The 144,179-nt window shown below is 35.1% G+C and overlaps 1 protein-coding gene across 1 annotated transcript; it reads left to right on the forward strand.

Annotated features, from left to right (window-relative positions):
• Positions 1-13,641: 13,641 nt before the first annotated feature.
• Hira (histone cell cycle regulator-like protein) lies at positions 13,642-90,070 on the forward strand. Its single transcript, XM_081768682.1, has 18 exons — positions 13,642-14,016; positions 24,808-24,870; positions 27,904-28,014; positions 31,335-31,436; positions 35,315-35,491; positions 41,575-41,735; positions 44,028-44,195; positions 50,022-50,180; positions 50,571-50,693; positions 52,903-53,168; positions 56,343-56,618; positions 57,928-58,177; positions 66,597-66,975; positions 71,674-71,779; positions 75,740-75,862; positions 76,698-76,858; positions 78,936-79,030; positions 88,971-90,070. Exons 1-18 carry the CDS (start codon positions 13,980-13,982, stop codon positions 89,433-89,435), a joined length of 3,222 nt encoding a protein of 1,073 aa, XP_081624808.1. The 5' UTR covers positions 13,642-13,979; the 3' UTR covers positions 89,436-90,070.
• Positions 90,071-144,179: the final 54,109 nt, after the last annotated feature.

Here is a 144,179-nt window from a genome sequence, read left to right on the forward strand (position 1 = left end):
GAAGTCGAATATGGAGGCGTGGAAAAATACAAGGAAAGTTACTCTCTTTTGAGGGCGACGGTCACGATGTAAACGCCTCACTTCTGGGCTATTGCCCTTTGCTACTCCATAAATGAGTTGCATATCTGCCAGCTCGTGGACAGGGTAATCTTCCATCGCGCAGGCGTGTACAGGTTAACACAATCAATTTTACTTAAACACCAACGTCTACACTTTTACACGACCTTAAATACCTGGACACAACCCTCTACCGTTGAACACAACATTTCCCATCCTGTTATACAGCAATTACACGTGTAACAGTAGAGCATCTGACTATGTATATCACTCACAAGTTGCGTAGATGCTTATTACAACTCAGCCATGCTAACTGAAGCCATTCCACAATAAAACTTCAAGACAGCCTTCTGTAAGCCACTCGCAATTGGCACACAAGGGACGATAGTTCCGTAGGTATTCCTCCGTGTAGGTATTCCATACAGCTCTAAGGTATGTACATTAGAATGTCGAAAAAAGACTATCCTTTTTTTAAAATGTACTTTCAACGAGCTTCCTTTGAGAAAATTTCTCCGGCAATGATAAAATCAAAATGTAAGTGGTCTACACTAGGATAGTATTTTGGTATATTCACAATAGCAATGAAGTTTTTCATAGCTCAGGGAAAAGTTGAGGTTTGCCAACTCGAAGGAAGGGGAAAACGCCATCAAAAGTATTCCTGGGAGAAGATTCATCTAACGGATAAATCAAGTATACTATTCCAGCGCACTTCTTGGTATCGTTATGCAACGTGTACAACATCCCTTGTTTCCCCACTTTTGTTGCTTCTGTGCACAGAAGTACCATATTCCACGGAATTACATATTACGAGGAAGAAACCGTTTAATGCAGCTTACTTTTGCCCCATATCTATTCACACAATATTTTGAATCCCTGGGTCATGTGGAGAATTCCTTGTACACTCGTTCATCACATATGATCTTTGCATTTTTCGATGTTATATTTATTTACATGCCGCCTGACTGTCCTATGCACAGTCGTTTTAAACCTAATCTGGATCAAAGTTATTTTTCCTTTTTCACACATTCTTGGACAGGAAACCGTTCATTTATCATCCGTTACCATTAGCCTAGAAGATATAAGTGTGATACGTTAAAGACTTTGTTCCATTTAAAATCTTCTTCCGAGACGTCATTATGTACTGAGACAAAATAGATGAATCACACATGTGTATCTCTCTTTCTTTCGAATTCTGAGTGTTCTTCTAACTTGAACGATGCACTATTATTTTTTAATGTTAAATCTTGTACTTGATTGATAATTTCTTCATTCAACGTTTGATAAAATACTCAAAGGAATACTCCAGTTTCTTTGGAAGTCATCCTTGCATCGTCACTGTACACTAATCGAATCTACGACTAAAAACAATGGACATTCTTTTGCCCGACTTCAATCCGACGTTTTGTTCATGAGTTATGGCGGTTTATACATTTTTCCGACAAATTTTCGGGTGTTACACCCAGGTTGTTGTATAATTTTTGTTTTATTTCGGTGTCAGGAATCACCTAACGACGTTTGTTATATTAATTAAGTTACACCCTATATATATACGGGCGCCATTTTATGTATTAAAAAAACCAAATTTGTTTAGTAACGTAAATAGCTAAACTATGAAAACGTATTTACTAGAGAAACACTTTTTAGTTCTTGTAATAATTTTCTCTCAAACAAACTGAAGGTAAATATATACCAATAAATCAATACAGCTATATTTTAGAAAATGAAATGAAATCTTTGAGTTTTACGTCCCACGGTTATGCCGGTTAGGCTGAAGGAGACGGTGATTATGAGAAATGAATGAAATGGTGGAATGAAGAAAGTGGGAGGAAACGGGAGAACCACGAGAATATCCACGCACACGGCGTTTATCGACCACAAAGTTCACTTGGCGGGAGCAGGGTTTGAACCCGAGACCCCATGCACCAGGGGTGAACGCTCTACCACTGACCCACCGCGGCTCCAGCTATATTTTAGAAATACAATAGGCACTGATTTTTCGAAGACTGCTCTAATACATAGGAACAATCAAATTTGTAAATAGAGAGTTTTCTTTTTAAATAAAACAAACTGAATTGCTTAAACTGCGCTATATCGATTGGTTTCAGCATCTGATTTTTTAAAAATAAATAATTAGCAGCACGAAAAATTCCTATATTATCTTCGAAAATAGACCTACATGTTAATTGCTTTACTGGCTTTATACATTTTTTTTTTTGAAAAACTGATTGTAGGGGAAGATGGGGCTAGTTGCAACAATTTTCAGGTCTGTTTTTTTACTCGAAAATTATTATAGATATAAAAACTATATTGAGTGTACTAAAAGGTACATGCCTTAACTACATACCAAAAAAAGAGAAGTGCAAAACATCGAACGGCAGTTTTGATAGCATCCACTTTTTGAACTAAGTCCGACTGTTGACACTTGCCCCACCCATGGGGTAAATTGCAACATCATCTGGGGTAAGTTGCAACAATCGGACTTGATTCAGAAATTTAATGCTATCAAATCTACAGCTTGAACATCGCTTCACTCATTTTCACTGTGGCAGTCAATGTCTATAATCTATACAGATGTATAATAGATGTATATAGATAGATATATATAGATGTATATATATAGATGTATAATAGTATTTCTCTCGGAACACGACCAATGAGACCACTTCTCACAACATAAACACTGTACCCAGTCTTCTTCTGTATCCTGTTCTTCGTACGGTTCTTCAGAAACCAAACAGACGACTTGAGAATAAATTCTTCTCAGCTGATGATTTTACGTTTTCGATTGCTTTTAGATGCTTCTTTTTCATTTCGAAAGTACTTTTTTCTAGAGTGTCTGTAAGAATAGCACATCTCTTCCTTTTCCGAGCTGTCAGTTTTCTAGTTCCAGATTTTGGATAGAACCATACATGTTCAGGAGATCATCTGAAGGATTCTACACTATCTTCTTAGATGCATTTGCAGGTGATCCATGAAGCTCACTTTGACCTGCAGTCTGAAGTTCTAACTGAGAAGATGAAAGGAAACAACTACTACTAGGCACTGCAAGCAATAAGCCATCACTGTTGTCCTATAATAATAATAATAATAATAATAATAATAATAATAATAATAATAATAATAATAATGGAATAATAATAATACTCTTAGTTTTATTACCAACAACAATTGTTCATATAACAATGCTTAACCGCAAAAATTTCTATTTCAATTGCATGCGGCATGTTGCAACAAATGTTGCAAGTTACCCCATCGAAATATTTATATATAAAAGCTTTCCTCCCCACTAAATAGCAGGTAACATGGGAACAGAAATATAATGTCATTGTACTTCAACTGTTATACTATTTGGGTACTACATCTTACTTATTATTACATATATGTAAGGAGTAGTTAGTGCTCTCAAATGGGTCAGGTCGGGTCGGGTCAACTCGCGTCGGGTTGTCGTGTCGGGTCAGTCGGGTCAGCTCAAGTCGGGTTGTCGTGTCGGGTCAGCTCGGGTCGGGTTGTCGGATCGGGGTCAATCGGGTCAGCTCGGGTCGGTTTGTCGGGTCGGGTCAATCGTGTCAGCTCGGGTCGGGTTGTCGGGTCAGGCCAATCGGGTCGGGTTATCGGGTCTGGTCAATAGGGTCAGCTCGGGTCGGGTTGTCGGGTCGGGTTAGTCGGGTCGAGTTGTAGAGTCGGGTCAGCTCGGGTCGGGTTGTCGGGTCAGGTCAATCGGATCGGATCACTGGTCGGGTCACTCGGGTCGGGTCGGGTCAGTCAATTCTAGTCACGGGTCGGGTCGGGTCGGTCTTGAACCCGACCCGACCCGTTGAGAGCACTAGGTATAGTAAAGAAAGAAATGGTACCAGGTTATGCGTACGCTGATGATGTAAATTTAATAGGGGATGATGGGAGAACAATAGAAAGAAATGCAAAGGTCTTATTAAACGCTTGCAGGACAAGGGTTTAGAAGTAAATGCAGAGAAAACTAAATACATGGAAGTGGGTTGGGAACGTAATACGGCCAATTATGAATGCGTTAAAATATTAAATAATACTTCTGATAAAGTGGATACTTTCAAATATCTAGGATAACGAAAATCATTTTCACGAAGAAATTAAATGTCAACTAAAACAGGGAATTAGTGTTATTATTCAGTTCAAAATCTCTTGTCGTCGCGAATTCAGTCGAGGAGTTTGAGGCTTAAAATATATAAAACAGTAATCATACCTATTGTTCTGTATGGTTTCGAAACATGGTCGCTTACTCTGAGGGAAGAACATAGACTGAAAGTATTTGAGAACAAGATGCTCAGACGAATATTCGGACCCAAGAGGAATGGCGGAAACTTCATAACGAGGAACTACATAAATTATACGGCTTACCAAACATTGTTAGGATCATTAACTCTAGGAGGCTTAGGTGGGCAGGACATATAGCCAGGCAGGGGTGAATTCAGGGGGTGGCCCGGGGGAATCTCCCCCCGAAGAAAATTCATCCCCCCCGGAGAAATTCAAAAAAAATTCAGTCACAAAATGTAGAAATTTGCTTTTCTTTTCGTGCACGTGCAGACAAAATCCGATCTCTCAATATACATATAAATGACGCAGACCCATTCTATATAAGTATTAAGCATATAACATGTAAGATAGAATACCAAATAGCAGCGGCGGCTGGTACTAATGTTGCATGGTTGTGCAACCGGACAATTTTTTAATACTTAAAATATTTTTAAGTATTAAAGTAGTGTATCAGTGAAAAATAAACCTTTGATCTTGAGCGCAAAACAGTATTGATGCATTTCTGAAAAAAGTCAATTAAAAAACGGAAAGAAAGAGATGATTTACATTTCCAGTGGCAGCCAACGGTGTCACTGGAAGCAGTAACATTGAGCATATGGCAGCGAGCTCCTATTTCTTAACATGGAGAAGTGGATTTATTCTTGCATCGCTCCTATCTTCCCGTATTGCTCTCTTGCGATTGCATTTTCTCCCGCAACTGGTCAGCTTCTGTAATAGTTACGGATTCCTCCGCTTAGCAGCGCTTGACTCAATTGATAGGGTGAGAGAGATACAGAGAATCTTTATTAAGCCTATTACTAATATTACATATTAATATTAGCAATAATAATAATGATAACTAAATTCATGGCGCAACAGCCTTTAGAAGGCATGGACTTATGGCACTCATTTCTGTGGGGTAATGTGTTTATAGGTCTGCACGGGCTCGGGCTACTATGATAACCGTAATGGGGCTAGCCATACTGAGAGCTTTATACAGTTCTACCTGAGTTAGAGCGGCAACGCCGGAATCTGGTTACAATGAAGGATTTATGGTAGGGACAAGTAAACCCTTAGATCTTTACTTACGATATATATATATATATATATATATATATATATATATATATATATATATATATATATATATATATAGATAGATAGATAGATAGATAGATAGATAGATAGATAGATATCGAGTGTTGCAAAATAAGTGTTACAACTCTTGAGAGGTGACTCCTGCCACTGAGACAAGAAAAAAAGTTCTCTTGAACTTTCGGCTATCGGACATAGTTTCGGATCTACAAAGCGTGGAAAAATGAGTTTCGGACGCCAATAGTTCGGAAACTAACCAACATAAAGAGGGCGGGTAAAAAATTCACTGAAGAAGTCATACCTGCTCCATTGAATTTTGCATGTTTCACAATCCTACCATGCACGCGCAAGGGTTCCCCAAAGGAACGTAGGGAGTCCCGGATAATCTTCCAAGTGAAACTTGGTCTAAATGGATATGAATTGATAAGCTTGTACCAGGTAACAATAATTCGTTTGTATTAAGTCGATATCTGGAACAAATATAAAATGGCGGACACCATGCCCGTTGTGTGTGGTTGCATAATCGCCAGGTATGGATGCCGGACAACAGTGATGTTCTGAGTATTAAGTATAGCGAATTTGTACTCAAATGCTCTAGAAAGACATCTGCAATGTCGGTAGAGCATAACAGTGAAGCAGGGTGATTCAAATGTGTGGAAACACTTTACGAAAAATCCCCAGAATGCACTCATACTCAGTAAACGTGAGTTCAAATCGTCGGAAATGTAAGGATTAGCGTCAAGAACATGAAAGCCATTGCCAATTCATCAATAATATTCCCTCAAACTGATGCCATGTGATGTGCACGGTTGCATACCAATAAGGATGCGATAACTGAAGCCAAGTTACTTTACATATATATGATTGTTATTAGTAAGAAGATAAATAAGAAAATAATCAGGCAGTATATTATAAGGAAAGAACATTAATGATCATAACGAAGGATTAGGTATAGAATGCACGATACGTATGATATAGTAATGGGCGTGAATGATGTGGCGAGATGCATACACAGGACAACACGTGGGTGATATTAGTTTGACAAATAAGCTTATCTTTAGCCTAGAGGCTGCTCTATTCAATGATGAAAATGAATGAGTCCCATGTTAGTAAATAATGGTAATCACTGTGCTGGAAATGATGGGTGAATGAGAGGAAGATGTTCATGAATGACGTAATCGGCGATGATAAGTAAAGAGGGATCTAACGGTGGTAGATTATAGGAGCGAAAGTGGAGAATGATAGTAACGGTGAGGTGTTGGGTGAAATGCTAAATAAAGCATTGTATCCTGAAGTAAAGGATGTCGGTTTTCCAAACGTCTGGTGATATATGTTAGCCGAAGTTTTCCAAGAAAGTATTGTAAGGTCGGAAAGGTAATTTGGCGGAGTGTGCAATTAAAACAGTTATCGTGGAATATGAAAAGAACACGAGAAGCTGACTTCCAATACGAGGCCGAAACGTGTAAGTAGCCAGTAATGAAATTTAATGCATAAATGATATATTTACTCTTAAAGCAATTCTAAGCGATATAGCCCAAGGCTTATCCTATGTCTGGCGTGTTATTTCAAATCATTTTGCTAATATGATAATCTTTGTAAGTCAAACAAAATATCTATTATTATTTTAAACTCTGTTAAACTAACCTTTGTGACACACAGAGTTTGACCCTGGTTTAGCAGATACACAGTAGTGACCAACAGATTCCCTTTTGTTGTATGTATACCTTATGTAAATAAACTATCATCATCATTATATATTTTCTCTCTTATTCCATTTTGCAATTGTTAAATAAGATTAACAAAAGGTTGTAAGAACTAATAGCGTTATATTAACAAAGGTTCACCAAGTAGTTTATAAAATAATATCGTCCTTATTTGTAATGGAATTGCAGGGGCTTATCGCCCAGCCTTGTTAGGAAGAAGAAGCATATACAGTTTATTGCATTGCAGATAGCATACCCTAAAGGGAAATAAAATCATAGGTCACACTCTATCACTGTACTACCAAACCAAACTAGTAATATTCCAAGACAAGAACCATTGTCTTGTTCTAAAAATAACACTAGACTAGTAAGTGATAACACAGTACAGAAACCAATACATAGTCATTCAGGGTATAGCCAGCAAGTTTTTCTAGAGGGCCTTCATTTTTACAAACTAAAAACAAATCAAAAGTTTCTTTCAAGATTATGAAAGAATTAATAACACATAGATACATATGTATTTCAGAAGTACATATTATTATTATTATTATTATTATTATTATTATTATTATTATTATTATTATTATTATTATTATTATTATTATTATTATTATTATATTGTTATTATTATTATTATTGTTATTAATATTTAGTAGTAGTAGTATAGTAGTAGTAGTAGTAGAAGTAGTATATTTCATATATGCTACATTTCTGAGACTTGAGTCTTGATAGTACGTGAAGTTTAAATCAAAGGTTATGTTACGGACGGCAAATGATGGCTTAACACCAAAAACATATTCTGGCCGGGACCGGAGGTTAGTCTGTTTTATGTTTATTAAACGTGTTTAATAATTACAGCAAATAAAATATGTTTATAATAGAATGTGAAAGAATAGAGTTTTAAAAGAATTAAACTACGTCAACATGTTAAAATAATTAAAAGAACCTAATTAATCAGCCACTTTGTACTCTCGTTTGCTTAACTGGATGAACCGAGGCCTAAAGGAAAAAGAGTTTTCTGCCCAAATCTCATAAGCAGTGGGATATTTTAATATTATAGAAACTGACCCTCCTTTCGCTTAGAAGTGTAATTTTCAAGACGCTGAAACATATAGTATTTTATTACTTTTAGTTAAAAGTTCAAATGCCGAGTTTCACGCATCTAGCTTAAACAAATCCTTCCTTAATTTATTTACATATTTTCTGAGTAAGTAATGGGGAAATCGAACATAAAAAAATGTGCTCCCTTTGCTCTTTCCCTTTTATGTGTTCAATTTTCAATTTTCAATTTTCAGTTTTTTTTTTCTTTTAATAGGAAAGCTTATATGCCAAGTTTTATTTTACTAGCTTTAGAAACTTGCGAGATACACTACCCTTTAAAAAAATCTTACCCCACCCTTTTTACGATACTTATTTCCAAAAATTCTTTCTTATGTACTGCTTTCATAAGAAAATTATATTTTATAACTAAAATTTATCGACTCTACTTGTAGTAGTATGCCCAAAAATCACTCATCTTTACTCTTTTATATAAGAGTACAGAAGATAAATACAGTCAAACAAATGGACTTCCATGAACAGTTTCCGATTTCTTATAACTAACTTATTCGTACATTTCCCACAAGCTGTGGTTTTAAATTTACGCTCTGTCAAGGTCCAGGTTTCAAAAAGGAAGTAACTGCAAATACAATAATATTATGTATTTATGTACATGTGTAATATGTATAAATTTATTGTCTTATTGAAGCTTTTGTAATCTGAAAATAAACTTTTGATTTGCTTTTAATATATAAAAATCAAGCTCCCCTAGAAAAAATTGCAGGCTACACCCCTAAATGACTATGTAGTAATTTCTGCAAAAATGGCACAGGACCTAAAATTTAGGTCTAGTGTCTATATTTTTAGGACTTGTGCCGTTTAGAACTTATGAATGTCACCCAATGTATTGCATAGTAAATGTTCTTTGTTCAATTTTAAATCTACTGCGTTCTTTATGTATACCGTTGGTATTTAATGTTCACTCGTGAAATGTCTAGTGAGCTTTTGTCTTAATTAAGTAAACTTTGGTGGATTTTTGTCTTACTCTTAATAAAATTCGCTCCACACAGTATATATTGAAATTCTGAATGTTTTCTTGCTTTCAGAAGTCTGGTAAAATATGCTTTTTAAACATTTTTTCAATTTTTTATTTATTTATTTTTGTTTTAGGAATTTGTCTTGGGATTCTCGTATCTCCATTCGAAAGAAACGAATTTCTTAACTAATTATGTAATTAATTCTTAGAATGAAATAAGTGGTATTATGTAATTCACGTATAAGTGCAGAACAGATAGTGATAATAATAATCTTAGTAGTACAAATATAGTTGTTATTGTTGGAATTAGCTACGTTCGTGACATTATTGCCAACTAGTTGCTGCATCGTCGCAATTTCGTGGGGTGGTGGCGAATTTCAGAACTAAAGCAAGTGAATGAAAAAGGCACAAGACCTAAACGGCACAAGTCCTAAAAGGCAGAAGTCCTAAACGCCAGAAGTCCTAAAAATCATATCGCGGCACAAGTCCTAAACGGCAGAAATCCTAAAAATCATACCGTGCCACAAGTCCTAAACTGCAGAAGTACTAAAATTCAGGTCTAGTGCCTATATTTTTAGGAGTTCTGCCGGGACTTCTGGATGACACCCAACACATCATGCTGCCTCAGTGATGGTTTGGTGGGGAGTGAGCTACTCAAGCACAACCCAGCTGTATTTTTGCGAACAAGGTGTTAAAACATCTGCCAAGGTATACCAGAACACAGTGCTAACACCTATAGTGTAACCACTATCTGCTACCATGTTCCCTGGAGAAAGGTGGACCTTCCAACAGGATTCCGCTCCAGGCCACACAGCGAAACCAACTTAGGACTGGCTGGCGCGGAACGTCCCTCACTTCATTTCTACCATTGATTGGCCTTCTAGCAGCCCGGATCTTAACCTGTTGGACTACAAACTTTGGGCAGTACTTCAGGCAAAGGTCTGCCATAAACGGCATCCATCTGTCGACAGTCAGAAACAATCTTGGCCCGAGCAGTGAACAATTTTCCCATGGACAGTTTTGGGTAAGTTACATGTAAAAATGTAACGCGTTACAAGTTACTTTACTTTTTCCTAAAATGTAACGCGTTACTTGCCCCCAAAAAGTAACTGTTACTTTACTTCGAAAGTAACGCGTTACTTTTAGGTCTGAAACTTAGAATATGTGAACAAATGTTATCACTTCAATTTTCCGTACTACTATTACTATCGCTTTTATTATTATTATTATTATTATTATTATTATTATTATTATTATTATTATTATTATTATTATTATTATTATTATTATTATTATTATTATTATTGCCCTTTCTGAATTGCTTTATGTAAATGCAAGGACACATTTTTACTTGACAGCTATAAGTTATGAATATTTTCATATAAGGTAACATTGGCTAAAATGCCATACTGCGTTACTCGTACGGATGGGCTAGGGTAACCAGACGTACTGATTTTCGCAGTACAGTACTGTTTTTCAAAGAGCTGTCCTGCGTGTTGCGAAGATGTCTAGGAAATCGAGAAATATCCTTCTTCTTTAAAATGTCCTGCGAAATGTCCAGAGTTAATTTATTTGCAATATCTTAATGTTTCATTCTTTATTCACAATATTTTGAATCAAACACACTCTTTTCCTGAATGATGAACCGCTGTGTTTTTTAACACTCCTCAGAAGACTAGGGATGGAGAACAATCAACAAACCATTTTTTACAATACATCGCTTTTACTGAGAAGGCCTTGTTGAGATATCGGTAAAGTAGGAAAGGTTTCTTATTGAACTTATGACAGTGATGCTAACCAAGTTAAATAGAAGTTCCTTTGTGCCGGTCTAAATTTTCTTTCATTTCTTAAAATAATACCACGCTTCGAAATTTATTATTATTATTAAGCCCAACACGAACTTTGACTGTACGTTCATAAAATAAACCAATTTGTTATTCATCAAAGCATTTGGAGTTGTGTTTAATTCCTTTAATAATTTTGTTCAGTGCTTCTTCTTAACAAAAATGTTCATTAACTTAAGGTTAACATTAATTGAAATAATGATATGCGTATTGCCGACGCAGTAAGATATCATATACAGTACTATTATACTTGTGTCCTACTTTTCGATTGTTAGAATGTGGTCATCCTACGATGGGCACGAGTGAGTACGAGCGAGTATTCTTTGAAACTCGATTCGACTAAAAACAGACATCTTTGAACGCAATTCGAAAAATTTCCTCCAACTCGACTCGAATTCGGGTCGAGTCGAACCAAATCTGGTTTGTAGTTTCGAGTATTCTCTTCAAGTATCTTGCATAGACAATATAGGTTATCAATGATACTAGTACTACTACTAGTACAACTTTTATTATTATTATTAATAATAATAAATAATAATTATAATTATAACAACACTGTGTTTAAACATGAAAGAAACGCGGTCTGTGTTTGAATACTAAAAAACTAGTTGATTGCTAACCTCGGTAGTCGTGAATTCTAGGAGTCAAGTTCACGAGCTTGTGAATTTGGGTTGAGGGTTTAGGTTGAGTATTCGGGCTCGAGCCAAACATTGTTAAAAGTTATAGGGCACTGGCCAAATATCTTCAAAACTGTTCGGCCCGGGTTTACAATTGTAAACAACTTGAGCAGCTGGGCTCACAGCTCACTCACTATGGACCCGAACCGAGAAGTGAGCCGAGCCAACAGCTCACCGAACCGTGTCAGCAAGAGCCTTCGGCCCAGATGAGCCGAACCGAGCAGATGGTTCATCCAACCAAGCCAGCTCGAGCCGATGGTTCACCCCAAGCGAACCGGCTCGAGCCATCGGCTCAGTTATTACTTCCCAACTGAGCTTCTTATTAAAAAAGTCTCTTGTGGTCTCGATATCGAGACGAGAAGACATGCGAGCATGTTTCCTCTAGTGAGCAACATTAAAAGTATTCCATATTACTACTTAGCTTACATTTCTCATGGCTTTCGCTTTCTAGTGGAATCAGGCCATGATTTCAAAACGAGTTAAAACGTAATAATAATAATAATAATAATAATAATAATAATAATAATAATAATAATAATAATAATAATAATAATAATAATAATAATAATAATAAATATAAGTATTCCATACATATAGAAATGCTTTTGACCAAGCACACAAGAAATTATATTTTGTCCATTTAGCACTATCATTCTTTTGTCACTCACAATTATTAATATTCATATAGTAAATATCTTATAATTCTTATATTTTAAAATCAATTGACAGGTCTCTGATTGCTTTTATGAGAAATAAATATTTGGTTTTATAGATACTACGCAGTGGGGATGATCGTGCGTCGTTTCGGTCCTATGCCGTTTCGGTCCTGCGCCGTGTCGATCCTGTGCCGTGTCGATCCTGTGCCGTGTCGATCCTGTGCCGTTTCGTTCCTATGCCGTGTCGATCCTGTGCCGTGTCGATCCTGTGCCGTGTCGGCTCTATGCCGTTTCGATCGTACGTATTCTATGCATATAACTTGCACAGGCATAGAATCGACAGGAGTTTATAATTTGTAAGAGCAAAGATTAAACAGATAATAAAAATATTATTTTTTTAGGCACATGATTAAAAGTTAAATTATTTCAGAGCAGCGGCGTGAGAGCAAAACGGCACAGGATCGACACGGCATAGGATCGACACGGCATAGGACCGAAACGGCACAGGATCGACACGGCACAGGACCGAAACAGGTTTCTGAGCTGAATTGTCGGTCGTATGCCGTGTCGATCCTGTGCCGCATCCCCATGTTACTTTCTATATCATTTGTAATTGTTTCACACTAATAGCACTAGGGGATATGCTTATAAACACAAAATACAACCTTTCTACACTATGTGGAAATAATCTACCGGCGGAAAATAATATATAATACAGTCGTCTTTCATACACACACAATCACTTTAATCGCGCTATAGCATTTATCATAATTTGAAACTAGTAACCCCCCTTACACTTGTAAACACGAAATAAATCTTTACTATCCAGTGCAGAAATACTCGGCGGAAATTAATGCCTAACATGGTTCTCTTTCATACCCAACACTCATTTTAGTCGTAAAATTACCATTTTTATGACTACCCATTCTCAGTCTGCACCAATAATTAATTAATCTTTAGAAAATTACGCAGAGATATGCTTTGATTCCCGTATTCTTTGAATAATAATAGGAGGAACAAAACTTAACTTCACCTTATGCAGAGTCGTTTTGACATATAATTAGCATCATAATTAGCATTAAAGAACTGACTACTGTAGGAAATGTTAATCAAAGTCTTTAGTAAGACACTAATTATGCGTAATTACGATTCTGCATAAGGCCGAACTTATTTTACCTCGTTGCACCGAAGTTTCCTTGTTTCGAAGAATAAAGAAAAAGTACAAAATACAAACGCAGAGCAAATACAATGGAAGAGAAGATAGAGATCAGAAGTCGATGAACTGTGAGCACGCGGTGTTGCCGTGCTGTTGCTCTGCGGGGGAGATAAGATTCAATAGAAATAATTTATGTGTATATTTTATCTAGTCAAATTTATAAACAGCAATAACGTTAATAGCTTTTAAAACGTGGTGCTTGCATCTTATCATTCAAAAAAATATACGAACGCATTTATTCTAAATGTTATGTGGCTCCTCTGTTGGTAGTTCGTAAAACGTGACGCAAACCCGCCATATTTCAAGTTTTGTGTGTATTTACTGATGAAGTGTTGACAACGGAATTCTGGAAACTAAAATAAATATACCATAGACTGATATTTATACTTACATGAAGTTGTTAAAGCCAACGTGGGTGAGCCATGATGGTGAGAATGCATGTTTTTACCCTTTTAGTAACTAATGGTTTGTTTTCTGCTATGTAATTTTATCATTCCGTAGAATTGGTAGGACTCCTTGTACTTAATTATTCAAGAAGTACAGTACATGCGTTTCTTCTATTGTTTTTTTGTACAAGGGGTGTAATAAAGTGTCTCTATGCAAATATATAGTAGTATGCAGACATTGCAATGGATGTATACATACGGTTATCGGTAGGATGGCTAACAACAATTAAATTTACACGTGTCTATTTGCCATATTGTAAACAGTTTTCTATCATATATGTATAAATCTTTCTCCATGTGCAGTTTTTAGTTTGTGAGAATTAAGTAAAATGTTAACACGTTTTCGATGTGGAATGCTTCTGCAGTTCCAATGATGATCCTTCCTGTAATCTGTCACTTGGAGTATAGTTCTCAGGAGCTTTTTGGAAACCGGTAAAAAAACATTGAATTCTACGTCTGTTAGCGGGATCTAGTATATAAAACAACTCACAGATTGTAAGCATATTACAAAAGTAGAGGTAATTTTGTAGGAGATGATTGATTCTTGTGCAGTTACACTAGGAGACAATACCGCGTATTGCTGTCTCTTGTGTTGTGACCATCAAGAAAACATATGCGTTATTGTTCCTTTACTTAGGGTCCTATTCTCAGTCTGCACGTAAATTAATTATCTAACAGTATTTTGTAAAATAATGTATATAAAAGATAGTATCCGTTCTTTCATCTAAGCATATGACAAAACGACATCATAATTGATTTAAAGACATACTTTGTCAGTGGAAGTATATTTCGACAACACATACTATATATCACTAATCCCTACATGCATTTTCCAAGTGTTAAAAGTTACGTAGATGTTTTATTTTAAAAGTATTACGCTTTGCTTTCCGTTACTCTTCGAAAAAAAATGGAGGTGACTACAACCATCAAAGTTGTAGCGACTGTATTTTATAATACTAATTGAACACTGCGACTAGTGGATTCAGACGGGGCTATGTGAAGATATGGTAGCAAGAAAAAGGGGATGTAAGAGGCTACAGTTGGAAAATCCTACAAGACGAAAAGATTAGTTGAAAACCTTAGTGTATACCGGCTTCTCAGTTGCGGTAAGTGATCTGATAATAATACTAATTCCTATGTTCATCATCCTCATAATAGGTATTCTGTCATCATTGGCAGGTCACGTGCCTCAACTGAGAAGCTTCCACAGACTGCCGCTAACCTCTTTGTCTTCAAGTACGATTTTTCTGTTTTGATACTGTTTATCAATTGTAATCTCCTTCGCCCTCTCCCTCTCTTTCCTGTCACCATACTCTCTAGCACATCCCTCATGATACAGTTCCTTCTTAGTTAACGTCCCAACAAGTTCTCTTCTTCTTCTTAATAATATATAAAATTGTTCTTTTCTCTCCCACCACATCTAAGAACTAATTCGTTTCCCGCTCGACTCAGCTAATTCTCTCCATTCTTCTGCAAAGCCACATTTCAAAATCTTCAAGTCGTTTTACATCATTTTGTCTATTCGTAATGTCCATATTTCTGCCCCATAGAGGACAAAATTAGTATGAAATATGGCTAGGTCTTCCAATCCACGCAAATGTTATTGAAGATGAAAATAATTACAAAACATTGAAAAACTAAAACGTGAAAGATATTTTCTGATTTAGTTCGAAATGATTTTCTGGTCTACAGTCACTAAATTCAATGTTGCACAATGTGAAAGGATCACCACTCCGTCGAATCTCACTTCCTGATAATAAATAACTTTCCACTGTAACTAAGTTCAGTATTGAACGGTGTGAGAGAATCAGCACTCCGTATCTCCCTTACTTCCTGACTTTAAAAATCTATATACCTTAACCAATTTCACAGTTTTTCCCAACTCAAGCCTATTTCTAATCTTATTCCATATCAATGCGAAAGTGCTCGGGAAATTCCTGTAATTGAATGCACAAAGTATCGGAAGTGAACTTCAACAATAGAACCATTTGTTTTACGCTGGAAGATATTTATTTTGAAACATTTATTTTATAAAGCATGAATTATATATATTTTTTAAAATTAATATATTTGGTATTCACATTTGGCGAACGTTACTGAGATGAGGCTCCCGGGATGACTCGAAATACATTTATTCCTTTGTTTCACACACCACATTTATTCCTGTACCACACACACGACAGGGTGCAATTTTCGGTCTTTTAAGTTGAAGTTTTCAAGGTTCAAGCACGGGACACACTAAATTTCCTGTAGGGGGGGGGGGGGAGGGCGGTGGCTCAGTGGTAGAGCGTTCACCTCCGTAGCCTGGGGCCCCTGATTCGATCCCAGCTCGCGCCGTGTGGACTTCGCGGTGGACAAACATCGTACTTGTGGGTTTTCTCCGGGTTCTTCCGTTTCGTCCCACTTTCTTCATTCCACTATTTCATTCATTTCTCATAATCACCGTCTCCTTTAGCCTAATGTGCATAACCGTAAGACGTAAAACTTACGATTTAATTTCTGTTTTTTCTAAATTTCCTGTATAGATTTTGGCGGCGGTTCAACGTAAAATTTTAAAATGACCATCCACGCTACAAAGTATCCGCTAATAAATATCCACGCTACAAAGCGACATTTTCGATCATTTAAGTTGAAATTCTCAGAGTAGAAGCACAAGACACTCTAAATCTGCTATATATATATTGGCGGCGATCCAAATCAAAATTTCAAAATGGCGGCCATCTTTTTCAAATTAGCGGGTATCCACGCTATAAAGTGCAATTTTCAGACTTTTAAGTTGAAATTTTGATGGTAGAAGCACGAGACATTCTAAATTTGCTGTATAGATTTTCTTGGTGATCCAACATAAAATTTCAAAACAGCAGTGAATAGAAATTGCTACAAATTGCGACAATGATAATCTTGAAATATAAACCACATTTTAACACTTTTACCCCAAAGACATTAGAATATTTCGAAGAAATCCAATTAAACTTGAAAAACCCATTATTATTTGTTTGTACTAATACGCGAATAAACACTACAAAAACAAAGGAAATGTAGTCGTGTTGCTTTTTGTTCTAGATTACAGTTGGATACTATTACAGAAAATGTGATCGAACGTGAAGAATATTTGTTATGCATGATATATATTCCAAACATATATATTTTTCAATGATATTCTGTTCTGGAGATTCCTTATTAGTAAATACATATTTTAAGCCAATCTTGAACTTGGCATGTATTGAGAAACACGATTGAGGGAAATATAATTATACTCTGATTATCATTTCATTTTTTTTTTTTTTTCTCTCACGTGGATTTTGCCTCAAGAAGCCCACTGGCTATTTTTGGTCTGGTGAAAACTACAATAACCCTGTAAAGAAGCATAAGGATTTTATCTTGCCTTACAAAAGGTTTATACTTTGCATTTTTCTCATCAACTATAAATTCCATCTTCGGTTTCTACTAAGTGGTTTCAGAATTCGTGGTTTTATGCTTCCTATCTCATGGACAAGAAAATAGGGGTATTTTTCGTACCCTTCTTGAAAGTCCATCAAAAAACGCATTTTGAAGTGACCAATTACATCTCATTGGTTCTTGACAGACCTAGTTTATAACCTGCAGAAGATGTTACACACTAGAACAGTCTTCGTTAAGATGAAGCAAATGAGCGGTTGAAATTGAGGAATACTTGTTCCCATTATAAGGGAGAACAGCTTTGGGACTTGGAGAAACTGTCAATGAAAAGTCGCCAGTCTTTTAAATCATAGCAATACACTATTTCTTTGAATAGCCACTTTCTCCCCTGCTATGACAGCGCAGTTCTTTGGTGACAACGAAGTATTACAAGAACGTTTCCGGATACTTCCTGCTGGATATCTTGTGGCTCTTGTCCAGCAAGTTTCACTCCTTTAGTCGCGATGTTAAGATCTCAGCATTAAATTTTGTTAATCATGGATCCCTAATTAGATCATTTTACTCATTTTTATGTTGGAAATTGAGGTATATCCTCTCTACACCTTTTGAGCAGTCGTTTCTCTGACATGTTTCACCCGGTAGAAGCGTAAAATTACTTGAACATTTTTTTTTTTTTTTTGTTATACTATGTTACGAAAGAATTGATAGAATAAGAATGCAGGAAGAAGTAAGAAAACTGTCAAACCGATAGACATTGTGCATTCCACTACAGACTCACGTCGTGGTTTGGGATCAAACAAGGGATTCCTTGTTTCAGAGGTGAGCGCACTCTCCCACTGAGCGACCGTGTCCTATAGAAGTTTTGTATATAAATGATATACTACCTCCATTATTGCTTCATATCAATTCACACAGTAAATTCTATACATGGGCGTTGGTGGGTCAGTGGTAGATTGCTCACCTCTAGTGTGTAGTGTCCCTGATTTGATTTCAGCTCCCTCCAAGTGGGGTTTGTTGCAGACAGCGTGTGCGTAGGTTTTCTCTGAGTTCATGTTTGCTCCCATTGTCTTCATTCAGCCACAATCATTCATCTCATCATTACCGTACCGTCTCACTTAACTTCGGTGCATAATCGTGGGACGTTAAAAGAAATAAAAACTTAGACGTGTCGTCTTGCTTTTGAGAAGACTCGCTTTTCAAATTTTGTGCTACCTATGATCCCAACATATGGAACAAGCTATTATATTTTTGAAATGCGGGATTGCATTGAAGGATTGGATTTTTTTTTTCCTTCAGAATTATGGGCTCTACTAGTTCTAAATAAATCACTGGTTTTCTCAACTATATACTGTAAGTCACTCACATTGATTGTTAATCTTTAATCATTAAATTAAAAACAAATCTTCACACTCAAGCACTTTTGTATCAAGAGAATAATCCACATGATATGTGGACATCAGCGACTCAGAAAAACGAATGGGGGTCTATAGCATTCAGAACAGGAAATAAAATTGAATTGAAATAAAATGAAATTTGTAATTTTACGTCACATGGTTATATCTTGTAGGCTAAAGGAGAAGGAAGATTAATGAAAATGAATGGTTTTGAAATAATTGGTGGAATGAGAGAGTGGGAGGAAACGGGAGAACTAAAAAAAAAAGATGTTTTCCACCACCAGAGTTCAGTGTCTGAATAAAGTTGCTGACAAGGAAAAATAAAGGGAAAGAGTGAAACAGACATGAACTAGAAAGATAAGATAGCAGTATTGTGGTCAAAAGAATTTGTTTTACTTTAGCTTCTGTGTGGTCAACCATGATCTCGCTTTCTGTCCGTCAGTAATTCTACTTTGATTTACGTTGTAATTTCTTTCGCTCTATACGTTGTAATTACGTGAGACATGCTCCATACTGCTTGCACAAATTCAATATATTTTCTTTATTTGAAGATGAAACATTAAAATATTACTGTCAGCCGATCTAATGGAGAATGTTTAATTTATATTTAATTCTAACTGTGTGTTATGCGAGTATTAGAAGTTTCAATACCCCAAAACGAATTACGTATAGATATCAATATCTGATCTGTGCAGTGACCGCATAATTATATAGACCTCCAGAATTCAGGAAATACTACGAAATGGTAAGATGTTATAACTGAGAACTATCTGGTGATCATCGTATGAAGTTGTAACCTGATCATGACTTTATTTAGCTGTAAATTGTCTGACCGAAACTCTTCCATGTTGTTTTGTAGACTGTTTTCTTAACTTGTAAGACGGTGAATTTTCCAAATTTTAATTTAATCTTTTAATTTTGCAACTATTTTATAAAAAATTAGAAATGGAGCAAAATTTACTTGGAATGACTCAGAAAGAAGGGACAGCTAGGTGTATTTCTTATTAAGAGGCCGGTAAATTGAAAATTGTTTTCTTTGTAGAAGCGCATGAGTTATATTTTCTAGAGTTCCAAGCAGGGTTGGCTGGTTTAAACTAAGGTGGTTTAAACCAGCTGGATTTTTCAAAAAACCAACTGATTTAAACCAAAACACGAAAAATGTTAAAAAAGGTGTAAGTGTTCGTAAAATCTTGATGAACACACATTTGTGGGCTATCACGTTTGACTCCCGTATTATTCGTATTATATTCAGACCTAAATTTCCCATTCGTTACTCAAAGAGATTATTCTACAAAAGCAACTTTTTTTTTTTTTTTTAAATAAGTTTATGAATGTTTATTTTATGATTTTTTAATAGTTTGTTGTGCAGTTGCAATGAAAGGAAAATTATAAATATTGTTTCGTTTTAATGATGTTTACTATTGATAAATACATCGAAATGCCGTAATTTTTTTTAGGAGGGGGTCATACGAGCCCCACCAGAGACATTTATTGAAATTAGAAGTATCTTTGGTATCTATTTATGTATAAATAGGTCAGAGCCAACGTGGACTCAAATAATTCGTATCTTTATTCACTTTTCTTAATGATATGCAAATTAAGTCGTCGTATTTCTTTAACTTCTAATGAAAGTCGTAGTGAACTATCTTGGACTATATTAGTTCTTCAGTACTCTGCAGTAGAGATGCAAAAAAGCCGGCTTTTTTGAATCGATGGTTTTTTGCACATAAAAAACCGGCTTTTTTGGGAAAAAAACGAGAATTTTGGAAATTTTGGCTTTTTTCATTTTCATGATTTTTCTGTTTAAATAGCTTTCTTATAGTATACTCTAAAGTTAAATAAGATTTCATGACCTGAATGCCATATTTCGCTCTGGAATTCACCATAATGATGGATGGAGCACATGGTTTATGAATTAAAGTAAACATAAAGTACGTAGTATTTGAGGGCAATTTTAGAAGCTATTTAACCTTATTTTAACTTCTGAATTATCGACATTTTTTCTTCTCTAGATCATTTCTTTTTAGTCATCCGCGTTTCACTTCTTAGAGCTTAGTACTCTAGCTTCTAGTACATAATTAAACTTATATTTTTCAATATATCCATCAGAGCGTACGTTTTTCTATATGTCTGTCAGAGCGTACTTCCACATTTCCGTTATACTGTAGCTGTGCAATGATTTAACAATAATCTTCCTGACACAAGCTTGAATACCATTTGATAGAAATATTCAGTATCGGATTTAGAAAAATATTTGGGAGGGGTTTTTCTGAATAATGTTTGTTTTTTTCTAAAAATTCCTAACTTTTATTTAAGAGGAGCTTAAGTTTATGAGTACAGGCATAACAAATATTTCGTTTCGTTTGTATATTGAGCTATAATCCACCAGATACAACCTTGAAGACCATTTTATACTGATAATCAGTGGCGGATTTAGAAAAGCATTTTGGGAGGGGCTTTTCTTATTAATGCTTAGTTTTTCTAAAAATTCCTTTTCTTTTTTTATTTGAAGACAGATTGAAGTTTATGAGTAAAGGCAAAACTAATATTTAGTTTGTTTTAGAAATTCCCTAATTTTGGGGTAGAGTCTTTAATCCGAAAGACATCCCCACCCTAACCCTCTTCGCAAACCCATCACTGCTGGTAATTAATAATAACAAAGATTTAAAAACGATTAGAAAGTAAGTGGGCCAGACACACAGTACACGCACTATCTCTACATTCACAGATAGAATTAAGAAAAACTTTTGTCAAAAAGGTCGAATGCGGGGTTGAATCCCGGACTTCACGATAGAAGTGCGAATGCTAACCACTCACTCATGTTTGTTGTGTAGTTGTGCTTAACTTAAATGTATTCTCTTTCTCTCTCTTTCTCTGTGGACACAAAAGCTCTCCATTGGTTCTGTCCTTATCCAATTCAATCCAGTTTCTACTCTGTATTCCTATTTCTGCTTATCCATCCTTCTGCTTTATTATTGTCCTCCCATCTGGTCCTAGGTTTTCCTAATGGACGTTTCCCGATTGGATTTCCAGTTAAAAATTTGAAAGCGTTCCTACTTTCTTCCATTCTGTCTACATGACCTGCTCACCTGAGCCTCCTAGACTTGATGACTCTAACGACGTTTGGTAAACCGTATAAATTATGTAGTTCCTCCTTATGAAGTTTCCGCCATCCCCGGTCCTCTTGGGTCCAAATATTCGTCTCAGAATTTTATTCTCAAATAATTTCAGTCTGCGTTCTTCCCTCAGCGTAAGCGACCATGTTTCACAACCATAAAGCATAACAGGCATTATTATCATTTTATATATTTTAAGGTTTAAATTCCTTGACAGAATTCGCGACGACAACATATTTTGAACTGAATAATAACAAGAATTTCCTGATTTTAGTCGAGATTTAATTTCTTTGTGGGTATGATTTTGGTCTCGTAATACTGATCCAAGATATTTGAAAGTATCCACTGTGTCGAAAGTATTAATTGATATTTTAACGCATTCATTATTTGCCGTAACTTCCTTGTGAACTTTCTTGTATTTAGATTTCTCTGCATTTACTCATGTCCCTGCAAGCGTTTACTAAGGCCTCTGCATTTCTTTCGATCGTTCTATCAGATTTACATAATCAGCATACACCATAACCTGGTGAATACCATTCAACTCTAGGCCCTGGTTCCTATCTTTGTTTTTTCTTATAGCGTACTCCGCAACAAAGCTGAATAATAACGGCGATAACGCATATCCTTGTTTCAGGCCAATCTCGACATGGAAGCTCGCATTTTTCTACTCGGACTTTACTCTGGAATTCATTTAAACACTTAATAAATCTAGCTTTTTCGGTATTCCAAATTCTGCAAGAATGTTATACAATGTTTCCCTCCTTGCCGAGTTGTAAGCCTTTCTAAAATCAATAAACAGTTGATGTACTGAGTAATATATGCCCATTTCTTTTCGAGTATTTGTCGAATGGTAAATATCTGGTCGATTTCGACTAAATTCACACTGATAATCTCCAATAATTTCATCTGCGTATGGGGTCAATCTTATTAATAGAATGTTAAGAGAAATACCTCGATAATTATTACAATCAAATTTGTCGTCTTTCTTGTGAATTGGAAGAGTGATTGATTCTTCCACTCTTTTTAAATGTATTCCATAGTTTTTATTTTATATAAAAAAAAGTTTCGTAACTATATGTTGAATTTTCTTGTTAAAAATTCAGAAACCTTCAGCATTGGGTAAACCGTGATGGTGGTTATATATTCTACAGCCTAGGAAACCATACGCTCAGATGAACCATCTATTACGTATATGATCCATGAACAGAAAATTCGATGCTTTCCCGATTCTGAACAAGCTTAAGGAACAGTCAGTGCATTACAGAATTTGGAGCATTACCAATTTTGCACATCCGAAGCACCTGATAGGTGGTAACATTATTACGTATGTGATCAATGAGTGAAAAAATTGTTCGAAATATTCATACAATGTATATAAAAGTTAAAATTTACCTAAAAAATTTCAAGAATGTACAGAACCACCCGAAACGAAGCTCTAGATGTGCAGATTTCTCTCATGTTTTTCTTTATTTTGCTTCAAAAAGAGCGTATGTGATATTTTGAAGTAAAAATACTACATACAATTTTGCTAGTTATTTGTGAAATGAAATGAAATTTTTGAGTTTTACGTCCCACGGTTATGCCGGTTAGGCTAAAGGAGACGGTGATGATGAGAGATGAATGAAATGGTGGAATGAAGAAAGTGGGAGGAAACGGGAGAACCCCGAGAAAACCCACGCACACGGTGTTTGTCCACCACAAAGTTCACTTGGCGGGAGCAGGGTTTGAACCCGAGACCCCAAGCACCAGAGGTGAACGCTCTGCCACTGAGCCACCGCGGCCCCCTGCTAGTTATTTGTGTATCATTTTTAAAGTACTTATTGTATATGAGGTTAAAATATTATTACATATATGGGTTAATCCTTTGGAATTCATAATGTAAATGTTAAGAATTTTAAAAAAAATCTTTTTGAAATTCATGGTTTATTTTCGAGGTTTCATATTATTATCTGCATCAACCACTATTTAAATGGCTTTTTTTTTTGTTGTAGAGAAGCGAAACAAAGTCTGCTTTATCAGTTTAAAGCAAAATTTTCAAAAAAGCCCAAAATTTCCCAAGCAAAAAATGCAAAGCAGAAAAAACCGAGTTTTTTTCCAAAAAAGCCGGTTTTTTCCGAGCCCTTGCATCTCTACTCTGCAGTACTTTGAAATTGTCCATATGTAATTCTGTATAATTTCACTTGTGTAGTTGTTTATCTTTTTGTACTTCTGAAATGACTCTTGACAATTATAATAACAAGTATGCAAAAATCAATACAATGTACTATTATCAGGAGTCCTTCGTGAGTGAGTCGGCAGACGTATTGCATTTGTAGCCAATTAGTCCCGATTTCGAGTTCAAGTGAAGGACAATTTCTCTCGGATGTAAGCCGAGAAGCGGTTTGGATTCCGCTTTAAGCTTATGTGACCCCTTCCAGCATAACCTGGTTGTTGCATAATAAGACCAAGGCGAAACAAACTTATTTCTGTCCATATGTGATATAAATACATAGAGCAAATTATTTAAACCAAAAATCCTTTTTTTTTTTTTCTTCAATAAAAACCATGGTTTTTGCCAACCCTGATTCCAAGTGGAAAGAAATAGCTGCATCTTAGTAAGCAAACTGAATTGTACACTCTCTTGGAAATGTGATTGGGACTTTTGTTTAGGGTTCCTTGGCTTATGTTATACTTAACCAGATTTTAAAGTTTGGTAGTAGTCTTCTGACACCTGATACATATATTTTACCAATGGAATAGATGGATTAGCTGTTCTAATAAGAAATGACTCCTGAATTTCTAAATAGAAAATGCACATTTTTAAGTAGTATTTCATTTTTTTTTTTCAGTGCATATTAAGCTAATTACTCTTTTTCTATTTCTAGCGCTACCGATCTTTTCTATTGATATTCATCCAGATGGGTCTCGATTTGCAACCGGTGGACAGGGTAAGTTTTATTCATACTTGCTCAATTGATCGAATTAATCAATTGTCTTTGTAACTTGAATCTCTTGAAAGGAAAACGTCATTTTTGTTTGAAATTTTATTGAACAGAATTGATAAAGAGAAAGCAAAATAAATGACTGAATAGAACAGAAACAACTACGTACATTAAGCTCCTATAAGTTTAATACAGATATTTATAAATTTAGGAACTAATCCTTTATATTTTTAATTAAAATTATCCAAAAGAACATGAGTACAGTGGACCTTCTGGTACCTCTGTAGCACTGTGTTATCTTCTTTTCAATGAATAATTTCGATCAATGCTGTGACCTTTCTCGGTAATATCCCGTGTGACTGTTCACTGGGCCCAGATTACTTCCACATCATTTTATGTATTTTATAGGACATCACATTAAATACATAAAGTAATGTGGAGGTAAACAGGCTCTAGTGAAATCAGACATGATGTTTATAAAGGTCACATCGTTGATCGAAATTATTCATTGAAAAGAAGGTAACTTCGTGCCACTAAGGTACTAGTGACCCACTGTACTTTATGTGCTATGAACCGTATAGCTTCAATCAGTAAACTAGCAAAATAACCTTCCTCACGTCAAGCTAGATAGCTTGGAAGGAGATGTAGGTAGCCTCTACTTCGAAAATTAAGCAATAGTAGCAAACAATAACCTGAACTAGGACACTTGAAAGAAAGTAATTTATAAACCAACCGAAGTATTATTTTATTATGAGCCGTATTTTTTAAAATTTATTTATTAGGTATAAACATTTAGTACTATACTACTTACCTGTCGACAAAGGAACAAACCTTGCCAATAAGAAATTATAAACTTGTCATCTCTTTATTCATAGTTGTTAGTACACTAGAATAGCTCAACATTATCCTTTTAAATTTTCTCCCCTACTATAGGTATATCTATCTTGATGCCACAACGTTGTAATCTTCTTTTACAAATTTACTGGACCTTTGTTCAAACATCAACCATTATATAATTAAAAAAACAATAAAATGAAATATCTTCACACTAACTAATTCACATCACCATCCAGTTAACAAATACTTTCCGTCCATCATCAGCGTTGTTTCAAAATCTTGATTCAAAACAATATTTATATTTATTTTAGCATATTATGCCTGACATTTTTACACTGTGTTGTAGAGTCCGCAGCAAAAAGCCTGCAACATAAACGTGTGAAACGACGAAGCCTTTTGCTCCAAAATAAATTTGCAGGGGAGGACGCCTAGGTTTCTCCTGGCGTGGTTCGTGCCACTTAGACGTTCTGTTGATTCCCTGCGCTGTTACGCATAGTTTCACAATAAACTTGCATGCTCATGTTCAGGTTTTTTGCTGCGGACTGTACAAATGTTTTAATAAGTTTCGTAATTTTAATTTTGCGGAAAAATAGGTTAAGGACTTTAACAGTGTTTATTTCAGTGACTGCATACTTGTTTCTTTTTCTGTATAATTATGTGTAATGCATTGTCTGTACTACTGATAGAAATAAGTAAAAAATTCATGTAGTTTGCAAGCTGTGTATTGGTGCGATGTTCACTTATATAGTGCATTATCCTTATGATAATGCAAAAACATATCAGTCTGACTAAACCTAATATGCAATGTTGAAAACATTTAATGAGTTCTGGATTGTATAAATATGTAGAGGAAAATATTTAGGCAATCCTTATTATAAACACAGGACTCTTCAGTCTCTCAGGCACGTTATTTTCTAGTAGTTCACAGTCAGACTAACAGTTGTCACTAGCTGCGCTGTCTCGTACCTGACGCCAACAGATGTCGCTTGCGTGGAGGCAGTTACAGATGAACCGAAGGATTGGAAGGAACAGATAGTAGTAATAACAATAATAATAAAATATGCATTTTGGTGTATAGAAGGAGGATAAGATTAGAGGGTTATTTGACTCCCTGTCATAATACAAGGTGTCTATCGGTCACGAAATCAGAAAACAGTCATGAAAGTCAAGAAATTTAGCTTTTGGGTCACGATTTTATTTATCTGTACAAATATGAGTACAGACTGGGAAATTTTGTTCTATAAAACGTTAAAAATTTACCACCGAAAATTCCTATGGTTGGCTTTAGACGCTACCAGATCCCAATCAAAGCACGTATGCTTCTATCGCATGCATGAAAATTCGGCCTAATTCACACTGAAATTCGCTTTTGAGAATGTTCGAAATTTTATGGTTTGGTAAAGAAAAGGTCACGAAATTTCATTTTGGAATTTTTGTAGACATCTTGTATACGATAAAGTTTCAATATACTTTACATTGTTAGTATGCATCATTTAGCAAGAAGTCAAATGCTAATGATATTTTAAAATAAGATTATTTCTTAGACTAACCTTTGTATATGTCTGTCATTTAGTAATTACCGAAGTTTTTAATTGGAACTTCCATTTTCCTCACAGACATTTTATTGAAACATCGACTGCAATTCAGAATTATATCGTATAGCATCAATTGTAATTAAATGTTACCAAAGAAAAACCTTTCCTCAAGAAATATATATATCGATATAGCAACAAAGTTAGGTAAACTTTTACAGAACCACTTAGAAACTTCGTGATATTACTCCAAACTTTCCGAATTGGTGCAGATGATTACAATTTGAGACTTCTTAACAGTACTAATTTTCCTTGTGAATAACGTAATGCATTTATTAGATTACCTACTGCTTTTCTTTTCGAATACGTATTCACAAACTAATACTCCTTTATCTCATTTTTCACACTATACAATTGCTTGACATACTTCCACTAAATATTTAGACAGTGCCTTACTTGAAATTCCAATAAAATTTCTCCGTACTTTGTCTGTGATTTTGGAAAACAATGAGTATCTAAAAATATGTCGTTTGCTCTTAAATAAATGATAGAAGTATGGCAAGGTTGTTAGTCCAAATTAATATTTGTAATCATGTGTCAATTTAGTTTTTCTGTTTCTAATGTTATTAGGAATGCTTATGTATTTCGCTTTGTTTTCTTCTTTCAACAGGGGAAGATTCAGGGAGAGTTGTCATTTGGAATATGGCCCCCGTAGTTAGTGAAGAAGATGAAAACAATGAAAATGTACCAAAAATGTTGTGTCAAATGGACAATCATCTTGGTAAGTAAAAGAAAATAATAACCTAATGTTTGTCAAATGGTATGAGTGCGATTTGCTCTGTGCGATATATTATTAAGCTTTTCAGTTGTCATAGGTCGTCCGAAACCTACACAGGAGATGAAAAGTAGGATTTATTTTAATAATGAAAGGAACTATACATTTTCATTGTTTAACGTATAAGGAAGAAGTAGTTACAAGATTAACTCGGAAAGAGATTGATTCAAAAAGAGTGTCTAGTGATACTTGAAATTATTGTAGTACTGGAGGAATGTTAAAAATTCCCCTTGAGACTCTTCAAAATGGCAGTCCCCATCATCTGGACGTAGATGGTGCTAGGACTAAGTGGCCGGCCAATAAAAATTAGCTAGTTCAAGAATAAAAATGGATAGTATTTATAACACCTGTTCATGATATAACAATGTCTGATTAAAAACTTATACACAGAGTTTGGTTTCACAGCGGATTGTGTATGATGCTGTTTCTGGCCATGGTGAACCAGGTGAAAGCATTGTGAGAGTGAATGGAGGCTAACTCACACACACGTACATACACAAAATGAGTGTAGATTACGAAAGGCATTGTGGAAGAGCGAACCGAGAAAACACTTTTTTTTTTTTATTTTAACCCATTAGTTTTTGTGCATTCTTATTAGAATATTGAAGAATACTTTGTTTATTCAACATATTTTACAGGCTTTTAAATATCACAGCGTATAGTTAGTTGTATATGGAACTCACCTTTTCTTCAGTTCACTGTAGTATAGTGGAATTTTTGGGATACGGACAAAATCTCGCGGCCGAAACATCGCCGCCCAAAATCTCGCCGGCCAAAACCTCGCGGGCCAAAATCTCGCCGAGCCAAAACCTCGCGGGACAAAATCTCGACGAGCCAAAACCTCGCCGGGCCAAAACTTCGCGTGGCCAAAACCTCGCCGCCCAAAATCTCGCCGGGCCAGAACCTTGCCGCCCAAAATCTCGCCGCCAAAACCTCGTGGGTCCTGAGATCAAGCCAACGCTCAAGAATTATCCAAACTTCAACACTCCCTTACGAGGAGCATTTTGCAACATACCTTCTTATGGTACAAGGAGAAGATTTGTACCAAAACGTAAAGGTTCTATGCTTAGTAGTTTTTTAGATCTGGAGAACGGCAAAATTCATTCAAGGCCTTCCATTCCATTCCTCCTTAGGGCATGCATTTCACAAAATATTGTCTTATCTGGAGCTTGTGCCCTTGTGGAGCAAGAAGATTTATACAAAATGTCAAGTTTCAAAACCTAATAAGTTTTGTAAATCTGGCGATAGAACATTCTACATTGAAGAAATCGTCGTGAAGAAGTTTTATCCTGACAACATTTCTTCCCAGGCGACACTACGTCTCGCTTAATTTAGACCAGGCGAGATTCTGTGTCGCGAGATCATTACAACGAGGCGAGGTTTTGGCCCCGCGACGTTTTGGGCGGCGAGGTTTTGGCCAGGCGAGATTTTGGGCCGCGAGGTTTTGTACCCAAACCGAATTTTTTCTAGCAGAGCATTGGCAATACTGGAAATATCCAAATCAACAGAAGTAGATATCCGGTTAGAGTTTAGCATTCCTTTTCAGTGCCGTGGCTATATGGGACATTGTTCTACAATTTAAGTTGGAATCCGAACCACTGTAATGCGTTCAAATTTTAAAGCTTTCTAATTGGAAATTAAACCCAGAACCTAGTACACTAGACATGAGCACGCTAGCTACTAGAAGGCGGCAGGTTCTCAGCAAATAGTGTTTTAAGGTTTAGTGACGAGTGAAAAGCTGTAGTCAGTTCAGGCCGACTGAAGGAAGATGGTACAAATTTAAGCAATGAAGATGTAAATTAGTGAGACTTAGTACGCATTTGAATCGTAATATAACGATAAAACATAGGTCAACCCAAGTGCTAACTAGTGCCCTCCATGCTGGTCCTTAGTGCGCTAGGTTCTGGGTTCGTTTTTCGATCGAAGTGCCTTGAAATTTAAGCGGATTACGGTGACTCGGATTCCACGTTAAATAGTAGGTATATGTGTCATATAAAGCCTCTATGCTGGAAAAGGAAATTAAACTTAACCAAACAACCAAGTGTTAATTAATTTTAAACGGTTCAACCGTTTCGTCACTTTCACCATTTTATGAATACAAAGTGGGAAACTAAAATATAGAAATTTCCATCCATATGAGCGGAATTTTCCAGAACGATTGGACACTTGTCTGCTTATTTTTAATGACGAGTTTATATACTGAATTTCATCCTCCTAATTTGAGAATCTCATATATACTCTATTTATTGCATAAAGTTTGAACAATGTCTCTTCCTTCCCTTAGGATACACATTTAATTGTAAGTGATGTGATAAAAAATTTGACTGTTCAGTCCTGTTGTAATAATGCCATCACAAACAAGATCACTTTTATGTTTATTTATAGAAATTGGAGAGAGCTGCATTTATACAATAGTAACTAAGGAAGATCTTTGAGAACTCCCTTCTATATTACACTAAACTTTTTAATGTTACAGCCCACAAAGTACTGACTAGTCAAATGGCCCTCGTTCAGCTGAGTGATACGTGGTCAGTGCATCAGCTTCCAATACCACCATTTTAGGCTCTCTAATTTGCTAGCTCGTGGTTCAGGTAGCTCTTGACGATTCAAGATCAACATCAAAAATTTATCTTCCACATCAGGAATCGAATCCGGGACCATTGGGTTGTTCATGAGTGCGAATGCCTGGTCAAAACTGTCATTTTCATTAGTTTGAGTTCATTTTGGCCGGTTTTCAAAGTGAGGAAACAATTCAGTGTACAATGTCAGTTTCTGTATACTGAGATTTGGAATAGACGAAATTAAAATCACAGTGAATATAGGTCATATATATAGTCCAAAATAACTTTGCTTTGCCGGTTTTGACTAGTCGAATGTTGGGTTTTATTTTTTCTTATGCTTAGAAGTATAGAGGTGAGCACAAGTAGAGAGTGATGAAGCATATCAGTTTTATAAAAAAATGCCTTATTAGTTTATCAGAACATACACTATTAGCAAATGTAGCAGATTGGAGTTTACAGTCCCTTTTCAGCACCAAAGCTATTTGTGAAGTGGGCTTAGTTTAAGCTGGAATCCGAACCACCGTAATAATTCAAATTTCAACTCTCCCATTGGGAATCGTACCCGAAATCCCATGCACCAACGGCACACGCGGTAGCGACTAGACCAGCAGGGAAGGCTAAAAAATTTACTATTTGCTGTCTTGTAGAAATAAAAATTTGTAGTATACAATTGCAGATTTTTAAAGGTGCATTTTTTATGTGCAGCGTGTGTGAACAGCGTAAGATGGAGCATGTCCGGAAAGTTCCTTGCTTCAGGAGGTGATGACAAGTTAATAATGGTTTGGAAGACAAGCAAATATCCAACAGGTACATTTTGATTTTTTTAAATTTCATTTTATCTGTTTAATTTTTTAAAAAAATATGTTATTAATTGCAATTGGTTATCAATCATGAAATGTAATCTTTCTTCTTTATTCACTTTTGATGATGATTCTTTTGAAATCTGAAGATATTCTGTTTCGTCGATAGGTAGTTATTTTATATTTTAGTTTGCATGTGTAATCTAGTTAGCTTTGCTCTTTTGTTTATAACAATAAGTTAGTTTACTATGTGCATGCAATGAAGTGGAAATCCAGTTATATCCGTTATGGAAGGTTAGTGTATGTTCAGGTAAATAATGTGTGTCTTTTGTCTTTATTTACTTTCATAAAAATGAAAACTATATTTGAATAATTTTCATCCGGTCACACGTTAGAGTTAGAAAATATTTAACATTGTTTCGTGCGTCATGCCGCTGTTTAAAAAGTGTTGTGTTACTTTTATAGCTCAGCTTGTAGAACAGGTTTGGCTTTCAGCAAGTCGGAGAGAAGCGGTTCGAGCCCCTTATGAAATTTTAAATTATTGTATACGCAACACGTCACATTTTCTTCAACTGAAATAATCACTGTCCTGGAATTACTTCTACAAGTTTTCAGTAAATGTCTCTCAGTAAGGATTTAAAGAATAAGGTGCCAAAAGAGAATTCTGAAGTGTCGCTGGTAGAGCAACCGGCCACCAAGTGAGAGGTCCCACAAGCCAACTAAGTTTCTATGTACTGGTGTATGCGAAATAATTTAAAACAAACAGTTGATTAAGAGTAAGATACAAAGGTTAAAACCATACATTGTTATCAGTATGCATAAAATCCTACAATATTGAATATCAGCGTTAAAAGAGTTATGTACAGGGTGTTTTAAAACAACACCGACCACGTTTGAGAGGTGATTCCTGACACCAAGACAAGACAAAAAGTATATAGACCAACCTGGGTGCACAAATGCTTCCTTTTGAAGTTATAGGCTGCCGAAAATATGAAAAAATGAACTTTTAAGACCCATAGCTCCAAAACTATGGGACCTACCATAGTCGGATCAAGAGTTCACTTAGGACCTAATATGTGCGCTATCCAAAAATACATGATTCAGAATCCTAAGGTAATCACGAAGCAATTTTTATAGAGGGAGTTTGGCTACGGACATTTAATTTGAAGAAATCACCAACTACCTCTATAAAAATTGTTGCGGAAGTACCGGGGGATTCTGAAACTTGGATATTTGAATAGTGCATATACTAATTCCTAAGTAAAATCTTGATCCGACTGCGGTAAGTCGCATAGTTTTAGAGCTATGGACCTTTAAATTTAATTTTTCATGTTTCTGACAGCCTATAACTCCGAAAGGAAGCGTTTGTGCACCCAGGTTGGTTTATACTTTTTTGTCTTATCTTGGTGTAAGGAATCACCTCCCAAACGTTGTCTGTGTTGTTTTGAAACATCCTGTATATACCAATCGATATATTTCATCGAACTGAACATGGTCTCACGTAGCGTAGTCGCGAACCCTCTTGCCTTTTGTGCGAGCGGTTCCTTGTTCGATTCCTGGTGAGTGGAGACACTTGGTTGGAAAACTGTAAAAGCATTTTCGGGCCAGTCATTCTTTACTGAGTTTTCCTCTTTCACAGCAGGTAAATGTTGGATGGTTGTCCCCATAAAAGGTTCCTTTCTTCCTTTTCTCACTTTCCCGGATAGTGTGATCGCCGAGGACATCATCCTTCATACGCGACGGACTAAAATGACCATACATGCCGGAAGCCTAGAAATGTAATTCCTAATTCATCGAGCTGAACAAAGTGATAAGACTGAGTATAAATTCTCATGCGTAGTTTTCGAGAAATTCGAGAAAAATTGTTTTGTAAACAAAAAAAAAAATATGCTGTATTGTAACCACACCACCTATTGAGATGAAACTGATACTGAAGTTCATTAAGCTTTTCATTGTGACACTAGTAAGATGACAGTTCACAGTATGTTTATGAGATATAGCTCAACATTATGATCCTTAATTTTTTGTTTACAATATCCAATGATAAGACAGACATGCATGCGAATCGATAGACCACATCGAGCTAAATAAAATGAGATGGTTGAGGACAAATTCTCTTGCACAGGTATCAAAAAAATCGAGAGAAACTAATTTTTGTGGCGCTGAAAAGCAGATCGTTTGTTGCTAGTATTGGCTGATCATTTTACACTGTTAAGTAGCATGTTGTATGTATTATTATTGTTATTTGTATTCTAATTGTGACACATATATTGGAAACAGTTCACGCAGATACTTTTAATATTGAAACACACTGCTTGTAACTTTTCCTGTATAAATGGACATGGTTGAAAATTCATGGTACTTACAACTCCATATTTAACATTATTCAGCAAACATCACATTTATATTTCAAGCCTTTACCAGCTCATTCTCGGAGGGAACAAAGTGAAATGTAAAAAAAATGGTTACAAATCTGCGGTAAACAAATCATCAGAAGTTAGAGGAAGCTTGTGTATATGCATTTTTAATTAGTTGAACACGTTCAAACGAAGTGATTGTGTTGCACCGTCATAAAGATATCAGCTTTTAGTATTGCTGTTAATAGTCGACTTCTTTCACAAATATTCGCTACATTATTCCATCTTCTACTTTTGCTTGACATCATAATTAACAATCTTGAACTACAGTTTCTGTGAATGCTCTTTTTCTTATTAATTTGTCGATCGAGGTTACTTCCTCTTCTCTTTTTTAAATATATATATATATATATATATATATATATATATATATATATATATATATATAATATGGTGATATTTTTAGTGTATGGATAACCCTGATAAGATAGCTTTCATTTTCTCTCCTCTTATATATATTCCTTTAATCTCTCATTTTTATTTCTTGTGTTTCCGGCGGTTTTTTACTGGGCATGTACTAGATCAAGACGTGTAAGGTAAAAGCGGCGCATGGCACACATTATGTATTAGCGTATATTGTAATTTATATATATTTTCTTTTGTATTATTGTTTTCTGGCCCTCATATATTTTTGAGTAAATAGGTAATGGTGTGAGTTTTGTGTGTTTACTTTGTGTTGTGTACATTTGCACAATATAGTTGAGTGCTCACCGTATTCTTAATTGTACCTTCATTTTGTCTGTATTTTTCATACAACTTTAAAAACTAGGTGATGGACTGCCCTTTTTTGTTGTTTAATATTCCACAATTATGCTTCGAGACTAAAGAAGACGTGATGATTATGTACAAAGTGGTGGGATGATGAAAGTGGAAGTGAGAAAACGGGAAAAACACCTTGTGAAAACGCGCTCAGGGTGTTTGCCAGAGTACCCATTTTACTGTCGTTTTAAATGTGCTTTTGTACTTATATAGAAATGAAATAACAGTCAGTGTATATCAGAGATTTCCAAACTCGCTACTCGGATGTCGGACTCGGTGTGAAGATGAATAATTAAGCGTGAGCGTTATACATGGATAATTAACTAGAGGCTGTGTTCGAACGAGCACGATTCTCAGTGAGGTGAGTGAGCGCTAGTGTGAGATGGAGTTATTGCAAGCCTCGTTGAGGATAGTGAGCCCGAGCTCAATTGAGTGCGAGTCTGAGCTCGAGCCTTATTGTGATTAGTGAGCGAGAGTCTCTTTGATTAGAATGAACCTGAGCCTGAATGAGCCACCACTGCAAAATAGCCATCTGGTGTGTATATAAAGATTGCACACAATGTTAAAATATAATTAAACTGCACAATAAATTCATGTGACATGTTCGTGCAAGATACTGTTTCAAATATAATTATATACCATTATTTTTTGTATATGCATGAGAGTTAAAGAGTAATGTCTAATTTCATAAGTCTTCCTATACTTTCAGGCGGAGCTGTATTTGGTGGTGGAGGAAAAGTAAATGTGGAAACGTGGAGGTGTGTGTGTACGTTACGTGGTCATGCGGGAGACGTTCTCGATATGGCTTGGTCACCTCACGATGCGTGGCTAGCATCATGCTCAGTGGATAACACTGTGATAATTTGGAATGCACTAAAGATGCCAGGTAAGAATTCTATAATTTAGAACTAAAGATAAAAATACTTTACCTAAGAATTGCTACAAGGATTCTGTCTTCATCAGGAATCTATCAAGTTACTTGCTCTTGCCTTCAATCTTATATTGGCATGGCGAAGAGGAACATCTTAACTAGAATAAAGGAATATATTTAATGGGAAAAGATCTCTTTACTACCTGTGTATCTAAATCTGTAGAAATCCAAGCATCAAATTGGATAAGCCATGTTTTAAAACCGTGTTTCTCCATAACTAATAGGAGCATATTTTAATTGTTCTTCCTTAAAAGTGGAGACTTGCTTGAAATCTAGATAAAGGAAATTGGGATCGTAGGTGGGATAACATAATTTTCAACTGAAGATGACACTAATTTAAAGAACATTTCTGTATATATAAACATTTCTGTATATATAAAACTTACAAAATTGAAGTTTCTGCATATCACCAGCTTCCACTCTTATATAGAATTACACGTTTCAACATATAAAAATCTCATATTCTACTACGTAAACGTTGCTGCATAAAAACTACCTCTCGCACACAGCACAGAATGCCTTTCGTTTGTTTGTTGTTGTTAGGTGGGACCAACACAGTCAAATTAATGTCTTTCCCAAGGGTTTTTAAATAATTACAACACACAACGTTAATCTCTAATTCTTCTACAGAAAACAAGTGCAATTTATATATAGTACGAGGGGGTATCAAAAAGTTCGTGCAGTCATCCAGGAGACGAACTATGAACGACGTTGGACTTGTGTATTATACATTGTTTTTTCTAAGTTAAACATACGTAATATTGAATCATAGTTTTTTTTTTTTTTAAATCACTCAAGGCACGGCACATTATCAATTTTTTTTTTTTTATTTCCAGGGGAAATCAGCGAAATATTCACGAGGAAATGAAAGCAGTTAATGGGAATGAAAGCCCATCCTATAAAATGGTATCCAAGTGTAAATGGCAATTTCAAACTGGACATATTACCAATTTAGATACCTCTAGATCTAGGAGACTTTCCACGTATGATGCTGTCTTGATGAAGAAAGTGGAGATGACTATGCTGCAAGACGTGAGGTACCACTCAAAGTGTAGCTGAAATAGTTGTTGTTATGGATCTTCTGGAATATAATCCAGAAACATCACATCCAGGTACATCTTCAGAAACTGGCAGCATGATGGATGCTACGTCTCCTTACCACTCAGAACGAAATTCGAAAAGGAGCGTCAAGGGAAATGTTAGATCACTGTGTGCGTATTGAAGAGGACTTTTTCAGCCAACTAGTCAAGGAATGAAACTGGCCAAAATAAAGGAAATGAGCAAGCAATGGAATCCCTCCCCCACTCCTAAAAAGGAAAAGGTGCAGGAGTCTGCCACTAAAGTGGTGATTTTCGTGTTCTAGGTCTGTGAGGGGATCACTATGAGAAGATACCTGCTAGATGGTCAGACTATCATTTGTCAGTATTATTCCCATGTCCTGGATGAGTTACGAGAGGGAGTGAAAACCAAATATCGAGGAATCCTCAGCAGAGGGGTGGTGCTGTTAGCAAACAGTGCACTAGCTCATTCAAGCAATGCATTCATAGAGAAAATAGTGCAGTTAATATATGAAATCATGTTCCCACGCACCGTACTCGCCAGACTTAACATCAAGTGATTCCTTTATTTCTCCAGAAATGAAGCGTCCATTCAAAGGACGTGATTTTGACATCGGGATTGTGACTGCTAGCAAAAATGTGTGTCGAAGCATGACAACTACATAAAGAAGGACTAAATGCCATCATAATCTCAAAAGTATTCAAGTTGTTTTCTGCAGCTGGTTGCACGAACGTCTTGATACGCCCTCGTGAATACGTGTAAATACACCCAACCTTCAAGAAGATGAAACACATGTATCACTTACATTTTTTCTTTCTTCGAACGTTAAAAAAAAAAAAAAAAAAGACCCCCCCACCGTACGAGCGAAATTGCCAGAGGGTAATGAAACTTAGGATGAGTGTTTTCTTTTCAGATAAAGGTGAAGTATTTTTATGTCTAGTGGCTTGGTCAGTTAGAAACGTTTGAGTCGGTGCTGTTCGTTTCAGATGCTATTTGTGGCGTTCTAGACTGGAGTTTGCTACTTATTTTAAAAAGCTTTCTAATTTATTTATGACCGGGGTCAAAATTCTGTGCCTCATTGGTAATCGAATCTTGAACCATGCACATGCACACCGAAAGTACATACGGCTAATGTATATTTATATGTATAGAATTAGCGGGAAGGATATAAAACTCAAATATTTTGTGACTAACCATTGGTAGTATTGCTTTTCCTTTGTTATTAACTTGAGTTTACGATGCAATGTAACGGAAGTAACTACCGTATGTATTATTAATTCTCGTGTTTATCCCAGTATCTGTCAATTTCGCAGGGCTCCCAGCTGTCCTATTTTTCTATTTTTTCCTATATTTTGGAAATTTGTGTATATTTGTCCTATATTTTAATGTTGTCCTTTATTTCCTATATTTTTCATTGTTTGAATTATTAAAAATACAAGCTAAGCGCAGTTCCATTGATGATTTAACTTGCTTTTTTTTTCTGAGAGACTAGTCACTAATCCTCAGTATTATTTTTTAAACATCGCTTTTTTCCTATCCTCTCATGTCCATTTTTTTCTTTCTTCATTGTTTCCTATGTGCGTATTCTTCCCCAATGAAGCTTAACTGAGGAACCTTGCTATGCTCCAGTTTCTCATAACGCAAGCTGTGTTAGCATTTTCTTTCAGCAGTGTATTGGCTAGACATTGAGGTGTGCTGGTATTCACCAACATATCCCAACGCCTTCCAATATTGCTGTACATAATATGCAAGTTTCCCATGTGTCCTGGAAAAGCTGGAAATAAAAGTGTGTTGTAGAAACGTCCTGGAAAAGTCATGAAAACAGAGAAATTGTGAAAATCATGGAAATGGCCTGAAAATTATGTTTGAACTGGAAATGTCTTGAAATCTATCTTGTGTAACAGTTGTTAGAAGTGTATATATAATTTGCAGAGCTATGATGAATGAAATTCTCTTACATTATTTATTTCAGAGGGAAATACGTTGATCAAATAATTCAGTGATTAATTAGATTCAAATATTACACTACAGAGAAACTAGTTATCAATCTTCTGTTTTCATTAGGAAGAAATGAAGTAATGAAAAATAATATCAAAGTTCATCTGTAAATAAAAGAACTATAAAGATAGTAGGAAGGTAGAGAAATAGTTAATATTTTTGCTTGCATTAATTGAATTTACGTATTCAAAATTATATACGAATAACGACATGTAAAAAGTGTTAAATGTCATGGTAATCCTATAAATAAGAGCAGGGTTGGCTGGTTTAAACCAGCTGGTTTTTCCAAAAAAAACCAACTGGTTTAAACCAAAAAACGAAAAATGTCCGTAAAAGTGTAACTATTCATAAAATCTTGATGAACACACATTTCTGGGTTATCACGTTTCACTCCCATATATTGTTCGTACTACATTCAGACCTAAATTCCCCATTCTTTACTCAAAGAGATTATATTACTAAAGCATCTTGTTTTATGTGACTTTATAGATGTTTCTTTTGTAATTTTTTATAGTTTGTTATTATTGTTATGCAACCAAAGGAAAATTTTAAACATTGTTTCCTTTTAATAATGTTTACTATTGATAAAATACATCGAAATGCCGTACTTTTTTGGGGAGAGGGTCATACAAACCCTACGAGAGGCAATTATTGAAATAACAAGAATCTTTGGTAACTATTTATGTATAAATGGGTCAGAGCTAAAGTGGACTCAAATAATTCGTATCTTTATTCACTTTTCTTACTGATATGCAAAGTAAGTCGTTATATTTCTTTAACTTGGACTAATAAAAGTCGTAGTGAACTGACTTGGACTAAATTAGTTCTTCTGTACTCTGTAGTACTTTGAAATTGTCCATATGTAATTCTGTATAATGGATCCACTTGTGCAATTGTTTGTTTTTGTCCTTCTGTACTAATGACTCTTGACGATTATATTAACAAATATGTAAAGATCAGTCAACGTATTTTTACCAGGAGTCCTTCGTGAGTGAATCGGCAGACATATCGCATTTGTGGCCAATTAGTCCCGGTTTCGAGTTCAAATGGAGGACAATTTCTCTTGGATGTAAGCCGAGAAGCGGTTTGGATTCCGCTTTAAGCTTATGTGACCCCTTCCAACATAACCCGGTTGTTGCATACTAACACTAAAGCGAAACAAGCTTACTTCTGTCCATATGTGATATAAATACATAGAGCAAATTAGTTAAAAAAAAAAAGGTTTAAACCAAAAAAAAAACCCTGGTTTTTTGGTTTTTTTGAATAAAAACCATGGTTTTTGCCAACCCTGAATAAGAGTTAACTATTTCTTTTTCTTCTGAGGTAGTGCGAATATGTTCTGAATTCTAACAATACTGGAGCTACATTTTTTAGTGTTTTTACTATTTTCAATAACAAAATAGTTGCCCATTGGGATGAAGGGTGGCCTTTTCTTACAACACATTTATATTTTTTTCGTGCTTCAGAGCATAATATTCTATTGTATAAACCAAACTGTCCTATTTTATAAACCAAATTGTCCTATTTTTTCTGTGTCCTGCTGGGAGGCCTAATTTCGTAACGAATCGTCCACTTTGAATAAAGATCTTTGGCTACTTCTTATAACTATTTTCTTTCTCCTCGGATAAAGCTGTTTTGTGTAAAATAAATACCTCGAAGTTACTCAACACAGAAGTATTTTATGGAGGGTGATTTGGATAATACATGAATAAGGTTATTAAATAAGTAGATAAGTAATAAACGTGTAGTGAGAAAGCTGTTGTTTGTTAAATACGTCATTGTCACTAATATTAGGGATGTGTACATTTTTTGAGAAGTTAATGTATGATAATCTGCGTGGAATGTCTCATTAGAACCAGGTGGAACCTTTAGCTAATAAAACATGAGGTAATGTGTTTTAGCTCGAATGCAGACAATCCTAGGTTTGGTTTTCAGTACTGTTTTTCTCCAACATTTATTGTTTTATCTGTTAATAACAGATTTACCTTAATCAATATCCAGAGCTGGAATATAACAGTTTTATCTGAGTTAGAGGTAGTTAGTGTTTGAAAGCTCCTTCATATTCTAATACGAGGATACTTGTATTGTATGTACTTTGTCTCAGACTGAAATCTAGTTACGAGCAAACACTCGTTCTAACTTCATTTTTATTGCAAAATTGCTATTAAATCAGTTGTTCAGAAATGTTCATAGTTCCTTTGTTAAAAGACAATTCATTATAATCGGTTTGGAAATTTTCTTATATATTTGGATTCACATTGTTTTAAAAGCCAGATAAAAACCTTTAAAAGAAGGGCTTAGGTGTTGGAGGATTTTTTTTTTTTTTTTTTTTTTTTGGATAAATTCTCGTGTTAAAACTATAGCCTTACTTTACAAGAACTGATATCTAACATGTGCCTAGATTACGCAACGAGAAAAGTGACAAACGAAGATATTACATATTAAGAAAACAGCATTACACTTTTTTATAGTTGTATTCGTTTGGTCAGAAAGCCAAGATAAATCTTAACTCATATTGAAAACAGAATACACACTACTTTGCTAGGCTTGTTTTAAGAACACAGTAGTTCTTTCCTTTTTTTCTTTCTTCTCTCGCTCTCGGATTGTGTTCTTCAAAAAGGACAATTTCCCTGTGATTCATGTGACAGAATCAGAGTTGATAACAGTTGAATGTAAAATTAAAAATCGCGTAGACGTAACAGCTTAAAAAAAAGATTTAGAAATGTTGATTGATATCTGTATTACCATGAGGGAACGAAAAAATATATTTAAAGGATATTACGTTTCTAATAGAATGATATAATAAGAGTCATTGTTAGCCTCATTTGTATCATGCCAGATGATTCATCACGTATTTCATTTATATACGCTAGATACACTATGTTACAAACTTTAATTGTTGTTTTGTGATATACCGATTTGGTTTCACTCCTATGAGTGTATTGTTTTCTGTATTTGTAATTTTAAGTATTTGTTTTCAGAAATCGTTGCAGTACTAAAAGGCCACTCAGGTTTGGTGAAAGGCGTTACTTGGGATCCTGTAGGCAAATATGTGGCATCGCAGTCAGACGACAAATCTCTACGTGTTTGGCGAACAGTAGATTGGCAGCAAGAAGTCGTCATTACTGAGCCCTTCGAAGAGGTAATCCACACATTTTCAGCAGTTGCATGGAGTTCTTCACTCTATAGGAAAGAAGACTGGTAGAGTGAATAGTTTATTTATGTAGAGATAAGGTTTCTACAGTGGTATTTAGAAAAGGTACTTCCCATTTTGCATCTTAAAACTATTTTAAAAAGTTAAAACAAAAACATCAGATTCTGGGCTAACTGCGAAGTCATGTCGTCTGATCTAAATCAATAGATGAAGAAAATAGTTTATCTGGAGTGTCACTAGCAATCAAACACAATAGTTAAACGTAATTATTTTTGGGTTCATAAAATTTTTTTGGGTGGCAACGCTGCAATGACTCTCACTTTTCTAGCGAATATCAGGCTATAATGAGGAGCTCAATGAATAAGGCCTGTCGAACAGCTGCTGGAATGCTCTTATCATATATCAGCGTTATCGAGAATAACATTTAGATGTACTGATTTTTCATTTTCGTACATTAGTATAAGCTACAGACTGCAGAATGCGTATCATTCATATGCGACGTAGTATCAAAAAGTTTCGAGACTAGTTCTGTTTACAAGAAAATACTTTATTTTTCTCGTTTACACACTATCACCTTCAAAATAGTCATCTTGTACAGCGGTCCCAAGTGTTCCTTCCAGTGCTGGAATGTGTTCTGAAAGTCTTCTTTTCGAAGCGTGTCAAGCACTTTCTGCAATTCGCAAGTGTCCAAATGGCGACCTTTGAGTTGGATCTTTAGCTTCGGGAAGATGGCGAAGTCCGAAGGAGCCAAATCTGGCGAGTAGGGTGGGTACGAAAGTGCGATCATCTTGTTTTGGCGAGAAACTCACGTGAGGAGAGCACGACGGCAGGCTGCATTGTCGCCATGGAGCAGCCAGTTTCTCACGTGCCGTAGATCCGGTCGCTTTCGCCGAATGTCCTCCCTCACACGCCTTAAAACCTGGCAATAGGACTCGCTATTGACGGTCTGGTCCCTGGAAACAAATTCGTGATGCACAATGCTGCGAATGTCGAAAAATACTATGAGCATGCACTTGGTCGAGCTGCCTCGCCGTTTTTGTTCGTGAAGATGTTGGGATCTTTCTTTGTCTCTCGGTCGTACAAGTATACCCAAGTTTCGTCACCAGTAATGATCCTCGACATGAAGGGCGGTTCATCCACGGCACGCTGACAGACTTTGACGCCACGCCGAGTTCTTGACAGACTTTGACATGATGTTCCTGGGTCAGCAGCATAAAACGAATTTAGCAGCAACACGGCGCATGTTCAAATCACACGTGAGGATTGCCTGTACTGTTCCGTATGACACACTGACAATAGCAGGAATGTTGTGGATTGTTCTTCAAACCACCCTGTAGCACAAGTTGAGGAATAGTTTCAATATTTTCAGATAATGTTCTCGTTGAAGATCGTCCTGATCTTTCGTCGTCTTCCAGTGATATTTTTCCGGTTTTGAAGCGCGCGAGCCCCACAAAACAGTTCAAACAACTCATTGTAGTATCGCCGTACACTTGCTGAATCATGTTAAGCGTCTCTGTGGCGGATTTTCCCAGTTTCACACATTTTCACGTTCGATTGTTGTTCTAACTTGCTGTCCATGATGAAATCCGAAGGTGTGCAACGCACGTGGTTAGAATAGCACCAGCTGCTCGTTTCCGATGTACGAAGGACGATGCCTCTTGGCATACTGACTTACGAAGATCGTTGCTCCTTGTGCTTGTGTGTGCAACTTGTGATACCATCTGTTGGCATGTTACAAAACTAGTCGAAACTTATTGATACCGTCTTGTATATTTATTTTAAAAATTAACAATTGATCCATAGGTTAAAATAAAGAGCTGGTAGCTAAAAAGGAGAAAGCACTTTGAGCTGCTACTATCTTAAAACTTTGTTTTCCTTTCCTTCTTAACGGATAATTTGAAGTGGTACCGCTACAATGAGTCAAGGATAATGGAAAGGATGATGGATTTTAAACTAGCTGAAGCGTGGTCAGCGCTCCTACTCCTGTTGCCATTGTTTGGTCGAACTGTCGTTGATAAATAAATTAGTTAGGGACACATGAAATTATAAATGTTGATAGAGGAGGTTTTTCAGATGTATATTTCTTTTGGGAGGGAGAGCTAACTAAAAACCTATTAACAGAATACGTCAGTTTTTAAGAATAAATCATCACGAGTGTTACATTAATCTATGAATACTATGTACAATACATTCCATTCTTTACTTAAAAAAATCAAGACTATACTTACAAATGAAAACGAAAAAAAAAGCACATATCAGTCACCTTGACGTTTTTTACAGTGTGGAGGAACAACTCATGTCCTGAGACCCAGTTGGTCTCCCGATGGTCAGTATTTAGTGTCTGCTCATGCAATGAACGGTGGTGGACCTACAGCACAAATCATTGAAAGGGAAGGTTGGAGGCAAGATAAGGATTTTGTGGGGCATCGAAAAGCTGTAACTTGTGTGGTAAGTTACTTTCCGTAAGATTATAGCGTGGTATAAAACTAAAAAGTATGTTGTAAGATGTAGAACAAAAATGTTTTTTTATAATTTCCAGCCTTGCCATTCATAAATTCCTAGTGTACATTGTCAAATCATTAGAAGTGTGTTTTATAATGCATATTAGGGAGAGGTGATTCAGAAATCTAAAGTTGAATAGCAATACATGTGAAATTAAAGTATAACTAATGTATAGGAACAGAGCAGTTAATATATATGCAACAGTTAGTGTTAAAGAGAATAAAATCAACATACTTTTTGTATTTTTGAGGTATATAAAGATTATTATGTATAAGGCGTATTATACAAAAATGATAACTCCAATTTTTTATATTTAGTATCAAGTTATTTTTCCCCTACATTCTTAGAAAATATAGTGAGGCTGTGATAAAATATACTACATTGTATACAGGAAACGTTGTTGATGATCGCAGTGTACCCATTCTGGCGTTATTTTCACTAAACTGCCTGTATCCGAAACTAGTGCAGCAAAGTGCAAAATAATTTTATCGGTGCCTTCCATTTCAACTCAGGCAAAAAAATATAAAATTGTACCATCACCATCTCAGATATTGTTGAAACTTTTTTTTATAGCAACTAGACATGTTTTTAAGAGACCCATATTTTTTTGTTTTGTCGAAAAAAATTTTCCCGCCAAGTAATGGGCCATCAAAGACGGGGAGTACAATTTATGAATTGTAGAAGACATGGAAAATGGTCAACTTCGGAGCCTCACCATTCGGCTATGGAGACAGGTAGAGTTATAATTCTTGCTGTGGTATGTACATAGAGATATAAATAAAGTATATTTTATTATAGTTTGGTTTGCGCATGCGTATCTTTTTGTACATAAATTAACAAATGAACATCAATTTATCTGAAAAGTCGAAGTTTGCGAATTTTTTTCGAGCACTTTCGGTTCGAATTTTAAAATTCTGTTTTCACGGTTGGTAAGACCTAGTTACCCGCTTTCCGAAAAAAATTTTGTATCGCTTCTGTGGTCAACCGTTTTGTCGCAAAAAATTCGAGAAATTGTAAAATTTTCAAAAATCGCCATTTTTGGGCGCCACTTTCTCGAAAACACCATTTTTTAAAATTCTGAAATTTTGTCAGATGGTTCAACTTTACCTGAATAATAAACACACCAAATATCATTCTCGACCAATGCTTCGTGGATTAACTGCAGCCTTTTAAAGTTAGCGAAGTTTCGCTAATTTTGATGTCACAGTTAGCAACACTGGGAACAATGAAAGTGCAATCATTTGATGATGTTTGTGGTTCATATTCATTAAATGAAGAATAAATGGTTTTCTTGGCTGTTTTTTTTTATTATTTTGATTAAAAAGGCTCTCTGACATAGTAAAATGAGCCTCCTTCTACTCCTCCGTTTTCTTGAACTGAAGTAATCTGAGGTGGAAATTACGATTACGAAACACAAATTTCAAGTTCACTTACTTAAAATGGTCTTTGGAAACAAAATTTCACTGATTTTTTTTGTTGTTTTTTTTGTTTTTGTTTTTTACATGGACCAATCATTTGCTTGGTTGTTGTCTTCTTTGCTAATAACATGTAACCGTGCAGATGCTCCAATAGATGTTGGTTCACTCATAATTCATCCAGGAGTGGATCTAGGGGGACGATTGCCGCCCCCCCAGAAGAAGAAACTTTCTTATTTATATATAAATAAAACCTATCCCAGAGTTTGGAGCTCTTAAAAGTAGCTCTAAGTAGCAGTATTACAATCTCCCCCCCCCCCCCAGAAGTCCGTCCTGGATCCGCCCCTGCGTAGCACATTGTCGATAGTCACAAAACACTTATTTTCACTTCTCTTATGCTCTTCTGGAAACATGTACCCTGCTGAAGGTTCATGTGGAAGCATAAACAGCACTTAAACTTCATGTAATTCATGATTTATTCATAATATTTCTACTACGCACCACTGGTTATCATACGTATATGTATATAACAAAAGTTCCTTTTTGCAGATTTCTTAAATCTACACTTTGAATTGCAAAAATTCGATTTTGGGGGAAGTATGAAGTTAGTTCATGGTGACCCGTTACTACCATAAAAACTTCGCAATTTTCCGAAAGCCAAAAAATAACTTCGTTGAATACCAGTTACCGGTCGCATACTTTCCCCTTTTTCTTCCGGAAGTCGTCGAATTCAGTTTCAGGTAACAAAACGAGAGTAATACCCGGAGTTTGTACTTGCACTATACTCACGAATTCTCCTGCGGTTTTAGTGGGGACGCGGTGGCTCAGTGGTAGAGCGTTCACTTCCGGTGCTTGGGGTCCCTGGTTCAATCCCAGCTCGTGCCGTTCTGCATTCCACCATTTCATTCATTTCTCATAATCACCGTCTCCTTTAGGATAACCGTGGAACGTAAAACTTAAAGATTTCATTTCATTTTTTTCTTCTGCGGTTTTAATACTGTGTATCTGTTTCAGCCTAAGACTAAGGCGCGTTCCCACATTCTTTGCCCCCCCTCCTTCCCCACTACCGTCGCGAGACCCTTGCATGGCCGGTTTCACTGCAAAAACACTGCTTTATCGGACCTGTCTGCATCTCGAACATCTGAAAGCGATTTTTAAAGTGGGATGCAGCACCATCAGAAATCACTGACACGGTTTGGGAAATTGTAGACACATATTTTCACGTATTCAAACCTTTTTCTATAAAATATATTTTCGCTTTTCTTCGAGTATGTTTAGAATCTTGTCTATGACTATGAGTACATGAGCCGAATCGTGTGTTTTACCGTCGTTTATTACAACAAAACTGTCAATTGTTTCAATATTTCGGTGATAACTCTGAATTTCACTTTGCAGAATAACAGTCCAGTTTTCAACGAAGTCCACATGAAGTAAAATAGAATTTGTATCTTAAAATTTTATACGGTGATTTTCGGTAGCAATTGATTCTTTTTGGATTTTCTTGATGTAGTCATTAATTAGAATTCTTACAGTTAAACCGGCAATGTACGATACGAAAACAGAAAGTGGCAGAGTTTATATATATATATATATATATATATATATATATATATATATATATATATATAACGAGATCATTATTCTCCCATATGGCATACGTAACCACTTTCATTTTCATCAGGATCAATAATTAAAGACACCACACTTATTTCTTCCACTCCAGGACATTCACCACATTCTTGAAGAAGACAGCTGTCATTTTCTACGGATCATCCTATTAAAGGAAATAGGTCACTCATGACAGCTTCAATACAGGTTGCACCTTTGATTTGTAGCAACGCAGTAGCAGCTAACTTAAAATTTGCACAATACACACACACACACACACACACACACACACACACACACACACACACACATCCCTCTCAGGTTGCGGACTGACACACTTTAGTCGAATACTATAAAATTCCGAGTGACCCATTTCTATGCTGGGATTGTTCTGTTTAAAAATTCAGTAAATTTCTTTGGAACGCGTAAGAAAACGTTTCGATTTTTTTTTTAACTTTTTGTCATTTTTCGATCACTGTAATGACATCGCACTTAATTGAGACTTTGTCTGGAGCATTCCAAATCATACTGAGGTAATAGTTTAGGCCTTTTATAGATCATCAGAATTTATTGGATGGCCATTTGAAATAAACTTAAAATTTGTGTGTTTCGTAATCGTAATTTCCACCTCAGATTACTTAAGTTTAAGAAGCCGGAGGAATAGGGGGGCCCATTTATTATTTCAGAGAGCCTCTTTGTTCAAAATAATAAAAAACCAGCCAAGAAAACCTTTTATTCTTCATTTAATGAATATGAACCACAAACATCATCAAATGATTGCACTTTTATTGTTCCCAGTGTTGCTAACTGTGACATCAAAATTAGCGAAACTTCGCTAACTTTAAAAGGCTGCAGTTAATCCATGAAGCATTGGTCGAGAATGATATTTGGTGTGTTTATTATTCAGGTAAAGTTGAACCATCTGACAAAATTTCAGAATTTTAAAAAATGGTGTTTTCGAGAAAGTGGCGCCCAAAAATGGCGATTTTTGAAAATTTTACAATTTCTCGAATTTTTTGCGACAAAACGGTTGACCACAGAAGCGATACAAAATTTTTTTCGGAAAGCGGGTAACTAGGTCTTACCAACCGTGAAAACAGAATTTTAAAATTCGAACCGAAAGTGCTCGAAAAAAATTCGCAAACTTCGACTTTTCAGATAAATTGATGTTCATTTGTTAATTTATGTACAAAAAGATACGCATGCGCAAACCAAACTATAATAAAATATACTTTATTTATATCGCTATGTACATACCACAGCAAGAATTATAACTCTACCTGTCTCCATAGCCGAATGGTGAGGCTCCGAAGTTGACCATTTTCCATGTCTTCTACAATTCATAAATTGTACTCCCCGTCTTTGATGGCCCATTACTTGGCGGGAAAATTTTTTTCGACAAAACAAAAAAATATGGGTCTCTTAAAAACATGTCTAGTTGCTATAAAAAAAGTTTCAACAATATCTGAGATGGTGATGGTACATGCTCTGCCTGAATTGAAATGGAAGGCACCTATCTTGTTTTGATGTGAAGAAGATATGTACGAAGTTGGTTGCTTTCCTCCCGGAACACTATATATATAGTACAACAATAATGTGTATATTTTATTTATTTATTTATTCAGAGAAGAATTATTTTTAAGTTAATTGATTATACCTACAAAATCGAAGAAGAAAATGATATAATGTTACGAATAATTTTTGTTTATAAACTTTTTATATTTACAATAGATAGATGTTAATGTTTGTTGATTTTGTTGTTACGGACAATAGTCGGGTATCTAAGATTACATTTTTGTGACCATTCTTGTATATTTATGCTGTCAAAGATGTAATAAGCCAGGAAACCGTCTTCGAAGGATATGTATATAAAATTACAGCGAAGAAATTAGAAGTACTAAGTAAATACTGTGTATTAACGCCCTGCGGGTGCTCATGTAGTTCGGATTCCACGTTAATCAGTAGGTCCACGTCTCATATAGCCTCGCTGCTGAAAGGGACGCTAAACTTACAAAAATAGTTTAATTTCTTGAAATAATTATTTTAGTAAGTTTCGGTGGTTACTACAGTAAGCTTAATCGAACTGTGGCAGCAATATTTAATTTTGTGTTACAATAGGGAACATTAATGTTTCATCTATTTCTCAGTCAACTTTAGGGATTTTTTCTGGAGGATATGTGTGAGGGTTAGTGCTGCGATTTTCATATCAGTATATTAACATGTTGACTGCTACGAAGCCCCCTGTCTCACTTCATCACGTAGATATCCTCTAAGTATTTTTTCCAATAGTCAACTTAGTTTTTACTAAGCGTATCACTGGAGAGTCCGGTGGTAGCCAACGTGTCAAAATAATCAACATATTTCACATTTTCTGCTTTTGTTTGAGACAAATCTTCCTTCTATTAAGACATTTTCATTGCATCAAAGATTTGTGACACGCTTTTATACCTTATAACGGTTTTTCGAGAGCAACATCTTATCAATTTTTTCTACCATAACATGCAACTGTGGAGTAAACTTGCACATGTTTCATTTTGATACGGGACTTTCCAGAATGGAAAATCCCATCAGCTCTAGCAACAAAACCGAAAATTTAGCCTGAAGAAGAGATAGTAAGAAAAAGCTTGTAACAATGTGTATTGTAATTCATTACAAAGATGTTGTTTGTATTTTTAAATAATACTTATGTTAGCAAAATTTTGTATCTTACAAAACTATATGTTGAGAACTAAATTTTCATTATTTTCAGAGATTCAACTCCAATATTCTTCAGAAATTTAGCAAACAAGTAAATAAACCTCAGCAATATTGTTGTTGTGCTATCGGATCTCGTGATCGATCCTTGTCAGTGTGGCTGACAGCTTTAAAAAGACCTTTAGTCGTTATTCACGATCTGTTCACTAGTTCGGTACGTATAAGAATAAACATTTTGAAGGTAAATATTTTTAGTGTTTTCTGTTATAATTATTAAATAAATAGATAAATAAATATCTGTCTATAAGCCATTATTACTAATAACGCATGAGAGTTGATAAGTATTAGTTTTTTGCTGATTTTTGTTTAGCAATTATAATGTTCTGTTTCTATTCAGAAGGTATTTTTGTAATGAAACTTGTGCATTTTTCTATTCCAATTCTGTACTGATGCAAGTGACCAAGTCATAGTGTAACAATGTTATTTGCTCATATATCTCAAGTCCAGTGATTTGAAGTAAATTAAGTTTAAGAATACTCAACGGAATATCTTTTTCCGTAATTGACCGTGTGATAATTTTCCTAAGGTTAGTACTGTTTTTTAGGTATTGGATTTAACCTGGAGTATTACTGGATTGCAGTTAATGGCGTGTTCTTGGGATGGATCCATTGTGTATGTTGAATTTACAGAAAGTGAGCTCGGAAAACCACTAGCAATAAATGAGAAGGTATGGATTATTTAGATATTCTGTTTTTGTTTGTTTGTTTAATCTTAGCATAATGTGTAAATTAAAGTTGTTGATGGTATGATTAATATTGTGACATGATTTGTCATGAGCATATTACAAAAGAAAGAATAAAATACGTGGTTATTGTTCTTCATATAATTATTTATACTTAATTATTCCCTTTGTTAAATGCCAAAAATAAATTCCTTAATGTTACATATTGTGGCAATTTAAAATTGGGTCTGATCTTTTTCTTCGAAAGGTGGCATCACTGTATGAGTGTTCCGTAATGCGAACAAGTATGTGGTATTTCACGAACAATAGCTATCAGGCTGATGACCTCCAGCTTCAGTGTCACATTTTACACTGTTGAGTATGGAAAGGTATCGTGAAAGTGATTTTGTGATTTGAACATGGAACAAAGAACCAACATCAAGTTTTTTGCGCTTTTGACAAACTTGCTACGGAAACATTTTACACGTTGCAGCAAATGTATGACGACAATTGTTTATCCCACACGCTTGTATTTGAATGACATATGTTTCCCATATGATCTACCCACAGAACATAAAAGTGCTGAGTGGGAATGACCTAACTGCAAGTTAAAAAGAAAGAAAAAAAATTTTTTTTTTTTTGCTTTCTTTGTTAGGAAGGGCATTGTACAAAAGAAATTTTTGCGTACAGGACAGACGTTTAGTGCTTCATTTAATCTTGATGTACTGATACAAAGAATAACACAGATGACGCCCAAATATTAAGGTTAAACAGTTAGTGTGTGGTGTGTGCTTTATGACGGTGCCCCAGGGTAAAGGCTTTGATTATCAAGAACGTTTTGACCTGAAAGGTAATATGTGTTCTCCCAACCTCACCTTTTCACCGTATCTTCGTGTGATTGTTTAATTTCCTAAAACTGCTCGGAAAGGTGTCTGATTTGGTTGTATAACAACAATTAAAAAAGCTATGACAAGGATTTTAAACAGCATTACTCAAAAATTAATTTCAGAAATCCTTCTATGCAGTGGTAGGTAGGGCGCAACCATGCAGGATAATGCTAATTTGAATGATCCGAGGTGAGTAACTTCCTATGTGGAGTACTGTTTTATTTATTTATTTATTTATCATCATTATTATTATTATTATTATTATTATTATTATTATTTTTTTTTTTACAAGTCCCGATTTCAAATCGCCGAACTGTGTATATGCTAATGCGAATTTTACAGTTAGGTAAACGAATTCAAACAACTATGGCAGTGTATTCCAAAATTTCCATAAATTGCTGGTGAACAAAATTACACAGTGGTGACGGCAACAATTTGTATAATTTTGTGTGAAAGCTTACTCGTAAGATTCAAAAACAGTAATGGGGCATTTCATGTGAAAATAAGCAATGAAATGGCAAAATCTGACCTGACCATCTTAGATTTTTGTAAAAATTGGTGCACAGCTTTATTACAGTGGGAGATTAAAAAATACCAAATATTACCCTTCTCCTCCTGAAAGTGTCACCATACAGGGTGTTCAAAAATTTCAATAAAGAACATTTTTACCGTGATTATCAAAAATTATCGATCGAAAATGGTTATCGATCTGAACCCAGATATTCACTTGGTCAATATCTTGCAATGTTTGGTTTATGTTGAATTTTGAATCGGATCCCATTGAGTGCCCAAAATACCACTTTGTGGTGTTTTAATACACATATGAGACTACAATCTGGCAATTTTGAAAAAATTCACAGGGAAATTTCTGTGCAAAATTCAAAATTCAAATTTTGTTTTGAATTTTTGAAGTACTATTTTTTATTGTACAGGTTTTTCCAATATGATAAAACTTGTAGAGCAATCTTTAAGCTTTTCAATGGTGTTTGTTCCATGTCTCTAGTGCACATATTAACCATTTTATGACAATTTTTGATAATCACTGTAACGGAAAAAATGTCCTTTTTTTGAAATTTTTGAACATTCTGTGTGGGAACACTTTCAGAAGGAGAGAGGTATTTTTTTTTTTTTTTTTTCATCTCCCACTGTAATAAAGTTATGCACTAATTTTTACAAAACTCTGAGATGGTCAATTCTGACGACTTGTTAATTTGATTTGGAATGTCCCTAATGCTTAATATTGGTATTTTGTATTCAGTAATAGCAGTCGTGAATTGCTAAAAGTAATACTCCTAATATTAAATTATTTATTTATATATTTTTAATAGGCAAGTTTGCTTGAGAGAATATATGGAAAGTCATTGTTTTCGGGAGATGCTCAAAACATGGCATCAGCTACCATTATTGAGAATCCTGAATTACTGAAACTAAAAGAGGAATCGGAGAAAATGGTTTGTCAGGCTGAAACAACAACAGAGAAACCCATAACGTCAGTGCCAATGAAAGGCCCTCTCAATAAACAAATTGAAACGAGAACTTCAGATGGGAAACGTAGGATTACGCCAATGTACATTCCACCAGCGCCTGATGTGGGGTAAGTCATTAAAACTTTCTTTTATCAAATAAGAGCTATAAGCAAGCATATGTAGATGCTACTAACGTTTCATAGTAGTTAAATATATGAAATGTTTTTAACGTAAAGATTGGAAAACCACTTGTTTTCATTTCTTCATTGCTTATGTTTGTCGTTGTCATCATACACTTTATGAATATAAATATGTAAAATTATTTCCCCCATTATTGAAGAAAGAAAAAAAAACGCTGGTTTGGTATCGAGAAATGTTTGTATGATGAGAGAATAATTACATGGCATAGGAAATAAATAATTACATAGCATAGGAAATAAATAATTACATAGCATAGGAAATAAATAATTACATGGCAAATCTTGAAAATTCAGAAAGGTTGCTTATCCCAACACTATTCATGAACTGACAAATCGCAACTCTTAAAAAAAATGTAATAAATTTAGAAAATATGAGTCATGGCAACAATTGGAATCTTAAAACATGCGGTGAAAATTAGGAGTGCTGCCAATTTGAAAGATCGAATAATAAACGTTTGGTGCACATTAAAAGCAGTCCTAGATTCATACTGGTTAACTATAGAACAAAAATAAGCATACTATTGGCTTTTTGGGAAAATTTACTATTAAAATGAGGTGTCACATGCTATGGATTTTATTTTTCAAAACTTCACTTTAATTCAAAATGGCGGATTTCAAGATGACTGCCGTCAAGGATACCCTTACCGTATCACGTCCTTCTAGGCATAATATGTATTACCGAAGCTTTTATTCGCTTATTATCATTAATACGCGTGTTAGAAGCGGAGGTAAGGGACTTACGCACATATTAAGTATAAACAATTAATATGCCTGGCTTTTCCTCAAATGGGCGTATCTTAAAACTAACTTCACCATTGTCTTCCTGATTAAATTCTAGCCTGAAATTATGTATCGCATTACCCTATTCCCATTTCAAAAACTTGACCTTAATTCAAAATGGCGGATTTCAAGATGGCTGCCGTCAAGGTCATACCTACCATACGACTTCCCCCTAGGCCTTATATGTATCTACATGGTTGTTTTTTCATTAACACTCCGTTTACAAAGGGTAGTAAGGGACTTCTGCAGTAATCTCTAATAACCACATCATAACTCTTAAAAATTATAGAAAACATGCACCATGGCAAAAATTTCTGTCATAACAAATAATACATACATGTCCTATATCAGAAAAAAAAATTGAAATCGAAGCCGGACAATTGTGTGATGTCTCTTGTAAGCTCACGATTTTATATCAAAGTATTAACCAGAAGTTATGCCATCAATCTATTTCACCGAGACGTTAACTACTGCCTAATAAGCTCTAGTAAGACGTGAGAGAGAAATTACCGTTTCTCAGCAACTCCTTTATTTTTGTAATTCAGTCAAAATAATTTTTTTTTTTTTTTTAAAAGAACTTTCATGAACAGTAATTCTCGTAAGAACACAGAAAAAATAGAAGTTGTGGCGATGGTACCGCAATTACTGGATATGCCACTGAATTTTTGGACGGACGGTGTATGTTTAGAAATAATGTGGCTGACTAAAGACTCGTTTTGGTGAAGGAAATAAATATGAATAGGACATTGAAATTAAAAAAGGAAAAAGAACATAATATAAAAAGCATTGTATGTTATGTGACAATTCCTGGAATGTAATTTTTTTTTTCTTTCAACTAGCTTCTGTAAAGAACGAAAGTGTTGTAAAATTCAAGGTCTTCCTGCTTCAATAACACGGAAGCGTGACGTAACCAATAGCAACAAGTAGGCTTCATGTCGATTGATGAGTTGAGTTGAATTCTAGGATTAGTTCCAATACAGTCGTATTGGAGTGGAAATGAAGGGGCAACTGGAGATACTGTTGAAATCGAAAGCGAGTTAAATCGGGAGTAATACTCTTAGTTAATTTCATCGTTCTTCATTTTTCGTCGCTAAGTATTGAAATATTAGCAATTTCTATGAAGAATTGATACGTTTGTTTTTTGCTATTCATCATACCTTTTAGAAGGAAAATTACTTTCTTGTACTTAGCTATGAACTGCCTACTTTTCCGTTTTGGCCTGCTTGGTATGGTTCGAACTGAACAGCTTTATACATTAAGAAATTTTAAAATATACAAGGTAGCTCCTGCTAGAAGTAATCAAATCCAGAAATATAACGAAACTGTCCAAAACGCTCCATTTCACTCATTCCCATTCTGACCGCGCTCGTCGAAATAAAGACCGTTACATGACGCGTGAAGACTATTTTATCTTCCTTGACTCGAGCTGTTCCTCGTCCTATACAAAATCTTGCACCCAACTGGGACAGGGACAAGACCGCTAGGTGAAAAAAAAAAAAAAAAAAAAACATTGTTGCCAGTCAATTGTTTTGACCGAGAAGAAATTACCAGATTTTTAAACAAAATTGAATACGTGTTAATGAATACACTCTAATATCAATAACTTTTTAACAATCTTATTTCTTTTCGACATTATAGAATACCTTATTATTTTATTTTTAATTTATTTAATACATACTTATCTTTCATTCAAACCATTTTTCTTGTTTCCGAATTTTCCTCTTCTGTTTGTGGAAGGTTGGCCGGAAGGCTCTACAAGTGGAAAGTGGAAGCGGTCATATACATTTTTAATGTTGTGATTAAAGTTTTTTTTTTTTTAATTTATTTATTTATTTCTTGTTTTGTTGATGCTTAATGATAACAGTGGGCAAAATGTTTTAGGTTACTTAAACTTTTAAGAATTAATTGAAGAATGAAAAGAGAAAACATGATAAGTGACGTTTCTGTCTTAATAATTCTTCATATATCTCTACAGAAAATGACACCCACCTCTCCAGACATAGTATTTTGGGTGAACACTTAAAAGCATGTATATCAGATTTGCTGTCAGTGTAATGTTATTGTAAGTATTTTGTCAATTCTTGTCTGAAATTACTATATAAAAACTCCATTTTGTCACTTATCATATTTTCTTCCACAACTTCATTCTAAACAAATATGTGTAAACACTATGTTGCTATGAAGAAGTTGAAATTAACGCCAAAAGATTTAACAGTACTGAATGATTGGTTGATCGGTGTCGGTCTCTATATATCTCTTAAAGTGATCGAATTTGAACGTATTAGTGTTTCGCATCTTTAACTTTGGATATTACTATTTTAGCGATACTCCACAACCTTTTAGTACAACAACATCGCAGCCTACGTTTAGTAGTTCATCAGAAGCAAAAAGTAAAATAGTAATAGAGAAAAGGGATGATATAGTACATCCAAATGTTAGCACTCCTACACAGAATAAGAAGCCATGCTTTGATGCTAGTACTACCATGAACGCTAGCGTAAGCTCTTTTAATAATGATGATCTTACAACATCAGTAACCAAACAGCGGCATTCTATAATGCCTTCAACACCTACAGAAACGGTTCCTCCAGGAGAAGGGTGAGTAAGCAATGCTGTACAGCTTGCATGCTAAATACTTCACTGAATGCCCTGTGTTATTGTGTGGGATGTTCTTATTGCTTTTATGGAAGATAGGCTCATTTATCGTGGGTTCAAGGTGTATTGATGATAAACTTGTGCAGTATTTTCTGTTTACAGATGATTGTTTTTAGAAATAATTTTATATAGTTTTATCATATCTTCTAGTAGTAATCTTTAGTTTTCCATTGATTCAGTTGATAGACGTGTATCCAGAATTTCGTCACTTTATATCAGTGTTATGATATTTGTATTTCGACTAAACTATTTTGTTCTTCAGAGGGTGTATGTGCATGTTATGTGTTCTGTATTGTAAGTCCTAACAACAGTCTATTTTAACTTTTTTTTTTTTTTTTTGATAACTGAATGCTGTTAATTCTGGTTTTGGAAGTTGTACAGTATTTTGGCAAGTATTAATTTGTAGAAACATTAATCCTGTTACGTGTGTCTTAACGAATGGAGGCAAATAAACACAATTGTTTAGAAAAAAATGTAAGTAAAAGGCTAGTACACACACACTTCCTTTTCTTTTCTTTCTTTCTTTCTGTTTTTTTTTTTTTTTTTTTTTTTTTTTTTTTTTTTTTTTTTTTTTTTGTCTTAAGTCTTAGTTGAGCTTTCGGAAGATCCTTCTTCCATCTTCAGGTTAGATCCAATTCGAAGAGGATTTAAAACATGAGAGGGGAGCATAGGTAAAAAATTGTTAAAAGGATTAAAAAATATGAAGCACAAGTCTTCTGTCAAAATAAAAGAATTCATTTGCATGTGTTCACTTTTCACAGAAGATTTGTACTTCACATTTTTTACGTAACCACATCCCCCCGCCCCTCTCTCTCTTTCTCTCTTCATGTTTTAATTCCTCCTCGAATTGGATCTAAGCTGAAGATGGAAGAAGGGTCTATTTAGTCTTAGAAGAATGTTTTGTTTTTTGTGGTGAGTCCTAGCCTTTTGCTTACATTTCTTTCTAAACATTATCACAGCTCACAGTACCTTGATAAACACAATTGTGTTTGTGTTATGTGTAATGATTATCGAACTATGGGTTCTAGCAATGTTATTTTTGTGAAAATTCCAGTGTCTTATATTCTGAAATAGCTTTGCAGATAAATCAAGAACAGTGTTTCATTTTTCTGAAAATTATTCTTGTGTCTTGTTAGTACTTTCCATAAGAATAATTTTTTGATTACAGAACCGATTTCAGATTAGCTTTTGTGAAACACTAATGTAGTGTGTAATAATAATAATAATTGTGTATATGTACATATTATTTTAGGAAATTACAAGTGGAAAAAATTCAGGAGAAACTGACATATCCATTAAAGCGCAAGTATGAAAAAGACCAGCCGAAAGTTCCAGGTAAACGAGGACGACCACCGTTGTCAGAGAAATTACAGGCTCAGACACCACCCGTTAGGAAGGAATCAGAAGTTGTCCAGGATCCAAGTAGACAAGTAGCAGTGCCACACAGAGAGCCAGGAATAAGACTTCCAGCTCTTCGGTTGCAGAACAAAACCGTCATACAGGTATAGATGATTTATTTGTAATTTGTATTAAAAATATAGATGCAAAACTTTTGGGTCTTCTTAAATTCAGTTGAATTTAAAATTTCCTTATTCCCCCCTCCTTCCCCAGATTTTAAAATTAATTTTGCTTTAAGTGTCAAGCTACATCAAACATTTCAAAAGTGGATTAGTTGACATGTATTAAATTTTTATATCGCAAATAGCAAACACCCCAACATGTTACTGTGAACAATATTTTGTTTTCTTTCGTTTGCACCTTTCATGTAGAATTCGTTTGAACCCAAAGTCTGGCACAAAATTCTAACATCTTGTATCTTAGAGAACCACCCCACCCGTTTTTCTTCCATTCTAGGTCAAACATCTAAAAACACTGAAATTATTTTAGATGAAAATTTTATGTCTCTCACTGTAAGGGTTTCCGAGATTTGGACATCTTATTTGAATAATTGCATCCCCAGCCCTTTTCTTTCTCACTTTTTACCTAAGGGGCGTACTATATAATGAATTACACTTATTTTATCAGACATATTCATACAGGACACGCAGCAACTGGTGTGTCCACCTTCTCAATATAATCTCCATTTATCTTTATGCTCTTTTGTCAGCAGTGTGTCAACTTCAGAAGACCCTCCTGGAACCAATCGTTCGGAGTCTCACGCACCCATGTCTGGACAGCTTGTTGAAGTTTTATGACGGCCATGCAGAGGTTTTTTCATTGCCCCGAAAAGATGGTAATCGGTGGGAGTCAAGTCCGAAGAGTTGGGAGGGCGTAGGACCACTGTAAATCCTAGTTGATCAATAGCAGCAGTGGTTTTCCAGCTGGTGTGAGGACATGCATTATCATGTTGCAGAAGCACTCCTTTCACGTACTGTCCTGGCCGCTTCCTTTGAATGACATTACGTAAGCGTCTGAAGGTTTTCACCCACGCTACACTGTTAATCGTAGCTCCACTTTCAGCCAGTCGATAGGATAGTGCCTTTCGTGACTAGAACACTGTAGCCATACGCTTCCTAGTTGAAGATGGTGCTCAAAATTTCTGTGGTGGACTCCCATGATGTTTCCACTACATTGATTGCTGGATTACCATCGTTGGCTAATGGTAATGGAGCAAGGTCCCATTACAAATCACAAACCTAGACATTAAATGTTTGGATTCATGATCATGGAGTAGCGAAAGTTCCCTGCCTAAGTCCACACGACATTGTTGTTGCCCTGCAGACAGGAGTTTTGGAACCTATCTTGCACTGATCGTCCTCAACTGTAAGTGGTTGTGCACGATGCGCTGCAGTGTTTCTCTTGAATGCTCCTCTCCGCCACGGCGTTGATGGCTGATATTTTCATCGTCACTTTCCAGCCTTCTATCCAGTTGTACACAGTTTTCTGCGACGGTCCATATTCTCCACACACTGCTACAAATCGCCTATGGATTGAAGCAGCAGCCACGCCTTTTTTCCACAGAAACCAGACATCCAGCGCTGTCCTCCATAATCATTTTCCATGTTGTCCGTTAGTAACATTCACAGAGGTTCAAGAAATGGCCTGCACAGGGCACTGCTGTCGTCCCCGTTAGCAGTGACACACCCAATTGGTAGATGAAGATCCTAGGTACCTGTGACTACTTTCCCAACTTCAGTGTTCTACAGGGTGTCTACTGACCTGGAAAACCTTGAAAACCTGGAATTAGCCTGGAATTTACTTTTGGACCTGGAAAACCTGGAAATAGCCTGGAATTGGACAAGGAACCTGGAATTTTTAAAAATGTTTTTGAAATATTGTCTTTGGGATTGGTATGGAATAAGTATATTTTTGTAAAATGCAAGAAAGTTATACACTGCAGCATAAGTTAAAAGCCAATAATAACTTATTCAGTGGAAACGTAGTTGAGAAAGATAGACAGACGTGAGCAGAGTGCAGGCGGTGAATGTTTTTGGAAAGTATGTTGAGGGTACAAGAAGTGAATGAATAAGATTTTATTTGTTTGGCATGGTCGTTGTGACTAATAGTGACTACAAAAAGAGCTAAATTAGTCCCCGATGATGAGAGTAAGGTAATTGAAAAAGAAATTTCATGATCTATTAAGTTTGTGTCTTACACAGGGGATACTGACATACAAGCCAGAAGCTTTCTCTGTAGTTCCTGCTTATTTGCATAGTATGAATCAAGCTTATTTGCTGCTTTGTGAAGACATTGCTTTACATGTTTCTGTAGCAAGAGTAGTAGACAAGTCTGGAACAACGTTCCGCTTATACTCCTGTGCCGAAGCTTTTTAACAGGAGTCCAAGCCCGCGTATGTCGCAGTGAACACCATTCCCGGTGGCCGAAAGGTGTATCACCGGAAAAAAGTAAAATTGCCCACATCTTAACGGAGTTACTTTTTGTATTTACTAGTCTTGCAATGCAGTCTAGAAGTAAATGCAGAGAAAACTAAATACATGAGGTGCTTCTGGAGCGGAATACAGCAAATTATGGATGCGTTAAAATATTAAATAATACTTTTGATAAAGTGGATAGTTTCAAATATCTAGGGTCAATATTAACAGAGGAAAATCATATTCACGGAGAAATTAAATGTCGACTAAAAGCAGGGAATTCGTGTTACTATTCGGTTCAAAATCTCTTGTCGTCACGAATTCTGTCGAGGAATTTGAAGCTTAAAATATACAAAACTATAATCATGCCTGTTGTTTTGTATGGCTGCGAAACATGGTCACTTACTCTGAGGGAAGAACATAGACTGAAAGTATTTGAGAACAAGATCCTGAGACGAATATTCGGACCCAAGAGGAACGGAAATGGGGAATGGCGGAAACTTCATACCGAGGAACTACATAATTTATATGGTTTACCCAACATTGTTAGGGTCGTCAAGTCTAGAGGCTTAGGTGGGCGGGTCATGTAGCTAGAATGGAAGAAAGTAGAAACGCTTTCAAAGTCTTGACTGGAAGACCAATCGGAAAACGACCATTAGGAAGACTAGGCGCAGGCAGCGTCTTCCAGTTCAGTGACTGGCACAGCAAAAACTAGTGGTGTAATAAAGAGTTATCTTATCAAAGATCAAGTGACGAAAGCAGAAATAATCTGGACATTACACAAAGGTACAAGTTATGCATCGGCCAGAAGCCAAGTGAGTGCAACGGATTTGTTTCGTTTAATGTTTCCTGAGTGTGAAGTCGCTAAAAAATATGCAGTTATACAAAGACAAAATAGGTTATGTCATCACCTTTGGATTGGGTCCATACTTCCCACAGAAGTTACTTCGTGAACTACAACATTGTGAATTTTTTGCAGTATCGTTCGACGAAAGCCTAAACACTACCTTACAGAAAAATCAAATGGACTTAGTAGTTCATTTCTGGCACAGTGACGAAAATAAAGTTTTTTACACGTTATTTAACATCAGTATTCCTCGGACATGTTACTGCCCAGGATTTGTTAAGTGCATTTATAAATACTTTCAAGGACAAGGGTCTCGATTTTTGTAAGTTACTCCAGGTTTCTCCTGATGGCCCCAACGTAAATTTGAAATTTCTGAGTGATTTGAAGGCCTGTCTGAGTGAAGAAAATGGCGAAGGTCCACAGCGTTTGGAGATAGGAACGTGCTCTTTACATATTGTTCATGGGGCTTTTAAGACTGCGCATACCAAAGCTTGTTGGAATGTGACAGAGTTTTTGAGAGCGTTGTACTATTTATTCAAGGACTTCCCTTCAAGAAGAGCAGGTTTCATGGCAGCATCTGGAACAGCAGTTTTCCCTCTTAAATTTTGTTCTATTAGGTGGGTGGAGAATTCTAAAGTTATCAACCGTGCCATAACTATGATTCCTGCCTTAAAAGTTTATGTTGATGCAGTAAAAACAAAACCTCCTGAACATCAAACTTCTCTAAAGTAAAAGCCCACATCTCTGATGTACTGTTGCCTGCTAGATTAGGGTTCCTTCAGTCCGTATCTGTAGAACTAGAAGAATTCCTCACTAAGTACCAGACAGACAGTCCATTACTACCGTTTCTACGGAATGACGTAAACACGTTGCTTCGTAGTTTAAGCCGCTTCGTGAAAGATGATATCTTAAAAGTAGCTAAAACTTCAAAAAAGTGACTTCAATAGGTATTTTTGATAAGGACATCTTAAAACTACTTAATCTAGTTGATGATGGATTTTCTGCAGTTACATCGCTTAAAGGAGTGAAGGATGTTGATATATTGAACTTTAAGAAAGAATGCAGAAAATTCTTGCAAGAACTGTGTAAAAAACTTATGCTAAAATGTCCTTTAAAATACAGTGTAACAAGAGCCGCAAATTGCTTGTCTCCAGAAACTATGACCAACGAAACTGTTCGTGACTCACGTATCACATTGGCCCTAGAGGCATTTGTCGAGAAGGAACAAATAACACCTGTAAATGCTGATATGGTGAAACGGGAATATATAGAAGTTTGTTCAGACCAAGACACAGCACGAAAACTGTCAAATTTCAGTTAAAAGTGACAGATTAGACGTTTTTCTCCATCTGTTAAGTAAAGAAGGTGTCTCCAATGCGTTTAAAACATTCATGCATAAGATATGTATACTTTTCCATAGCAACGGAGCAGTGGAAAGGAGTTTCTCCATTAACAAAGAGTGCATTGTTGAAAATCTCCAAGAGGAGTACTTGATTGCCCAGAGAAGTGTGTTGGATGCTGTGCGTGTTGCTGGTGACATACGTAAATGAATATCACAAAGAGTATGATCCAGTATGTGAGGAATGCATCAAGCAGAAGAAATGAATATCTGAAAGACCGCGGTGAAAAAGAAGACAGAGCAGCTTGAGAAAAGAAAGATATTAAGAAGAAAATAAAAGAGTAGGAATTAAAGAAGAAAAGAATACTAACTAAACTGTTCACTGTGAAAATTATTTTCTATATTTGTTCATATAATGTGCTTGGTTCCATAACATTTTCAGTTTTTTAAACTTCCATGTTACAATACATTTTTAAATAAAATATAACTGATGGCCAGTACCCATCCAAGAAGAATGTGCAGTAACGTTTAACAATATGGACTACTTTGTGTTAAGAATTTGTATTATATATGATCATTTTCTTTTTACTTCTAAACTAATACTAGTTTGACAAAAATGGCGGGAAAATAGCTTACTCACCGCTAAGTCCTACCAGTACTTAGTATAAAATACCACAAGAGTACTTTAAAGGGGAATGCTTGTAGTAAAATACTCTTGTCGTATTTTATCCCATAACTTAGTGGTGAGTAAGATTTTTCGCGCCATTTTGTCATTATTCAACAACACTCACGTGCTACTACTATAATATTAGTTTATTTGAAGAAATGCTTTTGTCAAAAATTTACTATTATACAGGGTGAACCTTAACTAAACCGATAAACTTCGGGAGATGATTTCCGAGCCCGAAACAAGAAAAAAATTCCTCTAACTTTTCTCTACGGTACATAGTTTTGGAGCTACAGGGTGCCGAAAGTGTGGAAAAAATGAACTTCCGAGGCCTATATTTCCAAACCTATCCAATGTAGAGAGTACAGCTTAATATCTCTTTAAGGAAATCTTATCTGTTCTGAACATATGATTTCCTTTGTGAGATTTTAAGCAGCACTCTCTACTTTAGATAATTTTGGAAATATAGGTGTCGGAAGTTCATTTTTCCACACTTTCGGCACCTTTTAGCTCGGAAACTATGCGCTCTGGAGAAGAGTTAAAGAGGATTTTTTTTTTTCTTGTTTGGGTGCCGAGAATCATTTCCCGAAGTTTGTCGGTTTAATTAAGGTTCACCCCTGTATAGTATTCCTACATTAGGATATTTAAAGCTACTGCACATTTCTCTCAACCGGTCTTCTGGTAGGGGATATTTTAATTAAACATTTTCTTGTGTAAAATGTTTTGAGAACCTACATTTCAGTCATTTTTTTCTTTTCATCTTGTCACTTAAAGAAACTGTCACTTGCCATATATGCATTCTCTAATTGTCACTTAAAGAAACTATCACTTGCCATATGCATTCTCTAATTATAACCAGTTTTTGTTAAGAACCATATAAAATTGCATTAACTTATACGTGTTACAATAAATGTCACTTTACTGAATAGACCTGGAAAAAAAGGAAAAATAAACCTTGAAAACCTTGATAAAACCTGGAATTTGAAAATGAACATTTAGTAGACACCCTGTTCTAGTGCATCTGGTACGAGAAAAGAGTGAAAATTATTATAGTACGCTCCTCGTGTGTATATATAAACGATTGAAAACATATTTAATTATTTTAAATAAACGTTCTAAGCATAAAATTTCATGTCTAACCTTAAAGGATTCCGAGATATGGATATCTTATAACAGTTATAACTCTTCACACTTCTTTTCTTCCATTTGGCTGACAAATGATGTTGGACTTGCTTCTCTGTGACTCATATATCCTGAGATTTAGAACATTAACGGCATCTCGTGCGCAAAGGGCTAAATATTTTTTAGACGACTTCTTCTTTTAAGCGTTTTCCCCAGTTAGCTGGGATCGGCTTTTCGGATCGCTGTCCTATCCCGCCTCCATCTGTTTCTATCTTGTGTCATATTCGCTGTGACATCACACTGGGTCGTATCATTCTTAACACAATCTCCCCCCTTCTTTGGCTGGCCTCGTGTTCGTTTCCTCCTCCTATAGCATCTATTCGGTGATCTACGTATTCCAAAAGCCCAAACCATCTCAGTCTACTTCCTTGCAGTTTTCCTACTACTGGTCTTACCTTTACTGTTCCCCGGATAATTTCAATCTTAATTTTGTCCTTCCGCGTCACCCTACATATCCACCGCAGCATCTTCATCTCCGCAATATGTAACTTTTGTTTCTCTCTTTTTCGTCGTCCAACATTCCGCTCCATCTAATAAGACCGGTCTCACTGCTGTTTTGTAAACTTTTCCTTTAAGGCGTATTGGTACCCTACGGTCACACAACACTCATGCCGCTTCTCCCATTTCATCCAACCGCTGCTAATTGTGCTGTTTACATCTGCTTCTATTCCTGCATTTTCCTGGAAAATTAATCCCAAATACTTGAATTTCTTCGCCATTACCACCTCTTTTACGTCCAATTGTGTTCTTCTATTCTCAATTATATTTTTCCTGAAAGAACCCTGTAGATATTCTGTGTTCTAGTAATTCTAAGCCCTTTGCTCTCCAGTGCTTCTCTCCAGGCATCTAGTTTCTCTTGCAGAGCTGTCTTGATCTCACACACCAGCACGATGTCATCCGCAAATAGCATATTCCACGGTGCTTCCTCTTGGATGTCCTTTGTATGTTCGTCCATCACAATTGCAAAAAGGTATGGGCTAAAACTAGATCCCACTTTAAGTACGAACTTTTCTGTTATTCCGCACGCGCTCTTCACTCCTGTCCTACATTCATTATACATATCTTGAATTATACAGATGTATGTGTTCAGAACACACTACCTCTTCAATGCGCACATGGCCCTACGTGGCGTAGTCGCTAACGCTCTCGCCTTCGGTGCGAGCGGTTTCGGGTTCGGTTCCCGGTGGGGGCACAGCCAGCCACCCTGAGGGAAGTTTTTGTGGGTTTTCCTCATTCACACCAGGCAAATTCCGGAGTGGTACCAACTTATAAGTCCCAGGCCGCTTCCTTCCTTTCCCAATCCTTTCTTCCTTACCTTTTACCTGATAGTGTGCTCGCCGAGGGACGTCATCCCTCAAAACGTGACGGGCTAAATAGCCTTAGATGCCGAAAGCCCTTAAATCTAAATCCTAAATCCTAAAATGTTCAATGCTCACCAAATAAGATCCCGTGGCACTCTATCATATGCATTCTCTAGATCGATGAAAACCATATAAAGGTCTTTCTTGTATCCTCTGTACTTTTCCATTAGCATCCTAAGTGCAAATGTTGCATCCGTTGTCGATCGCCTTGATTTTTAGAATAAATCTATAGCAGGATACAGAAGAGTAAAGTAGAGCTCCTTCGTGGCTTTAGCATACACGCCTTTGGCGTGGGAGACCCGGGTTCGATTCCCGGCGGGAGCTCTTGTGGTTCGGATTCCAAGTGGGCTCGTCTCATTTAGTCTCGCTGCTGACAGGGACGCTAAACTCAAAATCAACTCAACAGAAGAGTAAAGTAATTACCTTGTGATTGTATGTATATTACTAGGTAGATTGTTCTTCATTATAACTTAGCGTCGCCTTGTTTTTAATTTTCTCTTGTAGAGATAAATACGTTTTTGAAACTATTTGAAAAAAAAATCTTCATGTAGGTAAGTATATTGTTCTCTTCATGTCTCTTTAATGTTTTCTCACTAGAGGAAAATTTAAATTTAATGGAACAACTTTACGTAAATAGTATTCAGTTGTTAGTAAAATAATTTCGTGTTTAGAAAAACAAAACTAGTAATGACTATTAATGACTATAATTTCAGGTGCAAGGAACACAAAGAACAATGGAAATCGAAAACTCAGGTGTTTCAAGCCCTTACGGATTGTTAAATCAAGTTCGATGCTCAGGCCGTGGTGGCCCTGCATGGGAGGTTGTCTTTGGTTCTCCAGTATGTGCTGCTGTTGCTAATCAACATCTATATGCTATTGTGTGTGAGGATTGCACATTACATACATTCGGTGTAACAGGGAAAAGACCCTTGCCTCCACTTGTATTGAGTTCATTAGTGTCAAAGTTGTCTATTAATGGGTGGTATGTGATGGTGGTAACAACACGGGGAAATGTGTATGTATGGAACATTAAGGAGAAGAAGTGTCTTGTGAAGAATGAATCCATGTTACCAATTATGGTTGTGGATACAGGTTTGTACATTGTACTAATACGAAGTTACGATGAACTATATAATAGACTTACTTTTTCTGCCGTCAATCACATGATTTCGTATTTTGTTAGCCTATGGCAAGAAAGTTAGAGAAAAAAAGGTCCACTAGATGAAGTTCAAAACATTCCTCAAATTTACTAGCTCGGAAGAAATATCGTATTTGCCGGCGTATAACACGCACTTTTTAAAAAAATTCTTTGACAATAATTAAAAAATGAAATGCGTCTTATACACCGATGCAGAGACTTTGATTATTTCAATATGAATGTTGGTATCTTCCTTGATTCCTTTCGATGTACAACAGCGTTCCAGCTACATTCAGTGCAGTGACTCAGTAAATGTAGTTTGAATTCAATCACTTTATGTACCGTTTCACAGTATGTATACTTTTCTATTGATGCGCATGCGCTGGCCCGCATGCCATTCTATATTTAAATACTAAAATATCACTTCATATTCAGTATGTATGCAGTGAAAATATTTCTTCTTTAAAATTGAATATAGAAAATGGGGTGCATGTTAAAATCTGGCAATTGAGATATAAATTCTTCTGAGCGTTGTAGATTCACAAGGAACTTGAAACAAACTTTTTCGAATTTGCATGTTATAGTGCATAGCCATCAAAAGGAATTATCTCTGTGGTAAGAGGGCATTTCAGGGCTAAATATTGTAGTTTAGTGTTCTAAGAGTGTAGACTGTAGGCCAGATGTAGACTTGATAAATATAAAAGTCTACTCGAAATTTAAAGATTTTGCTTTAGGAATAATTTAAGGCTATAATGGGAAAATCGACATGAGAGTCGTGAGTTCAATTTCTGTTAGGAGCTTAAGTAGTTTGGATTGCATGTTAGTCTTGGTGCTGAAAAGGGACATAAACTCAGAATCAACCAATCAGCCTTAATTGGAAGACCTGAAAATGACAAAATTAAGTTTTTTTTTTTCGAAGTACAAACATTGTCACTAGCTTATCACTGATGACTGCAGAATTCCGTAATTTTGTCGAGTTGTAAGGAACTAAAATCCAAGACATTTTGCTTGTTGGAGCAGTGAGAGTACCAGATTACAGTAAAAGGTACTTGGGTGATTTTCTTGAAACTCATATGGGTAAATCGCTCTTTTTATATTCAGATTTTTGCTATTCAATTCAATTTAGCAACGTTGCAAGTTAGAAGCATTAAGGAAAGTTATATAACGGGAGAAGAAGAATGATAAAATGAATGTATATAAGTATACAATAATGAACTTTTTTTATGTACAAACGAAGATTTTTGAACGGTGATTGTATAAATTTATATTGAAAGATCGCAACTTTAAATAGAATCTTGGGACTCTAGATGAAAATTGGATAAATATCATAGATACATACACCAAAAACTTCTGAGTTAATAACAATAGATTGTTTCTTTACGGCAAGAAAAATATGTTTCAATCAAGATCATAGCTATTCTGCCATGGTCCATTTTTGAGAAGCTTCCTTACACCACAGCCTTCAACTAACCTCTTCGTCTTGATGTAGGAATTTTCTGTTTTAATACCATCCATCAACCAACCTTTTTCACGCCTCTCTCTTTTTTCCCACTTACCTGTAGCACATTTCTCATGATACAGTTAGTTTTCAGCCAGTGTCCCATCAATTTGTCTTTTAATAACATCTAAAATTGTTCTTTTCCTCCTTGCTGTTTCTAATGCCCCATTCATTTCCCTCAGCAAATTCTCTACTCCCAAATTTCGAAAGTCTTCAATTTCTTTCATGACTTTTGCGTGATATCCTTTTATTCTTGCATTATCACGTTATAAAAAAAAAGTGAATAATAGTAATAATGTTAGCGAAATCTTTGTTTTTGAAGTGTTCGTTGGTACAGTACTCGGCAATGAAAATGTTACAAAAAGTTGCTTATGTATTCAGAAACACACGTCTCAATCGACTACGTGCTCCTGGTGTTCAATCCAATTCGCCCTCCTCCTCCTCTTGTGTAAAGCAGTCTGTGACGTAATATACTCTTTCCATTCAGACGGAAAAAAACAGGAACCATGTTTACAAGCTTTATAGCTCTAAAACAGTCTCTTTCATTCGTTTGTTCTGAAATGGATTTTTAGAGACTGAATAAAAAAGTCACAAAATTTTCCCATTGCTTCTTAAACGCCTTTATTAACATTGTTTTCCTTCTTCAAAGATTGTATATTACATTAAGCTAGGAAGATGCTCCTTTTAAAATCAATGGAAATTGTCAACCACGGCAATAAGTTTTGTGCTTCCCAAAGTCTGTAATGCGGGCGCAGAGCTCTAAAAACTACTGACAGAAATGAGTGTTATTCAATGATTATTCCCCCCCCCCCCCTCCAATAATTGCAAGCAAATGTTCCAGGGCCGAACAGGAGGGTGTAATTCTCCCTCCCTTGAGTGTGGTAAACACACATTGTTTGATCAAATGTATAGTAAATCACTGATATAAAAAGTGAAACTTATGTCGGTGGAGATTCTGCCCCCCTTCCCCCCCCCCTCGAACAACTCTAAAATGACGCTGCTTTTAGCAACAAACCTATGGAGTTACGATAGTACATTGCTAGAGCGCGTACATTGGGTTTCAAGAGTTGAAGATTTGATACCAAGCCATGTGCGCTCATAGTGGACGAGGATCACATCAGGCAGTTGTCGAATTAAGGTGGAGAACTCTTTTTTTTTTTTGAGCATCAGATGATTACAAAGAGAGAGAAGGATCTTAAGATCTGGGGAATTAAGAATTTAAAAAATCTTCAGCTTCCGAGATGGGTTTCGAATCACGAACCTCTTAGCTATCGAACTATGACTTTATCCATCGAGAACTATACGCAGTCTTTGTATATATATAGGAGTGTATGAGGAGCACGGGCACTCCTGACCTTAATAACGAACATTGAACTTCCTGAGTTATAAGTAGATAATAATTAAGAAAATGGTATAAAATCGATAGTAACTTTTTAAAGTTTGAAATGAGCTAATGAAGACTATTAAAATTAAAACTAAGAATAGTATGTTCATTTTGTTGTTAAATAAAATTATTCGTATAACATATTCACTGACTGTTTCTCGCAACCATAAGTAGCGCCTGCATCTCTCAGAGCTATATTATCGGTTGAACCTTTAAGTGCATTTTGTTGTAATTGTTGAACGATCCACAAATGGAGATTCATTAATTTGACTCTAGTGCTTATAAAACAATAGCAAATTAAATTTTATCTTTGCATGTTTTTTGAGGCATATTGTAACAATATAACTTACATGATCTTGTGTCAAAAACTTTTTATTCCTGCTTGCGTGATTATTGAAGACATTTGTTGATTTTCTTGGACCAAGCACAAGTGGATATTTTTCATACTGGATTTAAGAACTTGTCAATCATCCAGGTTTTTTTTTTTTTTTTTTTTTTTTAATTTTTTAAAATATTGCAGAAATAACGACTAACGTTATTAATTTAATTGTAACTTTGTATTACGTTCATAGTACATGTTTGTGATGTTCTTGTTGAACAGTTTTCCAAAGATTATGATGTGATATTTGACTACTTCTTGCTTGCTTGACATCAAGAAAATGTTGACAGCAGTAATTGTTTCAATAAATGGTATTTTAAAAGTTCTAGAAAGTACGCGAAGAAATTGTACGATTTCTATTTTTGTAAGATTGTTTTATTTTTACGTTAGTTTGAAAACCTTGCAAATGTGGCTAAGAACTGATAAACAAACTTAACGGCTAATTTAGTCGTTCAAAGTTAACTTAATTCTTTTCTAAATCATTTCTCTTTGCGACAGGAATATAAGTTAGTAAATGTTGAGAAATATGACATTTCGATGCTAGAACTATTAAAACTATACTGACCCTAAAATACGATACTTTTGAAAGTCATTATATAACGAAGGTCATTCCAAAAGTGTTACCTTCTGTGTGTGGGTTTTGATGTATAATCTTCAAAGTGGATGTTGTTGGCGCTATAGTAAAGGTGAAACCGTCCTGTTTATATCCTGTTATTTTTGATGTCTTCCGACAGATAACAGCAATGCAACAGTCAACCAAAATGACGTTTGACGTAAAAGGAGCATACGGAAATGAGATGTATTATTGAGTTCCTGACTGCTAAACCTTGATTATCCAACATCGTGTCTAAAAGCCTATATTTCTTACACCTATATTACCTTCAGTCAGCTGTGCACACAGTTAGTTCCTTAATCGTAATCCACGGATTGCCATGGATGAGCTGCTTGAAGTGCTGCAGATTTTCAGAGGTTGAAGACGAGTAGGGACGCTTGGGGCGTGATTTGTCGTGCACATTCTTTTCACCACTTCTAAAACGCACTAGCCACCACCTTATTGTAATCATATCCACTATATCGCCTCCGTAGACCTTCAGCAAGCATTGATCACTGTCAAAGGGTGCAGTTTGTTGAGTAGCGAGGACCTCAATAACATTCATATGTTTCGTTCGCACCTCTAAGTCAGACGGCATTTTAATTGGTTGCTGCGCTGCTGCTGTCTGTCGAAAGAGAACGAAAATAACAGGATAATAGCAGGAAGGTTCCGCCTTTACTACAACGCCAACAATATTTGCCTCGGGTCTTGTATTTATGTACATTACTTTTGGAATGACCGTCAGGTTCCATATGTATATGTTCGAAGATATTGATTTGGTATATTTGTTTTTACGCAGAGTCAGTTGTAACTATATTGAGTTGCTCAATCACTGATACTGGGTCACCAATGATATCGTTGTCGACAGGAAAAGCTTACATGTTCTCTTCCGAACTTAGTACGTGGTAAGTATTATTAATTTTATCCTGTATCTTTATATCTAACACTTCCTGTTCAGAAATTCTATATTAACTATAATTATAGTTAGTAGTAATGGCAAAAATTCAATTCGTATGGACAGTTATATGTAGTATACCTGTAAATACCCCATGTGTTAGCGCAGGGAATATTTTATGTCATTTGCTCTTGCGTCCTTCATATATTGAATTGGTGCAAGTGAAAAATCTATTCGTGTTCAGTTTATCAAGGAGTCAGTCCTCTTGTACTATATATCGTTCCTGTGCGTCTAGTGGTTCAAAAAAGATATTTTTATAATCCATGCTCCTTTTTCCTCTTCGGTTTCAATCTGAAATCTATATAAGATTTACTCTGTGATACATGTATATTAAATTTCGTGCTGTTGTAGTAGTTCAAAAGAATTAATTGTAGTACATAATGACAGTAATTATCTTCAGAATGGAATATCGAGGGGAAAAATAGTATGATGAAACCGTTACTATACTAAAAAGAATCGCAGTCCACGAAGTAGTTTTTCTGTTATACTACTAACTACAGAGGCTGATTCGTTTCTATCCGAGCAAATTAATTTGTGAGATTACTTAAGATATTTCACTGCGCCATTATTGACCATGCACGATGTGATGGCCCCTGGTATTGACCATTGTATGACATTATTTTTACTGCAGCATTCTTTGTTGTAGCTGTACCCGAACTATGTTGTCCCACTCTTGCGTGTAGGTTTTTCAGAGGCCATTCACCTTGCGAACCCGAAATGATGAAAGGCGCCGTTTGGGAAACCGAAAAGTATAGCTGTCCATAGAACTAGCATCGATCCTATTAACTGAAATATTTTCGAACGGAATAGCATGAACACTAGTTGCAACTAGCGTGCGTTAGAAGGCCAGCGATGTGACCGTATGATTTAAAGCTTTGTCCTAGTGCAGTTACACATGATAGTCTCTCCATAAAATGCTAGTATTCGTCTGTATAAACTGGGGATAGGATAACAGCATTGATTTTGACACTTCACTTTTTTTTTTAATTTTTAATTTTTTGTTTTTACGGTCTTTGAGCTTCTTTCTGTGTAACGAAAGTCAATAACCACCATAAGACCTTTCGAGAAACTTTGCATTGACATTCAGAATTAAATCGGTCTTTTTCATGAACACTCTGCAGGTGATGGCCCAAATTTTTTCTACAGCCTCTTAGGGAGATTCATTCTTCATCCATGTATTGTGACACATTTTCCAGCGGTCACTAGCTAGGTACAGTCTTCTGCCTATGCTCTTTCTCTTTGTCCTGTTAACGCATGTACGCTGGCGTTGCGGACAGTATTCAGCCTCAATGTGTGATATATTGAACGATTCACTGTTGATTGAGTCACATAATCGTTTAGCCATAATACATGGTAATGGATTCTCACAGGCCACTATATCCCGGATCTTCTTTGGCACAGGTCTTGTGAGGTTTACCGAGACCTATTGTAGATGCAATTTCATTGATATGCATTGTGGAGAAGGCTGCAGTATATAACGTTTAGTTATAACAAACACGTTGGTCCAGCCAACTGCAGAGCCATTGCTCCAACATTTCTACTTTGCGGGAAATACTAAAATTTGCATGGAGAAGAGCCAAGACGTACTCTTCGCGAAAGGGCTTTTTTTTTTCAATGCTGTTTTTCCCTCTACAGCGCCTTCGCTCTGCTACACAACTGAGAGACTGATACACATGTATGTACAGTTTTGTCACTCAATGAAACTAAGTTTGATAGATGCTGTTATTTGCAAGTTATTCGGGTGGGATATGATCAGCCTCTGCAATTTTATGGCTTATGTAAACCACAAAACAGCTTCATTGGATCCTATCCTTTGCCAAACCAGATCCTACTTCATTTTATCCTCCAACCTTCTTGGTCAATTTAAAGGTCTCTTCCGAGTCTTTCCGACAAGACTCTAAGCAGTCCGGGGACAAGTAACGTGTTTCGCATATCGTAGACATCTCGACTTGACTTTATTTGATTTATGGTATTTGGTGACCTGTAAATCTTGCGAATTTCAGTGGTGTATTTTAGTGCCAAGTATTTTCCCCAGACTTCCCGTTTTCGAAAATTCTCAGTCTTCATTTTTCTCGTTCTCCTGGCCATTGACTAACTTTCATATCCATACAGTACAACGTGCTGATTTATGCTTGTATACATTTTTATTGTTAACTTCGCGATTTCCGTGATGCAATCGAGATTTATTTTTTTCATTTTTATGTAAAATACATACAAAGTTTGAAATGAGTTGACGGTGACAGAACGTCGTGTCAGCACTTGGAAATAAATAATTATTTTAAAAAGGGACCACGATATTCCAGTATTGTCGTTTTTGTAATATTTTTTCCCTCTCATTCATCTAAAAGAATAAATTGTGGCGTTTTCCCTTAGATACGTACGATATACTAATGAGGTAACGCATTCCGGAAAATGTGGTTTTCATTCCTAGCTTCATGTAGACTGGTATGAGAATCTTTACCCCTCCGCCACATCTTCGGAGATTAGTTTTAAAACTGTCTCCAAGTTATGATTTACCATAACGTTCAAAAGCTATAGTTTTCCAAAATATTTTTTTCTGTCAAAGCTAGATAAACTAAGGTACTGAAAATACCAGGTCTTATTCGCCTTAGCTGAACATGTTGGTTTCGTGAAAGCAAAAGAAATTCGTATCTATGCGTCAGAAACCTCTCATGTGATAAGTTTTATGCATGATAATGGCAACATTTTCCCTTCGTCTTTGAATTTGAAAAAGAATTCGATCAAAGTATCCTTTCCCAAGTGATAACTTGTTATCATGCGGAAGTACCTTTAGTGTGATGCAGTTTTCAAAGTTTTGATACCTGAAAAAGAAAAATATTTTTTATGTGAAGCGTTTGGCTAGTAAAGGCGAGCTCAACAAAGATTTGTTTCCTGAAAATGCATCTTCAACGGTCAAAATAATCGGTCATTTATTTTGAAATTGTATTCTCTAAGAGAAGAAAGAATGACTTTCACAAACTCTACATATAGGCACAAAAATTGACTGACACAGGACAGTATGGTAATTCACATCACAACTTTTGGTGTTGCCCAGCATCGTGAGTTGGTCAGACAAGTTACTTAAATTATTGATTTCCGTTTACATAGCAAGAAATAATGGCCCATGTAGCAGCTGCACTGATTACGCATTGCCAGATTGAACACGAGTCATCTGCGTAACTAGAGTTGTACAGGAGCTGTGAGCGTCAAAGAGTTTAGTCTTAAATCCTTAAAAGTCAGCAAAATATGGGTATAGAAAGTAAAAGGCACTTCAACTGTGCCCTTCAAATTCTTTGTGGTTATTATTTCAGAAACAGATTATTACCTTCTTCGGACCATACATGGAAACTAATAAAAGCATAAAATAATTTACCTAGGTGTTTAGAATTTATTTTATATCGAATGATCATCAGTGGACTTCCTGCGTACTTAGTTTATGTAGTTTTAGTGAATTCGAAGGCCGGGCTATTACATTTCTGATCTTCTAGTGCACTATAACTAGGAAAAAGGTTTTTAGAATAATTGGATTAGTAAATATTGATGAATTTCTTTAAATGAGAGTAATAATAACCACACTACATAGGTGCAGATACTAAGTATATAGAAAATTTATTGATATGCATTCGTTATACAAGAAAATGTAACTAAATTATTTCAGACTTCTATTAGTTTCTAGATGTAATGAAAACACTGCAGCAATCCATTGCTGAAGTAATAATCTTATATACAGATTTGAAGGGCACAGTTATTTTTCTTTTGTATGATAAAACATGGAGCTATTTGCGGTCAGTTACGTCTTGGATAGTTATGTAGAAACATCTATTACTTTTCGTTGTATATGCTTTTTTTTTTTTCAGTTGGTGAATATACTTGAAACCTATTATTATTTATATCTTAAAATATTTTTTAGGTTATTAATGGGGAATAGCAATGACCCTGTTCAGAAATCTTCGAGACACCAATCTTTTACAAAATCATTTGATTCAGGGAATGCTGCCTTACCTTTGAAAACACTACAGTCTCATATGAGAAGGTAGGTCAAGTGCTTAAATTATATTGTTCAATTTTCGATTTTCCCTCGTAATTGTTTTACATAATGCTTTATGTGCAAGGTGCGTATATTCGCTAGTTCGCTTCTGTGTTGGTCCCTTCTCTCCTGGGAAAACTGCTTTCCTTTCTGCCCAGAAGATCGTCCTTTGAGAATGAAAGTACATTGCAGTTTTCAAGTTAGTGTGGAAGTAAAATTAAATAGAATCTTGAATTAACGTTTATTTATGACGTTGTAATTAGGAATTTTTTACGTCAAGTTAGAAATTCGAATAAAATGTAATGAGTCTTTTATTTTTATTATTATTATTATTATTATTATTATTATTATTATTATTATTATTATTATTATTATTATTAATGTCTATGTATAATGTCTTGGTATTGTGTGAATAGGAATTAGTGCAAACAGGAAATAACACACAGAGTTCCAGTATTTAGTGCTTAATCAAAAAGTTGGCGTAATATTTAAGAAAGAGAAACTTAATATCGATGTTTGTGGTTCAATAATGATTTTTACGTTTCATTTCGTGAATCAATCACTATGGTTCAGTAATGATTTTTCTAATAATTTTAGATTTATGCAATAAGAGAAAGTTATTTTACTTCTTACGTTTGGAAATGGGTTATTAACTTCATTTTTGTAAATGTTGATAACAATTATTACCTGAGCAAAAGTCGTGTAAATTAATTAATTTAAACAATGCAAACGTGCAAATTCGAGCTTCATTAAACTTTGTTTGAATGTGTATTAATTTACATCGTATTTATATTGTATCTAAAATGTAAGCCATTATACACAAAAACATGTTTCTTTATAGTCCGGCAATGGGTGCCGCCCACTTGATCCAAGGATCCCCAGCAGGATTGTTGTCTACGTTAAGCTTCCTTGAACTACAGTTAGCTGCATGCGAAGTTCTCAGATCTTCTCAGGAATATCATTTCTGGCTTCTAGCATTTGTCAGATTTCTTGTTCAGGAAGGTAAGGAGTTTAAGGAATCATGCGAGTATTTTGAGTTAAATGTGGTTTATAAGTGTAGTTAAGGCAATAATTGGTTTTGTCTACTATTTACATGGACTTCAAAGTACACCTGAACTTAACTGAATGCAGTTGGGAGACGTTCAAGTTCACTTCATCTAAATCAGTTTCCTTTTTTTCTTTCACCATACTATCTCGCTTTCAAGAGGGCTAGACTATGAGACTACATCGTACTTATTTCCAATTTTTGTTTTTCTTTTTAGTTTCTGCTTTACTAAGAGAGTGATTTGAATCCTATTTAATATTTGATTAGTTTACAGTTGGTAGTGAAACATGGAACAAGTATAATTTAACAACTTAATTGGAAATAATTCTAGTTTAGATATTTTCTTGAAGATTATGAGGGTTTATTATTTCTCTTACTTAATCTCTTGCCTATAATGAAAAAATGAACTTTAAAGGTCGATAGCTCCACTACGATGAGGCCTACCGTAGTCGGGTCAAGACTTCACTTACGAACTAATATGTGCCCTATTCAAATGTCCATGTTTCAGAATCCTGCGGTACTTCCACAACAATATTTATAGAGGTAGTTGTGAGTACTTCAAATTATATGCCTGTAGCCAAACTCCCTGTATAAATATTGTTGCGCGAGTACCGTGGGATTCTGAAACATGTATTTTTGGATAGCGCACATATTAGTTCCCAAGTGAAGTCTTGACCCGACTACGGTAGGTCCCATAGTATTGGAGCTATGGATCTTTAAAGTTCCTTTTTTCATGTTTTCGGCAACCTATAACTCCGAAATGATGGATATCTGCAGCCAGGTTGGTCTATACTTTTTGTCTTAACCTTGGTGTCAGGAATCACCTCCCAAAACGTTGTTGGTGTTGTTTTGAAACACCCAGTATATGAAAAAAGCAGTGTTAAAAAAAAATACTGGACTGATGGGGTTAGAACCTCTTTTTCTTACTTTATGATTAATTATAGAGAGCTACTTTCTCTTTGCGACAAAGAAAACTACACTCAAAGTCTCTGTTCGCTCCAAAATTATGATATAGTTAAGTGGGAAGTTTTGTTAAGACACGCAAAATTACATTAATTGGCTATACTGAAGTAAAGTAAGTAGATCTTTACAGGTATGGTAATATCATGCTTTGAAGAATAATCCATAAATATGAGTTCAATAGAAAGAACTGTTTAATATGTAATTTACAGGTATTCATTAATGTAAACTTCGCATTTGTGGTAGATGTAGGCTATACAACTTCGTTTCTAAAATTGTGCTGTTTTTATTCATTGGTCGCGCTTTTTGTGTTCATTTACTTTGTTCGAGGAATTAGTGATCAGACGCGGAAACGAAGAGTGACCAACTGAGAGGCAGGCATATCCTATTTCCATTTGGATATTTCCTAAGTAGATGGCGAAACTGATAGTACTTTTGCACATAACAATTGGCATGTCGGTGTTGTAGGTTACTGCGTTCTGGCTACTCCTAGACTAGACGATAACACACGATACAGAAATAACATTAAAGTTCTGCTATCACATAGATAAAGCAGAAGATTGATCCTGATTAGATGTTTAAAGAATCAGTTCTCGTGGTTGTAAAATCAGAAACAGTTGTAGTAACTGTATATCCAAAAACTAGGAATATAAATTATATTTCGTCTTTGAAATAAGATAATTTAGATATGTTGTGTCTATAGGGCAGAAATATACGAAAAAACAGGGCGTAATAACTTGAAACGAGTTGCTTAAGCAACTTAATTATCAGCCGCAAAATTTCCAGTTATCAGGTTTATTTTATTTTGATGATAGACATTTGGTCTGTACTTTGTTTGCTAAATGCCAAATACAACCAAATTTTGAGCCTTATAATTATCCTTCTGCCACAATATGACTTCCACATTAAAGCATATATGTTCCTCTATGTTGAGGGTAAATTTGAGTTCCTGGTGAAGTATTTGAGACATCTCTAATTTGATGCATATATATATATAGTTTGAATTCAATTAGTAGACCTTATTAACATGTATTGTATGTAAATTTACTTTAATCAGAATTTCTTATGCTAAAGGTATAGAATCGAAGTTACGCCAGGTGTGTGATGACCTGTTGGGACCAACGCACAGTCGAGCAAGCCTGAGCCACCATTGGGAGAGTCACTTTTTGGTAAGAGTATTTGATTTTTTTTTTTTTACCGTGTTGTCAGTTGGATTTATACAGCAGTACTACGGTGATCAAGTAGAGTGGCAAGTCGATATTTGCTTCCTGGAATCAAATCAACAAATTCAATGGCTTAAAAAATGTAAAACTCCATGACATACGCTTGTTCAGAGAAGGTCATACCCAACACGTTGTACTATCAATTAAATTACAGTAAAAAATTGTATCAAGTATGGTAAAGAGAAGTTACTTGGTAAGCATTAAAACGGTCGCGATTGGCTGTATAATTGAAAACAAAGGGTTTAGTGACGAAATGTTGTTCAGATATATATTCCAATATAATCTATAGTATTCTGTATGAAGTTCGATATTTTATTGCTTGTTTAGTTCTAAAGGCATACATAAGTTACTTAACACTGTAATTTTCGTCTGAAGTTCAGAGTTTTGGGAATATAATATGGGAAGCCTGGTGGTATGTAAATTGAAGGTTACATTTTGACATCCGTCTTATGAGGAAAAATCAAACAAAATTTCAAGATGCTTAGCTCAGACAATGTGAACATAAAGATGTCGATTATGGAACAAGTATACTTGCAGTTTGCTTGATCACATTTGGCATCTGTTCTTTCAAGTTTGGTGTCTGCTCTTTTGATAATAATAAAAAAGTACGGTTAAATCTTTAATGTTTAAGAATTTTTTTTAAAGCGCTTGTTATGAATTATGTGACAAACTGATGCTTCATACCAAGCTGTGTAATATTGAACTGATATTTAAATCGAGGTTGAGAATTTAGATGTATGTATTTTTGTGTTTTGGATTATGTTTAAGCTTCAAACATAAAAAAGGTAAGTCATAAGTCACGTTCATCGTTTGTTATGTATATCACGTTATTGTATCAATTCAAGCCGTCGAAGGTACTCCTAGAAGTGCCTAAAAAGTTTTGCAGTGCTGCATTCCGTGTATTGTTAGACAGCCGCAAAGATGCAACTAAATTTAATTCGTAACTTTTGCTTTACGAGTTCAAACTAGACCATGTCGTTGCGAAACGCGGAAGCGTTACATTTATTGTGCGAAGTAAGGAAGGACAGTTGATCAAATCAGATGGTTTCAGCTTGCTTTGATGCAAGGTCCTCGCCGATCAACCAAAATTTTGTAGGCTGAAAAACATGGATTCCGAGATCGTGCCTCCAAGCCATAGAGGCAAATACGACGACTAACTGTCAGAGATTATCAGGCGAGCTCTATATTTCGTAGCTTAGTGTAGTTCGCCGAAAACCCACGTGATCTGCGTTTCCTGAAGATAATAATAACGTGCGACGAAAAATCTGAGCTTCCGCCAACTGCGCTTTGTGGTGTACGAAAACTGTGTGCGTGGGTTTTCTCGGGATTCTCCCGTTTCGTCTTACTTTCGTCATTTTCTGATCCCACCATTATCATCCATCTTGTCATTACCGTCTTTCTTAGCCTGTGTGTGGGACCCGAAATTCTGACGTACATCATAGTACGTTCCGGACGACCTTACCGTTAATACCAACCTGTACTCCGAATAGTTAAGGCTGATACTCTGAATTGGTGAACAGAAGGCTGAGAGAATTAAGCTGATGCTATACCCAGTACAGTCCGGACCTCGGTCCCCTCCGGATTATTACTTGTTCCGATCTATGGCTCACTTTCTTCGTTTGCGATGCTTCATCAAACAAGAGGGGGTGCAGGAGTTCTTAACTTCCAAGGACAAGAACTGATATCGAGCTGAGAGGAAGAACTGGTCAAAAGGTGGTTTCAGGCCGCGTTACACGATGGTCTCGGAGTGCTAGGCAACTTCTTTATAACTTTAAGTTATATATATAAGTTTAAAGCAAGTAAGTGATTGAAATGTTGCGAAACTTTTGATTCATCCTTATAATTTTATAGAAAATTTGTTTTTATAGAAAAAAAATAGTCAATTCTTGCATTTCAATATTATTTATCAGGGTGGATTGATTTAAATCAGTCTGATTTAAATCACGATTTTAATCAAGATTTAAATCACTTGATTTTTTTAATAAAAATCGTTGATTTAAATCAAATTCCGAAATGAATTAATTTAAAGTGAAAGTAAATAAAATCCCGTTTCTCTTCTGTTATTTCGATTATGGAAGATAATGATCATAATACAATGAGACTCAAATGTATGTAAGCACAGTATGAAAACGAGTATCATGTAGGGAACGATTAGGGAAAATCCCGTTTGAACGGGTTACGGGTGAACCCTGCTTTCTTCTCTTTGCAACACAGGGTTTTAAAATTTCTATTCCAGCGGGGAAATCACCATGTACATTTAAGATGAAAACTCTTTTGTGTCCACGTCTATTTGTTTGTTCCCAGATAATAGGGGCGTATTTAGAGGGGTCCGATCCCCTCTCCGAAACAAAACAAAACAAACAAACTTTAAAATTTGGGGCGAAATTTATGTACTAAATACACAGAAGTTCCTCGGGATGGTAATACGACAAGTTTTGGATGCGTTAAAATATCGAATAATACTTTTGATAAAGTGGATACTTGACCCCATTGCAGAACATGCCACGATCTGCGATGTGATCGCAGAAAATTTGCCGCGCCTGTGCAGGAAAAATTGTCAGAGGAAATAAAATAGCCAACAGAAAAGTATAAAAACGTGCCTGCTATGTATAGATGTCTTAAATGCACGGACAACTCGCACTTGAACTGTTTTTCACGTTACATAAAGCATATTTTTAACAATCACAAGTGTTTCTTCTTCTCGAACTGATCATCTTGATTTTTTATTTTGGAATTCGTGTTATTATTCAGTTCAAAATATCTTATCGTCGCGAATTGTGTCGAGGAATTTGAAGCTTTAAAATATATAAAACGATAATTATGCCTGTTGTGCTGTATGGTTGTGAAACATGGTCGCTTACGCTGAGGGAAGAACGCAGACTGAAAGTAATTGAGAATAAAATCCTGAAACGAATATTCGGAACCACAAGGAACGGAAATGAGGAATGGCGAAAACTTCATGATGAGGAACTGCATAATTTATACCATTCACCAAATATTGTTAGGGTCATCAAATCTTGGAGGCTCAGGTGGGCAGGACATGTAGCGAGAATGGAAGAAAGTAGGAACGCTTTCAAAGTTTTAACTGGAAGTCCGGTTGGACCATTAGGAAGGACTAGGCGCAGATGTGAGGACAACATTAAGTTGCATCTCGCAGAAATAGGAATACAAAGTAAAAACTGGATCCAGTTGACTAAGGATAGAAGTTAGTGGACAGCTTTTGTGAACATGGCATTGAACCTCCGGGTTCCATAGGTCATAGAGTGAGTTAGTTAATTTTAGGCGAAATTTACGTACTTTATATGTATTTCGTGCCGCTAGCTAGTTCCAATTGTTTAAAAATATGCCCCTGCCAAATATCAGTAACTTTCGTGAAACGGAAAGTGTCATGTTGATATACATTGCTGTACTTTTTCCTTAATGCTTAAGAAACATTGTTTGGGATTGAAATAGGTTAACGATTGGGAATTAATTCAAAATTAAAACCCAATACTTTCACTTAAATGACATAATTAACATTTAATACTAATTCCTAATGTTTTTTTCTTCAGTTCGCGACTTGTATTACACAAAAAAAGATTTGATTTAAATCAAAAAAATCGATTTAAATCAAAAAAATCAACAAAAATGATTTTTTTGAAAAAAATCATGATTTTTTTCCACCCTGTTATTTATATATACACACCACTCAAGATATTAAAGCTGTAACAGCAATATGAGCACTAAAGAAAATATGAAGTTCTCAAGTATATTGTGTCCATAAGGCTATAAGCTGGGGTTTAAAAACTACGTATTTCTATAGGGGCCGCGGTGGCTCAGTGGTAGAGCGTTCACCTCTCGTTCATGGGGTCCTTGGTTCGATCCCAGCTCGCGCCAAGTTTACTTTGTGGTGGACAAACACTGTGTGCATGGGATTACTTGGTGTTCTACACTTTCTTCATTCCACCATTTCATTCATTTCTCATCATCACCGTCTACTTTAGCCTAGCCGCCATAACCGTGGGACGTAAAACAAAGATTTCATTTTTACGTATTTCTATAACAACATTTCATACACTATACGTTGTGAATAATGAACAAACTTTTACTAACTTGTGTAATATAGTTTGATGTGGACTCCGTTTGTTACTCTACACACATCTAACCAATACTCTAGCTTTTGCCACACATAACGTAGTGTACTGGTGTAACAAAATACACAGCTTTTGTAATTATCAGTTTCAGATGTTCATTGTGATTAACACTGTTGACACATTGCTTGGCGTATCCTGGCGGGAGCTCATGTGGTCCGGATTCCACGTTAATCAGTAGGTCCACGTCTCATATAGCCTCGCTGCTGAACGGGACGTTAAACGCAAAATCAACTCAACATTGCTTGGCGTAGCCCCAGAATGAAAACACTAAAGGCATGAGGTCTGGAGAGCATAGTAGCCATACCATCCATATACCTCTTCCTATTTGCTGCTGTAGAAATGTATCCAGAAATTCACCAGAAGTGGCACAGTAGTGTAGAGAAGCACAATTGTGTTGAAGGACTACTTCTTCATCTCCCTATTCAAATTGTGACACCGTGTACAGATGCAGAATGTCAAAGTAGTTGCCGGACGTCAGTGTTTTCGGGAAATAAAAATGAGTATGTGGCTCCATAGTGTTCCAGAGCACATCATAAGTTCATTTTAGGACCTTCACGTTCATGCAACCTGTAGCCCACATTCCCAAATTATGCTGAACACTACCACATATGAAATATAGGCTCGTCACTGTACACTATTGAAATGTAGCGTCATCACTATACAATCTTCAGAGAAATTGTTCATCATTGTCCATCTTACCAACTTCAGTACAACAAAAGTATCAGTGTCACATGTACGCCACGTGAAGGAGTTTGGTTTATATGACGTAATATTTTCCAAATTAATATGATGAATTCTTATTTGCTTCCCTTGAACCAAATCGAATTTTAGTTGTGATTTCTCCTGGCCTCTTCAAGTCTAGTTAAATGTTCGCTGTTTTTTCAAACTCAATTTGGATTATATGTAAATATAATATTACATAAAATTAAATTTGATTATTATCAAAATGATACATTACATAATTTACTTCTTTACTAAGTAAGGGGCCTTAAAATAGATTTAAAGAAATCAGAAGACAAACCAACTCTAAAATTCCAGTTCATTTCGAAGAAAGCAAAAATAATTTGTTATGTAAATCAGTGTGTCAAAAATCAAATATAACAGCTATTTGGATACCGTTAATTCATCTATTCATCTAATGCTTTTTTCTTTTTTTAATAATTGGAATTAGTAAAATGTCTTCCAAAATTTGGAAAGGCGTGGCAGTCAAGTGTTGAATAACTTAAAAGTTTGTTTTAGGTGAAAGTTTCTTAAGTTGTGTTCATGTAAATATGTAGGGTGATTTGGGAAATGATTCCTCTCATGAAAACATGAAAAAAGTATACACCAAACTGGGTACACAAATTCATTATTTTAAAGCTCTAGTTTGCAGAAAACTACAATCATAACTCGAGAGCATTATGTCGGATCATGGTCGAGTGAAAAGCCAGAGTGATTATTTTATTTTGAGCTTAGATTCTGTTAAGACATCAATGGATGTGGCGCAGGGTCGGCAACGGCAACTGTGTTTGCCTCGGAGGATAGAGTCCTCTATAAACTAAAAATAATAGGTCAGAAGCTGAGAATGCTCTCGCTCCCCGCTAGTCTAATGATTAGCATCTGTGTTAGTGTACCATGGTCCAGGGTTTGATTCTTGGCAGAGCACAAAAATTTGAATTTCACAGTAATTCACTTTCATTAGTCATCCTTTTCCTTTAGCCTAAAGGGCATAATCGTTTGACGTTGAACTAGAATAAACTGGTACATTAATGAAATCTAGTCTTAAAATAATCACTATGTTATATTATGTGACTTTCAATAGACATTTCGTTCTCTAGTTATGGCCCTTTTCATACAATGAACCTTAACTCCAAAATGATCGATTTATGCACCCATATGCTCTGCGGGTGAGGATTCATTTCTTAAAGTGTTTTTGTTATTTTTTTTTCAAATACTCTGCATATATGTATATACTGAACTATACGACAAACAGTAAGAGGTGAATCGTCACATCAAAATAAGGGGGAAAAAAGTCCATATGAACCTGTGGAAAAAAGTGCATAGTGTCAAAGACTGTCCAAAATCATGGAGAAGCTAAATTTCAACACGCGCTATTTTGAATTTGAGAAACCATGGACCGGTGATCGATATTAGCTTAAAGGAAGTCATAGATAAGCAGCCCAAAACCGCATATTTCATCAGTGTGGAATAGATGTGCAAGGAATTCCGTACAGGGTATAACTCTCAGATATGGTCTTAACAGAATTTTCAGATATGTTCTTGATTTCAAGGTGAGTCCAAAGTAGGCAAAAGAATCCCTTTCACACCAATTGCACATTGATTAAATATGCATTTCTGGATTGCGTATGTATAATATTCTTTACGCTGATATGGACCACCACTCCACAGTTTGCCGAATTCTAAATAGCGCGTGTTGAAAGGGCCTTTCCTAGTAAGATAGTGAAGTCGGCTCATGATCCGAATTGAGTAGTTATTGACCCAAAATGTTAGATTCGACCTAAAACAGGGTGTCTATCGGTCACGAAAATCACGAGTCTTGAAAAAGTCACGAAATCAGAAAACGGTCATGAAAGTCAAGAAAAAGTCACGAAATTTTAGCTTTCAGGTCACGATTTTTTTTAATCTGTACAAATATAAGTACAGACTGGAAAATTGTGTTCTATAAAACGTTAGCACGCTTTTATCGCATGCATGAAAATTCGGCCTAATTCGCACCCAAATTCGATCTGGAGAATGTTACGAAATTTTACGATTTGGTAAAGAAAAGGTCACGGAAAAGTCACGAAATTTCATTTTGGAGTTTTAGTAGACACCCTGTAAAACCACCCCCAAAAATTGTTTCGACGCCCTATCCCCACGCCTTACCGAATTATCGTATCATACATGCTCAAACTTTAGTATTTCTTAATTCTAGTGGTCCAAATAATTTGAAAGTTTCACAGATTGTAGACACTATGTAGGTATAAGTGTGAAATTAAAAAAAAAAAAATCGATGCGTATTTTGTTCTTTTTGCGTGTTGAAAATTTCAAAAAATCGTAGAAAAAATTTTGATGAGGGGATACACGTCTCTGATTTTTTTTTTTTTTTTTTTTTTTTGTTTGTTAAAAATGTAATATCCTTAGGTACAATATATCTTATTTTTCAGGATCTAAAAATGATGGCAACATTGTAATATATATATATATATATATATATATATATATATATATATATATATATATATATGTTTTTTTTTTAATCTTTTAGGACCCTCAAGGTTTGCCACAGTTCACGATTTTCCTTTGTTTTTCATCACTGATTTATTTAAAAGAGTCTCTAAAGTTGAAAATATTCCAATCAACGAAGACAGCGACGAAGATTGAATGAATTATCGCAAATTGTATGGTGTTCGGTTTTTGATTTGTTCTCATTATCAGACAGAATTTATGTGTACGTTATTGGTTTGTATGTTAAAGAAATTAATATGTGTAGTAAATAAGTTTACTGAAACGTGTATATGTAAAGTGAAAACACATTGATATAACTATAATCCAAATATCGTTTTCTCTTATTTTTCTCTTAAATTAAATGTGCTTTTGTTTTTGTTTTTTCAACTAAACTTTATTTTTGTACAATCCGCGGCAAAAAACCTGCAACATGAGCATATAAGTTTATTGTGAAATGACGAAGTCTTTTGCTCCAAAATAAGTGTGCACGGGAGGAGGCCGAGGTTTATCCTGGCGTGATTCGTTCCACTTAGACGTTATGTTCATTCCTTGTGCTGTTAGGCGTAGTTTCACAATAAACTTACATCCTCATGTTGCAGGTTTTTTGCCGCGGATTGTACATTAAAGCTTTAAGTTCATGATTCTTGAAGTTATAAGATTCAATTGCATCCAAAGTTACGAATTGGAAAACATAATTGCAATTGTATATAAAATAGTTATCAATTGATCTTTTGTTAAAGTGACATTATAATAATAATACAGCACCGTCTCCCTCAAAAATTTTGAATGAGGAACTTCGCTGATTTTTTGTTGAAAATGTTATCTTAGGTGCAACATAATAATTTTTCAGGGTCTGAAAGTGATGCTAACATTGTCAAAAAATTAAAACTGAAACAGGGTGTCTACTAAAATTCCAGAATGAAATCTCGTGACTTTTTCGTGGCCTTTTCTTTCCCAAACCATAAAATTTAGTAACATTCCCAAGAACAAATTTGGGTGCGAATGTGGACAAATTTTCATGCATGTGACAGAAGTGTGCTTTGCTTGCGATTTGGTAGCGTCCAAAGCCGACGATTTTTTTTTTTTTTTTTTTTTTTGATGTTTTATAGAACAAAATTTTCCAGTCTATACTTATATTTGTACAGATAAAAAAAAATCGTGACCTAAAAGCTGAATTTCGTGACTTTTTCTTGACTTTCATGACCGTTTTCTGATTTCGTTACTTTTTCTTGACTTTCGTGACCGATAGACACCCTGTGAAAGAAACTTTTATTTACTTTTTTTTTTCTTTTGACATTTTAAGACCCTCAATGTCAAAACTTTGAATCCAACTTAATATTTAAAAAGAGTACTTTGAAATGCTCCTTGTAGCATATTTTTGGGTACCGAATCTCGTTTTGGAATTTTCGCCCAAGTTTGCCTATTATTTATTATAATGTTTCTTTAACAAAAGATCAGTCTGAAATCTGTTTTATACACAATTCTATTTCTCCAATTCGCAATTTTGGATGCAATTAAATCTTATAACTTCAAGAATCACGAACTTGAAACTTTATTGTACAAAAATATAGTTTGAGAGTTGAAAAACAAAAACAAAAGCACATTTAAGAGAAAAATGAGAGAAAACGATATTTGGATATATATATACTCTTACTACATATATTAACTTATTTTAACATACGAAGCAATAAGGTACACATAAATATTCTCTGATAATAAGAACAAATGCAAAACCAAACACCATGTAATTTGCAATAATTCATTCAATCTTCGTCGCTGTCTTCGTTGACTGGAATATTTTCAACTTTATTTAATAGAGCTGGTTTTAATAAATTATTGACGAGGAAAATCGTGAACTCTGACAGAGAAACGTTCAAAGTTTTGACCATAAGGGTCTTAAAAATGGTTAAAAAACTGAAAAAAGTTTTTTTTTAGTTTTTTTTTGACAAAAATATATGTTGTACCTAAAGGTATTACAATATTTTTAATAAAAAAATCAGACGTGTCCCCTCAAAATTTTTTTCTACGATTTTTTGAAATTTTCAACAGGCAAAAAAATGCGCATCGATTTTTTTGAAAAAAAAATCACACACCTACATTGTGTCTACAATCTGTAAAACTTTCAAATTATTGGACCATCCCTACCAGAATAATAATAATAATAATAATAATAATAATAATAATAATAATAATAATAATAATAATAATTAAAGTTCGAGCATGTATGATATGATAATTCGGTAAGGGGTGGGGATACAGGGTTGAAACTTTTTTGGGGTGGTTTTTAGGTCGAAACTAACATTTTGGGTCAATAACGACCCAATTTGGATCAAGGGCCAATTTCACTGTCTTACTAGGAAAGGTCTTTTTAACTTTTTCACGATTTTGCACATCTCTAACTCTGAAATTATGCACATTTCCTCACAGGTCCATATAAACTTTTTGTCCTAATTTGATGTGAGAACTACCTCTTACAGTTTGTATAGTTCATTAACATCCTGTGAATATATACATGTATTATTTATAAACTTTATAATTTATTTCAGGACTTGTCGAAGCATGATCTTCTGAAGGAAGTTCTAGTTATTATAGGTTCAAATCTTCGCTTACAGAGACTGTACACAGAATACAGTGATCAAATGAGTATGCTTAAGCTAAATGAATGTACTCTGGAAAAGAAAACGGTGCCACCAATTCCGGTGAAAAACCGAAATAAATCTACTGAATTACTTCGCAGTATAAAGCGAACGTCAGATATGAAGAATGGTGGTGAGAAAAAGGTGAAATTTGAAAAACCAGTCAAAAACTTTAAAACAGACCCTCCCCCGGAAGTTGAAGTGAAAGAGAAGACTGGTGTCGTAGACTTGATTAATAATAAACCAAAGGAAGCCGAAGTAGCTGAAAAACAAAATGGTGATAAAGTACCCGATATAGCTAAAAATGAAACCAAACCAGTGGAACTACAGAATGGAGATGCTACAAGTAGTAGTAATAACGAGAAATGTACCTGAACTTGTTCTAAACTGTGAATCCATTTTATTAAGTGAACTTTGTGTGTGATTAAGGAGCTGTGTACGTCTCGGAGCATTTCCAGTACCAATATGTTTCGGGATATTTTAATGTGCTTGTGTATACTGTACGTATAAGTGTGATATATATATATATATATATATATATACATACTGTGTTCATAATTTTCACTGAAACAGAAGTAAGAACTTTGAATGCTCTCTTCGTATGAGAATAGCCGAGAAGAGATTATAGTGTTTCATTTTTCGTATTTTTTTAAAGTATTTCTTCTGTGTTACCCGTACATTTAAATTTGTATAGCACAATTGTACAGAATTCATCCACAGTGCTTTTTTTTTTACCTTTTTAAAAAACTTTTTATCCATATTTTAATGAACTATCTAATTGGTTTATGCAAATATAGTTATCATACAGAAACTGAATAATATGTATGTAGTTCGTGTGTGCGTGAATGTATCGTTATATAATGATACGAAGAATTGTGCTGTATGACTTGTTCTAGGTAGCTTTGCATATTTGTGAAACCAATACATAAATTGATATTAATTATAATATACAAAGATAACGTAACAGAAGAAAAATCAACTCTAAATAAATTAAAAGATTCTATACTATATACTTATTATTTTCGAACTAATTCTTAACAGATGTTCTTTGATACAATACCTAATCTAGCTGGATAGTTACGGCCTTCCTAAACAAATAATTTTATAGTTTCACAGTGAATTCAGCCCCCTCTTTGCATATTTTCGATTTTGTTCCGTAAATTTTATACTGCAGTGTATAATCCTGGACCTTATAAGCAGTATTGTTGATTTGTCGAAGTATTGAATTTGATTTTTCCTAAGTCTCTAAATGAAATTTCTTAAAAGGGAGCGAATGGAGCGATTGTTAGAGATACGTATTGGAATACAAATAATGGAAAACGTGATACTTTAACATGTTTTCGTGTATTATTTTATTGGTCCTTATATAAGGTACAAAAGAAAATTATAAGAAAAAAAAGGGAGCTTACAAAACGTGTTAAATTTATAATACGTTATTCTTAAAATTAATATAAGTCAATCTTCAAATGATCGCACGACTTTGGACCCGCACCTATTATTGAAATGAGCGTAGGGAAGCTTATACCATTCGACTTGATCGTCATTTGTGTGTGCGTCTATCCCATGATAACTCTCGAAAACTTATCCGATTTTAATCAAACTAGGTATATACCTACTTCCTTTGAGTTGCAGAAATAATTCTGTTGCTTAAGGTTGCAATCCATCAAAAATAAACGAGTAAAATCCACTCCTATGTTGTAAGTTTCAACATATACTTGCAAGAGAATTTTCCAATATAAGTGGCATAAATCTTATCCAGTTTTCAAGTAACTTGGTATATGCCTTCCTTGGACTCGCAGATATAACCCTTTATTTTGGTGTTGCAGTCCATCAAGAAGATAAGATAAATTTCACCCTGATGTTGTAAGCTTGAACATACATATATATAAGAGAATTTTCTAATATAAGATAAAAACAAAATAAAAAAAAAATCTATTACGACAAAAACTGTGTATAATTTCTTTATGAATAATGTAGTTGTTAGCTGAATAATGCATTTTCGATGTCTCGTTCATCATGTATTTGTGTTGCTAAGAGCCAAATGGAAAATTATAGTGCGGTGAAAGATTAACAGTTGCAAGGGGATTTTATTCTCGAGATAAAGGAAGGAAGAAACGCAATCAAAAGCTTTGATCGCAGTGACTGATTTGAAAATTTGAAATAAGTGTAAAATGCGTATCCAGAATCCAGATAACGTTACTCACTTGTTTATTTTTCTTTCGTATCATTTTTCCTTTAAAAAAAAAAATGTAGTTACACATAAATGTATATTATTTCGGGGATTAAAATTCATTTTGGGTTTCCATTTTACGATATAATATGCATTTATTGAGGTGTTCAACTGACTCCCACTCTTTGAAGTCAGTCAAATATGAAGGCTCACTTAACCTCCCCACCATCATTAAAAAAAGTCTATAATGACTTCCGTAAAAAATCGATTTTGGTCGAATATTGTTTCAGGATTTCCAATCGACTCAAGTGCTTGAAATTGAAATGGGTTAATAATAAGAGAGTACATATCCTCGATTTTATATTACATTTTTCAACGAAAATTTATTTAAAAAGAAAAGTCAGATTCTTATAGAACTGTGTGTTTTGTTGGCGATTAAAGACTTCTCTATGATTGGAGTTGAAATTAGAAGGAAGAGAGAATATCTCTCGTCTCAATAATGCACAACCTTATTAGTTACAGGTAGTATGGACATAATACTTTTAAAATACGAATAGTACGAACGGGGTAATGCTTTGTGCATCGTTGTAAATTTCTTACGATCTTGTAAATCTTTATGAGAGAGAGATTTTCGTTAGGGTAACGTGACTTCACCTATTTGTGATTATTTCTGTGTATAAGCCTGTGCAGTAAAGTGGATTGAAAACGTGAAAGTTGCTGCACACTTGAAATACATGAAACATTTTGAACACGAATGTTTCAGATCAAAATGTTTTTCCATTCGTTTCATTTACACAGTTTCTCGTCCCTCCTCATACATGCAGTTTTTGTCAGTAACTTTGGAACTTCAGAAATTGAACAATTTAAGTGGCTTGGCGTAGATAGAACGTAATTAACTTCTAAAACAACGGACAGGTTCTTTATCCAGGTGCAAAAATCTTAATTTGTTTATTAGAATCTCGAATTTATGTGAACTTTCCGCTTTTGTTACAGTGGGTTATTATACTAAATTTGCAATAGTCAGATTTTTGTTTTTCGCCCCGTACCGATTTGTCTTGTATTATGACAAATTTGTTTGTATATGTGTATATATACAAACACTTTTAATAGTAGAAACACTTTTTGTACTACGACGAAGTTATGCCATCTTTTACAGGAAAAAAAAAAAACCTCGGCAGGAATAGGCCTATACTGTATAAGTCCGGAATTGTGATTAATGGAATTTAAATCCATTCTCAATAACACAGCTTTCGGCTCAGGTAGGGGCGATGACGATGGGAATTGACGTCGAATCCGATTTTCTGAAATAGCTCAGAGATGTTTGGTAATGTTGAGGACTGGCTATTGGATAGGGAGACAAGTACATAAGAACATAAGAAACGTATTGGTTGAAAAGAATAATTGAGTTAGAAGTCAGTTTATTTTGTGACTATGTTTTTTATTGTGTGTTATTATTTATGAATTAATGCATGTCTATTAAAGAAATTCCTCCTGGCTCTTTTGGGTTGCGTATGGAAACCCTCCTGGCAATCAGCTAATCCGCTGTTCTCAGTTGACAAGTTGTTGGCTGTTTCTTCTCCTCCTTTCCGTAACACTTGGGCGTTCGCTGCATAAATCTGGATTCCCCCTCTTCCCCTGTGTCAAGGTCGTGTGTAACACAAAGATTTCAGGACCAGACCTAAAACGATAAAATAAATCACTGGATTCACTACTACGTTGTTTCCATTCTGATAATTTTACGGAACTCCCTTTTCCGAATATTTATATTAACATTATGCTGTTACTTGAAATCAAGTCCTACTAACAGTTTTAAATACAGGTGCCGAACCACAGAATACCAATTGATAAACAACTCCATTTATGAAATATATGTTTGTTGATTTTTGATTGGTTCAGAATTCATAACTGAAATGGTAAAGTTCACTGATTTAATCTTAGATGGCCACTTTTGTTGGATTTTAAACAAAACCTGTTCTTCAATTAATGAGAGACTATTTCCCGAATCGATAAGTCTTTGCAAACGGATATCGGCATTTGTAATAAAAAGGGAGGTTGATCCTAACATAATCCGCCTTATGCAGAGTCGTTTTGACGTATGATTAGCGCCATACTAAAGGATTGACTATAACATGAAACTTATGTTAGTCTAACTCTTTAGTATGGCACTAATCACGTGTCAAAATGTCTCTGCATAAGGCCCAATATGTTTTCTCACCTCTAGTATTTATCTTATTATAAGGACAATATTTCCAAAAATGGTTATTAAGGCCACAAGAGTTACATTTACATGTTATATTTTTCTGCCTATTTCGCTAATATAACCAAAGGGCTTTACATTTTGTTGCTTCTGTATGACAGTTATAATCTAAACTAAAACGCCTATTCGTTTCATAACTCTCGGCAATGCTATTAAGTTCTGTCTCTGAACGAGGGACATTAGTGATAAGCATCAAATTACGTATTTCAGGAGTTAAGGTTCGCAATAGTTTTACATAATTCATAAGCAGACATTTGCATATTAAAAAGAAATAATATGCTTATCTTTGATAAAATCTACCAGGGATTCCTCTTCGTTCATAATTCTATACAATGTAATTTTCAAAAATTCTATCTTAACAAGAGGGGTAACAAATTTTTCAAGAAATGCAACTACAATACTTTCCTAGTCAGTAGTTACGTTAAGCAACCGTTGCGTTAATGTGTGTTCGTCACACACATGAACACACCAGCACCGTAACTTAGATATTTTTTTTTCTGGGGGAGCATTAAAACGCGTATTTGAGCCCCCTAGAAAAAGTTTTTCTAATTCTTGGGCCCCCTCTTTCCATCTTTCTCTTACTCCTTATGGGCCCCGAACATGTGGGTCCTCCCGCACGGCAAGGTCAGTGGAGCCGTTAGTTACACCTCTGAGCCCGTTCCATACATGACAAATTAATTAAGGGGACAATATCGACAAATTTCAAAGCCATACGAATAAATATTATTTCTAGAGCCCCTAATAGTTGACATTTTTTACTGAAATGGGCCCACGACTCATTTTGTTTTATTTATCTTTCGTATGCTGTTTTGTTTATGTAATGTAGTGAACCTGTTTGATGCTTCATTTATAATTTCATGTTCCTATCGTATATGCAGGAATAAAATTTTGTCTTAAAATGGGCCCCCATCGAACGGCGGGGAGATTCCCTGGGGGGAAGTTGCCCTCCCTGCCTCCTACAAATGACGGCCCTGGAACACACTATACAATAATATACTGTAATGTCCCACGTGATGTGATAAACAAACAATCCCACACGTCAGTGTTTACAAACACCACCATGTGGTTTTGCAAGATTTCACACTAGATGGATCTACAATCACTTGCAGACGACGGTTTCTAGCCCCTCCCACGGAGCAGAAGACAACATCGGAGCAGCAGCGCCACCGCCAACCAAGGAACGCTATAAATTGGATGGACAAAGGCAATTCGGTTTCCTGGTGTTCCTCCTATTGTTTGCTTCGGAACATTAGGAGTAACCTAACCCCTGGGCATCTAGTCTGTTTTGGGACTACGCCTATCTCTTCTGACTTAGCCTTCTTCGGGGCTCTGTTGGCCATTTAACCTTCGCTCTGCTTGCATCGGAGCTTAGGGTTCCTAATTCTACTCTGCTTCGGGGCTTTGTACAGATCCTGTCTGCGACCTTAGGGTCAAAGACTACCTGTAACTAACCTTGTATATTAGAGAGATTATTTGTACAGTAGTCGGGGGCGCGGTGGCTCAGTGGTAGAGCGTTCACCTCTGGTGCTTGGGGTCCCGGGTTTGATCCCCGCCCCCGCCAAGTGAACTTTGTGGTGGACAAACACCGTGCTCGTGGGTTTTCTCGGGGTTCTCCCGTTTCCTCCCACTTTCTTCATTCCACCATTTCACTCATCTCTCATAATCACCGTCTCCTTTAGCCTAACCGGCATAATCGTGGGACGTAAAACTTAAAGATTTCATTTCATTTTTTATTTGTACAGTATTTTGTGAAATATAGTTTTATTGTGGAAAGTTTTATAATAAAAACCGGTAGTGGGAGTCGATTCCGGACACTTTTTTATTAACGCTGTACCTATACCTATATGGGACAAAGTTTTACATGGTGGAGGCGCCGGGTATCCTAGCTACTAGACCATGCCGGACAAAGTCGGAAAATTTAGTAGCTATAAGATATTCGTAGCGGATTACAATTTTGAGATTCAACACATTAAAAGTCAACATCATCTTGCAGACATTTTTAGTCGTTTAGAGGACAAGCAAGATGTACAGCGTGACGGAAATCAAGAAGTTGATAACTTCTCGGACAGAGGACGCTAAAGTCTTTGCTTCGCACTCATTGGAGCACACCTTTCAAATTGACCAGTCCATTACGTTACCCAATTTAGCGGGTGAACAAAGGAAAGATCCTTCATTTTCAGACATCATTACTGTATTGGAAAATAAAGAACCTCACAAGTTGTCTACACTCCGAGCAGCGAGATAGTTTTCTCTTAAGAATGGAGTGTTATATAGAACTCAGAAACACCCCCAATTAGGACTACTATATTTACTTTGTGTACCGAAATCTTTACTAGGCAAATGGTTTGATGCTGTCCATAAAAACCCGATGGCACCCCATTTTGGGTATACTAAGACGTACCAGTCGGCACTCAGAAAATATTATTTTCCTAATATGAAAGCTTACATAGCAAATAGAATAAGAACATGCACTCTTTGCCAAAGAGACAAGAAATTACAGCCAAACCGGCGGGTCAATTGCTTCATCCTCCTCCTAAACCGATTGCCACTGCCTGGCAGTACGATTCAGTTGGGCAAGGGGATTTCAAACAGGTGCTAGTTGGCATTGAAATGTCCACGCGATACTGTGTGATCAGGATTGTAGACAACATTACAGCAGAAGAAATTGAACAATTTCTTGTATATGACATTATTCTTAAATACGTAGCTTCTTCGTACCTTTATTTGGACAGACATCTTGTACATAACGCTAAGAGACTGCAGAACCTAGTAAGGTCTACAACTTTGAATTTAAATTTTGTCCAGTATATGATCACAAAACTCTAGGTGTAATAGCACATTCCACAGAATCATACAAAACGCTCTTAAATTTTTTGTACAGGAAAATCAAAATCATTGGCCAAAACTGATTCCGTATATAACATTTGCAATTAATACATTCGTACAGACTGGAACTAACCAGTAAAGGGTCCAAATGGATGAATCGAGGTTCGGGATGAGACAATGCGTCTGATAGAGGATATGAAAATATGTATATGTGCAAAGTGATAGCGGCTGAGCGCCATAAGAAACGGAGGGGATCAAAGTCGGTGGTAGAAGGGCTATGCTGTTATTGAAATACATCAAACTATTGAATCGTGAAAATAGTGAAAAATAGGCAATGCAAATGGTGGTAGTTTCACATATTGGCAAAAGAAGAATGGGTAGAGTAGATCACGAACCTCCACCGCCATTTTAAAATCTGTGATATTTTTTGAAATGGAAAGTTAGTCATGTGGTATATCAATTAGGACCAGCATGTTCTCAAAAAGTCAATTATGAACTTTAGCGATCGTTATCTGCATTTATTTGGAAGATATAGGATCATCTTTATAGTTATTTTCGAAAATCTAGGAGACTGATACTGGTATGTTGAAAGTTTGGATTATCAAGAAAGCACATGTAAATTAAACATATCTACAATCGAAGAAAACTAACATTGAAATTTGATATCCAACAGTAAAATTTGATAATAATAATGTAATAATATACAACTTGAATATCAAATTTCACTATTAGTTTTCTTGGATTGTGGATATGTTTAACTTACATGTGTTTTCAAGACAACCCAAACTTTCAACATACGAGTATCAGTCTCCTACGTTTTCATCCTAAATCTTCCAAACAAGTACAGATAACGATCACTAAAATTCACAATTGACTTTTTGAGAGCATGCTGACCCTAATTGATATATCACATGACTACCTTTCCATTTCAAAAATATCCCAGATTTCAAGATGGCGGCGGAGGTTCGTGATCTACTCTACTCATTCTTCGTTTGCAAATATGTGAAACTACAACCGTTTGCGTTGTCTATCTTTCATTATTTTCACGATTCAACAGTTTATTTTATATATGTCAATAACATAGCATAGCCCTTCTACCAAATTTAACCCCTTCCCCCTCCCTTTCTTATGGCGCTCAGCCACTATAACTTTGCATATGCACATATTTTCACATCCTCTATCAAGCGCACTATGTCTTATCCCGCAACTCGATTCATCCATTTGGACCCTTTACTTGTAAGTATTCAAGTTTTTTCCTTATGCACGGATACGAACCTAGGAACATCTAATATTGCGTTAGCATCTACTCCGACGTTATGCATCAACAAAGAACACCTGAATAAGATACGTGGAATCGTACAGGATAATCTAATTGCAACCCAGACAGCATGTTTGCTTACCGCAAGCTTGCCTGTCGCTTTTATTTGATTTTATTTCGCTTTGGCTTATACACAAAAGCTTATTTCTGCTTAGCGCAAGCTGTATTGCGGGCAACCCATGCTTCACTTGCGAGACGCTTTTCTTTAGATTGAAGTAAAAAGCCAGCGCGCGTCCGATTTTCAGTTGTTCTCAAAAACCACGTGACGCTGACCTCTTAACTTTCGGCGACAAGGTAGTGTTCGCGTTGTTAGCGTCTTGTTAGCATTCAGCTTGAATAAAGAACAAACTTAATTATTTTTTTAATTGTGCCGTCTAGTAGTCTAGTACTCTAGTCCCACGTACCTATAATATCACTCTTTATTTTCTCATATTTCGGTAACCATGAGGCATAACGAATTATAGTATTTATATATAAAGCATAAATGTGAACATAGATGGCAGCAGATATGACCCTACTTATTTTGCGAAACAATACAGAACTGTTGCAGATATTTTAATATAAACTTCAAGTTTAACTTACAGTATAAACTTTATCTGAACGCTGTGTTTAAAGTATAAACATTTTTCTGCGTTTTTATATAAAAAGGTAAAAATTTCAAATACTCGCGGCTAATATACTAACGTATTCAATATTTGTAAGAAGCAACGGCGCGTTGCTTGTCACAACTAAAATATAATAATTATGCTTATTTTGATGTTTTGCAGAAGCGGATCCGAGACTTGGGTGTTTTCACGGTTGTGCAATTGCTTCAATAATTGGGAACGGGAGGGAAAAACATATTGTAGCATAGATTTAGTCAGACAGTTAGATTATATTGTTTTATCTAAATTCGCTTACTGAAAGATTCCATGTAACTTGTTTGGCGAGTTTTCGCTTGCAATAAGCTTAATAAAGCTTGCCATTGATGAGAATACGCTTATACTTGGATTGCGTTTGAGATAATTTGACTTGTGTTTAACTTGTGAAGACAAGCTTGTGCAAGCCTTGCCCAGATGTAACTAACTAGCTTGCCACAAGCTTGTAGCAAGCTAATTGGCTTGCATAATATAGCTTGCGGCAAGCTAATTGACCTTGCCACAGCATGCTTGTGGCAACTTGCAGTAAGCTTAAATTGCTGTCTGGGAAAGTTATAACAAACAGAAAAGATATTACGACCAAAAACATCAGACTAATTTTGATAAGGGCCAGAAGGTACTAGTATTTTTTCCCAATCGTCAGATTGGAACACCAGAAACTGTTTCGGCTAGGTACGTCGGACCTTTGGAAATAATCGAAAGAGTTAATCCTAATCTTTATAAAGTCAGATTTCCTGACTCATATCGTCAACCCATACAGGAGATTTCTGTACACAGAATTAAACCGTATTATGAATATATAGACGACACTGAGCACAAGGATAAATAGCTATTTTTTCTACACGAGCGAAGACATCTATTTAAAAAATGTATATAATAGCAAGGGCAGAACAGAAGATACGATAGGCTCTGGAATATCTCATTTTTAAAATTTTCCTCTTCTTTCAATTAGCAACACGAAAAGAAAAGAATAAGATAACGAAATAAACGCATCTAAATTATTTAACTCAATTTACAAAGAACATTGTATAACATAAAAGCATTTTAATCATTCTCACTTCTTAAATGAAAAAAAAAAAAAAAACTCACCACTAGGAAGAGGAAACACGAAGACAAGCATTCAGAGAGATAAAAACACTTTTCATTGCGATACAAAAATTTTTTCTCTGCTTTACAAAAAGCTGATTCATTTATTCTGCAACTGAATGAAAAAATGCTGAGTTTGCATTTCCGCATTTAAAAGGCAACTGATTTTGCAAGGACAACTAACTTATAATTCTACGATTCTTTAATATTTTTTCTTCCGTTGTGGACTACATATTATCACCGACGTTATGCAACTTATACAGGATGTTCGAAAAATCATGATCACTATACAGGATGACCGGGAATTCAGGACCATCGTTATCATCATCACTGGAATTTAAAATTGGATTATTTTATTGAAGTACATATCTTTATTATAAATATTTTAGAAACGTTTACACCTTATACAGGGTGACCAAGAAATCATGCCGTTCGAATCACGAACTTTAAAATATAAATTATCTTTATATCCCTGTGATAATCGCAACCTTTTTAATATTCGTAATTCTCATTATTTTATACAGACTATATCTCCGTCTTCGTTCGCTACAAAGAATATCAAAAAGACCACGTTTAGATATATCTCCTCCAATTCCAATGGACACATTTAATATCACTCATACGACTAAGGATCAACCGACTTACAGACTGTTTTACAGACTTCAACACTTCTCGCTATAAGTGAGCTAATATATATATATATATATATATATATATATATATATATATATATATATATATATATATATATATATATAACTAACTCTATGGCCTATGGAACCCGGAGGTTCAATGCCGCGTTCACAAAAGCTCTCCACTGACTTCTATCCTTAGCTAACTGCATCCAGTTTCTACTTTGTATTCCTATCTCTGCGAGATCCATCTTAATATTATCCTCCCATCTGCGCCTAGGTCTTCCTAATGGTCGTTTTCCTATGGGTCTTCCAGTCAAGACTTTGAAAGCGTTTCTACTTTCTTCCATTCTAGCTACATGGCCTGCCCACCTAAGCCTCCTAGACTTGACGACCCTAACAATGTTGGGTAAACCGTATAAACTATGTAGTTCCTCGTTATGAAGTTTCCGCCATTCCCCATTCTCGTTCCTCTTGGGTCCGAATATATATAAACAGCAAAGCTAAAAACAGCCCTACCTCGAGGGAAATGAAATCTATATATATAAAAGAGAACGCACAAAATCCTTTGTCCGCTCATCACGCTAATACGGCTGAACCGATTTCTTTCATTTTTGGGGGGTTGTTAGGATTTGGACCCTAGATGGTTTTTATCATATCACTTTAATTTTCAATTACCAGTGTCTTGAGATAATTGACCAATCAGGTGTCAATACGTACAAAAAATCCTTTGTCCGCTCATCACGCTAATACGGCTGAACCGATTTCTTTCATTTTTGGGGGGTTGTTAGGATGTGGACCCTAGATGGTTTTTATCATATCACTTTAATTTTCAATTACCAGTGTCTTGAGATAATTGACCATTCAGGTGTCCATACGTACAAATCCTTTGTTATTAGTTCATCATAGGTATAAAAATAAACGTATTTATATGCAACCCGCATGACCCTGTGACTCGGCGGGTTAACATAACTGACAGGCGCTATAAATCACTTGAAAGCGAAAAAGTAAAAATTATCTAAGTAACAAAGTTTATTGCGTTCCGGGATGACCGCAGCGAAGCGGGGCGGGTTGGGGTGACCGCAGCGAAGCGGGGCGGGTTAACATAAATGACAGGCGATGTAATGTTAACATTAGTGCAATCTTCTATGGTTTTTATCATATCACTTGAAAGCGAAAAAGTAAAAATTATCTAAGTAACAAAGTTTATTGCGTTCCGGGGTGACCGCAGCGAAGCGGGGTGAACGCTGCTAGTGTCATATAAAATACACCGATCCTGCCAGTTATAATTATTAGGGAATAACTGTTTAGTGCTTTCTTCCACTACCTTAATAATGCTCCAACAAGTGATTTTTTCAGTGTTGCCAGTGTTATTAATGTTTTTAGTGATTTTTTGTGTGATCCTCAGTGCTGCCAACCCTCACAAGAAGAAAAATAACCCTTCGGCTTATTTTTTAAACAAGCCAGGGGGTGTAATGTCCCATGTGATGTGATAAACAAACAATCCCACACGTCAGTGTTTACAAACACCACCACGTAGTTTTGCAAGAAGATTTCACAACAGATGGATCTACAATCACTTGCAGACGACGGTTTTTAGCCTCTCCCACGGAGTAGAAGACAACATCGGAGCAGCAGCGCCACCGCCACCCAAGGAACGCTATAAATTGGATGGACAAAGGCAATTCTGTACCAGTTTTCTGGTGACTCTCCTATTGTTTGCTTCGGAACATTAGGAGTAACCTAACCCCTGGGCCTTTAGTCTGCTTTGGGACTACGCCTATCCCTTCTCCTGACTTAGCCTGCTTCGGGGCAATAACTGGGAATCCTATCCTCAGCCGCTTAGCTTGCTTCGGGGCTCTGTTGGCCATTTAACCTTCCCTCTGCTTGCATCTGAGCTTAGGGTCTCTAATCCCACTCTGTTTAGCCTGCTTCGAGGCTCTGTAGAGATCCTGTCTGCGACCTTACGGTCAAGGACTATCTGTAACTAACCTTGTATATTAGAGAGATTATTTGTACAGTATTTTGTAAAAATACTTTTATAGTGAAAAGTTTTATAATAAAAACCGGTAGTGGGAGTCGATTCCGGACACTTTTTTATTAACGCTCTATCTATACCTATATGGGACAAAGTTTTACAATACAGTACATGCATATGATTAACGTAAGTATATACAGCATATACGGCGTTATTAGGAGAGGTGATGGGGTTAGAACCCTCTTAATCCTCTAAAGATGAGTATCACAGAATATTTTAATAATTTCTTATTTACAATCCTGAAGATCATTGTATATAACATTTTGTTGAGATATTTTCGGCAACTATGAATAACAAATTCCAATTAGAGTAACAAACTAACAAAATGTAAGTACGTTAAATCAGTAATTGCGTGATTTTATGTGTAAATCGCTGTTTCATTGTATTAATAATAAACGATTCTTTGTTCACATTTTCGTATTAGAGGCAATATGATCTTGTAGTGATAGGTAATACCAGTAGCGTAGCGTAGTATTCCGAAGTGGGGATGCCAAAGTTAGTCACTTGCGCGATACAATACTATTGCAATCAGCAACCCATAGCTATTCCGAGGGGAAATATAGGGTTATGAAAAATTTAGAAGGGAGACCCCTTAATTGGTGGCCTAGTGGGACATACAGAAGCAAATGCGTGGATTACGTTAGAAGCCAATAAGCAGTTGTCTCAGCTTCTTCTTGCCACTACCGCTGTGACGAGAAAACTCGGCCCCACTGTTGTATAAACATTGTTTCCAGCATAGTTCCTTTGGGCAGCTTCTTTCTCCCCATACCATACTTCAATCTCGTTCTTGAAAAAGTCTCCCCTACAAATTTGTCATCTTGGGTTCGGAACTCAGGCCCCCATTCGTTAATACGGGTCTGAGTGTATACGTATATCATTTGAAGATGCAAATAGAAAGTACTTAAACCAACTCCGGAGGCCTGTTTCTGCGTATGCATTTTGTTGTCAGATATCCAGATACTGAAGGCAGGGGAGCAAACATTCGTCCCTGTTTTCAACATTCGGGGAACGGGTAAGACCGTTCCCATATTTTTTTTAAGCGATGTTCAAAATATTTATGACGTTGAAAAACAATGCTGTGGAAGATCAGCTGAGCAAAGTTGTCTTCAATATTGGGAGGAGGGTAGATTTGAGGGAGGAGGACATATCTGAGGCTTATTCTGGGGGGAGGGGAGATGAGACTCAAATTACGGTAGATGAATCTGATTTCTGAGGTGAACCTGTTGTATATTATATAACAGGTGATGTAGATGAAATAGTAGTACATATGGAAATAGTAGTCTCGAGCCGGGCTGTAACCGGGCCGGGCACATTCCGGGCCGAATCGGGCCGGCCCGGCTCGGCTCGAACACTGTGAAAGACGGATCGGAAACTAATGTTGGCAGCCTGTGTTAATCGTAATGTGTTTGGGAAATTAACTCTTTATTCAAGACTGTAAAGTACTGTACTTCTACTACTCTTATTATTACTACTACTGCTACTGCTATTATTATTATTATTATTATTATTATTATTATTATTATTATTATTATTATTATTATTATTATTATTAATATTATTACTCATACTATTACTACTACTACTACTTCTGCTACTACAACTGCTACGACTTCGCGTCAGAGTTGGCATGTCTGGTGGTACATACTTTACAATCTAAGTACAGAAAAAATCAAAGAAATACTAGTTATTATGGTCAGTCTGCGTAGAATGCGAACAGATGCTTGACTAGGGGCAACGGTGGCTCAGTAGGTAAAGCACTCACATCTGGTGCTAGAAGTCGTCGGATCAATCCCTCCTCGTGTTATGTGAGCTTTGTGGTGGACAAACGCCGTGAGCGTGGGAGTTTTCGGATTAGCCCGTTTTCGTCCACTGTCTTCACTCCACCAGTTCATCCATCATCATCCATACGTCTTGAGCTGTAATTGCCTAAAGAACATATGAGAAAGTCAAGTCCTTGACCTACTAATTAGAATTTGTTCCCTACCATTAGACCACGGAAGCCGAAACCATCGCAATTTGTAGTAATGTTCAATTAGCACGGCAGATTCCAAATCATGTTACATGTTCCTGTATTCTTTATAGTTCGATGCTACAATAATAATAACAAAAAACAATGATCAAATAAATCACCCAGACTCCAGGGTCGATGAAGTGTTCCTGGAACGGTTCGTAACAAGAAAATAACAGAGCTATATGACGGAATGCGAGACAGTAAATCAAAACAAAATCCACACATATCATTGTTGAACGAAAAATACCTCAAAAGTCCCCTGAATGAAAAATGTATAGATATCAGCTATCATAAATGCCTCTTAAGATCACTTCTTAAGAAACCAATAGTGCAAAATTAACATCACTTTACTGTATGTCCTTGTACGCATCGAATAGCACGGAAACAGAGTCAACAGTCTCAGGCTTTACGGGAAAAACTGAAAAAGCTTGATTTTATAAGGGATTTGGGAGTTATTTTTGATTCAAAATTATCCTTTATTCAACATATTGAAACTATTTGCAAAGAAGCCTACAAAAATATGGGATATATTTATTGAGTCAGTAAAGATTTCCAAAATGACCAAACTTTAATTGTACTGTATTATGCATACGTCAGGTCGAAATTAGAATATTGTAGTAATATATGGAACCCTAATATACAGAAATACTCATTCTTAATTAAGCGTAGGGGAAGGTCGTCTGGTATCGGACACCTTAGCTTTTTTTAGTCTGTCAGGCTGAAAAATACCTATATCCAATTACTTAATGCACAAAACGATACCTTGGTATCTTATACACAACATGCTAAAGGTGATTTGACAGGTAGAAACTAATAATATTTATTTTTGTAAAAAATCAAAGATAATAGAAATTAGCGTCCTTAAAAAGTGGTGGTATCGGACAAACATAAAACTATAGATAATCGCTCTTTTGAGGTAATTTAATAAACCAATTACTTACAGAACAACTTACAATTGCTAGCTGTTTACTTACAGGAGTTCTTATACACAAAACACAGTTTTATTAGGCTTTGAAACAGCCTAAAATAAAAGTAAAACACAAATTTCAAACTTCTGAGTCTCATCTCCACTTATTTTTTATTGTAACACAAATCACAATGATAAAACAGTTTGTCATCAACATTGGCATATTGTTCATGGACCCAGTCTTTATATACGTTACACTATATCCAATCTTCATCAAAAGACTTCCCACAGATTATGATGTTTAGTTTTTCAGCAAGTTTGTAAGTTAGTTTTAATAATTCTGGTTTGCTTAGTGGCATTAGTTGACTATCCAAAGCCTTTACATGATTGTATAGTGTTTCCTCTTGGTCGCGATCAAACGTTCTACTAAACGTGCCTTTGTTATCCGAGAAGCAAGGCTTCTTTTCCTTTCTACAGTTTTTTCTTTTTTTGACACAATCTCCTAATGTACTCTTAGGAACACTAGATCTAAAACCGGCTACACGTAGTGCCATTTATTTGGAAATAACTTTATCCATGGCCAACCTTATATTTTCTTCATCCCAATTGCCATGTACTTTCCAATGGTTTCCTGAAAAAGCCAGAAACGTCATGTTTATTTACCAATGTAATGTCCGATACCACCCGATTCCACTTTGTCCGATACCAGCCGAGCGACTTGCAACGTATGAATGGCTATCTACCGGATTGTAACAACACGAATGCAACTATACTCCTAAATTATAATATATACATCCTAATAAATGTTGTGATAACAATAATATATCAAAACACTTATTTTGTAATAAGTTATAGCCACATAAATCTATCTCCATGCACCTGATCACTCGCAAAAATACAAAAACCTTGAAGCACGAGGCACACCGTTCATGGGACAAATCCACTATGGTGTGGGCTTGGTTAATTCATTCCGATCAACTCACTGTAAGCTTATTAGGTGCAGTCCTAAGCGGGAAATAACGAAAACTGCTTTTGTCCGAAACCACCCGCTGTCCGATACCAGACGACCTTCCCCTACTCAAAATAAATTTTTAAGGCTTCTTACACTTAAGAAAACAAAATTCTACCTGAAATTTGAAAGCTACATTAACCTTGTTGAAAATTTTAAATTTGAAACATTAGAACTCAGAAGAAATATTGATTTATTATTTTTACACAAACTCTTTCGTGGCAAAATAGACTGTCCTGATCTTAACGACCAAATATGTATCCACGTACCATCCACTAAATTGCGCACTGCTTCGAAAAATACATTTGTTTGTATGACAGCGAAAACAAACGTCTTAAGCAGATCTCCTATATGGAGAACTAGTGCAACCTACAACAAGTTAGTTAAAGAAAATTCCAACCTTGATGTACTGGCAATGGATGTAAGTAGTTTTAAGAATTCTATTAATTATGTAAGCCGAATGTAATTATTACCAATAGTTTTATTAACCTATATAATCTGTATAATGTATATACTATGTAACACTGTAATTAGGCCTGTGCCTGATATGTCAATAAATCAATAAATCAATTTCTCCGTTCCTGAACTATATAGCCTGTAGTACTAAAAGCTCTTTCAGTAGACGCACTAGAAGCAGGGATGACGAGATACTGACGCGCTAATTTACACAATTTTCGTAATGTTTGTTCTCGTTGCTTCCACCACTGCAGTATATCTAGTTCTCTTACACATGATGACATGTTGAGGTAAATGTCTACTTCATCATCAAATTCATCAGAGACTGAATGTCTATCTTCCCAATCCATTAGTTTATTCTTCTTGGTAGGTGGTTCCAAGTTATGCCAACTAAGCTAAAGGAGGCGATGATGATGAGAAATAAATGAAATAGTGGAATGAATAAAGTGGGAGGAGACAGGAGAACGCCGCGAACCCCCACACGGTGTTTGTCCACCATAAAGTTCACTTGGCGAAAGTTCGGATCAAACCAGGGACCCCATACACCAGAGGTGAACGCTCAACCACTGAGCCATCGTTCCAGGAACACCTAATCGACCCTGGCGACTTGGTGATTTATTTGATCATTATATTTTGTTATATTTGTAGCATCATACTATAAACAATACATGAACATGTAACACCATTCGATATTTGCCTTGCTAATTGAACATTACTACAAATTGCACTGATCTTATGAGCACGCCAGTTCATGGTTTTGGCCTCCGTGGTCCAATGGTAGCGTACCAAATTCTACTTACTAGGTCAAGTGCTTGACTTTATCATACGTTCTTTAGGTAACTACGGCTCAGGCTGTATGATGATGGGATGAATTGGTGGAAAGAAAACGGTGGGAGGAAGCGGGGCCACCCCAGAAACTCCCACGCACACGGTGTTTGTCCACCACAAAGCTCACATAGCATGAGCAGGGATTGATCCGATGACCTCTAGCACCAGATGTGAGTGTATTCTTTACTGAGCCACTGTTCTCCCTCGTAGATCAAGCATCGGTTCACATTCTACGCAGACTGTCCATAATGACTAGCATTTCTCCATTTTATTCTGTATTTAGAAGGTAAATTCGGTACCACCAGACATGTCAACTCTGACGCGAAGTCGTAGTAGTATTATCAGTGGTCGTAGTAGTAATAGTAGAAGTAGTAATAGTAGTAGTAGAAGTAGTAATAGTAATAGTATTACCAGTACATCGCAGTCTTGAATAAAGAGTCAGTTTCCCTAACACATTACGAATAACAGGCTGGCAGTACGAACACGTCAAAAATAGAGACAGTGGAGGACATTAAAAAAACAAATAGGCTGACAATATTAGTTTCCGAACCGTTTTTCAGAGTATCCGGGCCGGCCCGGCTCGGCCCGATATGTGCCCGGCCCGGTTCGGCCCGATATGTGCCCGGCCCGGTTCGGCCCGACCGTGCAGGGCTCTGGTACATATCGGTATTACAAATCAGTGACGTGAACACATTCTGTAATCTGAATACATGCATATTTATAATTGATATGTTTCTACTTATGCATCCACAATGATCCACATTAAAATTTTAGGACACTTGTTTTGTAATAATATAAATAATGACTTCCCCAAAAGTATGGAAGAAAATCAACTATGTATGGCGCAACAATACTCTTATTTGAGCAAAATTATGATGATCACAATACAGGAATTAAACAAATAGTTGAAAATAGACTAACAATAATTAATGACAATTGTATTAAAGAATACGTTTTATTTTTTTAATGAAAAGTCAAGGTACAGTACATAAATTCCATCTCACTTTCCTTTGTGGCAGTCGGATCGGATTATTGGGGAACACAGTCCCCCTGTTCCAAGATTGGAGGGGACATGTCCCCCTCATCTCCCCGGGATATGTGCCAGCGACTGAAGGGCCCAAGCAATCTTTGCGAGGGGCGGGGAGTTCTGGCTCTCTTGACCTACCAGATCGGTGACAGTGATTCTACAGAATGCTTTATGTTTATGCTTGTGTGTGTGAGCTCTCTCAAAGAGTTTCTGGCAACGCCACTGGACATACTGTGTATTTATGATAAAGATTAATAGTTTGCCTTTAATTACGATTACAATTACGATGCATTTAATTACGATTAAAGCATAACTATTCTTATACTATTATTTACATAACCGACATGCTTAAAAAAGACATTGAACTAACCATTTCTGTTTTGTTCTATCTCCCTAATAGCGCTCTACGTTCTGTACAGAAACTATAGCTTAGTTCAAAATAGAGTTGGAAATACTTGAATATGCCAGCGTATATCTAAAGCAAAATGTAGAGTTGCAAGGGGAGGAAAGAGTAAGAAAGAAAGTGGTTGGGCATGCGCATTCAACAGAAAGCAGACGAAAACCCCGATGATTGCAGAAGGCTTGGAAGGTCAAGGAACATAGCATACGACAAGAGGAAAAACAGAAAATGTGCATCTGAGTAACGCACATGCGTAGGTTCCGCTTGTCACAGTAAGGCGAGACAGTGAGAGAGCGCATCCAGAAGATTGCGATGGGAATAATTGTGATAATAACAAGCAAATAATTTATATATAATTAAGTACGTATTTTTTTCTTATTAATGTTTCCGAAGAACCTGCTCGTACACTAAATTACACTGATCTTGTAAGTCACACTTAAAACTTATAGCCTAAGAGAAAATAAAAATAAAAGTATGTAATGCAAAATGCAAACAATTACATCTGAATGAACTTCTGTAAAAACACTGAAATCACACAACGTCGACGGACACACTATTATTTGTTTGTCGTTAGCGTTAAGACAAACTTCCTGTAAAAAGCTTCCAGGGACCACATTCGGATTATCGACGTCCTACTGTACGTACATAAATTTAGGAAAATAATTCTAAATTATGTAAATTTACATCATTTTAGTATTATCGTACTCTAAATATATTCGATTTCTTTAATTGGGACAAATATTTTCAGAATTATTCAACCAGAAAATTCAATGATTATTAAAAATAATCGTATCATATTCATAGTCTTGTATATGTTTACATTTCGATAAGTTCTAATGTAAACGTTGAGGTAATTTAAAAGTTGATATAGAAAACCAGGGAGGAAATGCTAGGTGCAATAATACCTGAAAATACCAGAAGGACAAATCAGAGAATAAAATGTGACTTTGCATGACCTGACTTTTCGCAATATTAATCAAATCTATGATTTACAGAATACTACAAGTAAAGGATTTGAATTGGACGCTAAAGATGCAATAGATCGTAACATACAAATAGAACTAGTCAAATAACTTGAATGCAAACATATTTTTCGATAATAACACTGTAAAATAAAAAAGTGTTTAAACACATTTATAACAGATTTACGTAATCGGAGCCGGAGTAACGGGATTTAGCCCATAACTTTACTATCATAGCGATAAAATTATAAAAAGAGTGTACAAATGGTATGATAAAAAACGCTGCAGATATGTCCAAACTTTTGGCCCAATTGATCTCAAACTTAATAGTTAAAGGCGCGAGTACGTTTGAGGACGCAAGAACTATGTAGTATGCTGTGATTCCGCTAATCTCAAGACCCAGTGTGTGAGCGGTAAAACGCGCAACTGTTATGTGTGGGTGACTGGTTCGATCGTAGATTTCTTTTTCTTGTGTAACTGCATTGTGTGAATGTTAAGTTTTTAAAACGTTGATCGAAATTCGTGTCTGAACATTTACTCCTTAGACACATCAGAAATTTAGATATATTTTGAACAATCTTTTAATATGTTAACTGCTATTCCAAACTAGTTTCTAAAAATGCCAAAAAAATTTAAATACTGTTTTAATTTTTACACTGATTATTATGATATAGTAACTTATTATTGGTCATACTTATTGTTAACTCATAGTTGAAAGTATTGATTGTTAATTCAATTCTAAGTGACAAAAAAGAACTCATTGTTAAAAATATTTTGATTATTAAGCTATTTCTAAGCAACAGTATAAAGAGATCAAATGAATGACAAATATCACAGTTCGAAGCAAGATGGCGTCAGGATAGGAAGAACTGCCCCGAGCTCCAATTTAATACAATGTTCTGTTTAATACAAATGTACTTTTTTTAAAATTTGTTTATTTTGAATACAAATTCTAAAAAGTCTGGATATTTCTTGCGAAACTACTTTTCATATTTACAGTAATTTAACTCTATGACCATATTGTTTAATACAGGCTATTTCGGGCTTTATGCCTACACTATTTTGGTTACAGCTTAGTTTTTGACCACGACAATTTTAGTGTAAGCTAATTTCTTTAATACAGTTTTACTACTTTATAACAATTTATAATGCAGTAGTCGACATGGCTAATGGCTACGACACTCCTTTCATATAAACCACAAAGTATTTATAAGAATAAGACAAAAATCTACATAGCAATTTAAGGTCCTAACCTCAGAGTCGGAAGTGTACATGCTGTGCTACAAGGGTGATCCCGCGTACCGTAGTTGATCATGTTCTCGGCTTCAGTGGATCGGTCCCGGATTCGATACCCGGCGGGGGCACTTGGTCCAAAAGTGTAAAAAAGCTTTTTCAGACCAGCCATCCTGAATGAGGTTTCTCTGGATTTTCCTCATTCATACAAGACAAATGGCGGGGTGTTACCTACTTTAAAGGTTCCCGGCTGCTTCCTTCGTTCCCCAATCTTTTCTTTCTTCCTTTTTCCCCGGATAGTGCTCGCCGAGGGACGTCATCCCTCATATGTGACGGGTTAAATGGCCATAGATACCGAAAGCCCAGAAATCTAAATCCTAACCTAACCCTGTGTTACAAGGTCCAAAAATATTTTCTCTCTCGATTACAGGGCTCAACTTCAACATAATTCCATCATGAATTTTGTTAGATCTTTATGACGAAGAAAAAACCTAAAAAGCTATTAATTTTGCAAAGACAGAAATCTTCCAGTTCGCTATGACCAGAACTTAAAATTTATTCTAAGCCAAGCCACGAACATGATATAAAAAGGTAATTTTAGCTTATAACATTCGTGAGTAATACTCCTTCAAGGAACAAAATAAATATCAATTCCAGATAGTTCAGAATACTTATCTTTTATATTCTAACGAACTGTACTATTAAGCCGAATAAAAAACATAAATTTGTGAAAGAATTAATATAATCCGTAAAATTTATATTTCAGACCACTATTTTGAGTGTTGATTTGTGTTTTCTCTCCGTCACTAACTTAAAAAGTAGCGACACATTCCTATTACATATACGTATGTAGCAACTTATTTCCAAGTATAATTAAACAATTGTTCTAACATACCAGCTAGTTCCAGCTACTCTGAAACAACTATCTGTACGTAATTGAGAAACGATATTTTCAGGATCCACAAATTTCCTCTTATATGTAAAAATGAATCATATGGTGAAATATCACTATTAGTGCTGTGTATATACCAAGTTAGTCACTACTATTTAAAAAATAATTACAACATAAATCGTGCTTCATAAATTTAGCCCTATCTTATACATATAAATTCAATGACGAGATGGGTAAACGTTATTATTAGATGTTTCTATAGGTAAACTTAAACCCTAATCATTTAATGCCAGTCATTTTTGGTTCATAAAGCTATTGTTCTACTTACTGCATATAGGCCTATATGACAATCTAGTTCGTACTATCTTAAAAATAATTATTCTTACCTGCCATGATACCATGGCACAATTTTTTTTATGTAAAGCTACTCTTATATGTATAACATGAATTACGAGCTGGCGAAGCCGAGTTAGCTTCTTGTATTAACTATGAGTAAATGACACACACACTATTCAATCCTTGGTTCCTAAGGCTACTCTTATATGTATCAAATGAATTGCGAGCTGGCGAATCATCTCTTTTAAGTATGTGAAAGTGTCAAGCACATGGTATAATTCGTGCTTCATAAATTTAGGACTATCTTATACGTATAAAATGAATGACGAGATGGGTAATGGTTATTATTAGATGTTTCTATAGATAAACTTAGACCCTAATCATATAATGCCAGTCCTCTTAGGTTCATAAAGCTATTGTACTTACTCCATATAGGCCTAAATGACAACTTAGATCGTACTATCTTAAAAATAATTATTCTTACCCACCATGATACCATGGTACAATACTTTGTATGTAACGCTACTCTTATATGTATAACATGAATTACGAGCTGGCGAAGCACTTGTATTAACTATGAGTAAATGACACACACACTGTTCAATCCTTGGTTCCTAAGGCTACTCTTATATGTATCGAATGAATTGCGAGCTGGCCAATCATCTCTTTTAAGTATGCGAAAGTGTCAAGCACACGATATAATTCGTGCTTCATAAATTTAGTCCTATCTTATACATATAAATTCAATGACGAGATGGGTAAACGTCATTATTAGATGTTTCTATAGGTAAACTTAAACCCTAATCATTTAATGCCAGTCATTTTTTGTTTATAAAGCTATTGTTCTACTTACTGCATATAGGCCTATATGACACCTTATATCGTACTATCTTAAAAACAATTATTCTTACCCACCATGATACCATGGTACAATTCTTTGTATGTAACGCTACTCTTATATGTATAACATGAATTACGAGCTGGCGAAGCACTTGTATTAACTATGAGTAAATGACACACACACTGTTCAATCCTTGGTTCCTAAGGCTACTCTTATATGTATCGAATGAATTGCGAGCTGGCGAATTATCTCTTTTAAGTATATAAAAGTGTCAAGCACACGGTATAATTCGTGCTTCGTAAACTTAGGATTATCTTATACGTATAAAATGAATGACGAGATGGGTAATTGTTATTATTAGATTTTTCTATAGATAAACTTAGACCCTAATCATATAATGCCAGTCCTCTTTGGTTCATAAAGCAATTCTACTTACTGCATATAGGCCTATATGACAACTTAGATCGTACTATCTTAAAAATAATTATTCTTACCCACCATGATACCATGGTACAATTCTTTGTATGTAAAGCTACTCTTATATGTATAACATGAATTACGAGCTGGCGAAGCACTTGTATTAACGATGAGTAAATGACACACACACTGTACAATCCTTGGTTCCTAAGGCTACTCTTATATCTTTCAAATGAATTGCAAACTGGCGAATCATCTCTTTTAAGTATGTGAAAGTGTCAAGCACATGGTATAATTCGTGCTTCATAAATTTAGGACTATCTTATACGTATAAAATGAATGACGAGATGGGTAATGGTTATTATTAGATGTTTCTATAGACAAACTTAGACCCTAATCATATAATGCCAGCCCTCTTAGGTTCATAAAGCTATTGTACTTACTCCATATAGGCCTAAATGACAACTTAGATCGTACTATCTTAAAAATAATTATTCTTACCCACCATGATACCATGGTACAATACTTTGTATGTAACGCTACTCTTATATGTATAACATGAATTACGAGCTGGCGAAGCACTTGTATTAACTATGAGTAAATGACACACACACTGTTCAATCCTTGGTTCCTAAGGCTACTCTTATATGTATCGAATGAATTGCGAGCAGGCGAATCATCTCTTTTAAGTATGCGAAAGTGTCAAGCACACGATATAATTCGTGCTTCATAAATTTTGTCCTATCTTATACATATAAATTCAATGACGAGATGGGTAAACGTTATTATTAGATGTTTCTATAGGTAAACTTAAACCCTAATCATTTAATGCCAGTCATTTTTTGTTTATAAAGCTATTGTTCTACTTACTGCATATAGGCCTATATGACACCTTATATCGTACTATCTTAAAAATAATTATTCTTACCCACCATGATACCATGGTACAATTCTTTGTATGTAACGCTACTCTTATATGTATAACATGAATTACGAGCTGGCGAAGCACTTGTATTAACTATGAGTAAATGACACACACACTGTTCAGTCCTTGGTTCCTAAGGCTACTCTTATATGTATCGAATGAATTGCGAGCTGGCGAATTATCTCTTTTAAGTATATAAAAGTGTCAAGCACACGGTATAATTCGTGCTTCGTAAATTTAGGACTATCTTATACGTATAAAATGAATGACGAGATGGGTAATTGTTATTATTAGATTTTTCTATAGATAAACTTAGACCCTAATCATATAATGCCAGTCCTCTTTGGTTCATAAAGCAATTCTACTTACTGCATATAGGCCTATATGACAACTTAGATCGTACTATCTTAAAAATAATTATTCTTACCCACCATGATACCATGGTACAATTCTTTGTATGTAACGCTACTCTTATATGTATAACATGAATTACGAGCTGGCAAAGCACTTGTATTAGCTATGAGTAAATGACACACACACTGTTCAATCCTTGGTTCCCAAGCCTACTCTTATATGTATCAAATGAATTGCGAGCTGGCGAATCATCTCTTTTAAGTATGTGAAAGTGTCAAGCACACGGTATAATTCGTGCTTCATAAATTTAGGACTATCTTATACATATAAATTCAATGACGAGATTTGTAAACGTTATTATTAGATGTTTCTATAGGTAAACTTAAACCCTAATCATTTAATGCCAGTCATTTTTTGTTTATAAAGCTATTGTTCTACTTACTGCATATAGGCCTATATGACACCTTATATCGTACTATCTTAGAAATAATTATTCTTACCCACCATGATACCATGGTACAATTGTTTGTATGTAACGCTACTCTTATATGTATAACATGAATTACGAGCTGGCGAAGCACTTGTATTAACTATGAGTAAATGACACACACACTGTACAATCCTTGGTTCCTAAGGCTACTCTTATATCTATCAAATGAATTGCGAGCTGGCGAATCATCTCTTTTAAGTATGCGAAAGTGTCAAGCACACGGTATAATTCGTGCTTCATAAATTTGGGACTATCTTATACGTATAAAATGAATGACGAGATGGGTAATTGTTATTATTAGATGTTTCTATAGATAAACTTAGACCCTAATCATATAATGCCAGTCCTCTTTGGTTCATAAAGCTATTGTACCTACTGCATATGGGCCTATATGACAACTTAGATCGTACTATCTTAAAAATAATTATTCTTACCTGCCATGATACCATGGTACAATTTTTTTTATGTAAAGCTACTCTTATATGTATAACATGAATTACGAGCTGGCGAAGCCGAGTTAGCTTCTTGTATTAACTATGAGTAAATGACACACACACTATTCAATCCTTGGTTCCTAAGGCTACTCTTATATGTATCAAATGAATTGCGAGCTGGCGAATCATCTCTTTTAAGTATGTGAAAGTGTCAAGCACATGGTATAATTCGTGCTTCATAAATTTAGGACTATCTTATACGTATAAAATGAATGATGAGATGGGTAATTGTTATTATTAGATTTTTCTATAGATAAACTTAGACCCTAATCATATAATGCCAGTCCTCTTTGGTTCATAAAGCAATTCTACTTACTGCATATAGGCCTAAATGACAACTTAGATCGTACTATCTTAAAAATAATTATTCTTACCCTCCATGATACCATGGTACAATACTTTGTATGTAACGCTACTCTTATATGTATAACATGAATTACGAGCTGGCGAAGCACTTGTATTAACTATGAGTAAATGACACACACACTGTTCAATCCTTGGTTCCTAAGGCTACTCTTATATGTATCGAATGAATTGCGAGCTGGCGAATCATCTCTTTTAAGTATGCGAAAGTGTCAAGCACACGATATAATTCGTGCTTCATAAATTTAGTCCTATCTTATACATATAAATTCAATGACGAGATGGGTAAACGTTATTATTAGATGTTTCTATAGGTAAACTTAAACCCTAATCATTTAATGCCAGTCATTTTTTGTTTATAAAGCTATTGTTCTACTTACTGCATATAGGCCTATATGACACCTTATATCGTACTATCTTAAAAACAATTATTCTTACCCACCATGATACCATGGTACAATTCTTTGTATGTAACGCTACTCTTATATGTATAACATGAATTACGAGCTGGCGAAGCACTTGTATTAACTATGAGTAAATGACACACACACTGTTCAATCCTTGGTTCCTAAGGCTACTCTTATATGTATCGAATGAATTGCGATCTGGCGAATTATCTCTTTTAAGTGTATAAAAGTGTCAAGCACACGGTATAATTCGTGCTTCGTAAACTTAGGACTATCTTATACGTATAAAATGAATGACGAGATGGGTAATTGTTATTATTAGATTTTTCTATAGATAAACTTAGACCCTAATCATATAATGCCAGTCCTCTTTGGTTCATAAAGCAATTCTACTTACTGCATATAGGCCTATATGACAACTTAGATCGTACTATCTTAAAAATAATTATTCTTACCCACCATGATACCATGGTACAATTCTTTGTATGTAACGCTACTCTTATATGTATAACATGAATTACGAGCTGGCGAAGCACTTGTATTAACTATGAGTAAATGACACACACACTGTACAATCCTTGGTTCCTAAAGCTACTCTTATATCTTTCAAATGAATTGCGAGCTGGCGAATCATCTCTTTTAAGTATGTGAAAGTGTCAAGCACATGGTATAATTCGTGCTTCATAAATTTAGAACTATCTTATACGTATAAAATGAATGACGAGATGGGTAATGGTTATTATTAGATGTTTCTATAGATAAACTTAGACCCTAATCATATAATGCCAGTCCTCTTAGGTTCATAAAGCTATTGTACTTACTCCATATAGGCCTAAATGACAACTTAGATCGTACTATCTTAAAAATAATTATTCTTACCCACCATGATACCATGGTACAATACTTTGTATGTAACGCTACTCTTATATGTATAACATGAATTACGAGCTGGCGAAGCACTTGTATTAACTATGAGTAAATGACACACACACTGTTCAATCCTTGGTTCCTAAGGCTACTCTTATATGTATCGAATGAATTGCGAGCAGGCGAATCATCTCTTTTAAGTATGCGAAAGTGTCAAGCACACGATATAATTCGTGCTTCATAAATTTTGTCCTATCTTATACATATAAATTCAATGACGAGATGGGTAAACGTTATTATTAGATGTTTCTATAGGTAAACTTAAACCCTAATCATTTAATGCCAGTCATTTTTTGTTTATAAAGCTATTGTTCTACTTACTGCATATAGGCCTATATGACACCTTATATCGTACTATCTTAAAAATAATTATCCTTACCCACCATGATACCATGGTACAATTGTTTGTACGTAACGCTACTCTTATATGTATAACATGAATTACGAGCTGGCGAAGCACTTGTATTAACTATGAGTAAATGACACACACACTGTTCAGTCCTTGGTTCCTAAGGCTACTCTTATATGTATCGAATGAATTGCGAGCTGGCGAATTATCTCTTTTAAGTATATAAAAGTGTCAAGCACACGGTATAATTCGTGCTTCGTAAATTTAGGACTATCTTATACGTATAAAATGAATGACGAGATGGGTAATTGTTATTATTAGATTTTTCTATAGATAAACTTAGACCCTAATCATATAATGCCAGTCCTCTTTGGTTCATAAAGCAATTCTACTTACTGCATATAGGCCTATATGACAACTTAGATCGTACTATCTTAAAAATAATTATTCTTACCCACCATGATACCATGGTACAATTCTTTGTATGTAACGCTACTCTTATATGTATAACATGAATTACGAGCTGGCAAAGCACTTGTATTAGCTATGAGTAAATGACACACACACTGTTCAATCCTTGGTTCCCAAGCCTACTCTTATATGTATCAAATGAATTGCGAGCTGGCGAATCATCTCTTTTAAGTATGTGAAAGTGTCAAGCACACGGTATAATTCGTGCTTCATAAATTTAGGACTATCTTATACATATAAATTCAATGACGAGATTTGTAAACGTTATTATTAGATGTTTCTATAGGTAAACTTAAACCCTAATCATTTAATGCCAGTCATTTTTTGTTTATAAAGCTATTGTTCTACTTACTGCATATAGGCCTATATGACACCTTATATCGTACTATCTTAGAAATAATTATTCTTACCCACCATGATACCATGGTACAATTGTTTGTATGTAACGCTACTCTTATATGTATAACATGAATTACGAGCTGGCGAAGCACTTGTATTAACTATGAGTAAATGACACACACACTGTACAATCCTTGGTTCCTAAGGCTACTCTTATATCTATCAAATGAATTGCGAGCTGGCGAATCATCTCTTTTAAGTATGCGAAAGTGTCAAGCACACGGTATAATTCGTGCTTCATAAATTTAGGACTATCTTATACGTATAAAATGAATGACGAGATGGGTAATTGTTATTATTAGATGTTTCTATAGATAAACTTAGACCCTAATCATATAATGCCAGTCCTCTTTGGTTCATAAAGCTATTGTACCTACTGCATATGGGCCTATATGACAACTTAGATCGTACTATCTTAAAAATAATTATTCTTACCTGCCATGATACCATGGCACAATTTTTTTTATGTAAAGCTACTCTTATATGTATAACATGAATTACGAGCTGGCGAAGCCGAGTTAGCTTCTTGTATTAACTATGAGTAAATGACACACACACTATTCAATCCTTGGTTCCTAAGGCTACTCTTATATGTATCGAATGAATTGCGATCTGGCGAATTATCTCTTTTAAGTATATAAAAGTGTCAAGCACACGGTATAATTCGTGCTTCGTAAACTTAGGACTATCTTATACGTATAAAATGAATGACGAGATGGGTAATTGTTATTATTAGATTTTTCTATAGATAAACTTAGACCCTAATCATATAATGCCAGTCCTCTTTGGTTCATAAAGCAATTCTACTTACTGCATATAGGCCTATATGACAACTTAGATCGTACTATCTTAAAAATAATTATTCTTACCCACCATGATACCATGGTACAATTCTTTGTATGTAACGCTACTCTTATATGTATAACATGAATTACGAGCTGGCGAAGCACTTGTATTAACTATGAGTAAATGACACACACACTGTACAATCCTTGGTTCCTAAAGCTACTCTTATATCTTTCAAATGAATTGCGAGTTGGCGAATCATCTCTTTTAAGTATGTGAAAGTGTCAAGCACATGGTATAATTCGTGCTTCATAAATTTAGAACTATCTTATACGTATAAAATGAATGACGAGATGGGTAATGGTTATTATTAGATGTTTCTATAGATAAACTTAGACCCTAATCATATAATGCCAGTCCTCTTAGGTTCATAAAGCTATTGTACTTACTCCATATAGGCCTAAATGACAACTTAGATCGTACTATCTTAAAAATAATTATTCTTACCCACCATGATACCATGGTACAATACTTTGTATGTAACGCTACTCTTATATGTATAACATGAATTACGAGCTGGCGAAGCACTTGTATTAACTATGAGTAAATGACACACACACTGTTCAATCCTTGGTTCCTAAGGCTACTCTTATATGTATCGAATGAATTGCGAGCAGGCGAATCATCTCTTTTAAGTATGCGAAAGTGTCAAGCACACGATATAATTCGTGCTTCATAAATTTTGTCCTATCTTATACATATAAATTCAATGACGAGATGGGTAAACGTTATTATTAGATGTTTCTATAGGTAAACTTAAACCCTAATCATTTAATGCCAGTCATTTTTTGTTTATAAAGCTATTGTTCTACTTACTGCATATAGGCCTATATGACACCTTATATCGTACTATCTTAAAAATAATTATCCTTACCCACCATGATACCATGGTACAATTGTTTGTACGTAACGCTACTCTTATATGTATAACATGAATTACGAGCTGGCGAAGCACTTGTATTAACTATGAGTAAATGACACACACACTGTTCAGTCCTTGGTTCCTAAGGCTACTCTTATATGTATCGAATGAATTGCGAGCTGGCGAATTATCTCTTTTAAGTATATAAAAGTGTCAAGCACACGGTATAATTCGTGCTTCGTAAATTTAGGACTATCTTATACGTATAAAATGAATGACGAGATGGGTAATTGTTATTATTAGATTTTTCTATAGATAAACTTAGACCCTAATCATATAATGCCAGTCCTCTTTGGTTCATAAAGCAATTCTACTTACTGCATATAGGCCTATATGACAACTTAGATCGTACTATCTTAAAAATAATTATTCTTACCCACCATGATACCATGGTACAATTCTTTGTATGTAACGCTACTCTTATATGTATAACATGAATTACGAGCTGGCAAAGCACTTGTATTAGCTATGAGTAAATGACACACACACTGTTCAATCCTTGGTTCCCAAGCCTACTCTTATATGTATCAAATGAATTGCGAGCTGGCGAATCATCTCTTTTAAGTATGTGAAAGTGTCAAGCACACGGTATAATTCGTGCTTCATAAATTTAGGACTATCTTATACATATAAATTCAATGACGAGATTTGTAAACGTTATTATTAGATGTTTCTATAGGTAAACTTAAACCCTAATCATTTAATGCCAGTCATTTTTTGTTTATAAAGCTATTGTTCTACTTACTGCATATAGGCCTATATGACACCTTATATCGTACTATCTTAGAAATAATTATTCTTACCCACCATGATACCATGGTACAATTCTTTGAATGTAACGCTACTCTTATATGTATAACATGAATTGCGAGCTGGCGAAGCACTTGTATTAACTATGAGTAAATGACACACACACTGTACAATCCTTGGTTCCTAAGGCTACTCTTATATCTATCAAATGAATTGCGAGCTGGCGAATCATCTCTTTTAAGTATGCGAAAGTGTCAAGCACACGGTATAATTCGTGCTTCATAAATTTAGGACTATCTTATACGTATAAAATGAATGACGAGATGGGTAATTGTTTTTATTAGATGTTTCTATAGATAAACTTAGACCCTAATCATATAATGCCAGTCCTCTTTGGTTCATAAAGCTATTGTACCTACTGCATATAGGCCTATATGACAACTTAGATCGTACTATCTTAAAAATAATTATTCTTACCCACCATGATACCATGGTACAATTCTTTGTATGTAACGCTACTCCTATATGTATAACATGAATTACGAGCTGGCAAAGCACTTGTATTAGCTATGAGTAAATGACACACACACTGTTCAATCCTTGGTTCCCAAGCGTACTCTTATATGTATCAAATGAATTGCGAGCTGGCGAATCATCTCTTTTAAGTATGTGAAAGTGTCAAGCACACGGTATAATTCGTGCTTCATAAATTTAGGACTATCTTATACGTATAAAAACAACGACGAGATGGGTAAACGTTATAATTAGATGATTCTATAGGTAAACTTAGACCCTAATCATATAATGCCAGTCATTTTAGGTTCATAAAGCTATTTTTCTACTTACTACATATAGGCCTATATGACAACTTAGATCGTACTATCTTAAAAATAATTATTCTTACCCACCATGATACCATGGTACAATTCTTTGTATGTAAAGCTACTCTTATATGTATAACATGAATTACGAGCTGGCAAAGCACTTGTATTAACTTTGAGTAAATGACACACACACTATTCAACCCTTAGTTCCTAAGGCTACTCTTATATGTATCAAATGAATTGCGAGTTGGCGAATCATCTCTTTTAAGTATGCGAAAGTGTCAAGCACACGGTATAATTCGTGCTTTATAAATTTAGTTCTATTTTATACGTATAAAATGAATGACGAGATGGGTAAACGTTAATATTAGATGTTTCTATAGGTAAACTTAGACCCTAATCATATAATGCCAGTCATTTTTTGTCACAAAGCTATTTTTCTACCTACTGCATATAGGCCTATATGACAACTTAGTTCGTACTATCATAAAAATAATTATTCTTACCTACCATGATACCATGGCACGATTTTTTTTATGTAAAGCTACTCTTATATGTATAACATGAATACGAGTCGGCAAAGCATTCGTATTAATTATATGTACATGACACTCAGGGTACAAACGTTGGTTCCTAGGGCTTCTCTTATATGTATCAAATGAATTGCGAGCTGGCGAATCATTTCTTTTAAGTATGCAAAAGTGTCAAACACACGGTATAATTCGTGCTTCATAAATTCAAAACTATCTTATACGGATAAAACGAATGACGAGATGGGTAAACGTTATTATTAGAAGTTTCTATAGGTAAACTTAGACCCTAATCATATAATGCCAGTCCTCTTTGGTTCATAAAGCAATTCTACTTACTGCATATAGGCCTATATGACAACTTAGATCGTACTATCTTAAAAATAATTATTCTTACCCACCATGATACCATGGTACAATTCTTTGTATGTAACGCTACTCTTATATGTATAACATGAATTACGAGCTGGCGAAGCACTTGTATTAACTATGAGTAAATGACACACACACTGTACAATCCTTGGTTCCTAAAGCTACTCTTATATCTTTCAAATGAATTGCGAGCTGGCGAATCATCTCTTTTAAGTATATAAAAGTGTCAAGCACACGGTATAATTCGTGCTTCGTAAATTTAGGACTATCTTATACGTATAAAATGAATGACGAGATGGGTAATTGTTATTATTAGATTTTTCTATAGATAAACTTAGACCCTAATCATATAATGCCAGTCCTCTTTGGTTCATAAAGCAATTCTACTTACTGCATATAGGCCTATATGACAACTTAGATCGTACTATCTTAAAAATAATTATTCTTACCCACCATGATACCATGGTACAATTCTTTGTATGTAACGCTACTCTTATATGTATAACATGAATTACGAGCTGGCGAAGCACTTGTATTAACTATGAGTAAATGACACACACACTGTACAATCCTTGGTTCCTAAAGCTACTCTTATATCTTTCAAATGAATTGCGAGCTGGCGAATCATCTCTTTTAAGTATGTGAAAGTGTCAAGCACATGGTATAATTCGTGCTTCATAAATTTAGAACTATCTTATACGTATAAAATGAATGACGAGATGGGTAATGGTTATTATTAGATGTTTCTATAGATAAACTTAGACCCTAATCATATAATGCCAGTCCTCTTAGGTTCATAAAGCTATTGTACTTACTCCATATAGGCCTAAATGACAACTTAGATCGTACTATCTTAAAAATAATTATTCTTACCCACCATGATACCATGGTACAATACTTTGTATGTAACGCTACTCTTATATGTATAACATGAATTACGAGCTGGCGAAGCACTTGTATTAACTATGAGTAAATGACACACACACTGTTCAATCCTTGGTTCCTAAGGCTACTCTTATATGTATCGAATGAATTGCGAGCAGGCGAATCATCTCTTTTAAGTATGCGAAAGTGTCAAGCACACGATATAATGCGTGCTTCATAAATTTTGTCCTATCTTATACATATAAATTCAATGACGAGATGGGTAAACGTTATTATTAGATGTTTCTATAGGTAAACTTAAACCCTAATCATTTAATGCCAGTCATTTTTTGTTTATAAAGCTATTGTTCTACTTACTGCATATAGGCCTATATGACACCTTATATCGTACTATCTTAAAAATAATTATCCTTACCCACCATGATACCATGGTACAATTGTTTGTACGTAACGCTACTCTTATATGTATAACATGAATTACGAGCTGGCGAAGCACTTGTATTAACTATGAGTAAATGACACACACACTGTTCAGTCCTTGGTTCCTAAGGCTACTCTTATATGTATCGAATGAATTGCGAGCTGGCGAATTATCTCTTTTAAGTATATAAAAGTGTCAAGCACACGGTATAATTCGTGCTTCGTAAATTTAGGACTATCTTATACGTATAAAATGAATGACGAGATGGGTAATTGTTATTATTAGATTTTTCTATAGATAAACTTAGACCCTAATCATATAATGCCAGTCCTCTTTGGTTCATAAAGCAATTCTACTTACTGCATATAGGCCTATATGACAACTTAGATCGTACTATCTTAAAAATAATTATTCTTACCCACCATGATACCATGGTACAATTCTTTGTATGTAACGCTACTCTTATATGTATAACATGAATTACGAGCTGGCAAAGCACTTGTATTAGCTATGAGTAAATGACACACACACTGTTCAATCCTTGGTTCCCAAGCCTACTCTTATATGTATCAAATGAATTGCGAGCTGGCGAATCATCTCTTTTAAGTATGTGAAAGTGTCAAGCACACGGTATAATTCGTGCTTCATAAATTTAGGACTATCTTATACATATAAATTCAATGACGAGATTTGTAAACGTTATTATTAGATGTTTCTATAGGTAAACTTAAACCCTAATCATTTAATGCCAGTCATTTTTTGTTTATAAAGCTATTGTTCTACTTACTGCATATAGGCCTATATGACACCTTATATCGTACTATCTTAGAAATAATTATTCTTACCCACCATGATACCATGGTACAATTGTTTGTATGTAACGCTACTCTTATATGTATAACATGAATTACGAGCTGGCGAAGCACTTGTATTAACTATGAGTAAATGACACACACACTGTACAATCCTTGGTTCCTAAGGCTACTCTTATATCTATCAAATGAATTGCGAGCTGGCGAATCATCTCTTTTAAGTATGCGAAAGTGTCAAGCACACGGTATAATTCGTGCTTCATAAATTTAGGACTATCTTATACGTATAAAATGAATGACGAGATGGGTAATTGTTATTATTAGATGTTTCTATAGATAAACTTAGACCCTAATCATATAATGCCAGTCCTCTTTGGTTCATAAAGCTATTGTACCTACTGCATATGGGCCTATATGACACCTTATATCGTACTATCTTAAAAATAATTATTCTTACCTGCCATGATACCATGGCACAATTTTTTTTATGTAAAGCTACTCTTATATGTATAACATGAATTACGAGCTGGCGAAGCCGAGTTAGCTTCTTGTATTAACTATGAGTAAATGACACACACACTATTCAATCCTTGGTTCCTAAGGCTACTCTTATATGTATCAAATGAATTGCGAGCTGGCGAATCATCTCTTTTAAGTATGTGAAAGTGTCAAGCACATGGTATAATTCGTGCTTCATAAATTTAGGACTATCTTATACGTATAAAATGAATGACGAGATGGGTAATTGTTATTATTAGATTTTTCTATAGATAAACTTAGACCCTAATCATATAATGCCAGTCCTCTTTGGTTCATAAAGCAATTCTACTTACTGCATATAGGCCTAAATGACAACTTAGATCGTACTATCTTAAAAATAATTATTCTTACCCTCCATGATACCATGGTACAATACTTTGTATGTAACGCTACTCTTATATGTATAACATGAATTACGAGCTGGCGAAGCACTTGTATTAACTATGAGTAAATGACACACACACTGTTCAATCCTTGGTTCCTAAGGCTACTCTTATATGTATCGAATGAATTGCGAGCTGGCGAATCATCTCTTTTAAGTATGCGAAAGTGTCAAGCACACGATATAATTCGTGCTTCATAAATTTAGTCCTATCTTATACATATAAATTCAATGACGAGATGGGTAAACGTTATTATTAGATGTTTCTATAGGTAAACTTAAACCCTAATCATTTAATGCCAGTCATTTTTTGTTTATAAAGCTATTGTTCTACTTACTGCATATAGGCCTATATGACACCTTATATCGTACTATCTTAAAAACAATTATTCTTACCCACCATGATACCATGGTACAATTCTTTGTATGTAACGCTACTCTTATATGTATAACATGAATTACGAGCTGGCGAAGCACTTGTATTAACTATGAGTAAATGACACACACACTGTTCAATCCTTGGTTCCTAAGGCTACTCTTATATGTATCGAATGAATTGCGATCTGGCGAATTATCTCTTTTAAGTATATAAAAGTGTCAAGCACACGGTATAATTCGTGCTTCGTAAACTTAGGACTATCTTATACGTATAAAATGAATGACGAGATGGGTAATTGTTATTATTAGATTTTTCTATAGATAAACTTAGACCCTAATCATATAATGCCAGTCCTCTTTGGTTCATAAAGCAATTCTACTTACTGCATATAGGCCTATATGACAACTTAGATCGTACTATCTTAAAAATAATTATTCTTACCCACCATGATACCATGGTACAATTCTTTGTATGTAACGCTACTCTTATATGTATAACATGAATTACGAGCTGGCGAAGCACTTGTATTAACTATGAGTAAATGACACACACACTGTACAATCCTTGGTTCCTAAAGCTACTCTTATATCTTTCAAATGAATTGCGAGCTGGCGAATCATCTCTTTTAAGTATGTGAAAGTGTCAAGCACATGGTATAATTCGTGCTTCATAAATTTAGAACTATCTTATACGTATAAAATGAATGACGAGATGGGTAATGGTTATTATTAGATGTTTCTATAGATAAACTTAGACCCTAATCATATAATGCCAGTCCTCTTAGGTTCATAAAGCTATTGTACTTACTCCATATAGGCCTAAATGACAACTTAGATCGTACTATCTTAGAAATAATTATTCTTACCCACCATGATACCATGGTACAATTCTTTGTATGTAACGCTACTCTTATATGTATAACATGAATTACGAGCTGGCGAAGCACTTGTATTAACTATGAGTAAATGACACACACACTGTTCAATCCTTGGTTCCTAAGGCTACTCTTATATGTATCGAATGAATTGCGAGCAGGCGAATCATCTCTTTTAAGTATGCGAAAGTGTCAAGCACACGATATAATTCGTGCTTCATAAATTTTGTCCTATCTTATACATATAAATTCAATGACGAGATGGGTAAACGTTATTATTAGATGTTTCTATAGGTAAACTTAAACCCTAATCATTTAATGCCAGTCATTTTTTGTTTATAAAGCTATTGTTCTACTTACTGCATATAGGCCTATATGACACCTTATATCGTACTATCTTAAAAATAATTATCCTTACCCACCATGATACCATGGTACAATTGTTTGTACGTAACGCTACTCTTATATGTATAACATGAATTACGAGCTGGCGAAGCACTTGTATTAACTATGAGTAAATGACACACACACTGTTCAGTCCTTGGTTCCTAAGGCTACTCTTATATGTATCGAATGAATTGCGAGCTGGCGAATTATCTCTTTTAAGTATATAAAAGTGTCAAGCACACGGTATAATTCGTGCTTCGTAAATTTAGGACTATCTTATACGTATAAAATGAATGACGAGATGGGTAATTGTTATTATTAGATTTTTCTATAGATAAACTTAGACCCTAATCATATAATGCCAGTCCTCTTTGGTTCATAAAGCAATTCTACTTACTGCATATAGGCCTATATGACAACTTAGATCGTACTATCTTAAAAATAATTATTCTTACCCACCATGATACCATGGTACAATTCTTTGTATGTAACGCTACTCTTATATGTATAACATGAATTACGAGCTGGCAAAGCACTTGTATTAGCTATGAGTAAATGACACACACACTGTTCAATCCTTGGTTCCCAAGCCTACTCTTATATGTATCAAATGAATTGCGAGCTGGCGAATCATCTCTTTTAAGTATGTGAAAGTGTCAAGCACACGGTATAATTCGTGCTTCATAAATTTAGGACTATCTTATACATATAAATTCAATGACGAGATTTGTAAACGTTATTATTAGATGTTTCTATAGGTAAACTTAAACCCTAATCATTTAATGCCAGTCATTTTTTGTTTATAAAGCTATTGTTCTAGTTACTGCATATAGGCCTATATGACACCTTATATCGTACTATCTTAGAAATAATTATTCTTACCCACCATGATACCATGGTACAATTCTTTGAATGTAACGCTACTCTTATATGTATAACATGAATTGCGAGCTGGCGAAGCACTTGTATTAACTATGAGTAAATGACACACACACTGTACAATCCTTGGTTCCTAAGGCTACTCTTATATCTATCAAATGAATTGCGAGCTGGCGAATCATCTCTTTTAAGTATGCGAAAGTGTCAAGCACACGGTATAATTCGTGCTTGATAAATTTAGGACTATCTTATACGTATAAAATGAATGACGAGATGGGTAATTGTTTTTATTAGATGTTTCTATAGATAAACTTAGACCCTAATCATATAATGCCAGTCCTCTTTGGTTCATAAAGCTATTGTACCTACTGCATATAGGCCTATATGACAACTTAGATCGTACTATCTTAAAAATAATTATTCTTACCCACCATGATACCATGGTACAATTCTTTGTATGTAACGCTACTCCTATATGTATAACATGAATTACGAGCTGGCAAAGCACTTGTATTAGCTATGAGTAAATGACACACACACTGTTCAATCCTTGGTTCCCAAGCGTACTCTTATATGTATCAAATGAATTGCGAGCTGGCGAATCATCTCTTTTAAGTATGTGAAAGTGTCAAGCACACGGTATAATTCGTGCTTCATAAATTTAGGACTATCTTATACGTATAAAAACAACGACGAGATGGGTAAACGTTATAATTAGATGATTCTATAGGTAAACTTAGACCCTAATCATATAATGCCAGTCATTTTAGGTTCATAAAGCTATTTTTCTACTTACTACATATAGGCCTATATGACAACTTAGATCGTACTATCTTAAAAATAATTATTCTTACCCACCATGATACCATGGTACAATTCTTTGTATGTAAAGCTACTCTTATATGTATAACATGAATTACGAGCTGGCAAAGCACTTGTATTAACTTTGAGTAAATGACACACACACTATTCAACCCTTAGTTCCTAAGGCTACTCTTATATGTATCAAATGAATTGCGAGTTGGCGAATCATCTCTTTTAAGTATGCGAAAGTGTCAAGCACACGGTATAATTCGTGCTTTATAAATTTAGTTCTATTTTATACGTATAAAATGAATGACGAGATGGGTAAACGTTAATATTAGATGTTTCTATAGGTAAACTTAGACCCTAATCATATAATGCCAGTCATTTTTTGTCACAAAGCTATTTTTCTACCTACTGCATATAGGCCTATATGACAACTTAGTTCGTACTATCATAAAAATAATTATTCTTACCTACCATGATACCATGGCACGATTTTTTTTATGTAAAGCTACTCTTATATGTATAACATGAATACGAGTCGGCAAAGCATTCGTATTAATTATATGTACATGACACTCAGGGTACAAACGTTGGTTCCTAGGGCTTCTCTTATATGTATCAAATGAATTGCGAGCTGGCGAATCATTTCTTTTAAGTATGCAAAAGTGTCAAACACACGGTATAATTCGTGCTTCATAAATTCAAAACTATCTTATACGGATAAAACGAATGACGAGATGGGTAAACGTTATTATTAGAAGTTTCTATAGGTAAACTTAGACCCTAATCATATAATGCCAGTCCTCTTTGGTTCATAAAGCAATTCTACTTACTGCATATAGGCCTATATGACAACTTAGATCGTACTATCTTAAAAATAATTATTCTTACCCACCATGATACCATGGTACAATTCTTTGTATGTAACGCTACTCTTATATGTATAACATGAATTACGAGCTGGCGAAGCACTTGTATTAACTATGAGTAAATGACACACACACTGTACAATCCTTGGTTCCTAAAGCTACTCTTATATCTTTCAAATGAATTGCGAGCTGGCGAATCATCTCTTTTAAGTATATAAAAGTGTCAAGCACACAGTATAATTCGTGCTTCGTAAATTTAGGACTATCTTATACGTATAAAATGAATGACGAGATGGGTAATTGTTATTATTAGATTTTTCTATAGATAAACTTAGACCCTAATCATATAATGCCAGTCCTCTTTGGTTCATAAAGCAATTCTACTTACTGCATATAGGCCTATATGACAACTTAGATCGTACTATCTTAAAAATAATTATTCTTACCCACCATGATACCATGGTACAATTCTTTGTATGTAACGCTACTCTTATATGTATAACATGAATTACGAGCTGGCAAAGCACTTGTATTAGCTATGAGTAAATGACACACACACTGTTCAATCCTTGGTTCCCAAGCCTACTCTTATATGTATCAAATGAATTGCGAGCTGGCGAATCATCTCTTTTAAGTATGTGAAAGTGTCAAGCACACGGTATAATTCGTGCTTCATAAATTTAGGACTATCTTATACATATAAATTCAATGACGAGATTTGTAAACGTTATTATTAGATGTTTCTATAGGTAAACTTAAACCCTAATCATTTAATGCCAGTCATTTTTTGTTTATAAAGCTATTGTTCTACTTACTGCATATAGGCCTATATGACACCTTATATCGTAATATCTTAGAAATAATTATTCTTACCCACCATGATACAATGGTACAATTCTTTGAATGTAACGCTACTCTTATATGTATAACATGAATTGCGAGCTGGCGAAGCACTTGTATTAACTATGAGTAAATGACACACACACTGTACAATCCTTGGTTCCTAAGGTTACTCTTATATCTATCAAATGAATTGCGAGCTGGCGAATCATCTCTTTTAAGTATGCGAAAGTGTCAAGCACACGGTATAATTCGTGCTTCATAAATTTAGGACTATCTTATACGTATAAAATGAATGACGAGATGGGTAATTGTTTTTATTAGATGTTTCTATAGATAAACTTAGACCCTAATCATATAATGCCAGTCCTCTTTGGTTCATAAAGCTATTGTACCTACTGCATATAGGCCTATATGACAACTTAGATCGTAGTATCTTAAAAATAATTATTCTTACCCACCATGATACCATGGTACAATTCTTTGTATGTAACGCTACTCCTATATGTATAACATGAATTACGAGCTGGCGAAGCACTTGTATTAGCTATGAGTAAATGACACACACACTGTTCAATCCTTGGTTCCCAAGCGTACTCTTATATGTATCAAATGAATTGCGAGCTGGCGAATCATCTCTTTTAAGTATGTGAAAGTGTCAAGCACACGGTATAATTCGTGCTTCATAAATTTAGGACTATCTTATACGTATAAAAACAACGACGAGATGGGTAAACGTTATTATTAGATGATTCTATAGGTAAACTTAGACCCTAATCATATAATGCCAGTCATTTTAGGTTCATAAAGCTATTTTTCTACTTACTACATATAGGCCTATATGACAACTTAGATCGTACTATCTTAAAAATAATTATTCTTACCCACCATGATACCATGGTACAATTCTTTGTATGTAAAGCTACTCTTATATGTATAACATGAATTACGAGCTGGCAAAGCACTTGTATTAACTTTGAGTAAATGACACACACACTATCCAACCCTTAGTTCCTAAGGCTACTCTTATATGTATCAAATGAATTGCGAGTTGGCGAATCATCTCTTTTAAGTATGCGAAAGTGTCAAGCACACGGTATAATTCGTGCTTTATAAATTTAGTTCTATTTTATACGTATAAAATGAATGACGAGATGGGTAAACGTTAATATTAGATGTTTCTATAAGTAAACTTAGACCCTAATCATATAATGCCAGTCATTTTTTGTCACAAAGCTATTTTTCTACCTACTGCATATAGGCCTATATGACAACTTAGTTCGTACTATCATAAAAATAATTATTCTTACCTACCATGATACCATGGCACGATTTTTTTTATGTAAAGCTACTCTTATATGTATAACATGAATACGAGTCGGCAAAGCATTCGTATTAATTATATGTACATGACACTCAGGGTACAAACGTTGGTTCCTAGGGCTTCTCTTATATGTATCAAATGAATTGCGAGCTGGCGAATCATTTCTTTTAAGTATGCAAAAGTGTCAAACACACGGTATAATTCGTGCTTCATAAATTCAAAACTATCTTATACGGATAAAACGAATGACGAGATGGGTAAACGTTATTATTAGAAGTTTCTATAGGTAAACTTAGACCCTAATCATATAATGCCAGTCATTTTTGGTTCATAAAGCTATTTTTCTACTTACTGCATATAGGCCTATATGACGACTTATATCATACTATCTTAAAAATAATTATTCTTACCCACCATGATACCATGGTACAATTCTTTGTATGTAACACTACTCTTATATGTATAACATGAATTACGAGCTGGCGAAGCACTTGTATTAACTATGAGTAAATGAGACACACACTGTACAATCCTTGGTTCTTAAGGCTACTCTTATATGTATCAAATGAATTGCGAGCTGGCGAATCATCTGTTTTAAGTATGTGAAGGTGTCAAGCACACGGTATAATTCGTGCTTCATAAATTTAGGACTATCTTATACGTATAAAATGAATGACGAGATGGGTAAACGTTATTATTAGATGTTTCTATAGGTAAACTTAGACCCTAATCATATAATACCAGTCATCTTTTGTTCATAAAGCTATTTTTCTACTTACTGCATATAGGCCTATATGACGACTTATATCATACTATCTTAAAAATAATTATTCTTACCCACCATGATACCATGGTACAATTCTTCGTATGTAACGCTACTCTTATATGTATAACATGAATTACGAGCTGGCGAAGCACTTGTATTAACTATGAGTAAATGACACACACACTATTCAATCTTTGGTTCCTAAGGCTACTCTTATATGTATCAAATGAATTGCGTGCTGGCGAATCATCTCTTTTAAGTATGCGAAAGTGTCAAGCACACGGTATAATTCGTGCTTCATAAATTAAGGACTATTTTATACATATAAATTCGATGACGAGATGGCTAACGTTATTATTAGATGTTTCTATAGGTAAACTTAGACCCTAATCATATAATTGCAGTTATGTTTGGTTCATAAAGCTATTTTTCTACTTACTGCATATAGGCCTATATGACAACTTAGATCGTACTATCTTAAAAATAATTATTCTTACCCACCATGATACCATGGTACAATTGTTTGTATGTAACGCTACTCTTATATGTATAACATGAATTACGAGCTGGCGAAGCACTTGTATTAACTATGAGTAAATGACACACACACTGTTCAATGCTTGGTTCCTAAGGCTACTCTTATATGTATCAAATGAATTGCGAGCTGGCGAATCACCTCTTTTAAGTATGTGAAAGTGTCAAGCACACGGTGTAATTTGTGCTTCGTAAATTTAGGACTATTTTATACGTATAAAATGAATGACGAGATGGGTAAACGTTATTATTAGATGTTTCTATAGGTAAATTTAGACCCTAATCATATAATGCCAGTCATTTTTGGTTCATAAAGCTATTTTTCTACTTACGGCATATAGGCCTATATCACAACTTATATCGTACTATCTTAAAAATAATTATTCTTACCCACCATGATACCATGGTATAATTCTTTGTATGTAATGCTACTCTTATATGCATAACATGAATTACGAGCTGGCGTAGCACTTGTATTAACTATGAGTTAATGACACACACACTATTCAATCCTTCGTTCCTAAGGCTACTCTTATATGTATCAGATGAATTGCGAGCTGGCGAATCATCTCTTTTAAGTATGCAAATGTGTCAATCACACGGTATAATTCGTGCTTCATAATTTAGTCCTATCTTATACATATAAATTCAATGACGAGATGGGTAAACGTCATTATTAGATGTTTCTATAGGTAAACTTAAACCCTAATCATTTAATGCCAGTCATTTTTTGTTTATAAAGCTATTGTTCTACTTACTGCATATAGGCCTATATGACACCTTATATCGTACTATCTTAAAAACAATTATTCTTACCCACCATGATACCATGGTACAATTCTTTGTATGTAACGCTACTCTTATATGTATAACATGAATTACGAGCTGGCGAAGCACTTGTATTAACTATGAGTAAATGACACACACACTGTTCAATCCTTGGTTCCTAAGGCTACTCTTATATGTATCGAATGAATTGCGAGCTGGCGAATTATCTCTTTTAAGTATATAAAAGTGTCAAGCACACGGTATAATTCGTGCTTCGTAAACTTAGGATTATCTTATACGTATAAAATGAATGACGAGATGGGTAATTGTTATTATTAGATTTTTCTATAGATAAACTTAGACCCTAATCATATAATGCCAGTCCTCTTTGGTTCATAAAGCAATTCTACTTACTGCATAGAGGCCTATATGACAACTTAGATCGTACTATCTTAAAAATAATTATTCTTACCCACCATGATACCATGGTACAATTCTTTGTATGTAACGCTACTCTTATATGTATAACATGAATTACGAGCTGGCGAAGCACTTGTATTAACTATGAGTAAATGACACACACACTGTACAATCCTTGGTTCCTAAGGCTACTCTTATATCTTTCAAATGAATTGCGAGCTGGCGAATCATCTCTTTTAAGTATGTGAAAGTGTCAAGCACATGGTATAATTCGTGCTTCATAAATTTAGGACTATCTTATACGTATAAAATGAATGACGAGATGGGTAATGGTTATTATTAGATGTTTCTATAGACAAACTTAGACCCTAATCATATAATGCCAGCCCTCTTAGGTTCATAAAGCTATTGTACTTACTCCATATAGGCCTAAATGACAACTTAGATCGTACTATCTTAAAAATAATTATTCTTACCCACCATGATACCATGGTACAATACTTTGTATGTAACGCTACTCTTATATGTATAACATGAATTACGAGCTGGCGAAGCACTTGTATTAACTATGAGTAAATGACACACACACTGTTCAATCCTTGGTTCCTAAGGCTACTCTTATATGTATCGAATGAATTGCGAGCAGGCGAATCATCTCTTTTAAGTATGCGAAAGTGTCAAGCACACGATATAATTCGTGCTTCATAAATTTTGTCCTATCTTATACATATAAATTCAATGACGAGATGGGTAAACGTTATTATTAGATGTTTCTATAGGTAAACTTAAACCCTAATCTTTTAATGCCAGTCATTTTTTGTTTATAAAGCTATTGTTCTACTTACTGCATATAGGCCTATATGACACCTTATATCGTACTATCTTAAAAATAATTATTCTTACCCACCATGATACCATGGTACAATTCTTTGTATGTAACGCTACTCTTATATGTATAACATGAATTACGAGCTGGCGAAGCACTTGTATTAACTATGAGTAAATGACACACACACTGTTCACTCCTTGGTTCCTAAGGCTACTCTTATATGTATCGAATGAATTGCGAGCTGGCGAATTATCTCTTTTAAGTATATAAAAGTGTCAAGCACACGGTATAATTCGTGCTTCGTAAATTTAGGACTATCTTATACGTATAAAATGAATGACGAGATGGGTAATTGTTATTATTAGATTTTTCTATAGATAAACTTAGACCCTAATCATATAATGCCAGTCCTCTTTGGTTCATAAAGCAATTTTACTTACTGCATATAGGCCTATATGACAACTTAGATCGTACTATCTTAAAAATAATTATTCTTACCCACCATGATACCATGGTACAATTCTTTGTATGTAACGCTACTCTTATATGTATAACATGAATTACGAGCTGGCAAAGCACTTGTATTAGCTATGAGTAAATGACACACACACTGTTCAATCCTTGGTTCCCAAGCCTACTCTTATATGTATCAAATGAATTGCGAGCTGGCGAATCATCTCTTTTAAGTATGTGAAAGTGTCAAGCACACGGTATAATTCGTGCTTCATAAATTTAGGACTATCTTATACATATAAATTCAATGACGAGATTTGTAAACGTTATTATTAGATGTTTCTATAGGTAAACTTAAACCCTAATCATTTAATGCCAGTCATTTTTTGTTTATAAAGCTATTGTTCTACTTACTGCATATAGGCCTATATGGCACCTTATATCGTACTATCTTAGAAATAATTATTCTTACCCACCATGATACCATGGTACAATTCTTTGTATGTAACGCTACTCTTATATGTAAAACATGAATTACGAGCTGGCGAAGCACTTGTATTAACTATGAGTAAATGACACACACACTGTACAATCCTTGGTTCCTAAGGCTACTCTTATATCTATCAAATGAATTGCGAGCTGGCGAATCATCTCTTTTAAGTATGCGAAAGTGTCAAGCACACGGTATAATTCGTGCTTCATAAATTTAGGACTATCTTATACGTATAAAATGAATGACGAGATGGGTAATTGTTATTATTAGATGTTTCTATAGATAAACTTAGACCCTAATCATATAATGCCAGTCCTCTTTGGTTCATAAAGCTATTGTACCTACTGCATATAGGCCTATATGACAACTTAGATCGTACTATCTTAAAAATAATTATTCTTACCTGCCATGATACCATGGCACAATTTTTTTTATGTAAAGCTACTCTTATATGTATAACATGAATACGAGTCGGCAAAGCATTCGTATTAATTATATGTACATGACACTCAGGGTACAAACGTTGGTTCCTAGGGCTTCTCTTATATGTATCAAATGAATTGCGAGCTGGCGAATCATTTCTTTTAAGTATGCAAAAGTGTCAAACACACGGTATAATTCGTGCTTCATAAATTCAAAACTATCTTATACGGATAAAACGAATGACGAGATGGGTAAACGTTATTATTAGAAGATTCTATAGGTAAACTTAGACCCTAATCATATAATGCCAGTCCTCTTTGGTTCATAAAGCAATTCTACTTACTGCATATAGGCCTATATGACAACTTAGATCGTACTATCTTAAAAATAATTATTCTTACCCACCATGATACCATGGTACAATTCTTTGTATGTAACGCTACTCTTATATGTATAACATGAATTACGAGCTGGCGAAGCACTTGTATTAACTATGAGTAAATGACACACACACTGTACAATCCTTGGTTCCTAAAGCTACTCTTATATCTTTCAAATGAATTGCGAGCTGGCGAATCATCTCTTTTAAGTATATAAAAGTGTCAAGCACACGGTATAATTCGTGCTTCGTAAATTTAGGACTATCTTATACGTATAAAATGAATGACGAGATGGGTAATTGTTATTATTAGATTTTTCTATAGATAAACTTAGACCCTAATCATATAATGCCAGTCCTCTTTGGTTCATAAAGCAATTCTACTTACTGCATATAGGCCTATATGACAACTTAGATCGTACTATCTTAAAAATAATTATTCTTACCCACCATGATACCATGGTACAATTCTTTGTATGTAACGCTACTCTTATATGTATAACATGAATTACGAGCTGGCAAAGCACTTGTATTAGCTATGAGTAAATGACACACACACTGTTCAATCCTTGGTTCCCAAGCCTACTCTTATATGTATCAAATGAATTGCGAGCTGGCGAATCATCTCTTTTAAGTATGTGAAAGTGTCAAGCACACGGTATAATTCGTGCTTCATAAATTTAGGACTATCTTATACATATAAATTCAATGACGAGATTTGTAAACGTTATTATTAGATGTTTCTATAGGTAAACTTAAACCCTAATCATTTAATGCCAGTCATTTTTTGTTTATAAAGCTATTGTTCTACTTACTGCATATAGGCCTATATGACACCTTATATCGTAATATCTTAGAAATAATTATTCTTACCCACCATGATACCATGGTACAATTCTTTGAATGTAACGCTACTCTTATATGTATAACATGAATTGCGAGCTGGCGAAGCACTTGTATTAACTATGAGTAAATGACACACACACTGTACAATCCTTGGTTCCTAAGGCTACTCTTATATCTATCAAATGAATTGCGAGCTGGCGAATCATCTCTTTTAAGTATGCGAAAGTGTCAAGCACACGGTATAATTCGTGCTTCATAAATTTAGGACTATCTTATACGTATAAAATGAATGACGAGATGGGTAATTGTTTTTATTAGATGTTTCTATAGATAAACTTAGACCCTAATCATATAATGCCAGTCCTCTTTGGTTCATAAAGCTATTGTACCTACTGCATATAGGCCTATATGACAACTTAGATCGTACTATCTTAAAAATAATTATTCTTACCCACCATGATACCATGGTACAATTCTTTGTATGTAACGCTACTCCTATATGTATAACATGAATTACGAGCTGGCAAAGCACTTGTATTAGCTATGAGTAAATGACACACACACTGTTCAATCCTTGGTTCCCAAGCGTACTCTTATATGTATCAAATGAATTGCGAGCTGGCGAATCATCTCTTTTAAGTATGTGAAAGTGTCAAGCACACGGTATAATTCGTGCTTCATAAATTTAGGACTATCTTATACGTATAAAAACAACGACGAGATGGGTAAACGTTATTATTAGATGATTCTATAGGTAAACTTAGACCCTAATCATATAATGCCAGTCATTTTAGGTTCATAAAGCTATTTTTCTACTTACTACATATAGGCCTATATGACAACTTAGATCGTACTATCTTAAAAATAATTATTCTTACCCACCATGATACCATGGTACAATTCTTTGTATGTAAAGCTACTCTTATATGTATAACATGAATTACGAGCTGGCAAAGCACTTGTATTAACTTTGAGTAAATGACACACACACTATCCAACCCTTAGTTCCTAAGGCTACTCTTATATGTATCAAATGAATTGCGAGTTGGCGAATCATCTCTTTTAAGTATGCGAAAGTGTCAAGCACACGGTATAATTCGTGCTTTATAAATTAGTTCTATTTTATACGTATAAAATGAATGACGAGATGGGTAAACGTTAATATTAGATGTTTCTATAAGTAAACTTAGACCCTAATCATATAATGCCAGTCATTTTTTGTCACAAAGCTATTTTTCTACCTACTGCATATAGGCCTATATGACAACTTAGTTCGTACTATCATAAAAATAATTATTCTTACCTACCATGATACCATGGCACGATTTTTTTTATGTAAAGCTACTCTTATATGTATAACATGAATACGAGTCGGCAAAGCATTCGTATTAATTATATGTACATGACACTCAGGGTACAAACGTTGGTTCCTAGGGCTTCTCTTATATGTATCAAATGAATTGCGAGCTGGCGAATCATTTCTTTTAAGTATGCAAAAGTGTCAAACACACGGTATAATTCGTGCTTCATAAATTCAAAACTATCTTATACGGATAAAACGAATGACGAGATGGGTAAACGTTATTATTAGAAGTTTCTATAGGTAAACTTAGACCCTAATCATATAATGCCAGTCATTTTTGGTTCATAAAGCTATTTTTCTACTTACTGCATATAGGCCTATATGACGACTTATATCATACTATCTTAAAAATAATTATTCTTACCCACCATGATACCATGGTACAATTCTTTGTATGTAACACTACTCTTATATGTATAACATGAATTACGAGCTGGCGAAGCACTTGTATTAACTATGAGTAAATGAGACACACACTGTACAATCCTTGGTTCCTAAGGCTACTCTTATATGTATCAAATGAATTGCGAGCTGGCGAATCATCTGTTTTAAGTATGTGAAGGTGTCAAGCACACGGTATAATTCGTGCTTCATAAATTTAGGACTATCTTATACGTATAAAATGAATGACGAGATGGGTAAACGTTATTATTAGATGTTTCTATAGGTAAACTTAGACCCTAATCATATAATACCAGTCCTCTTTTGTTCATAAAGCTATTTTTCTACTTACTGCATATAGGCCTATATGACGACTTATATCATACTATCTTAAAAATAATTATTCTTACCCACCATGATACCATGGTACAATTCTTCGTATGTAACGCTACTCTTATATGTATAACATGAATTACGAGCTGGCGAAGCACTTGTATTAACTATGAGTAAATGACACACACACTATTCAATCTTTGGTTCCTAAGGCTACTCTTATATGTATCAAATGAATTGCGTGCTGGCGAATCATCTCTTTTAAGTATGCGAAAGTGTCAAGCACACGGTATAATTCGTGCTTCATAAATTAAGGACTATTTTATACATATAAATTCGATGACGAGATGGCTAACGTTATTATTAGATGTTTCTATAGGTAAACTTAGACCCTAATCATATAATTGCAGTTATGTTTGGTTCATAAAGCTATTTTTCTACTTACTGCATATAGGCCTATATGACAACTTAGATCGTACTATCTTAAAAATAATTATTCTTACCCACCATGATACCATGGTACAATTGTTTGTATGTAACGCTACTCTTATATGTATAACATGAATTACGAGCTGGCGAAGCACTTGTATTAACTATGAGTAAATGACACACACACTGTTCAATGCTTGGTTCCTAAGGCTACTCTTATATGTATCAAATGAATTGCGAGCTGGCGAATCACCTCTTTTAAGTATGTGAAAGTGTCAAGCACACGGTGTAATTTGTGCTTCGTAAATTTAGGACTATTTTATACGTATAAAATGAATGACGAGATGGGTAAACGTTATTATTAGATGTTTCTATAGGTAAATTTAGACCCTAATCATATAATGCCAGTCATTTTTGGTTCATAAAGCTATTTTTCTACTTACGGCATATAGGCCTATATCACAACTTATATCGTACTATCTTAAAAATAATTATTCTTACCCACCATGATACCATGGTATAATTCTTTGTATGTAATGCTACTCTTATATGCATAACATGAATTACGAGCTGGCGTAGCACTTGTATTAACTATGAGTTAATGACACACACACTATTCAATCCTTCGTTCCTAAGGCTACTCTTATATGTATCAGATGAATTGCGAGCTGGCGAATCATCTCTTTTAAGTATGCAAATGTGTCAATCACACGGTATAATTCGTGCTTCATAATTTAGTCCTATCTTATACATATAAATTCAATGACGAGATGGGTAAACGTCATTATTAGATGTTTCTATAGGTAAACTTAAACCCTAATCATTTAATGCCAGTCATTTTTTGTTTATAAAGCTATTGTTCTACTTACTGCATATAGGCCTATATGACACCTTATATCGTACTATCTTAAAAACAATTATTCTTACCCACCATGATACCATGGTACAATTCTTTGTATGTAACGCTACTCTTATATGTATAACATGAATTACGAGCTGGCGAAGCACTTGTATTAACTATGAGTAAATGACACACACACTGTTCAATCCTTGGTTCCTAAGGCTACTCTTATGTGTATCGAATGAATTGCGAGCTGGCGAATTATCTCTTTTAAGTATATAAAAGTGTCAAGCACACGGTATAATTCGTGCTTCGTAAACTTAGGATTATCTTATACGTATAAAATGAATGACGAGATGGGTAATTGTTATTATTAGATTTTTCTATAGATAAACTTAGACCCTAATCATATAATGCCAGTCCTCTTTGGTTCATAAAGCAATTCTACTTACTGCATAGAGGCCTATATGACAACTTAGATCGTACTATCTTAAAAATAATTATTCTTACCCTCCATGATACCATGGTACAATTCTTTGTATGTAACGCTACTCTTATATGTATAACATGAATTACGAGCTGGCGAAGCACTTGTATTAACTATGAGTAAATGACACACACACTGTACAATCCTTGGTTCCTAAGGCTACTCTTATATCTTTCAAATGAATTGCGAGCTGGCGAATCATCTCTTTTAAGTATGTGAAAGTGTCAAGCACATGGTATAATTCGTGCTTCATAAATTTAGGACTATCTTATACGTATAAAATGAATGACGAGATGGGTAATGGTTATTATTAGATGTTTCTATAGACAAACTTAGACCCTAATCATATAATGCCAGCCCTCTTAGGTTCATAAAGCTATTGTACTTACTCCATATAGGCCTAAATGACAACTTAGATCGTACTATCTTAAAAATAATTATTCTTACCCACCATGATACCATGGTACAATACTTTGTATGTAACGCTACTCTTATATGTATAACATGAATTACGAGCTGGCGAAGCACTTGTATTAACTATGAGTAAATGACACACACACTGTTCAATCCTTGGTTCCTAAGGCTACTCTTATATGTATCGAATGAATTGCGAGCAGGCGAATCATCTCTTTTAAGTATGCGAAAGTGTCAAGCACACGATATAATTCGTGCTTCATAAATTTTGTCCTATCTTATACATATAAATTCAATGACGAGATGGGTAAACGTTATTATTAGATGTTTCTATAGGTAAACTTAAACCCTAATCTTTTAATGCCAGTCATTTTTTGTTTATAAAGCTATTGTTCTACTTACTGCATATAGGCCTATATGACACCTTATATCGTACTATCTTAAAAATAATTATTCTTACCCACCATGATACCATGGTACAATTCTTTGTATGTAACGCTACTCTTATATGTATAACATGAATTACGAGCTGGCGAAGCACTTGTATTAACTATGAGTAAATGACACACACACTGTTCACTCCTTGGTTCCTAAGGCTACTCTTATATGTATCGAATGAATTGCGAGCTGGCGAATTATCTCTTTTAAGTATATAAAAGTGTCAAGCACACGGTATAATTCGTGCTTCGTAAATTTAGGACTATCTTATACGTATAAAATGAATGACGAGATGGGTAATTGTTATTATTAGATTTTTCTATAGATAAACTTAGACCCTAATCATATAATGCCAGTCCTCTTTGGTTCATAAAGCAATTTTACTTACTGCATATAGGCCTATATGACAACTTAGATCGTACTATCTTAAAAATAATTATTCTTACCCACCATGATACCATGGTACAATTCTTTGTATGTAACGCTACTCTTATATGTATAACATGAATTACGAGCTGGCAAAGCACTTGTATTAGCTATGAGTAAATGACACACACACTGTTCAATCCTTGGTTCCCAAGCCTACTCTTATATGTATCAAATGAATTGCGAGCTGGCGAATCATCTCTTTTAAGTATGTGAAAGTGTCAAGCACACGGTATAATTCGTGCTTCATAAATTTAGGACTATCTTATACATATAAATTCAATGACGGGATTTGTAAACGTTATTATTAGATGTTTCTATAGGTAAACTTAAACCCTAATCATTTAATGCCAGTCATTTTTTGTTTATAAAGCTATTGTTCTACTTACTGCATATAGGCCTATATGACACCTTATATCGTACTATCTTAGAAATAATTATTCTTACCCACCATGATACCATGGTACAATTCTTTGTATGTAACGCTACTCTTATATGTAAAACATGAATTACGAGCTGGCGAAGCACTTGTATTAACTATGAGTAAATGACACACACACTGTACAATCCTTGGTTCCTAAGGCTACTCTTATATCTATCAAATGAATTGCGAGCTGGCGAATCATCTCTTTTAAGTATGCGAAAGTGTCAAGCACACGGTATAATTCGTGCTTCATAAATTTAGGACTATCTTATACGTATAAAATGAATGACGAGATGGGTAATTGTTATTATTAGATGTTTCTATAGATAAACTTAGACCCTAATCATATAATGCCAGTCCTCTTTGGTTCATAAAGCTATTGTACCTACTGCATATAGGCCTATATGACAACTTAGATCGTACTATCTTAAAAATAATTATTCTTACCTGCCATGATACCATGGCACAATTTTTTTTATGTAAAGCTACTCTTATATGTATAACATGAATTACGAGCTGGCGAAGCCGAGTTAGCTTCTTGTATTAACTATGAGTAAATGACA

This window comes from Thermobia domestica, chromosome 8 (genome assembly GCF_964235325.1).
Source record: "Thermobia domestica chromosome 8, izTheDome1.hap1.1, whole genome shotgun sequence".
Classification (NCBI taxonomy): Eukaryota; Metazoa; Arthropoda; class Insecta; order Zygentoma; family Lepismatidae; genus Thermobia; species Thermobia domestica.

Coding starts and splice junctions, on each gene's coding strand:
- Hira (XM_081768682.1), top strand. CDS start 13,980: ATGAAGTTGTTAAAGCCAACGTGGGTGAGCCATGATG. Junction 24,871..27,903: donor ATTTGCAACCGGTGGACAGG/GTAAGTTTTATT, acceptor TTCTTTCAACAG/GGGAAGATTCAGGGAGAGTT. Junction 79,031..88,970: donor ATTGGGAGAGTCACTTTTTG/GTAAGAGTATTT, acceptor AATTTATTTCAG/GACTTGTCGAAGCATGATCT.